The sequence below is a fragment of the Podarcis vaucheri genome (assembly GCF_965113315.1).
Source record: "Podarcis vaucheri genome assembly, chromosome: 6".
Classification (NCBI taxonomy): Eukaryota; Metazoa; Chordata; class Lepidosauria; order Squamata; family Lacertidae; genus Podarcis; species Podarcis vaucheri.
This window is the reverse complement of record NC_138764.1, coordinates 50,370,108-50,492,003: the sequence shown is the minus strand read 5'-3', so window position 1 is coordinate 50,492,003 and position 121,896 is coordinate 50,370,108. Positions and strand designations below refer to the sequence as shown.

Below are 121,896 nucleotides of genomic sequence, written 5' to 3'. Positions count from 1 at the left end.
GTGTATGCAATTGCACCATCTCACGAGTCAGATCGCCCACCATGTCACAGATCGTTGCAATGCTTTTAAACAGACAGTTTATTGTGAGCATCACAAGTGTGCTCAAATCAAATACATGTACAAGGATATTTTATTGTACCACAAAATACTGCCTTGCAATACATTGCAGACAACCAACCCGATCCACAAGGATAGTATGTAATAATTTGATATGCATTATTTATTTACAACATTTAGACAGCACTTTTCATAATGATTTCAAGGCAGTTTACCAAAATGTCAGCATATAAGCTAAACTTAAGTCATACGCAGCATGACTCACCTTTACAGTTCATCCATTAATTGCTTAGGATTTGCAGACAAATCTTATCTGTGTCCACTCCAGACAAGCTTACTTTAAGAATTAGATAGCAGACATCGAGCTGAAACTTTGCAGGATAACCTGATTATTTTGACCAGATATGCACCAAAAGGGGCCAAGGGATGATAAAGCACACACTGGCCGATCTCTTAGGAACAAAGGGACGCTAGGCAAAAATAAAAAAGGGGTTTGGGAAAAGCAAAGGGGTGCTTGCATGAGAGTTCGATCTGCATCAAGGAACAGGAATCCTGCATGAACTAACGTGCAGCACATTCTTCCGAACGTGAGCGCACAGCTGCGCGCGCGCGTAGGTTACACGCGCAGTGATTTCCAGCTGCGTCCTTGCTTGCGGCGGGAGGTCGACGCCTCCCCCTCCGTTTCTTTGCAATGCCCGAGTCCTCCCTTCTTAGGTGGCTGGCAAAGCCAGTTGTTTGTCCTCCTCGCGCGCCGAGAGGGGTTTCCCCAAAGCATCCAAATTGCCCTCTGGCGACTCCGCCTCCCAGAGGCTCGCGCGGCTGCTTGCTCCCTAGGCGGACGGTGCCTACCTAGCAAGCCTCGCCTGGGCTTCCGCTTGGAAACGGAGAAATATAGACGAGGAGCGGCGGCGGCGGCTCCACCACCAGCCCTCCCTCCGTCCCCGCGGCGCCGCTCTACCACGCAGCCGCGCCTGAGGAGGCCTGCCAGGCTTCCCCGCTTGTGCCGCAGTGCCGTGCGCTGCCTCTGAGGCCAGCCAGGGGGCGCTGGTTGCCGGCAGCTGAGGCGGCCTCGGAGCGGGCGAGGGAGCCCAGCCAGCCAGGAGAGGAGGCAGCCCTCGCCGTCGGGAACAGGCGGGCAAGCGGGAGGCCGGGCAGGCGCCGCGCTGGCCTTCCTTGAGCTCGGGAAGAGGCCTGCCCGGGAGCCGAGCGAGGGGAGCCTCTCCGACATGCAGGCCCGGCGGCGCTCGCTGCTGCTGCCGCCGCCGCCGCCTCCCGAGGTGAGTAAGCTGCTGGCCGCCTCCCGATTTAGCCGGTCTCCGTCGGGCCGCTAAGGCCGGGCATCCTCTCCCAGGCCCCTGTGGGGCGGCGTGAGAAGGGAGCCTCTCTTGGTGGAGGGTGGGGGGGGCCGCCCCACGGCTCCTGAGGCGAGGAAGCTGAGGGAACCTTCCCCCAGGGAGGGTGGCCCCAAAGGGGCAAGAGGCGACCTAACTGAGGGTCGGAGCGCGTCCCCCCACAGCACACCTTGGGCCAATTCCGCCGCCGCCCCCCAACTTTAGGGGCGCGAGTTTCCCTCCTTCGTACTAGGGATCATGAAAGCCTCGGGACCTTGAGAATAAAGAGGCAGACGAGGAGCTTCTCGCCCCGGCTTATCCCTCTCGCCTTGTTTGTCTGGCTTGTCCTGATGGAGCGGGTTGGGGGGAAGAGAGCCCTGTTCCCTTCATGGCAACCATGAAGGCTTCCCGCTTATAGCGCTTCCCACCCCTCTTAATATCTCAGGGGGCGAGCGAGAAGACGTGGCAGCCCCCCGCGCCGCCGCCCCAAACAAACAAGCAAGCCTTCCCACACCGCTTCTGCTAATTAGTAGATTCCCCTCCCCCATACATCCAGCCCCCCCCCCGGTAGAGCATATGCATCGCTTTTTCACAGTCCTTGCTTGTTTTTTGCAGTTGTGCATTCTTGCATCCCCTTTCTTTCCTGTCCTGCTGCTTTACAGGCAGCTCCCATTTGTTCGCAGCCCAAGTTTCTCATACTGGATCTGACGGGAATATTGCTGTCAAGGTGTCCTATTTTGTGCCCGAAGTACCTTCCCTTGCTCTGGCGTCGTTTGTTGCAGTCTGTTCACTATTTAAATAATTTGAAACGTGCCATCACTTCCGAACTTGAGCGCTTACCAAGAGGCAAGGTTACTTTTAATTGTGTTTGTTGTTGCGCTCACTTAAGTAATACTCACCTTGGTGATAAAATTCAGGTATTTTTTTAGTTCTGTGGATGTGGGTAAGTAGGTCCAGATGACTGGTTGCAATGGAGGGAATGCATATCTTGTAACATGAATAACTGGTGGGAATTACCTTGATAAGTTTGAATGTTTAGGTATTTTGTATATATGTAAACAAATAGTATTTTCATGTACTGAAATAGAAGTATATATGACAACAGAATATATTTATTAATATATTTAAACAAGGTGAAGTTCCACATGTAAAATGTCCACAAAACTTGAATGGTCTTGTGGTGTGAGTGCAGATTTTCATATCTGAACCTGCTATTTATTTGTGACTTAAGATGGATGCAAAATTTCAAAGAGCCTGGTAGAGTGAGTAAGGGAAACATGGAGGTCACACTAAAGGTTATAAGGACAGCAGGTTGATTATTTTTAGCACATAGACATCTAGAAGGATAATATATTTCTTATGTAAAATATCAAAATCTGAATATAGATGCATGAAAGTGGAGTGCTTATTTGGATTGTACTGAAAACTGTTAGGTTGTCTGAGCTTGGCCCAACATAGATAAAACTGCTTTTATTGATCAGCAACACAAAGATGCACATATGTGGTAGCGAATTAATGTTTGTTTCTCTGGTGTGGATTTAATATCGCATGCCTTATATCAGTATAATTTAATGGCCTGGATTTACTAAACTAAAAATGTATTTACACTCAATTAAACTTAGTACAGTAGACAAAAAACTTTAGATTTTGATATCTGGTAAATGCTGGCATAATTAAGAGGGCTCTTCAGTGGCCCAGAGGTCCTTTAAATGTTGCTCAGCTGCACAGAAGCATTTCATTAAAAAGGCAGCCCTCACTTGACCAAAATTTAAAGGGCCCCATAGAGATCTGATTTGTTAAAAGCAACTTTACTTCACTGATAATTGCAGCGTGTCTCATGGCATCAAATCTAGGCTTTGGTTTAGTCTCATGCTTGAAATCTTACTGGAATTTATTTAAAGACTGTGAATGTCTATGCTGTTTCTTTTTAAAAATGCAAAATATTTAATCCTTCCATAATCCATGAAGCTCTAAATCTAAGCAAATATAATTTAACATATAACTTAGGCAGGCTTTACATTATTTTAATAAATTAATTCTTAATGCATAAATAAAGGATGAACTATTCAGAGCAGATGCTTTTCAGCATGTATTCTAGCATTTATGTTCTCATTGTTCTTTTACATTTTAAAATGAAAGTGTATATCTAGACCACTGGGCTCCTTAGATGAAAAATGTAAATGGATGCAGAAATATATGCTGAAGTCAACAGGCAAATAATATGCCTTACTATAGCAGGATTGCTAACAGCTAAGAATTTTTATGCCAACATCTAACTGTTTGAATAAAGTATAACTAACAATATTTATTTTGGAATAATATTTCAAAACAGGCTTACGGGTAAATGTTTAGGATTGGAATAGCAGAAACAGTGATAAAGTATGTATTTATCCCTGTAGTTGTGAATGGTCCTGTGCGAAGGGTTATGGAAGAACTTTAATCTACTTAAGCTGCGGTCGTAACACACACCTACAAGGAAATAAACCTAATTAAGCATAGTGGGATTTACTTTTAGGTAAATATGCATAGAATTGCTTTGTTAGAGCTGGAAAGTTATAACTTGACCAATCTGCTTCATTTTAATAAGAGCATAAGAGCCTGCTGGATGTAGTCTAGCACCCTGTCTCATAGTGGTCAACCAGATGCTCTAATCAGCAGTGTTCCCCAACCTTGGGCCTCCAGCTGTTTTTGGACTACAACTCCCATCATCCCTCGCTAGCAAGACCAGTGGTCAAGGATGATGGGAATTGTAGTCCAAAAACAGCTGGAGGCCCAAGGTTGGGGAACACTGCGTCTAATGGAAGCCCATAAGCCATGTTAAAATTCTCAGTTTATACCACCTTTGTATAAGCAAAGTTATGGATATTAGGGCGCTATATTATACTTTTTTCATGGTGCTGGTATTAAGGCAGTTTTTAACCCACCAGCCCAAGCATGCTTAAGTTAGTAGTTTGTGGTTTAAAGTAAAAATAAACACAGTTTATTTGTTGTAAATATCCTTATCAAGTGGCTTGAAGGCAATTTTTACTCACACAGGAGACCAAGTGGCTATTTACAAGCCCTATACAAAGGTGTTGAAACAAGTCTCTAGTAATTTTGACTTCATTTTGCTCAATGAAACGTGGGAGTTGATGCAAAGGTTTTTGGAGCATGTGGCCAAGAGTGAAATTGTGGAAACTGTTTGAAATGCTCAGTGAACAGTAGTTGCCTAAACCTTTTAATTTATGTAAGAAGATGTGAAAGATGGAAGCAAACAGTGTTTCTCTGCCGATGGAAGGCATTTGTTATAGAACTAGAGGCCTGGCAATTCTTCCTCCCTGCCTGCTCCCCAAAATTTGCTGAGGTTTTGGGGAACCCCTTGGAGCAAATTTCTGGGGGCTTGCAGGAGGGAGGAGGGAATTTATTTCCTCCACCAATGAAGCAACACCAATTGAATTCTATTCAAAGTAATACAGTATTTAATTTTCTCCATCATTGTGTGTTTAGAAGGACTCTGGGTAGCTGTCTTATACAAGTCAGACCATTGGTCCACCAAGCTTAGTATTGCTGCTAATGGTATATCCAGGTAGGGCTGGAAAAGACTCCTGACTGAAACACTGGAGAGCCAGTTCCTAAAAGCCAAGCTCTAGCAGCTTTGTAGCTTAGGATGCAGGTTTAGCTGCTACTGAAGTAGAGTCATAGGGTGTGATTGATTATGATTACATGTATGTTTATTTTAATTCACAGTAAGTCTCTCTTCAAGATGACCAATCACAATAAGCATAGGAAAATAGTTGAGTCATAAGTACTGTGACCTATTTATTTGTTTGAAGTATTTATTTCCTGCCCCTTCATTGTAAAAACACTGCTCAGGATATGAAAGAAACAAAACAAAATTGCATATTTTTAAACAAGCAAGATTGGGGAATATCACAGCAGGGTTGTGGGGTCAGTACAATAAACACATCCGTCCAACAGGCCAAACTTGCCCCAGAACACAAGTGTCTTCACTATGTACTAGACAATTATTTGTTTCACCCAAAGTGCATAGTGAAGACACTTGTGTTCTGGGGCAAGTTTGGCCTGTTGGACGGATGTGTTTATTGTACTCCTTTGAGTAAGAACTTCCACAGCTTAGATGTGATTCCAAGAAGGTTGTCTTCCACATCTCAACCAGGAACCTCTCTTCCACTGGTAGAACATAGAGAAGAATCTCTCCTGGAGATGTTAATAAGGAGGACTGCTCTGATTGGAGGAGGCAGTCCTTTAGATTAAATAATAAATCTTTAAGGTAAAGGTAAAGGTACCCCTGCCCGTACGGGCCAGTCTTGCCAGACTCTAGGGTTGTGCGCTCATCTCACTCTAGAGGCCGGGAGCCAGCGCTGTCCGTAGACACTTCCAGGTCACGTGGCCAGCGTGACAAGCTGTATCTGGCGAGCCTGCACCAGCGCAGCACATGGAATGCCATTTACCTTCCCGCTGGTAAGCGGTCCCTATTTATTTACTTGCACCCGGAGGTGCTTTCAAACTGCTAGGTTGGCAGGCGCTGGGACCGAAAGACGGGAGTGCACCCCGCCACGGGGATTCGAACCGCCGACCATGCGATCGGCAAGTCCTAGGCCCTGAGGTTTTACCCACAGCGCCACCCGCGTCCCTAATAAATCTTTAGATAAAGGTAATTAACAGTAGCTGGAATTGTAAAGAAGTACGCTTTCCCAACGGAATATATATTGTATGTTTTTGATTAAACAAAAATAGCTTTTAAGAACAAGACCCTAATTATATACAGACTTTGCAAGTTCCTGTCAATGGAACTTGCTTACCAGTACTTCAAAGATTCAGTACTGGTAGGTTAAGCCTATTTTGAATAATGGGAAAATAATGGACTTTTGTAGAAAAAAGAATGCTTTGCTCTCAAACTCCTTAAAGGCATCTGGCCTCAGAAGGTCTGGCCTTTGTATTCTGTTTGTAGACATCTTTTTAGTAATAGCTGTGGAAATTGAGCTTCATTAAATGACCCATTTAATTTTTTTTAAACCAAACCTTCACTGCCTCCATCTAATTAAGAAGTTGAGTGGAAGGTTTGTTTTAGTTCAGTCTGTCCGCTCCTACGGTGAGATTGTACTGCTACTTTACAATTTTTTAAAAAAACAACAACAGAGATTAGTTTATGTGCTGTGGAAAACAAAGCATGTATCCAGAAATGTAATAAAAGGCAGTGTGTTTTTTTGTCTTGGTGCAAATGTTAAGAAGGCTGGTTCATATGTCAGCTTCTTAGTGAGTGTACCTGAGGCAAGTACTCATGCTGCAAATTTTGCATAGTATGTATGTGGGGGGAGGATAATTTCTGTCTGGTTCACCTCATACAGTTATCTGTCACATTTGTTTCAGTTGGGAGGAACAGCTGGCCTAGAGGTGCTGTTTTTACTGCAACTGGTACTTATAAACTAAAATAGGAGGTCCTATATATTTTTTGTGTTTGCATACTGTTGTGACTTCTTGGATAAGCATTGTTTACTTTTTGTGGTCCATTACTTTCAATTGCTTTAGTGCAGATCTAGGCCAGTACAAGAGAAGAAGGGTTAAATGCATGTCTCAAGCACAATAGCTTTTGTTTTGTCACTGGAGTGGCAGATGGGAAACCAGAATCTCTTACATTCCCGCATACATTGACTATGGGGGAGAGGCATTTACCATCAGCTGATGATCTACCTTAAAATTAGACTTCATTTGAGCCTGTGCTTCTTGAGTGTTCTGTAATAAAAAGCATGTTTATTGTATCAATGCACTCTTAATATTTTATACAGATGATTACATTTTGAGCTAATGTATGCTGTAGAATCATCTTCTAAAGTGACTGAAATTCATATAAATATATGAAGTAAACCTATGAATTGGTTGTATTTTGCTTTATTGCACAGTATTCAAATACATCAATTTTCTAGATATGTTAAATGTCTCTTCTGGTATATAGCCTTTTTTGTTAGAACATCTGTAACTGTCAGAAACCTCTGTGTTGATCCCCCCCCCATAATATAGCAAACATAGAAATCCGTAATGTTCCCTGTAAAAGGCAGATCAAAGTGCTGTACAAATCTCCTAATAGCTGTGCCTAGCTATGAATGACACTTCCTCGTTATAAACACTTTCATATTTTCTGATTTCACTTTGCTGTGTCAAAATTTTGCTTTGAACTCACTCCTAGCTCTGTTCACCTAGCTGGCTGTACACTGTTTGGTATACAATTACTATGTAGGATCAGTAGGATGAAAGCTTGTTTAGATGTTTAGTTGTCTTATGTTTGCAGTACTGTTCGCACCAACATTCAAAAATTCATAAGACTGAAGTTAATTATTCTGCATCTCCCAGTCCTTACATCGCTCCCTGTCCTCCTATTCATTCTGCTATTAAATTGAGAGTGAAGATGGCATAATGATTCTTTTGTGTTGTTTATCTCTTCACCTTGTTGTCATGCTGCCATGCCCTTTTGCTGGATATTCTGCATTCTTGGTGTACGTTGGCTCATGGGACTATTGGGTCATGAGAAGAAATGTTTTATGTATATGCCTGCTGCACTTTGAAACGCCAAAATAAGCCATTCCCCAGATAGCCTTTTAGTAAAATGTCTACTCACCACAAAATATGCACAGTACTCAACTTATCACCACTTTGGCATAACATCCATCACTCATTTTCACTATATAATTGCACTTTGCTCTACTCATGCTTAACTCTGATCTAATTTCTCTCCACCTCTCTACGTTTGGTCTCCGTAATTATTGATCATAGAATTGTAGAGTTGGAAGGGATCACGAGGATCATCTAGTCCAACACCCTGCAATGCAGGAATCTTTTGCCCAACATGGGACTCAAACCCATGACCCTGAGAGTTTCACACTCTACTTACTGAGGAAGGAAGAACAGTGTTGAAAGTCTATATTGATGATGGGACCAGGAATAGGAAAAAGCAACACAAAATATTTTGACCAGGGACTGCATCATAGCATAGGAAAGGTGGAGAGTAGGGCTAGGTGATAAATCAGTGTATCATCCCAAATTGTTTTTGAATCCACATTGTGATAATTGTTTTGACCTGGCAATATATCATGAGGGAAATTTGGACAAAAGGATTGGAAACTGATGACTTCCCCATGGGATGGCTCGGCTGAACGAAGACTTTTCTCTGCAGGAAGGGGAGAATCGCTACTGCTGGGATTAAAATATGTAGAGCAGGGGTAGTCAACCCTTTTTATACCTACTGCCCACTAATGTATCTTTCTTGATGGTAAACTTTCCTTACTGCCCACCAGTGCTCAATGGAAGGAGGATTCAGCTTGTGCCGTAGAACCCCCTACTGCCCACCTAGAATCCTGAAACGCCCACTAGTGGGCGGTAGGGACCAGGTTGACAACCCCTGATATAGAGGGAAGAGGACTTCCCTCTCCCAAATCTCACACACACAAGTTTGGAGAGGGGCAGGCCAAACAGCGCACCACCATCTCCCTGCTTTGCTCGCTTGCTTGTCTCCCTCCCCAGTGCCACAGTCCCTTCCCCTTACACTGAGGGAGGTGGCAGACGTGCATCTTTGCCTCAGAGCTACTCCCCCACCACCACCCCTGCCGCTCCCGTCCCTGCTACCACCTCTTCTCCCATTCCCTCAGTTCTGTGGTCAGCTTTCCCACAATGTGGGAAAATCCGTGAAGCTAGTCAATGCTTCTCAGTTCCTGTTACTTGTCTTCTGCATGAGCATGGGTGTGCATGCATGCATGTGTTTGTCTGTCTCTCTGTGCTAAGAATCCCTGTGCTAAGATAGGGGTGGGGGTTCCCCCTCCAGGGTCTGTATCTTCTGCTTTTCCTCTCTATTCCACACCATCCAGAAATTGACACGAGGTTTGGCTCCTTCTTCCTCCCCACCTCTCTCTGTCTGGGTAGTAGTTGCCAGGACATTACCCCATTTGCTTCTACATGGTTCCATCCTTATTTCAGGCATTGCTATATATCTGTATATCACAGTATTTAGCTGGTATATCACGATGTTGAAAACCAGATATCGTCCAGCCCAAGGGAAAGAACGGTGTGCAGGAATGAAGTGATTAGGACCCATTCCCATTGGCATAATTTTGAGGATTATTGTAGTCAGTGAATACACACAGTGGTTCTGTGGTGTTGAAAATGTATTTTTATGTAGTGTGGTGGGCACATACCCATAGCCTTGTGGTACATCTTCAGGAGAAGAAAAGACTAAGGAGTAAACCCTACACCTATCTGGAATGGAGTCTGTAAGATGATTGAATGATGTTTTGTACACCTCCTTCTGGCAACTCCTGCAGCCAAGCTGGTACCAAACATATTGCTCTGCTTTCCTTAGCAAGGCTGAGAGGAGGTCTTGTTGTCTGGGCAGCCTAGGACCTGCCCAGACTTTTGCCCTGGAGAAGTCACTTGGGTCTGCCATTTTTAAAATGTCTGCAGGCATCGAAGTATGCCAGTCAAATTGATAGTCCTGTTCTGTATGATTATTTTCCATTACACATTACACATTTGTATTTATTTGGCTTTGGTATTTAATTTCTCATGTCACTCTAGTAATTTGAGTCAGAGAGGAGGGAAGGTACACTAACCAGAGGGACAGTCACCAGGTGGCTTAATTGAATGCTTCTGTGGAAAGATGTACACCAGGGGTGTCCAAGAGACTGCGATCTACTCCCACTATAAATAAACTGGCAGTGATCTACCCATTGGATTTGATCAGAGCTGTTGAGCTTTTTTGGGGGGAGAGATCAGAGTAGTTGAGCTTTTTTTAGGGAGAGAGGTCAGATCGACTGGTAGATCGCGATCGACCAGTTGGACAGCCCTGATGTACACAATCTAGGAACAAGGATACATTGAAGAGCTCAAGTTGCAGCCTTCATGTTTTGCCATCTTCTGCATACTTGTAGCAAAAACTTATTCCTGGTTATTTCCTTAAGACTATTTCCTCCATACTTTGGTGTTAGTCTCCAGCCAATCTGGTAAAAAGTTAATCCCATCACAGAAAACTTGGTTTATTATAATAAGAATGTCATGTTTCCTAATGAAAGTGAGAACCACTATAGATTAGGTGCTGTAAGGTGCCCAAATCTTTTATTACCTGAGATGAATAAGTACAAATTTCTATTGTAGGCATAAGCAAGTGTTACCAGTTAAGCTAGTGAGAAAATGGCAAGTCTTTTCAAGTTTGTGTCTAGCAACTTATTGTGATGCCTTTGTAGTCTTAGGGCTTGGTTACTCTTCTGAAGTTGCTTTTGACTGTGTTTCGGGAAGCACATTTACACAAGGATGCATGGCCTCATAAAGAGACTAGATGCAGTTCAGGACACTGATAATAAACTAGTTTAAGCCCATCTTACCTCCTGCCTCTTCATGAGATCAGATGTGTGCTGTCTACACGTTATTTGGGAAAGGATAGTTGATAGTTCATTTGTGTAACTACTGTGGAGATTTGGCAGCATGTGTTGGAGACAGGGAATAATTGGTATCCTTTTGGTGGGGGGCTTTCTTTGGTGGCCACTTAAATGTAGTGGAGCGAAGGTTATGTTATCAAATTGTTTTTAATAGGTTTCGGAGGGGGAAAATCTTACCCTAACTTGGATTTCAAGATGAGGCAGGCTGAAAATAGCTAAACTACATACAACTAATAGCAGCTTTAGGAATTCTAATGTGGTGTTTGTTTCATTTTTAGGATCAAGCAGAATATACAGATTCAATTCAACTAGCTGATTGGGCAGTGTATATCATGGATAGACATTGGTTCATTCGTTTCTTTATGCATGTGTAGGAGAAAAAGGTAAGAGGATGGCAAATGACAGTATACATCTGGAATATTTGAATTAAGAGAGCACCTTTAAATTTGCATCCTTGGTATGCTTCTTATATTGCAGTCCTAAACAGATCAGAAATTTATTTATTTATTGAGTTTCTGGCCTGCTGTTCCTTCTAGGGCAACAAACAACCAAGCAGGAAAACATTTTTTCCACCCCAGAGCCTTCCACAATAAGAGTTATGAATCAGTCTAATTTCTAGTAATGTTTCTAGGGTGTTTTGTTTGAAGCAAGGACAAGGAAGCTGTGGCCGTCGATATATTGTTACTTTTATCATTGCTGGTCACAATAGTGTTCTGCAATAGAATCATGCATTTTTAAATTTAAAGTTTAGAGTTTCCTGTTTGTAAAAAAATTATTATGGGTGGATTGTGAACTGAAGTGTATTTAAGGCCAAGTTTGCCTGCCTTTTCTTTAGACTCTGTTGTGGGGTTTTCCTTGAAACCTAGCTGTGGAATCAGGCACTGTCACTAAGTTCTTGATTTAATGTATTTTGGTTGCCTTCTCCAGCACAAATGCTTGCAGGATAGATTTGGGAGAAAGTTTTAGAAAGGTGCACATAACAAGCTAGCTTTTTTGTTTCACTTGTGAGGCTACATATATTGAATGACTGGGTTGTCTGGTTCATTGTCTGCATGCAAGGCCTACTATTTTGCATACCAGCACAGACTTCTTCAATGTTTATTTGGATGGTGGCATTAAAAATTGCAGACTTTGCTTCTGCTTAAAGAATTGGTTGATCCCTTGACTGTGTGCAGGAACAGGTCAGTTGTGTGTACTACACTTTATTGTTACAGAGTTAATTTTAAAATTCTGTGTTCAGATTTCCTTCCCTATATAATAAACACTGTTGTAAGATATACAAATCTCTCTTTTAATTTCTATAAGGTCCTTGATCTTGAATAAGTTATATCAGTCACATTGCATTTAATACTTTAGTGTGAAATAGTATTACTTCCTTGGCTAATATGTTGGCTTGTTTTGAGTTGTTGTTCCAGTCCACCAGGATTATGTGGTTGGCAAGGCTTAGGCTAAATGCTGTATCCTGTCATGCATTAATCTAGGTTAGAAACTGTAGAAGTTGCAGATTCAAGAATGCAAAGCACAGTAGACAAAATATTATTGAATTAACAGGAGTCATCTTTTAAAATGTCCATTATATAATTTATTTGACTGAAATGGTCTAGAGCCCATACTACAGTAAAGCTCACTAGATAGCTTTGGACAAGTCAGTGATTTTCAGTATAGCTTTGTTTCCTGTGGGGTTGTTAAATGTTCTATGAAAAAGAAAGGAATATATATTTGTATAAAGTGAAGATTTCTGAACTGTCACATCTACTCCTCTTTGCAATTATTGTTTCACCTCATCCATTCAAAACTTTTTTATGTAGAGATGGTTTATAAAGTTACTTGGCCATTGGGAAGTTACCGAGATTATATATTTATTAGGTAATATCTCCCAATGTGTCCTTGTAGTTCAAATCTGTTATACGGATGAGAAATGACTGGTAGCATTCTTGGGTCAAACATGCTTATTGAGTTGTGTGTGTGGTCGGAAGACTGATTACCATATTTTGCCGTGTATAAGATGCCCCCATGTATAAGACGCCCCCTATTTGGGGGGACTCCAAATTAAGAAAACACCCCTCAGCATTACCCATGTATAAGACTAGCCCCAATTTTAAACCTATTTTTTTGGTAAAAAATCCCCTAGTCTTACACACAGAAAAAACATGGTAATTTTTCCTGATTTGATACTTCAGTCACTACTAATTGAAATCCTGCTGATTTCTGTCTGAGTTAGTAACCGGATGCAACCCTGAGCCTGAGTGCCCAGGTTTCTGCAGTGGCCAGGAGTGCATCTGCATATCTAAAGCCAGTGTGCCAGCTGTGCCCTTTCCTAGAGATGTCTGATCTGCTCACAGTGACACACACCTTAGTTACATCCCATTTGAATTACTGTAACATGCTTTACATGGGTCTGCCTTTGAAAAGTGCTAGAAAACTTTTAAAGGGCCCAAGGAGCTCCACTGGCTACTGGTCTGTATCCGGTCACAATTTAAAGTGCTGGTTGTGACCTATAAAACCTTATACTGCTTAGGCCTAGGCTATCTGAAGGCCCAGGGTATTTTCCCATACAAACCTATCTGGGCTCTTGAGATGTTCGGGGTGGCCCTTCTCTCATTCCTGCCATGCTCACAGGCACCTTTTGTGAGAACGCAGGAGAGGCTGCTCCCAGACTTTGGAACTCCCTTCCTGGTGAACCTAGACTGAACTATGTCCTTGTGGTCCTTCCTCTGGCAGGTGGAGATTGATTGTTTTATTCCAGCAGGCCTTTGGGAGCTGATTGCTTTTAAGGAAAGGGTTTTTAATAGTGTTGTGCTGTTTTTACCATCTGTATTTTAATAGATTTATTTTTTACATTGTTTTAATTCCATTGTTGTTTAATTACTTTTCAGCTATTACTGATTATATCTTTTTAGCTTTCAGTGTTTTAGCTGTGCTTGTACAATCTGGACAAATCTAGTTTTTATTCTTTATCCCAGAACCAGGGCTCAAGGCAGCATACAAAAATGCAGAAGGTGGGGTCTAGATTAGGACTGATGCCATCATGTGATGGCACTAGGGCTCGCTGAAGATCCAGTAGATCCTGAGCCAGCTCAGTGCCCTTCCCCCTCTCCCACTAGAGCACACACACACCTGGTCTTGTGGGTAGAATGGGGGAGTTCTGCTTTGGTAGAAGGAGTAGATATGGAGGCTGGCAGTGTTAGGCAGTAAATTAGTTTCAGTAGTTGATATATATTAATTTTGTTTCAAAGTTATTAATAATTGCCATTGTGCAGCTCACTGAATATGTTCATCTAGGAAGTCCTGCAATGTTTCATATTTTACATGGGATCTTAATTTTAGTGGATACGTAAAAGAATAGATTGGTACATTTTCTATCATCATGCCAGTCATCCTGCTGTCCTTTAACCAAATTTATATACAGTGGTACCTCGGTTTACGAACTTAATCCATTCTGGAAGTTCGTTCTTAAACCGAAACTGTTCTTAAACCAAGGCGCACTTTCCCTAATGAGGCCTCACACTGACGTTGCCCTTCCACCGTTCCGATTCCATTCTTAGACAGAGGTAAAGTTTGCAAACTGGGACACTATTTCTGGTTTTGCGGAGTTTGTAAACTGAATCGTTCTTAAACCGGGCTGTTCTTAAACTGAGGTACCACTGTCCTACTTAACTCAAACAAGAACTCTCTAAGTTGCTTACAAAAGACTTTTATTTCCAAAAGTTAGCTAAGAGTGTGATTCCAAGTGAGTTGTAGGTTGGGGTGTGAAGTGACAGATTGTATTCTATTTTTAATCACATGTTGGCTAGCACTGGCAAGGTTGGAGGTGTACGGACAGACTTGTCTTCTTCTTGGCTCCCAGGGAGCCTTTTCTTTTTTAAAAGAATCACCCCATTGGTTCTAATGGAGAGGGAAGTTAGATATACTAGTTCCAGAGTGGCATGGATGCGGACCTGATCCTGTCTCGGCCAGTCATACTCTGCCCTTGGAGTGTCTTGTTTCAGTGCCTAACATTGATTACTGCTAGTGAAAATAGAACTGTGCCTATGGAGCTTTCCCACATAACGTCCCCCCTCCCCAATGGAGAGATCTTCACTGCCATCAGAGGGGCTCCTCCATGGATCCCTAACCCCCTCCATCCATTAGATCTGTGAGTTAGGACTCCCCTTCCCCTTCCCGTCTTTAGAAAGAAAAGGAACAATATGATTTTATTAGGGTTTTTTAAAAATAATAATAATACTTGCAGTTATTTAACTGATAAAACCAAAATAAATCCTTAAGTCCCTTCTTAGTCTAGAAGGCTTCTAATTTATTTGTATATCTGGCTGATATTGAGGAGGCATTAGGAATTAGAGGATCAATACAGTTTCATCATCACAGTTTTGTAATACTGGGAAATGCTTTTGATTTTATAGGAAATAGTCAAACTAGCTTAAATTTTAAGCTTGGTAATAATCTCTAAATCTTGTGATGGGACATTGGAATATTGCTAGAAGTTCATAACTGGCTGTCTGCTTGACAGGTTCAGACAAGGAGCTGGGTGGCATTTCCTGACAAATGGAGAACTATTTCCAGGCAGAGGCTTTTAACCTTGATAAGGTTTTAGATGAATTTGAACAAAATGAAGGTGAGTAACTTTTGTTAGGGCTGGAGATGCAAACTAATATCTGGATCTGTGACTCTGGTTGTATTTCTTTGTATTTCCTGTTCCATTGTAACTAACATCTGTTATGCATTTGCTGGGAATAAAAGTCTGAAAAGGATATTGAGAAATCTACAATTTTTTTCTAGGTAGAAACAGTTAAAATAATTGTCTTAAAAATTTCAGTGATTACATGAATGATATCCCTGTATTAATTGGGTGTCAAACATTGGCACAATTGCATAGATATATAATTCACAGGTAAGAATTGCTTGCAGCTAGAGCTAGTACAGATAAGATTAGCTGTCTGTGCATAAGAAGTAATCAGCTTCCATCCGCTCTTTTGCCACCCAGAATGCACATACTCCCAGATCAATCCCCCATTTTACACTAAGTTCAGTGTTACATTTCATTGTGCTCCTAGTTAGCACAAGTCTTAACTAGCTTTTACAACACTGATTAATTGTTTGTTTTCTATACCTATGACTCTGCTAACCGATGGCTAAAAATTGCACATAATAGTGGTGCTGTGGGTTAAACCACAGAGCCTAGGACTTGCTGATCAGAAGGTCGGCGATTCGAATCCCCGCGATGGGGTGAGCTCCCATTGCTTGGTCCCAGCTCCTGCCCACCTAGCAGTTCGAAAGCACGTCAAACTGCAAGTAGATAAATAGGTACCGCTCCGGCGGGAAGGTAAACGGCGTTTCTGTGCGCTGCTCTGGTTCGCCAGAAGTGGCTTAGTCATGCTGGCCACATGACCCGGAAGCTGTCTGCAGACAAAGCCCGGCTCCCTCGGCCAATAAAGCGAGATGAGCGCCACAACCCCAGAGTCGGTCACGACTGGACCTAATAGTCAGGGGTCCCTTTACCTTTTTTTACTAACATAAACTGTGGCTTAGCACAAATGAGCAAATGTGTGGGTCCAGGGGATTGTGACCACTGCCCTTTTCCCCTGCTCCTGCTGCCACTGCGCTACCCAGGACTAAGCCATAGTTCGGCTTAGCCTTTCATTTGAACACAGGCTCATGGTCTGTCTCCTCCAGATGAACCATGAGTGGTAAACCAAGAACAAATATTGGTTACAGCTTGTCGTTTGTGTTAGCATTTAGTTTACATCACAAAATAAAAGCAGTAAACTCCCTGAGTAATCACAAATAACTAGGGGGGAATTCAGCTTCACGCTGTCACAAATGTTCCATCTGTACAAGCGTATCAGTTTCCCAGATGGAATGATCCCTTGCTCTTGTGTGCTGTTTTGGGGATTCTCCCAACCCCTTGAGCAAATTATAGATGTGGCATGTGTGGGAGGGGAAAGCCCTGTTGTGGAAGCCTTCCTCTAATGGGGTTTGGTAGGTGTATTCCTCCCTAGGTTCTGTGGCTTGTTGTAGGAATACAAGAGCTTATTAACTTACTAACTACATTACTAAATGTGTACATTGAGGAGGGAGAAGAAAAAATGGCATTCACACAATGCTGAAACATCAAACATGTTTTGTAAAATTAAATTCCCAAGTGGTTTGTTTGTCTGTGATTGCTGTATTCCCTGTTACGTGATTTGTATGTAGCTAAGTCACTTTCCCCCTTATACTATGCTACTTCACTGTTCTGCTGTTGTGAATGCCTGCTAAAACATGGATAGGATTTATCATTGTATAATTTGTACAAGTAGGGCATTCTCTGGCATGAAAAGTGTAGCAATGGAAACAGGCAAACCCAAAAAGAGCTTGGCTGGATTAGATGAAAGGTCTGTCAAGTTCAGCATCCTGTTTCTCACATAAACCAAAGAGGTGCCTTTGGGGAGATTATAAGTAGGCTATTTCCACTCCCACTTTTTCTCCCCAAGACCTAGTAATGTGGTATACTGCTTCCAGACATGGAGGCTTCATATAGTCATCATAACTAATAGGCATTGTTAGACTAACTGATGGAAGGTCTAATCCCATTTTTAAAGCCGTCACAGCTAACTGTCATCTTGTGGCACCACATGCCATTAATAAATAAATAGCTTTTCTAAGGAAAAACACAACCTTTGGTGCTTAATGACTCCAACTACAGAAGCAATCAAAGTGCTATTTGAGAGTTAATGTGATTTGGTTACCTTTTTTGGCCAACATTTATTCGCTAGTTGGGCTGATAGAAATTGCTTTCTTAGGGCTTGTCCACGCTGTAGTGTTCTTCTGAGAAACGAAAATAGTTTTAGTCTGTGGGTATAACTCATAGACTAATTGCTTTCCTGAGTGGTTTCCCTTTTTATGGTGCTAAATGATGTATTTGCAAAAAGCAGATATGATTCCTGGATTGCTGTTTGAGAAAGCACTGCAGCAGCCTGAAGGGCGGATGCTGGAGGAAGGACGGTTGGAGAGGCAAAAAGCAGCCCCTTTTGGGGAGTGTGAGGACTAAATTTTGAGAGGGTTTTTGCTTTCGCTGTTGCTGGCATTGAGCATAGGTGCCAAGAAGATATCGTCGTCAGCCACATGTGGCTGAATTGGGTGAATCTGTCTCTTTATCCAGCCGTTCTTCAGTGGGTGGAGAAGTTGCAGTTCTTCATTTATTATTATTTTTTATATTTACTAAATTTGCATACTGCCCTTCATCCACCGATCTCAGGGTAGTTCACCTGAATGCTGTAGTGACAGATTTTGCTCCCCAGAAAGGGTCTCTGCTTCCTCCCCAGTCACTACTGCAGCTGAAGAGTTCTTAAAACACTCACCACCTTAAACTGGTATAGCACTGCAAATTTGTTACCATATGAATACCCAAATAGTTTTGATTGGTTTATGTTTGTGTGCATGTATAAAAGGCAGTAGGTGCACTTTGATGAAGTATTTATATTTTGGCCATGGTTTAGATTGCAAACTGGCAACCAAGCTAGATGATATTAGAAATGCATGTTCTCCTTTAATGTGACCTGCTTTTAAAAAAATAAATTGGGGGGGGGTGGAGGGTGTGTGAACCCTCCACTGCTATTTGCCCTGAGGAAGAAGCTGCCATTGGTGACAGTGGCAAATTTCCTTTGTGGTAAATATCAGCATCTGTATTGTGTGTATAAAACGAATCATGGTGCGGGGAAAGGGTCAAACTCCAGTTTTTAAGCATTGTAGCTCCAGTCCTGATGAGCTTCTTAATGTTTGCTATTCCTCCCTCCCAAAAAAAGACATGTGAAATGCGACCATGCATTTCTCATTTTGTCTAGTTTTAGCCAGAACAGTATATACAGTTGGCAGCAGTATACTAACTAATGGACTTTCTGTGCTTGGGCCCTATTACCTCTACAGAGATTTTCAGTATAGTATGTGATTTTTTTTTATTATATGTGGAACAAACATGCATTTATTTAATTTTACATGATCTCTGTTTTGATTTTGGCAACTGGAGAATGTATAAAGCCGTTTATTCCAGTGTTTCCGCAGTGTTCCTAAGCTATATAGTTATGTAAAACACTTAAGAATTGCTATACAGTTAACAATGCCATCTACAAAGGGAACAGTAACTAGAAATGCTTTTGCTTCCACAATATTTTTCAGTATAAGAAGCGATTTGCAATTATTTTAATCTCATTTATGCTTACGATAATTCTGTGAAGTTAGCTAAAGCTGCAAGATGATGTCTTGCCCAAGGTCACCCAATTAGCTTTAAGATTAAACAGGAATTTCAATGTGCTTTTGAGTCTCCAAAATTGACATTTAGTTCAGTTTGCTGTGCTGTATTGTCCCCAGCTTCTTTGAATAACTTATATGATGTCAATTCTTGTTTGGGTTTTACATGTTTGTCTTAATTAATGCTGTTGTTTTCTACTTCCTCTGGTTTGCAGCTAAATATATCAACCAAGATGTTAAGATTACGTATTCCCATAAAATGTGTATTATAAATAAATATTTCTGTTCCAGGCCTTAGAGACTAATCAAAACCAGAAATCTAACTTGGGAGCCAAACTGATAATCTAGAGAAATGTATGACTGCATTTTCATCTTTTTGAATTTGATTTAAAAAATAGCAGTTGTGGGAGTACCTAATCTGCATTGGGTCTCCAGCACAGGGTAAGGAATATTTTAATACTTTGTCTCTGTGCTTTTTTCCTCACAAAATTTCTCCCTTAAGCTACTATTCACTCTGGAATGAAAAACATATGACACCCATTTGTGTGTTCTTCTAGGGCAAATAGCAACTTATGGGTGGTTTTCATTGGGAAACTTCAAGAGGTAAAGTGTTAAACCAACCTACACTGTGGTTCTGATTTAGACTGAGACCTTTGTGACTGTAGAACTGCATACATTTCAAAAGATGGAAATACAGTAATTTTCATGCAAACTGGGATCTTGTCTGATCCTGGGTTTAAGCTAGTTTAACTATAATTGCTTCTTGCAAAATAAGATAATAATTATTGTTACGCAATACACTTGTAATGTAGTACCCACACAGGGGTGAAGGATTTCTGCACTTCAGGGGGCTGGACTGGATGGCTCTCGTGGTTCCTTCCAACTCTGTAATTCTGTGGTCTACAGTTCTTGGAATAGTAGCGTATTGACCCGAATATAAGCTGCACCCGATTAAAAGCCGCACCTTTAAAATTCGGGGGGGGGGGGGAGGAAAAAAGATAATACCTGAATATAAGCTGCTCCCTTAAAATTCTGCAGGCATTCACACCCATTCGATTTTACCATATGTCTGTTTCAGTAGCAATATCATAAAAGCCAGTTTTTGTAAGGTCGCAAATTTAAGCCACACTTTAAACTTTTCACGGACAGAATTTGGAAAAAAAGTGAGGCTTATATTCAGGCCAATACAGTATTATGTATTTTCCTTTGATATACAAACATTTGAACCTCTTGTGCAAAGTACAAGTTACATATGCTGAATTTATTGCATATTGATTTAAGTTACTTATCTTTTCAGATGAAGCCATTTCACCTACTTTGTTGGATGCAAAGTGGAATAAGATCCTAGATCCTCCTTCCCATCGGCTGTCTTTTAACCCAGCTCTGGCCAACGTGAATGAATCCACAATTCCTAATGAGTGTCCGCAAAAGTTGAAGTCATTCTCCCTGTCTCAGTTAGCCACTGCATCAACAGGAGGAGGAGATTGCTGTTCTAATGGAAAGAATCTTAATATAAGACAAGAAAGCCCAAACATGTGGATTGATGATCAGGCAGCAACAGATGATCATCAGCTAGTTAAGAGAAATAGCAATCGAAATGCCCTGTACAATTTGATGGATGAAGAAGGAAGGAAAAAGAAACCAGAGGAAAAAAACGTTCTTGTAGTAGCAGTCATGCATAACTGTGACAAAAAAGGACTGCAAAGTGATTTGTTAGATTGTAGAAATTACAGCAATTCCCCCAGAATGGATACTGTTAGCTTTACACTGGATAATGAAACCCAACAAGCTGATCACATTGATGTTACTGTAAACGGGTCCATTGAAAAAGATTCAGATACTGAAAAAGATGCAGTACAAGCAAACAGGCTACCTGCAGAAGAAGATTTTTTCAACCATTGTAGTGTTGCTGCTTCTGCCTGCTTATCCAGTGGATATTCTTCTCGGTTAAAGGAGAATGATAATTCAAACAAAGACCTTCATTTCTCAGAAACTGCAGCAGCAGGGATGAATGTAATTACATTGCAGAGGCCACTTGGCCCTAGTGTTAAAATACAGCAAAGCTGTGCATCAGGTGAGGGTTTTGATACTGATGCTGTTGCTCAGCTGGAAACTAGAAACTGTTTACCTAGTTCACGTAATAGTGGTTTCTCCACAGAGGTTTCTGTTGCAGAACCAGCAGCCCAGCCATTTCAGTCAGGGATATGTGAGGTCTCTGCAACTTGTCAGCCAAATACGCTTGAAAGTGGTAATCATGGTGAAAGTTCTGACGGACATTTGGCTTCTATGGATGTTGGTGCTGCTGACAATGAAGCTGACAAATATGAAAAAATACTCAGCTCAACTGAATTGCTCAGCACGACAGTTTGTTTATCAGAATCTCAGGAGATGGCAAATGGGGAACTGACTAAAGAAAATCAGATCAGTAATGAGCAAACACCTGGGGAGGATGAAACACTGTTGCATACAGCAAAGCGGGAGGAAACATGTAGTAGTAATGGAGATAGCAGCGATGGCATGACAGTAGCAAGTCAGGACTTAAAGGGAGCATATATGGATGAGTTTGAAGATTCCAGTCCCACTGATGTCATGAGTACATCGGCATCAAGTGCTCTGCTCAATTGTTGTGATTCCTATGGAATACAGAACCCAATTCTTGCTCATATTCCAAAGACTTTACCCTCCAAGGAAGACTCGGTGACTGAGGAAAAGGAGATAGAGGAGAGCAAATCAGAATGTTACAATAATGTTTATGAACAAAGAGGAAATGAGGCCACAGAGAGAAGTGGGCTCATTTTGAACTGCACTGGTGACCAAATTAAAAAAAAACATTTACATAATCTCTGCAGTCAGGTACCATCTGAAACAAGTCAAGCATCACCAAAACAAGCAGCTAGTCTGCAGCCTCTCAGTGTTCCTTTTGGTGGTGCCCGACCCAAACAGCCTACAAATCTTAAACTACAAATTCCAAAGCCATTATCGGACCATTTACAAAATGATCTGGTTCCCCCAAACTGTGGAGGAAACAGTAAAAACAAAAATGATGTATCTGGAAAAGTAAAAGTAGGTGAAAACATAGCAAATGTATTTTCTGATGAAACATCACTGAGTGCATCAGTCACAGATATTGGCAGGGAGCATTCTGATGATTATAAGTCTGGGGTTTCTAGTAGTTCGTGCCTTGCAGCAGCTTCAGATAGTCCGGACAACGACCTTGGAGCTGGCCAGTTTGGAGTTCCTACAAGAAAGCCATTTACTACTTTGGGTGAAGTGGCTCCGGTCTGGGTTCCAGATTCTCAAGCACCAAACTGCATGAAATGTGAGGCCAGATTTACATTCACTAAAAGGCGACACCATTGCAGAGCCTGTGGAAAGGTATGTTTATATTTAATGAAATATTTTCACAAATGATTGAAGCCACAGAATTGGGGGGGATATTTTTAGTAAGCATTTTGTAGTTTTTAGCAAAGTAAGGTTAGATATCTATTTTAATGGCTACTGAAAATAATATGAGTGTTAAAGGTATTATTAATTGTTAGTTTTGCATCAAGCTAGAAAACAAGTATACTCCCCAAATAAATAACTTATTGAATCTTATGGGGTCCCCCCCCCAGCACACTTTGTGATAAAGTATAGGCAGAAGCAGAGCTGCAGCACTAGGTTTCTGGCAGAGGTGTTGTTGCTGCAGCTTACTGGGAGGTAGTGGAGCAAGGTGACAGAGGTCAGTGTGGTGTGGCTCAACTGGCGGGAATGCCGGATTGACTTTGCCAGTGTGGACGCACCACACCAACTTCTGTTATGCCTCATACCTTGGCTTCCTCCTCCTGATAAGTAGCAGCAGCAGCAGCCCAGCTGATGGGAATCTAGGGTGCTGCTCTGCCCCACTGGGTAAACCACTTTTCACTATAGGCTGCTTGCCGTGGTGAGTGTGGCATCACATTCTGGCAAGAGTAATAAACAGCCAACCTTCACCCCAGCTTTCAAGCTGTGGGGTGGTCCATGATGAGAGGTTGGGAGGCGGTTTGGCAGCTGGTGAGCCCGGCCATGGAGACCAAATTGGCAACCCTTCTGCTGGCCTTTCCTGCTCCATATCAGAAAGGGTGAAAGCAGAGGGAGGGGAAAAGAGGTGTCTTCAGGCAGTGGCTGTTCCCTGACTTGCCTTTTCCTTTTTAAGAAGAGTGTTGTATGTCGTTCTCTAAGGTGCTTGCCATGCTTTCAAGCCGTTGCTGCAAACAGTAAGCAGTCTCTGCCCTGAATGATTGATCAGCCAAGAATTAATTGATTTGCTTGTTATTTCATACATTTGTGGTATCACTATTACAATATAACACCACTCCAAATTCTTAGAAGACTCCAGGGTGGAGAGGGAATGTTGTGATAGCTAAAAATACATGATGTTGGTAATGGGTAAAGCACTTCTCTGTACAAGTGCTTCTTATACAGGTTGGACCATTTTACAAGTGGTTTTAGCACACATCAGTAGAAATAAGTCCACAAACAATATGTTCCCACAAAATCTTTATATCCCACCTGCCTTCATGTAACTAACTCATTAGCAGATTTAGAGATGATGAAAAATATTTTCTGTCTGGTTGCCTGAAAGGAATGCTGACTTAGCATAAGTGACCAAACAAAAAGTCATTTGTAAGCCTGGTTTTGTATCATGTTATCCGGTTTTCAGCTGAAAAAATATCAATATTTTGTTTTTTAAATATTCCTGAGAAATAAGTAAATGTGTGGCATTTAGGATTTCTGTGCTTTCATTTTAAATTGGATGTAAAATAAGCCTGATATCTTGGGGCCTTATAAAAATACAGACTTGAATATTGTTCTCAACTAAGACAAGGTAAAGTAGAATTAAGTGAATAAAAGATCTGTAATCAGCACAGCTGTGCATGGTGCTGTAGAAATGGAAGTGTTTTCTTTAGCAATTATCCATTTTATTTATCAAAGAAAGCACAGGGGCTTTTCTTTCAGTGGGATTCCTGCTTGTAGTAAAACGTTAGGCCTTTTTAAACCATTTAACTGTAATAGACACCTCTTTCTTCCCATCTGAAACTTGTTTTACACTGAGAGCCCCTTCAGGCTGGTGTTTTATCACAGGTTTATTCTGCAACGTATCCTTGGCACAATAATAGTGCAAAAGTGGTGGATTTATTTTGCTTAAATTTGTTCTGTGATGCTGCCCCAGTGCTGCCTCATTATTGTTGTAACAACATTTGTGCAACAAAACCAGAACGTTTGCGGTATAAAAAGTAATAGGGTTTCAGCAGACAGTTACAGGATATGCACTGGTTGAAAATGAAGAAATGTGGCTGCCCCAAAACCTTTGCAGGTACAAACAGTATTGAAAGTGGGATTGCATGTCACTGCCCTGATAGCACCACTGTAGTTTATTGCTGTATAAGAACCTCTCTCTCCCTTAATATTTCATGCTGATGCACAAATTGGTATAGGTAATAATCACTATAATACCCAACACTATGCTGATGTTTTCCTTTACACGAAGCATTTTGGCATTGCTTTATTTACAGTTCATTTCCTCTGGGCAGCAGATTTTTCATTGACCTTGACTTTGTTTGAATAAGCATTACTGTATCCAGTGTGATACTCTTTTTCTCCAGTGAATAAGTTACATAATAACTTGCAGCTCACTGAATCCAACTTTAGCAAAGATGGTCCTGAACATGGGTTAAAAAAAAGATATAACAATTGATTTGGGGAGATCCCCTGTAGAGATTAGGTCAGTTTGTATTTTTCTTTCTCAGTGAGATAATGGGGGAAGAGACATCTTCTATACATGCTACAAGAATTTTCAACAATTAATCTAAAGTTTTCATTTCTGTGAAAGGATTATTGTTAAATATTTGGTTTGTTTAATGTAGTTGGGATGTTTGGAATAGTAAATTATGAATGAAAAGTTAATATTTCATTTCCCAGCTTAGGGCACTGATTTTTTTCATAAATTTAAATTTCCATCCTAGTCTACTGTTGAGCTGAATTTTCCAGCAACAATTCCTCCATGAGTGTAGAAATATAAAATATTGTATGTTTTTTTGGAGTGTGGAAATTTCATTCAAAGTTGAGCGGCTGTTTAATTTTTCATTAAATATATATTGTTAGATCACAGGAAGGAAAGAGTACAAGAACCTCATTAGAAATTGAAATGCTACCGTCTATGCAATATAAGGCAATAACTAATAGGACAAAACCAGCCTTACTTCCTGAATTAAAACCAGGAGCTATTTTTGGTGCATTTTGACTATGCTTGAGTATATTTGCTGTTTGATAAAGGTGAAGTAAAGCTTGGCCGCTATGAAACTGTAAATGTTGACTGGCTAACTGTTTCAGTGTAGGTGCATTGAGACCTCAACACAGAGTTGAGGGCAAGTGTGTTCAGACCTCTAATGACTTTATTTAATGAAGTGGGAAAGTGGCCAAGGTTATAAAGACTGTAAGATTTTGATATTCTGCATAGGAATACCACAATATTAACTCAGACATTTCCTGTTTTCAGCATAATCAAATAATGTGATAATGGGTGCCTCTAGTTTTATTATATCCCATTAAGTTATATTCTGTCTGATCAGTATAAATCCCATAACTCATTACAAGACAGGAATATTGTACTAAGGTTGATTTGGGTTGTTGTTGGTGGTGGGGTTTTTTTTGGGGGGAGTGTCATTCTAGCACTTTTCCTGTAGGATGAGGATAAAGCAGCACTGGTGAGTGTTGGCTAATTAGGTACAGAATTCAATCTGAAAACTTGTAGTCATAAAAGAGTGCTAAATGACTGAATATATTTTTCCTATTTTACTTAAGGTATTCTGTGCAGCCTGCTGCAGTCTAAAATGCAAACTGCTGTATATGGACAGAAAGGAAGCCAGAGTGTGTGTAATTTGCCATTCGGTCCTAATGAATGGTAAGTAACAGGGTAGGAACTAAATGTAAGTTCCACTAACATTGTGCTGTACAGAACCAACCATGTACATGAGTGGGATAAATAATGTGGCCTAGTGCGTTTTGTTTCCCTACTGGAAATTATTTCAATATGGATAATTATTTTCTAAAGTGATGTCCCAATCTAAAGCCTATCTGTACTCATGAGCTATTTCAAAACTAACCTGTTTCCACAATTCCTGATTTACAGAAGAAATTAGGCAGGCTCAATGTTTGTGCATGGAGTGTGATTGATCTGGATCCTATCAGAGCTTTAAATAGTGTCAGATGACTTGAAGTCACTTTTTCAGGTAGAAATCCGTGCACCTTCTATACAAGTAGAGGTAGAGGTAGGTGTACGGTTTGTTGCAATTTAATCTTCTGTCCCAAAACAGTGTTCCTGGTTGTGGGAACTCCTTTTGAGCACACAAAAACACAGTAAATTTTGCTTTCATGACTTAGAAGATGAGAGAGAATAAACGCTTGCAAGTGATTTATGTAAGGCAGTGATCTTGACAGTAGCTCCAGACATTTTGTGCTTCATACATTACATTTTTGGTGCCTGAAAAGATGCCTGGCCTGAAAAGCTGAGTATATAAGCTCTGAAATGTCACTTCTTATCTGTCTCAAAAGGATTCTAAGAATTATGTTGTTAAATTTTGTACTGCGTTTTGACAATGAGCTACCGCAGTTTAAGTACAGTGCTATTTAAAGCATTAAATATTAACATCTCTCCCTATAGGCTGATAGAAATGTGACAGGAAATGGTGGGTTTATTGCAACTATGAATTAAAAAGTAGTGACTAAAGTGACATTGATTTTTGAGGACAAGAAATATTATTCTCTGAGAAGAGGGGGGAGTTGCATAGGAAGCTGCATTATTTCAAGTCAGACAAGCGGTCCATCACGCACAGTGTCATCTGCATTGAGCAACAGCAGCTCTGCAGGCCTTCAGGCAGGTGACATTTCCAGTCCTTCTTGGAGATGGCAGTGATTGAACCTGGAACCTTCTGCTTACAGGGCAAATCCTTCTTAAGGATGCCCTGAGTCAATGTCGTGAAACACTCTTGCTTTTGTAACAAAGGTAGCTGACTCCATTTGGTTAATGCATAATACTTTTGGGTTGTACTTGTGCAAGGTTGGAACCTGATATAGGTTCATTTGTATCTGAACGTCTTTTGTTAACAAGGTCTAATAAAATTAATTGAGCTGTAATTTCCCTTCAGAAGCCTTTCCTTTCCATTACTCATTAGTGATGGGAAAGAAAAAGTATTTATAAGAGGGTCCACATTGCCTGTAGGTGAATGTATTTCTGTGCCTGGAACCAAGCTGCATCTATGTTCTATGACATTGCAGTGGTAGGTGATGCTGCTGCTTTCCTGTTGTTTGTCAGTTAGTTACTTTGGTGTATTTGGGTACAGTACAACAAGTACTTCATCATTCTTTGCTTCAGGAGGCTGAAGCAGTGATTGTTCAATTGGTGGCTGACTTGTGGGAATGTTGAAGTGGATGGGGTGGAATAGAGAAGTGTGGTGTTTGTGTTTTGGTGCTCATCTACTTACAGTCCCAGACACGTTCCTATTTTTTTAAAAAAATCATTTCCAGATAATTCATAAAGATTGTAAAGGAAAGTTGGATAGGAATCCCTTTTATAGTGGTTATATTTTTTTCATAGCACAGAGGCCCAAGAGGAGATAAGATCAGACTCTTGAACATGCCACCACCCTTTAGGTATCCTTTGAAGCTCTAGGCTGAGTCAGTATTTTGTAGTAAATATATTTTTCCAGTATTAATAATTTCAATAATCATATTTCTCAGTTACACAGCATTTGATGCTAAAGGTGCCAACAATTCAGTGGATTTCGTCTAATATTTTGAGATTCGTCTTTATTTTTGCTTTTTGACTTTGTTAAAGTTATAATCTAGTTCTGTGCTTTCCTGAGCATGGGGTACTGGGCTATCGGCATAAGTGGACAGCTCCACTATCTCTGCCAATCATCCAGAGGGCATCCAAGGAGCAGCCATATCCCAGTATTGCTGATGAAAAAAACAAGTATGGATGTGAGCATGAAATATTTTAGAAAAGGCAGAGCTGTCTACATTGCCTCCTTCAGATTGCTACATCATCTTAGGGAGCAGAGGCAGATGTTTAGACCACACCTGGATAGGTTCAGGACTTATAGTTGCATAAATATATTTTCTGATGAAGGAAAAGAGCCATTAATCTGATATATCGCAAAACTTAGAATTGCAGTGGTTGCATGATTTTTCTGGTGTACTGATTGCCTTTTTGTGTGTTTTGTGTTTCCTTAGCACAAGCCTGGGAGAACATGATGAGTGCCTCAAGCCAGAGCCCTAATCCTAACAATCCTGCTGAGTACTGTTCTACCATTCCTCCCTTACAGCAAGCACAGGCTTCTGGAGCTCTGAACTCTCCACCACCTACTGTTATGGTACCTGTGGGAGTCCTAAAGCATCCAGGTGCAGAAGGTAGGGATCTTCTTTTCTTCTGCTTAGATTCCATCTCCCTACTCCCCCTCTTTATGAGAGGGGGTGGTCCCTGCCTGTTTGAAGGAGGCAGTGGTGAAACCATTCCTTTAAAAGCCTTCCTTGGATTCGAAAAACCTAGCTAACTACCAGCCAGTTGCTAAATCTCCCTTTCTTGAGCAAGGTTCTGGAGCAAGTGGTTGCAGACCAGATCCAGGCACTTTTGGAAGAAACTGAGTTTCTGGATCCATTTCAATCGAGGTTTAAGCCCAGTTTTGGCACAGAAACTGCTTTGGTCACCCTGTATGATGACCTCTGCCATCATACAGAGTACTTCTGAATTCTAAGTGTGTTATCAAAATGCTGATTAGTGTTAATGCTGATTAGTATTATTTACTTGGGCTGCAGTCCAAAGAAGTGACATGCACACATAAGGAAAAACTATTTGCGGAGCCTGAACTTCATTTGTTGTTTCTGCTGTAGCAATTTTTCCTACCCAAGTGACTTGAAAAAAAGACATCTAAGTCAGTAGTTTATGTCAAGTTTCCCTTTGATACTTCTTCATATAATTCCTAAACAGTGGTGCAGATCTGACCACTCAACCATCTTTGTTGCACTGTATACATTTTACAACCTTACCTGTTTTTACCTATAAAGTGATTGTTGGCATATAGGGTCTTTCAGATGACCAGCACCTGTGATAGTTTGTGTAAAAATAACAGTAGAATCCCAATTCCATGGGATTTACTCAAAGGCAAGTGGGTATATGAAACACCCATGGCTGATGAGAAGTATGGTCTGATAGTTACTCAGCACTCTAAAGCAGTTTATTTTCATCAAGTGAAAATGAAATGGCTATATCTGCTCATGTAAATGTCAGTGTTTGAGAACTGCTCAAACTGGTTCTTTATTTGCATAGGAAAGCCTCCTTAACTCAATGTATCTGGTGGAGGTATTTATTCAGTTTAGAGATTAACTATAGGATCAAGATGCTTAGATCTAAATGATTGAATATTAATCTGGTTATCACTAAAGATAAACTTACTATTTACAATGTTCTTTTTAAAAAATATCTTCAACTGCTGATGAAAAGACAAGCTGCCTTAAAAGACAACCACTATGGGAACTGTTGAACCAAAATCAGATTCTTCTTTATTTGGTTGTGGCATTGGAAATATTCAAATCCCTATCGCTGTTTTTTTGTTTGTGTTTCAGTGTATTTCTGTATCTCAATTAAAGCCAGCTAGCTTCACTTCTCTTTTCATGCATGCATTTCTTTTGATGAGTTGTTCCCATCTCTTCCTTAGTGGCTCAGCCCAGAGAACAAAGACGTGTTTGGTTTGCTGATGGCATCTTACCCAATGGGGAAGTTGCTGATGCAGCCAAATTGACAGTGGCTGGAACAACCTCCCCTGGAGCGCTAGCAGTGTCACATGATCCAAGCAAACCCATGAGCAACACTACTTCACCCGTAGAGGTGAGGAAAAGCTCTGATTTTTGTTGTAATATGTTGGACATGTCTCTTGGTCAGAGGGTACAGGCAGAAGTAGCTTCCCTAGCAATGTATTTTTACATGAGAGCCTATAGTACAGATTGTTTTTGTATCTTGTATTTTACAAAATGAAGAGTAAAATATGTCTAGTTATGCATTTACATAGTGTTGTTGTTTACTGCTTCTTGTAGACTGAAAACACACTTGCATTTTCAAGAAGCATTACTCAGGTTGGAAGTCCAGTTGGCAGTGCGATGAATCTTATTCCAGAAGATGGGCTTCCTCCAATTCTTATTTCTACGGGGGTGAAAGGAGGTGAGAATTAAACTGTGGTGTGTCTGTTTTTGGGTTTAATGAGTAACATTCCATCCTAGAGCAGTCCATATTGAAACCAAAGTCTTCTGGATCAAGGTCAAATAGTCTTGACTGTCAGTGGGCTGAATATTAACAGGCAAGGTCAGGCTTAATAAAATATCTGTTATCTCTAACACAAATGGGGATTCTGTGTACATATAATCATTCAGGTGTACTGAATAGTGATGGGAGTTCAAAAGGCGACTTGGATGCATGTGAAATTGGAAGAAGGGATTGCATTTCTAGGAAAGTACCAATTTCTGGGGTAGTCCTTTTCTGAGCTGAGCTAGACGTTATCAGCACTACGGTGTGTAGTCACACATACAGAAAGTACCTAATATCCAGTCTGATCTGTTGGCATACTGCCAATTTTTCTTGTTTACATCTTCCATATCAATGTCATGAAGTTTCTGCAATTTGAAGCAGTGGAGAATAATATCTATGTGTAGCTACTTGTTTGCAATAGATAAAACTAAATGATTGCCTGTGAAATAAGACTCTTCATAAAATACTACCACGAGTTGCAAGTACTATTTGTTTAGTTATTTAAACAACTAAAACTGACCAGTTGATAAACTCACTAATTAAGAACCAATGACTATGGATATATTCCAAATTTATGGATAAATTCCAAGTTATTTTTTTGCAGTAAATCTTATACCTGACAAACACTTCATTCTGTCAAAAGTCCTGATAGTCAAATAAAGTTTTTTAAAAAGGAAATCTAGAAGGGATTCATGAATTTGTGTTTATGGGAATGCTTCAGAATATAGCCTTTAAATATGATTTCATTAATTGATATTGTTATATATAATGGCACTGTAAACATAAGCAAATAAAAGCCACTTCCCAATATTCCATCATACTCTAGCATGGAACAGAAGAAAGGCCAGGGCTATGCAGATAGAAGAAGGCTTGGTGATCGGTGGCTAGGGTCTACAGTTATAGGGAGAAAATTTATATCTTACCCAGTGGTACCCCTGTGTGCATACCTTTAATATCTCCCATGGCAGTAAATGATTCCCATTTGCTCCTCTCATGAAAAATGAAGGACTTTGATTGAGGAGTGAGAACCTGCATTCTACCCCTTTTATTGAACTTTTATTGACAGGATCACACAGGAATGTATATCCACATGCAAAGCACATAGTTATACTGCACCCCTTGGCTTCCTTAGCATATATAAGCTGGTCTTCCCCATGGAAACCCCACCAATCCTTTTGATCATTTTGAGGGTCAGCCTGCATATATTTGCAATACATGACTGAGATGCCAAAACTGGTTTATAATGGTTATGTTTAATGCCATATACTGTGCTTGACATAGAGGTATGTTGTGTAGAAGCCCCAGGGTAGAAATCTATTTTTGTTGCACTATCAAATAAAGATTTACAAAGGTATTTATTATGGGTCTGTTAAACAAATGCTATTTCATTTTTTAAGAACAGGCAATAGTATTCAGTAATTGATTTCACAGTAATACTTTCACTGTTGTTGTAGGTATTACTGATAGCATGCATTTTTCAGATGTTACCTAAACCCAATGAAATGTTGGGGGGGGATCTCATTTTTAAAAAATCCTCCACCCATCCATTTGAATAAGGTGACAGACCACACAGTACTTAAATATGAGAGATACGCTATTGCCAAATTGCATAAGACACTTGACAACCATCATTTGACAGCTACCTTTTTTGCTTTCAGATTATGCTGTAGAAGAAAAACCATCTCATATATCAGTGATGCAGCAGTTGGAAGATGGTGGCCCTGACCCCCTTGTGTTTGTTTTAAATGCAAATTTGCTGTCCATGGTTAAAATTGTGAACTGTAAGTCCAGTTTATTTGGATGATGATAAAACGATCTTGCAATGAATCAATTTCCTTTGCTTTATAAAACATTTCCCTGTGAAAAACTTCTTGCACTGCAGAAAATCACCTTCAAGTAACAGTGGTGAATTGTCTTTCTGATCTGTGTCTTGGAAGTGATTGTGTGCCAAAATCCAGGATATTATTTTCTGAGGCCCAATATATGAATTCACATATTTAAAAGACGTGCTAGTCTTGCTACTGATGATTTCTTGATTTAATAGCAGCATGATATTACAGTGGAACTTCAGTACGCTGAATGATGGGGTTTATAAAATCATACTTCCTATGAGCATAACAAGATGCAGTTCAAAATATCCAGGATTTAAGATTATCTATGGTGTAATTCGGGGACGCGGGGTGGCGCTGTGGGTAAAACCTCAGCGCCTAGGACTTGCCGATCGCATGGTCAGCGGTTTGAATCCCCGCGGCGGGGTGAGCTCCCGTCGTTCGGTCCCAGCTCCTGCCCACCTAGCAGTTCGAAAGCACCCTTAAGTGCAAGTAGATAAACAGGTACCGCTTTATAGCGGGAAGGTAAATGGCGTTTCCGTGTGCTGCTCTGGTGCCGGTTCGCCAGAGCAGCTTCGTCACGCTGGCCACGTGACCCGGAAGTGTCTACGGACAGCGCTGGCTCCCGGCCTCTAGAGTGAGATGAGCGCACAACCCTAGAGTCTGTCAAGACTGGCCCATACGGGCAGGGGTACCTTTACCTTTATGGTGTAATTCAGCATAACTCTAAGAGGGGTACACCTACAGGGAACAAGGGTCTACTCGTGCAGTGGGACTTCCCTTGCTCTTCTCTCCCCATTTGTCCCCTAAACCTGTTCTGAGGGTTCCTTGAAACGCTCCATAGCTGATTTTGGAAGTACAGGTGGGAGAAGTGGAGAGAAGTCCTGTTGCGCAAGGTACCTCATTTCACGCATGCTAGCAGCTTAGATGAATGCCTAGTTTAACCTATGTGGTTAAACTAGGGGTGGCTAACCTTATTTGGTCTAAGGGCTTCATGTCAGTGGAGGATGTTGTCAAAATGAACTTTGCTGTCCCCTAGCTTTGTGCCTCTCCCCGACCAAGCCTGTGCACACACAGGCAGGCACACAGATGCACAATGGCAGACACAAGCCATAATCCTGCCAATTTGAGGGATTCCTCCCCATTGCAGTGCTGTGCTGAGAGGAGAGACTTAAAATGTAAAGACTAGCAAATGCAGAGGTTACCATATTGGGTCAGAAATACAACCTTATAGTAACTAAGACTTTTAACCTGCAGGGTGAATAACTTGGGCAGGGTTTTAATTGAGGAAAGTGATATTGCAAGAAGGGTCAAACCCTGAATCACCCAGTACTGTTGTCTAAAATCTACACACAACCCATACACAAAAACCATACATGGTTTTTTTATATATAAATGAGATCCTGAGTCAGAGAGCTCTGTTGTGTTTAGTTTGGCCTTGGCAAATAAGCAGCCTACAGTAATGTCTTCATTAATTTTGCATTTATCGTGGTACCTCGTGTTATGGATGGAATCCGTTCCGGAGGCCCGTCCGTAACGTGAAATGCCCGCAACTCGAAGCTCTGTGTCTGCACAGGCATGTGGCACAATTTGGCGCTTCTGCACATGCGCAAAACATGATTTAGCGCTTTGTGCAGGTGCGAGCGGCGAAACCCAGAAGTAACCTGTTCTGGTACTTCCGCGTTGCCACGAGATGTAACGTGAAAAGACACAACATGAAGCGTACACAATACGAGGTATGACTGTACTCCATATGTTTATTTTTACAAACCCTCTTTGTGCTTTCCCTTCTACAGATGTGAACAGGAAGTGCTGGTGCTTCACTACAAAAGGAATGCATGCTGTAGGCCAGTCAGAAATAGTAATTCTTCTCCAGTGCTTACCTGATGAGAAGTGTTTGCCGAAGGATATTTTCAACCACTTTGTGCAGCTTTATAGAGATGCTTTGGCAGGTGAGAGAACTGCCTATTTGAAAATTGTGATGACTGCTGACAGCTAAATTACTTGAATTATTAAGTCATCACAGTTGTGTAGCTGTGCCTTCTAGATTCTTTTATAAAATAGTCCATATTTGTACATTATTAAATAATATTTAAGTAACCAAAGGGCTCTCTGCCTTTTCTTCAGATGCTGATTGAACTTTGATCCAGCATACTACAGTTATTACTATGTGCAATTTCACTACAGTGTTGCATAATTTATGACCTCTACATAATGTGTATTTGAATTCTATTTTTGGTATTCTTTGATATACTGTTCTTCAATGCTGTGAGGGAAGCAGAGTTTCGGGGCTTTGTTATTTTTAATCAAAAGCCAAAATTTAATACCAGTACTGCTGACTTTTATGATTCTTTTTGGGGAGGGGGCATTTTCTATTTCTGTAGTTCAGAAATGTAAGGCAGTCAAATTAAATCATGAGTTACTGTGCTGGATACAAAAAGGATTCTTGTTTTGTGAGCAGATGATCTTCATGACTCATAGCACTCTAAATCAATTTCTGCAGTGGTCCATAATACACTCTTAGTATGTGGCTTGCTTATGTTCTGACATTGTAAGTAGTTGAGAGAGAGTTGTGGAGGGATGCAGTACAGTACACTAAATTAACACTGCTAGGGGGTTATCAGAAACAGCTTGCTGTAAAGTTATTTACTATAAGTGCAATGAATAAGACAACTGTGTCTTAACCATTCTGCTACATATTTTGGAAAGTTGTTCATTTGTTTGCTATGCTTTGGAACACCTCTTAACACAGCATTTTAAAAAATTGCTGGTTCCCGAGATCAGGGAGCAGGTTTTTCAAATCAAGATAGCAGACTGAACCTTTCAAAACGGTGCTGATTTTGGGGTTTCTTAAAATTTCCGAGTAACGCCAGGTAGAAGGCTTCTGGTTTCTTATAAGGCAAAACATGCCTGTAATAAATAGAGGGTACACTGTGTGTAATTATTTCTGAAAAGCTGAAGGGAGTGGGAAATTTGTAAAGGATTTCTGCTATAGAACAGTGGATAAATTTTAAGCAGGGCTTAGAGCTTTAAGAGTTGTATGTGCTTGGGCTGCATATCTAGTACCTGCAGGTCATAGCTTCATGGCTGAGTAGAAATTTGTACCTGAGTGTCCTTAATCTTAGATCCAACATTTTCAACATCACATATTATTAACTTTTAAGCATTCTCTTTTTCATTAACATCCTTTGTTGTTAAAATGCAACAGTATAAAGCATGGTATTGGTACTGGTTTAAAACCTATGACATATAATTTCACTATTGAAACAAAGGTTTTCTCTGTATATAATAATAGTAATGTATATAATAGTAATAAATAATCTACCAAGTTAAGCCCAGAGACAAAGTTTTCTCAGGAAGTTGGGAGTGAATTAAGTGTGCTGCTCATGGTATGTATATACTCATCACACCTTCACATCTGATAAAATTGCTTGGCAGGATTTGGTGTCATTTCTAAGACCTGCAAATCCTGTTTGACAAGAGGTCAAACTTTTGGATAAAAGTATTTTGTACTAAACATGAGAAGTGCAACATTTATTTCAAAACACTTTCTTAAAATTACCGTATATTCCATCTCTAGCCTAAGACTCAGCATATGGCTGCTTCAGAATGTTGCAATGTTTGTGGAGTTGCTTTTTTCGTATCCCTTTTGGGATCAGGGTTCTTGGGGTTTTTTTGTGGCAGGGAATCTACACTGTAGAGATTTCAGTTGCAAATACCTAGAAATGAAATCAATAAGTGTGTGCAGAACTTTTCTAATTAAACTGGAAAAACAAAGCATTATATACTATTGAATAAAATTCCTTTTGCTTTTATTTTGGTATATCTGCTGCAAATGGGTAATTTAAGTTAGTATACCTTAACATTTCTTTAAAAATGTTTTCTTCTGTGTCACAAGTAGCACAAGAGGAAGTAGGATCTCTGTGCAATTTTATCTTGCCTTTTGGATATATAGCCATTAATAATAACTATTTCTCTTGTTTCCATAGGCAGTGTTGTGGGTAATTTAGGACATTCCTTTTTCAGTCAGAGTTTTCTCGGCAGTAAGGAGCATGGCGGCTTCTTGTATGTTACACCTGTGTATCAGTCGCTGCAGGACTTGGTGCTCCCCACTCCACCATATTTATTTGGAATCCTTATCCAGAAATGGGAGACTCCTTGGGCCAAAGTATTTCCCATCCGACTGATGTTGAGACTTGGAGCTGAATACAGGTGTAAGTCCTATTAGTCTTCAGTGTCCCGTTAGATCCCAGCCTTGGTTTCAGAGTGTCATATATACATATTTTACCATTTTGTTGCTGGTAATCACATTGCCTTGGATTCAAACTTTTTGCTTTGTGAGCAAAGGGAGTCTTCTGTTCATGGAGCAAAACGTTAGGGTCCAAGCTACCGTTGTAAGGACATTACTAAATGTGATTCTGTTGGCCAAATTAATCTACATTAAAGTAGTTGCTTGTGCACTTAATGCACAGTAGGTTATGTTATATGGGAACAGTGTCTGAAGTGGGGTTTAAAATGGCTTTCTGTGCGACGGAGGGCTCTATGGCACCCTACCAGACATGGGAGCTTGGAGTAACTGGTGCAGTCATGGTTTTCAGAGTTGTATTCAGTGGTTCTTTTGTGTGTGCACCACTTTCATAAGTAACTGAAACCTAGGCAAACTTGAAAATTAAAAATGGTTACAAAAACCTAGTACTGAATATAAGCTGTTAAGATCTCCACAACAATCATTTGTTTAAGTCAGTTGGGGTTAGTGTTAGGTCACACACAGTGACTTCTTGTGCTCCCATTTTGGCTCTGTAGTGTACAAATAAAAACATGGAAAGTGTTGCTAGAAAGGCAGAGCATCTTTCCTCAGCACATGTCTGTGCTCCAAGTAGAAATCTGAAGGCCCATCCTATTATTCTATTCTTACAATTGTCCTTGATCAGACAGGCACCAACATAGGTGGAATGATTCCTTCCTTGTATGTGACTATATGTGGACCACTGGCAAAGAACCACAATGAGGGAGAACTCTGGGTTGGATCAAGACTTGACGCTTTGCAAAAAAGGGCTCATTCTATTTGCAGAGGGAATCAGAATCCAGTGGGGGTTCTCCACTTGTGGAGGGTCCGTGGTTTTTGTTGTGCAAATGGAACTTCTTCCTGTGCAAGTGGAACTTCTCTGAGCATGTCTGGATACAAGCTATGGTGTTATTTTGATCTTCCTACTGTTGATATTTTTCTAAATTTGATTTTCTAGCTACCAAATGCAAGGTTTTTGGAGTGAACTTCTCCATAGATACGTTTGAATCTGAGATCTTTTTTCTTTCTTAGTGTACCCGTGCCCACTTTTCAGTGTCAGATTTCGTAAGCCATTGTTTGGAGAGACTGGACACACAATTATGAATCTTCTTGCAGTAAGTGATGGTTACAAGATTATTTTGTAAATAGAAAAATGTATGTGTTCTGTTCACTCACCTAATTTATATGCACTGTTATTCTGAAAATATAATAATGTGTAGATTTCTTAAATCTAGATATGATGGAGTAGAATTTATTTATTTATTTATTTATTTATTTAACAAATTTATATACAGTTTTCAAGCAAAAAATTATTCTCAAAGTGTTTTACAAACTACATACAAAAACGTAAACAAAAAATATAATTTAAAACTGGCTAAAACATCCATATGATTTCAAAAGATAATTTAAAAGACATCACAAAAACAAGTATTTCTGAGCATAACAAAAATACCATAGAACACCACAATACCAATTTTACAGCTCAGATTATAATTAGTCCCTAAAGACTATTAACCCTTATCCCTAAAAGGATAAGTCTTTAAAGGAGGTGGGGATGAGGTTTGCTCTCAATATCATGCAGAATCTAATACACAGTTTTATGCAACAAATATCTATTTTAAATAAAGAGAACACTAAAGGTCCTTTTTTTTTAACATCTCTGAACTGGACCATCATATAGCTGTAGGCACACTACTGTTAATAAAAACCACCTAAGCATTTCATCTGTACATTTATACCAAGGAACCCCAGTTTAGTGTCCTGTAATTTTTATTTTTATTTTTGTATGCTAGAGAAAGAGCACAGCTGTGCTCAAGGACAGAAAGAATACCTTGGAGTGGTGTAGTGGTTAAGAGCGGTAGTCATGTAATCTGGGTAACCGGGTTCGCGTCTCCGCTCCTCCACATGCAGCTGCTGGGTGACCTTGGGCCAGTCACACTTCATTGAAGTCTCTCAGCCCCACTCACCTCACAGGGTGTTTGTTGTGGGGGAGGAAGGGAAAGGAGATTGTTAGCCGCTTTGAGACTCCTGAAGGGGAGTGAAAGGCGGGATATCAAATCCAAACTCTTCTTCTTCTTCTTCTTCTGATGCCCCATAGCATTTAAGGAGATTAAACAGGCACCTGTTCCAAATGTGAAGTGTGTTATTGGACACCAGGAAGGAATATAGCAGAGGTGGATGAGTGGGTGGGAATGGGAGATTATCAGGTGCTCCTTTCCTCTTCTTGTTCATCCAAAGGCAATTTCTATTTTCTCACAGCTAAACGTACCCAGCTTACTCTGATACACATTGCATCTCATGAAACTCATTGGTACAATATCAGTTCTTTCTACTTAGTGTTGTTTTCAGAGCCCCTACTGATGGGTTAGGTTGCTCCTGAAACAAAATGTATTTTGCAATATTTTAAACAAAATAATGAGTAAAGAATACTGCTTATTGCGAATGGATTTAGTATTTTTATTGTAATTTTTCAAAGTTGACCCATAGTTCTTGCGTTGCTGAAACTCAAATGCCAGCAGCAATTGTGATTTTCATTGTTCTGTGCACTGATAGGACTTCAGAAATTACCAGTATACATTGCCAGTTGTCCAAGGCTTAGTGGTTGATATGGAAGTGAGGAAAACCAGCATCAAAATTCCCAGCAACAGATACAATGAGGTATGTCGTGTGAATAAATATGTAACACACATGTCCAAGAAGCATCACAGTGATTCTTCTATTGATGAAATATTGAACGAACTAGGAGTTACTTGAGGGGTGAATACAACTGGATCTGTGAGATCGGGTTTCAAATTCTTGCTCAGCAAGGAACTGAGGGAGCAGCTTTGGTTAAGCCATGATATCTCTTTACCTTTTCTCCCATCTGAAAAATTATGAATAATGACATACCTTAATATCTCATGTTGATATGGCAGATCAGGTGTAAACTGTCTTGCATGTTCTTCTCCAAAATATTGTATGCCATAAATCATATATTTCTTTTGGAGGACTAAAATTTTAATTCAGTGATTGTTAAATGTTTATTTTTTTTTCAAAGAGCCAAGAAAGAGCATTGCAAATAGTTTAATTTGTCCCTATTCCTGGGATGGGCACTCCACAGCCATTGGCCTGATTTTATGTGATCGTTGGCAAGCATCACCTCAGACCCTTGGCAAGACTGAAGTGCCCCCCATGGACAAGAGAGAGAGAGACTACCTTTGGCTCTGGCCTTGGCCACTGCTGAGTTTAGCCCCGCCCCCTCCCAGTTATCCCTGAAAGGAGTTCTTTGACAGAAAAAAAAGTTTGCCTCCATCTGCCCTGTACAGATGTCATTTTTCTTCAGGGTTTGCACCTGTGGAGACAGTTCTCACATTTCTTGGGTGGTGGTCTCATATTGTGTGGTAATGGCAAATGTTTTGGTTGCAGATGATGAAAGCCATGAACAAGTCCAATGAGCATGTTCTAGCAGGTGGGGCATGCTTCAATGACAGGGCAGACTCTCATCTCGTGTGTGTGCAGAATGATGATGGGAACTATCAGACACAGGCCATCAGTATTCATAATCAACCGCGGAAGGGTGAGAGTTGCTGACAATGTATTCACCCCCCCATAAACAGTCTGCTGTTTGCATTGTTTTCTTGTTCATTGTTTTTTGCTTGTAAGCCCTTTTGATTTTATAAGTGCATGATGAGCAAAGAGCCCTAGTGCCTGAAGGCAGTTATGGCCTGAATGAGAGCCACTAAACTGAGACTGAATCTTGATAAGACAAAGGCACTGTTGGTGATGGTTCACAGGTGAGAATTGGGTATATGGCCTATTCTGAACGAAGCTGCAACCCTTCCCGAAGCAGCAGATTCATAAGCTGAGGGTGCTTCTAGAAGCTCACGAGGCTTCAATGGCAAGAGATGCCTCAGCCCAGCTTCTGCTGGTTCATCACCAGGGCAGCCTAGCTGTATGGCCTGGTAACCTCAAGCTTAGACTACTGCAGTGTGCTCTATATGGGCCTGCCCTTGGAGATGCAGTTGGTGAAGAATGTGGCTGCAAAAGTCTTGACAGGTTCATATGTAAGTGATCTTTGACACTGGCTGCCTGGGCCCAATTTAAGGTGCTGGATTTGGTGTACAAAGCCATATACAGCTTGGGACCTAAGTACTTAAAGGAACAACTATCCCATTATATGCTGACGTTATTCTTTAAGATATGTGAGGGATGTCCTGCTTGCAGTTGCATGAACAACTGCAGTTGGTTGTATGCTAACAGTGAGCAGGGCCTTAATGGCACACTGGGTGGGGAATTCCTTCCCATAGGAGATACAGTTGTTACTCTCATAAACAGTTTTTCCTCTCATTAATAGTTTTATGTTAAGAGATTTTTTCATTCAGGCCTATGGAGATGTCTGATTTAAAGAAGTTGCTTCTCTGCTGCTGGGTTACTATTTTGCAGTCTCCATGGTTTTAATGTCATAGCTGTAATTTTGAACCTTAATAACATGTGTTATACTGCCCTGAGAAATTATGGGTTATAATTAATTTTAATATTAGTATTAATATTAATTGGAGCACTTTGTGCAAACACATTGAATACTATGCAGCTTTTCACTGCCTATTTCCATTTGCCTCTCCATTTTAAAAGTCCATTTTTCATCTTTCTTACACTACACACCATGGTGGGATTCATCAGCTATACTGTGGTTTGAGATCCTGGCTTCTTTGTACTATCACAGCTTATGAACTCAGGAGATAAAGGGAAACGTGAATGCTTTCAGTCTCTTCTCCACGTGTGTGGAGGAGGAATGGTATACATAGCTGGGATAGCTCAGTCAGTAGAGCATGAGACTCTTAATCTTGGGGTTGTGGGTTCAAGCTGCACTTTGGGCAAAAGATGCCTGCATTGCAGGGGGTTGGACTAGATGACCCTCATGGTCCCTTCCAACTCTACAATTCTGTGATTTGGTGACAGTGTGAAGCTTTTTTGTGGCTTGATCTTCTCCTGCTAAACAATGCTTTAGTGTTGCATCTGAAACAGGCCAATTAATTTGCTTTCTGAACCTTTCTCAGCCAGTAATGCTTAGCATTTATTCAGCTGAACTTTACATTCTAGGTATATATGAATGCAGCACTCACAAATGAATTGTCTTTTCATCACTATAGGAGATCCCCTTTGCAGAGATACATACTCCTAGTTCACAATTGTGATGTTTACTTGATCTGGTGCTAAAGTCAAGTAATGATCATCCTGTCACCACTTACGTTAACAGATGGGTGGTAGATTCTGTACCAGCTTCCAAACAGCCTTTGAAGGCTCCATGTAAACATCCTTGCAATAATCCAATTTATGAAGCTTGAAAGCTTTTGTTCCAGCTGCTTAAACCAGATGCAGCCGATACTGAGCATGGGGGTCCACTGTGGCTTGCTCCTGAAGTCCTAAGAATACCCACAGATCTCCTTTTTGAAGGAGAGCAAATAACCATTTAAGCTTTTTGACTGGCCAATTGTATGGAATACGTTTTCTGGAGGGAATTCTATATAAGACTGTGAGTAATCTTGAACACTGCAACGGGGTGAGCTCTCGTTCGGTCCCAGCTTCTGCCCACCTAGCAGTGCAAAAGCCCGTCAAAGTGCAAGTAGATAAATAGGTACCTCTCTGGTGGGAAGATAAACAGTGTTTCCGTGCGCTGCTCTGGTTCACCAGAAGCGGCTTAGTCATGCTGGCCACATGACCCGGAAGCTGTCTTGGCCTATAGAGCGAGATGAGCATGCAACACCAGAGGAGTCCACGACTGGACCTAACGGTCAGGGGTACCTTTATCTTTAATCTTGAACTGGCTGAAAGATGCTGGAAGTAAAATCGCCTTTCACCCACAGCTAGTTGGATTCTGGGCATTGCACTAATTCTGCCTCTGGCTGATTTAAAAAAAAAAAAATTCTATGAATTGCTCACATTATAAAATATCACAGTGGTGCACAGAGAACTTGTATTCTATTTCCTTGCCATTATCTAATGCTTAAATTTTAGTAAGTAAAGAGGTTTTCATGAAGACAGCACACACCTCTTCATTCTTCAAGGAAAGTCCCCTTGCAGAACCTGTTTGGAACTACTCATTACTCAGGGCTGTGCTGAAGTAGTAATTTTCCCAGGACATCAAATTTTAAAGCTGTAGGATTACTTTTAGTGATTAGGTGGAAAATGTGGGTTTCTTTTTAATACTTGGACTTGCTAAAGTGTTTTACTTGGCTTAGAAAACGCTATTGAAAGGAGCTTTCCTCCATCATTGAATATTGGTAGTTGCATACATTTGTTTTACATGGGCTTTGCTTGGATTATTGGCTGTTTTGTTGCTGATCTAATACTGAAACCTGGCTTTTATATACAGTGTCTTAATTTTAGAATTACTAACACATTACCTTGTTTTTTTACATTTTAATATAATTATATTTCTCATGTTTTATCTTACATTGTTTTTAACTCCACATGTAATACTTAATACATTTTATTGTGTTTTATGTGTTTTCTTTTTATCTTCTCTACTGGTCATTGACTTAAACAAACAAACAAACAAACAATATGAATCTTATTCATGTCTCCCATTTGTTGCAGTGACTGGAGCTAGCTTCTTTGTGTTCAGTGGAGCTCTAAAGTCTTCTTCAGGCTATCTGGCAAAGTCCAGCATTGTAGAAGGTAAGTTTTGAGTCACCTTTCACCATGTACACTAGTTTCTTCTTGGTTAAATGTAACAGTGCTTCGGTAAGTTCGGTTAGAACTTACCCTTGTTTACAAAACGTATTGCTATTTTTAAACTAAGTATTGGGTTCTTAGAATCTTAGACCAAGAGACAAGCTTAAATAAACAAAAAAGAGGAATGTACTGACTCCTGTGCTTATAGTACCAGACGGTGGTGGAAAATTGAATGTGGATAATGTGATTTTATTTTTTTTAAGGAGTGAAAATGTCTGTGAGGATTTTAACACTAGAACAGGAATATAGATTATAGATAAGTAGTAGTTATGAAAAAGGCTCTTTTAAAGTTAATTTGTACTCCTGCTGTCAATACCAATTATATTGTGTATATATAATTTCTGTAAACTGCTTTTTTCTTATGAAATGGCAATATAGAAGTAATTTAAAACAAATAATGACATAAACACCTGATGTTTCAGCTTAGGCTAATTTTGTATAATGTGCTGCACAATGTAGCACACAGAGTACATCCTGGAATGTTTTCTTTTGGAGGGTGTGTGTGTTGGAGATTGGGATTGTGCTGTCCTATCCAGGCTTTGATTCCATTTTTATACCAAGGCCTAATCTATATAATTTTATGCCTTGATTTTTGTAGTGTATGGATTGTGCAGGCTGCACTGTCTACATATAAACCCCTAGGCAAATCTGAAATCCAGGGCTCAGGATTCCACCCACCTCCTATTAGCAAGTGTATGTTCAAAAGTTTGGTTTTGGACTTGGATGTTTGCAGCATGAACCCACCGTACATTTGTTCTCTGGTTAAGAATACAGCTGTGGGCTGTTGTCCTGATTATGTCTTGTCCTACCTAGATGGAGTCATGGTCCAGATAACGGCTGAAAATATGGACTCCCTAAGGCAGGCTCTGAGGGAGATGAAAGACTTCACTATTGCCTGTGGTAAAGTGGATGCTGAAGAGCCTCAAGAACATGTGCACATTCAGTGGGTGGATGATGACAAAAACTTCAACAAGGGGTAAATATAGGAGTATTTTCTTGATATTAAATGAGCTTGTTTGGTTTTATATGCTTTCTTGGTAAGGAAAAGATGGCACATTCATCTGCCTGTTTGCATGGAGTGCATGTTCATATTCCAGGAGGTGATATTCTTAAGGGGTATGAACTAGCACCTTCAAATTAATTAGCAGAGGGTGTTAGCTGATCTGACTCCCCAGAGGTGTTTTTTTTAATAAAAAAAGCCTGATGCTAAGGCCAGATGTCTCACGAATTAATTTATCATATGTATATCTTGCTCTACAGCATCACCTGAACACTTGTTAATGTTATAGGAACCAAGCTACCCCTTACAACTTGCATGAGAGATTAAAGCATGTACTACATGAGTATCTTTGGTATTTGAAATTTGTGTATGCACCATCTTTTGAGATGAATGCACAGGCATTGTGTCGACACACTGAGGGAAATCGCAGCAGCTGGTGCTTTCTGTCAGCATGTGTGTGAGTGTGCAAGGAGGAGACATATCCTTTGTTGTCTTAAAATAATTGCTATAAAGAAATAGATAAGGTATGTTGAACCACCGACGTAAGATAGGTGCATGGGATGTTAACAGCTCTAACTGCATTTTATGCTTCCACATATGGTGGCAATTACTTTTCAGTTGCAGAGGTTAACACACTGTTTGTTGTGTTAACTGTGTTACAGTTATTATGCTTCCCTAGACTGTCTTCATGATTTTCTGTGTAATGCAGTAGTAGAATGTGCTACATCCCCCCGCTGCAGGGACATTACTTCAAAGAGGCATTTATTCAGGATGCTGCCGTTGTAGTAGTATTCCAGATGACTTCCTGGGGTGTTCTGTGGTTTCACACAGACAATTATTTTTGTAGGTTGATGGGAGCAGCTTCCTGTTTACCTTTACAGTGGCATTAGCCTTAATCTTGCTTCAGTAGCTTGATGATTACCAAAACAAAAAAGGGAAGAGCTTTGCTACCGTGTGAAAAAGACTTCTGCATTAAAACAAACACTAAATGTTTACACTAAATAGTGGGGAACCTTAGGTCTGGGGGAAGAATATAGCCCTCCAGACCCCTTGTATCATCCTCCCACCCCATCCTCCCTGCTCCATGTATTCTTTGAGTGTTTTTGTCTGGCTTGAATGTGTCCTTGAATTGTTATGTCTTTCGTTTGCCTGCATTGAGAGATGTTGAGGGGAAAGGGTGTAGAAACCTTTCACATTTGTGCAGTAAGTTACATTCCAGTTGCTCCTAAAGGTAAGACTCATCTCCTGCCCCACCCACCACTGACACGCCTCTCACGAGAAAATGCAGTTGTCTGGTTGGAAAAAGTTCTGTGCCCTCGCAGCCATACATTGTCCAAAGTGTTGAAATGTTAGGGTATTTGTATGGGGACAAAGACAGCTTTGAACTCTGTTTTTCTTTTTAAAAGGTTTCATAAGTATTCAGATGGTTATCTATTTACTGTATAGAGATGGGACCTTAGAAGTAATTTAGTCCAACTCCCTGGCAGCATCCCTGCCAGTACACCATTAAGCTCTGCTTCAGTACCATACACATGCTTTGCAACTGTACCGATCATATTTCTGGCTTTGGCTTTTCTGTGGTACAACTGGAAGCACCGTTAACATGTGCAAAATTGATTTGACCAGAAATGGTGGTAACAAAAACGTGTATACAGAAGGCTCTCTCATACTACTTTGTGTGTCTGCACACAGTCCATTTAACTGCTTGTGGTGTTCTATTGCAATCTCCCCAACGTATATGAAATTGTCTTGATGAAGGGACTTATTTTTCTGCATAGTCTTCTGATCTGGGTCTGTATTCTTAAATTCTGCTAACAAAAGTTTCTTACTTCCTCCTTTCTAGTGTTGTAAGTCCCATTGATGGAAAATCAATGGAGTCTATCACAAGCGTGAAAATATTCCATGGCTCAGAGTATAAAGCAAATGGGAAGGTCATTAGGTGGACAGAGGTGAGGAAGCAAAACTGTTTTTGTATGTTAATGCAGAAGTATTGCTTGATTTGGGGGGGGGGAGCCATGTTAGCCCTCACCAAATACTCTGGTTGAATGCAAATGTGTTCCTTTTTTATATAGCCCAGGCTGAGACTCATTGTGTGGGTTCTACTATACATGTCCTTGAATATAGCCTTGGGACTTAGCTCTGAAGGATATATAGTACACTACTGTATAGAAGGTATCCTAGAAAAGACTCCTGATACATTTATTAGCAGTCCATCTACCCTAATTATTCTGGCTATTTCTCTCATACTGATGGGATGAGCAGAAACCTGAGGCTGAGTTTTTATTTGTTAAAATGTAACAGACTTGTAGATTTAATTATCAAGATCTTAAATACTCTGCAGAGATAAAATTCACAGCGATATAAGGACATCTGCCCACCACCATGTCCTATTGGAAAATGGCCAAATGTTTTCTTCATTGGTTTGGTGCCGTTCTAGGTCTAACTACTTTCCCTCAATTGCCGAAATCCCTGCCATTAACTGGAGTAGAAAGCTTGCCCTTGTCACAGTGATCTTGAGTTACAAGAATAGGATGTTATAGTACAGAAATTTAGAGACTGGAAAAATTATGTTTTCTTCAGGTTTTCTTTCTGGAAAATGATGACCAACACAATGGCCTAAGTGACCCTGCTGACCACAGCAGGCTGACTGAGAATGTGGCCAAGGCTTTCTGCCTGGCCTTGTGCCCTCACCTGAAGCTTTTGAAGGAAGACGGGATGACCAAGCTGGGTTTACGTGTTACGCTTGATGCTGATCAAGTAAGTGAACACATCTTGTGGGGAAAATTCTCTCCACATCTTTGGCATTGGTAATTAAATAAGCTGGAATCTATTTTGGGGGTGGGGGAGATATGCTTTTTTACAGAATTGCTGCGACCCTAATGTGAAAACATGCAGATTGAGGTTACTGTACTATTTATTCCTTGAAAATGATTCTTCTTATTCAGTTGTTAGGTGACACAAGCTCTTCCTGGACCTCACTTCCACTTTTTGAACTGGAAAGGACCTCCTTTTGCACTTGTTTTTATGTCTGTTGTATTTCAAAAAGCTGAAAAAAGCCTCTTTTAAACTTCTGAGGGTGATTATTTGAAAAGCTCCAAGTTCAAGCCTATTGTGGATTATGTTTCATGTAATCTTGAAGGGTTGCTTCAAAATCACAGGATGGGCCTGCTTACCTGCATTCTTCCATGGATAAAATTTTAGAACCTCTTCCGTCATGCTAAGGGATTGCTTTAGTATCTAGTTTCAAAACAAAATAATATTTTCTCTTTACTTACTTTTTAGGTTGGCTACCAGGCTGGGAGCAATGGGCAGCCACTGCCTGCTCAGTACATGAATGACCTGGACAGTGCCTTAGTTCCAGTGATTCATGGAGGGGCATGCCAGCTGAGTGAGGGCCCAGTCATAATGGAGCTTATTTTTTATATTCTGGAAAACATCTCATAAGGACTTCATTTTCTGTTCAGACCTGTTCCAGCAGCAGCTGTATCTGAATCATTTGCACTTTAAAACTGGAAAAATTAAGCTTTTGTTAACACTATTATGAGGGGGTGGGTGCGTGATTGAGAACAGTTGTTCCATAATTCTGAATCGTCTATGCATTTGTCAACAAACAGGATCAGGGCAGCTTCTAATACTACAAAATGGCTATGCTATCTTTGCAGCTAATACACTTCTGTTACGGATTAGAAACAAACAATGGTCATGTTTTAAGACAATTGCAGTCATGTGTTCAATGCTCAAACGGGTGCAGAGATCACTGGGGAGTAAATTAAAGGAAAGGAAATGTAAACATTTCTGATGTTTGTAGATGAACTTATTATGAAGACCTCCATTCTGACCTCACTATACTGCCGCTTATGGTTAATTTCTCTAGACATTGAAATTATCGTTTACATTATCTTGACCAGATTATTGGTTGAAGTACCTCCAAGACATGTCGGAATATTCTATAGAGATGTACAGAGAAAGAAAGCAGCATAACTGAGGGTACCTTCTACGTCTGTCCCAAGCAAAGCAGAATCTCTCTAGAAGCTGTATGTAAATTACGCTTGCAGTTTTGTGTGTATAAATAGGATAGTTTAACTTTATTTTTCTTTATTTGTGATAAAACTGTTCCCCAAGCCTGATGACATAGCAAAAATCTGCCCTCGTAAGTTTTGAGAGAGCCTGTCACAGGCGTGAGAATTGTTAGGCTTAAAAAAAATAAGTTACCATGGAAATTTGTTCTTTTTGTAGTTGGCCCTGGGGTTTTTTTTAGGTAACTTTTTATTTTCCCATTTGGTGTGCATTTATCCCCACCATTAAGCCTGCACTTATCTAACACTTTATAGTAGCAGCACTCTGTAAAGCTAGCCTGTGAAAACTGTAATAGTTTGGCTGCTGTTGCATGTTTTGCTTTCACTTCAGGCTGAGAAGTTTGCACTCTGTCTTACCTAAGACGGCACTTATGAGAAGAACGGCTTGAGCCCTCTCACTGCAGCGTACAAAGCCGGCAATGAGAGTAAGCAAAAGAACACGAGCACGTTCCTGTTAAATCCGATTTCCATCCCTGAGCAACTGATAGCCCTGTGGAAAGAGCTGTCTCCACATAAGAGAGAAAGCAAACCTAAGCTTCAACAAGACACAGGCTGCTGTTATTCAAGGCTGGCCACACACCCCCATGGGTAAGAGTCGCTGGCCTTTTAAAGAGCAATCTAAAATTGGAGCAGCATGGGCAAAATGGTGAGCATTCAAGGGTAAGGTGGGGACAGCAGTTGCTCCAAGCCTGTCAAGAAATTATTTTTTAAAAGCAAACATATAGCAGTGAGAGCTGTAATCGTTAACTTTCCTCTGTGGGTAGGAAATCATAGTTGAGCCAGGTGCTACTGCTTGCCTAAGATTAGTAATAACAAAAAAGCCCTCCTAGTACAACCTATGTAAACTGCAACTAGAACATAAGACAAGGCATTAGAACTAGACCCCAAATTAAATGGCTGGAGAAGTTAACCCCAGCTGAATACAAACACTTCTACTGAATTTATTAATGGTGGGCCATATGCTATGAAGACAGTTAAATTCTTAGCCCATGCTGAACCTGAAAAGAACTCAGGTGCTCAATGTTCTGCCCTGGGAGACAGGGTGGGCATAAAGAGGCTCCTTTGCAGAAGGGCCTTACATTTCCTGCTCTTTCTTTTCCTTGCATATAAAAAGTTGCTTTTAAATTTTACTTCCTTCTGTGACAACATTCAATTTTACAGATGGAAGCTCAATTCTATTTAGATTTTACATGGCTGCAGTAGATTCCTACTTCAAGAGATGGCATTCCAATTTCACCACAGAAGTAGCTTTTTCAATAACTTTGTTTTGCTATTAAACTTACTGATAGAGGGAAAATACTGACTTTTCCTTCCTCCTTTCCCCCCTGCAGAAAACCATTTGTTTGGGTTATGTTTGTGCAAAATGCTATTGACTGACTGGTTTGCTTCAACCATAGCCTTTAAAATGACCTTAAAATTTACCATATTGTTAAGAAATGAGTACTTGTTTAAAGAGAAAAATGTACTTTTAAAATTCAGTTACACTGCAAAAGACTGCATATTATATTTTTATTTTCAACATGTAGTTTTGTATATTAAATTTATTAAAATTAAAAACTGAATATTGTATTGTCTCTATCCACTTAAGATAAACTCTGCCTGGTTGGCAGACTTAGTTCTATATTCAGGTACACACCTAGGTTTAACATTCTAGAAAACAGGCAACTCTTTCTTTTGTCAAATTACTGTTTCAACTTACACCCAAATGCTGTGCTTCTCAAAATCCTTAAGCAGTAAAAAGTTTAATTCTTCCACTGAAAAAGAACACAAGAAATGGGCAGATTGAGGAAAACAGCTTAATAATAAATCAGCTACTAGCCATCTTAATATGGTATGGGCCTTTCCAAAAGGCTCGTGATAATGCTGCTTTAGAGCAAGGTTATGGGTAAACTTGCAGGGGGGGGGGGAGGAATGCAGTGATGGCTTAAAAAAATTTGTTGCAGGCAATGTCAAATGCATATTCATGCTGCTGTTAACAGTAATATGCTTAACCTAATGCTGTGTGCAAGAATAGAATTTATTCCAGGGCTAGGAAACACAATCTTATTTGCAAGTTTACATGATAAACTTCCACTGCTGCAGCCCATCTTAGTATATTTTGTCAGCCATTAAAACCAAACCTTTTTGCCCTCGCCTGCAAACATGCCCTTTGCATAAGACAGCAGCCCAATGGGTAACAGTCATGTAGTACTAACATTGCTACTTTCAGCAAGGTTTAAGGTAGGTCTATCTTTGTGGATCAGCACCTTCTTTCCCAGTAGTAGACTTACAAAGCTTACCAACTCATACTATATGATAGTTATGAAAATAAAGATGTTATGTTCAGTAGTGCATTCGTTGAACATCTTTGGTGCTTGCAGAAGCTCTATGTATAAAGTCCATTCTGCAGCTTTTAGCATTTCTGTATCTGCGGGTGACAAGAAAATAAATATGAATGTGGCTTTAGAGGAATAATGGAAGGATTAATGAAAGATGATCAAACATCCATGACAAAAGTACAGAGTCTTCCTAGTGTGCTCTCAAACATTAACTGAAGGCAAGTCCATTAAAACCACTCAAGTATAAAGTTTTAGAAATTTATAAGGGACCGCAACCCTTCTTTAAGGATTCCTTCCTGTGGCTACATTGTCCTTTTGTTGGACGGTGACTCATTTTTATAGCAGGAATTAATTTTAAAGGTGAATCGTTTACTATCTTGCATATTTTTAAAAAGAAAACTGCTTCATGCATGTATCTATAGAATACATTCACTTGTTGTAATCAGAGCAAAATCTTGAGACTGCTCATGCCAATTGTCATCCTACACAGAAAAGACCTTAGGTACATACCTTAGGTGGAACTAATGTTCAAGGACTAGCCAGTTTTCTGTAATTGTCTGAAGATCCTGCCCACTTAGTGGCTCCCTGAGTCTCACTTTTACTTCTAGTTTCCCTCCAGTAGGCTTCCTGCCATCCAAAACCTAGACATAGAAGCAACATGACAAGTTTAATCACAAGAGACATAACCTAGAGAACTGCAATTGGCTTTGAACATTCAATAGGGTTTTGGACTTCACTTGTGGCAGCTGTATGTATGGCAGGTGGGATCCAAAACAAGAAGTTAAGTGTGGATTGCTCAGTCATATCCTCTAGGATACTCTATTATATTCCCCTTCTCTCACTCCATGGAAAAAAACCGTGTTAGTCAGCATTTCCTGGCTGGTGAGCACATTTGGTCCTCATTGGGGGTTTTTTGGGGGGGGCTTGCAAAGGGGATTGTCTCGTGCCCGTAGGTTTTTTCCACTACAATACCCCCCCCCGCTACTTCTGACAACCTTGGTGTTTCCCTGTAGCTGCTAGTACTGCTCCTTTTGTGGAGGGGGTGGCCAGACCACCAGCAGTGCTTATGTTGGAGCATCAAACAGGGAATGATACTGCAAAGTTTACATGGCCAAACAGTAGCATCATTGATTCTATTCAGATCCTGATTTGTCACAGGAAGCCAACCAACTACCCCGCCCCCCCATTGATAGAAGTGGTTTAAATCTGTTGGGATAGCATCCCTTCTGGAGAGGATAAAATTGCCAAATGGTAGGCAAATAGGCAACATTTTAAAGTGGTTTAAAAAAATATGAACTGTAACTTTTCAGAATTGGATGAAATTTGCAAGAAGGTTTACCCTTTCTGAGGGCAGGAATTCCACCAAATTTCAGAAGCTGCAGCTGTTTCCCCAAAAGGCCAATAGGTAGAGTTTAGAGTGGATTAAAAAAATCACTTAATATCCCTTGGGTTTTTTTGTGGGTAATTGGACTGAAAATTGCTGACACAAAAGAGGTGCCAATGTATTAGGAAACCTGCCATATTATGACAAATAGAGCTAGGGACTTTTCTGCTAAGCACCTTTTGGGGTGGGAAGAACTAAAAGTAGGGGGACCTTCCAGGTAAAATATTTCCCTCTGATTCAAAGCTTGACATGTCAGCCACAATATAGCTCTCCTTTTCCCTGTTGCACAATCAAGTTTAGAGACATGACTTTTGCTTTCAGCAGCATTTTCTAAAAATAACTGGCTGAGGTGTCACAAAGGCCTTTGGGGGTTCCTGCTTTGCCTAGGGGAAAAATCCCTCCAAGGCATCCCGTATTGCATGAGAAATTGGAATTAAGCTGAATATAATGTGTATCTCTAATATCTGAACATAGGTACCACTTTTTTTAAAGTGGCACAGCACCAGTTGCAATGCATAAAAGCTAATTCTAGAGGTGTTTACATACACACAAGGGAGAGAGACTGTAACTGGATCTCTCTGCCACAGTCCAGTAGAAGCAAACTTGGCTCTCCAAGCTTCCCTACTCCTTTGCTGCCAGAATTCCTTGTGGTCATCGCTCTCTTCCCTTCCTTACGATTTTTGGGGAGCTATGTTGGTCAGCACACTATTTTTGTGCTACCCCACCCCCCAACAACATCCTTGGAAAATTCTAGTTGTGCCCTAAGGAAGACCTCCATCCCCATAGGCAACCCTAGTTTCCAAGCACTTTTATATCAGCATATGGCAGGTACAGCACCATCCTCATGAGAATGGATGAAAGCTGTGCAAGTAATGAAACTCCTATGAATGACGAGCATATCCTGTTTTACAGCATATCCTGCAGCATATCCTGTTTTACAAACACACTTTTAGCAGGACTACTGTGCAAAGAAGAAGAAAAAGGTAGTCCTTACCACAGCTTTCTGAGAACAAAAAAGGTACGGTACCTCAATAATTTCTCTGATTTCACATTCAAATTCCAGTTTGTCCAGTTTCAAGTGTGCTGTCCCCACTTGCTTGTCACTTCTGAAAAAGGACCTGGGGAAGGGGAGGCATGTCAGTGCAAGATTCAGTTTCTTCTCCTAACTTCCACGATGGGAATCGGCAAAAGAACCCCAAAGACACCCAGGATCTCAAATTGCAACACAGATCCTTCCCAACTCATACCTCCAAGGTTAAAAGCGGGTTATAATACCATTGTTCAGTAGTGCTACCAACAAAAGCCGTAGACGGGTCCAAAATATTTTGCACTGTATGAACTAGAGAGTAGAATGATGTTAAAATGAACAAAAATTGCTAGTGTTACGTTCAGTGATCAGACGTGTTTTAGGCTAAGGAAGCAACTAAATGGAATGACCTATTTATTCCCAAATACACCTAAAGATCATGGCTTGGTTCACACACACACACACACAAAAAAAAAACACACACAACAGTGCAGAACAGTGCACAGGGAAAACGCCAGATGCATTTTGATGAAGGTCTTCAGCAGCACTGAGAGGCAAAATTGTAAACACAGCAGCAGCAGTAGCAGCAGTAGCACAGAGCAGCTTCCTGCAGGCTCCCTCACTTTCAAGCGAGTACAGATTTGGAGGCAGAGCTTGCAGAAAAGCAGAGCAGTAGTGCTTCTCAGTGGCTCTGAAGACTTTCCTCAAAACGTGTCAGGCCTAATAAACTATCTCCCTATGAGCCCTGCCCCCACCCCTTCTGTTAGAAGGAGCCACAGCAAGGCTTGAGCTTATCTGCTCCTATTTGTTTGAGTGCAAGGAAAGATTAGAAGCTTCTGCTTCTAGTTTGCAGCAAATCGGAAGTGCTCTTCAACTGTTAGTCACATGAAAGGGCTAGAGTGGTGGAAGGGGCTGTGGCAGGGACACGTTTTTAATACTACTGTCAAAAGCCATATGATTCTTTCTGTCCCTGAAGTTCATAGCACAACTTCTGAAGTGGGGGTCCTGTTCTGCGTGTGGAGGCTTCAGACCTCGGAAATTACACCCCAACATGACAAGGGTGGGAGATTCCATGTGACTTCGGAAGGTGGGGTGAAATGTATAGCCCTGCTACACCCTTCATGTGAATAGCTCCTGAAGAGCTCACCCTCAAATCACATTCAAAGGTTCTGGTTGCTGCATTTGGACAAAAGGGCAAACTAGAAAGAAAAGCTCTCCCTTGCATGCAAAGGAAGGAGCATGCAATCCTGCTAATGGCCTGTCATTTAATCTGAATCAAACCCACTTTCGGGGCTTGCCATAGTGTGAACTTAAGAACAGCAAACTCACTTATGGCCCTCCCTCTTACAGCTTAAAAATAGTATTGCCTTCCATACCTTTTGGCCACTAGAAATTTTGGATGCATGCTTAAAAGAGACAGAAGGCCACCCCCGCAAACAGATCATATTAATATTCTTTCCCACTGTTTCTTCTAGCCTAAACAATCATGCACCCTATCTCAATGAAGAAGCTTGTACAATCTTAAAACTATACACCCCTGAAACAGGAACTAAGTTGTGTTTATTATAAACAAATTATTTTGGCCACTAAGGAATCCTTTCAAACAGTTTCTTTAACGCCAGACAACTTGACACTAAAGGCCACGCTACAAATAAGGGCAGCTATTCTTACTGTTATATGCCGAATTGACTTAAGATATTCAGTGTGAGATACAGATGCAGCCTTGTAGTACTCAAGCAAAAGGGGAGAGAAAAGAATCAGAAGTTCATCATGAAAGATTTCCACCCTCCTGCACCACAACAGTCATGCGGGTGCATGTCCTGTTTCAGCTGTGGCTTAGATCCCATGGGGGCAACAGGCATCAGATTGCTTGGCAAAGTGGATTCTGTGTTTTGCTATGGAATCAACACAAAAATGCATTAAGGCCTATAGGATGAAAAGATTGACAGCCCCTGATCCCTGCTGAACTGCCAGCCTTAGTATACAGGCCTAGTAGTATAGAGCCAAAATTCTCATGAGTTTTCACAGCTTTTGGCTTTAGTAGAGTGTTAACAACACCCAAATACAGCACCTGTCAGTCATCTAAGAAGATCAAGCAGAAGACCAATATTACGTCACTGTAGTCTGAAAGTTCAAGCATTGCAAATGTCTAAAAGACGTATCTGCTGCAGATGAGCAAATCTACAAAGATTTCAAAATAGTTCCTTCCCATATTCTCAATTATATCTTCAGCTACCCTGTAGCTAAAAATTCCAAACACACAATGATGCCTACAGATTGTATGCGACAAAGAGTTACAATTTTTTTAGCTTCCAAAAGAAATCTGGGAATTGTTTTAAAGCAGAATTAACAAAGTCCTTGAGCTCAAGCAATCAAGCTGTTTCCCATTAGGCATGAACCCCATCTCACCCTTTGTGGAAGACTTCAAATTTAATTCCTTTAGCCTGAATCGCTCTTCGGAAACCTCTGTGATTTCGGTTAATGTTCAGCTTGAACAGCTGGTCGTATTCTGGAAATGCACAGACAGATATCAGATACAAACAGCTGATGAGAGGACTCGGAACCAAATAAAAGATCAAGAAAAGCATGTGGTCAATGCCTCAAAATAAGCAGGTGGGAGATATTTTGCCATGGAAAACCTTTCAATCAAGTAGGCCCCACAGGTACATATCTGAGAGAGGTACAGATTGTACTGAATGACACAGTGACTTGGTCCCTACGTTTTCCTTTGCGAGAAGGAGGAGCCAAGACAAAGGACTGCAAGTCCTTAAGTATATTACCCTCCTCAGTAAGTTTTTTTTTTTTAAAGAACCTGCAAAAAAGTGCTACAGGATTCATGCTAAATAGCTTTGAAATAATAGATCCCAAATAATTCTATGCAGTTGAAGGAAAGAGGGTGACATCTTTTCTGTGGCAAAATGAAGAGCAATGTTGGACTTCTAAGGGACAGAATGCAGAGGGATCCATATATTCCAGGTACAAGTCCTTCTGGAGTCGTATAGCTCAGTAGTAGAGCATGCACAGAGTTCCAGGCCCAGCCCGTGGCCACCTCCAGTTGGCCTCGCAAAGGCCTCTGCCTATGACTGTTGAGAGCTGCTGCCACTATACAGAGCAGTGTTGTGAGTTAGGTTAACACCATCACAGATGCAGAAATCGGTTAATTAAGAAACCCACAAATACAAAATTACTACTGCTCTGAAATGAGAGTCTTTGAATTCTGTTCAGGTAGCCGATGCAAACATAAAATGGAACTAACCCTTTTCAGCCTAGCTCTGAAATGAAAATCCAAGAAAAGACAACGTAACAATGGCGATAATAGTCTAAGCACATGCACCCACCTGGGCAGTTGGTATTTTTTATCACGGATGTTTTACTTTTCTGAGCTTGCTCCTGTTTTAATAAAAGCAAAACACAGGTTAACAAAACCCTAAAACTAAACACCTGCAGCCACACACCATTAATATTCAGCAGAAATCACAACATCTTTGTTGGCTTTTCATTTGGAAAGAAAGTCCTGCATAAGTGTAGATAAAGTTTTCTTGGGCACAGCCCATTCAATATGGAACAAAATGCAAATACTGACATTCAATACAAAATACGGTATACAAGAGATAGAAACAAATGGTCATGGGGATGTTAAAAAGATAGATTAGATCCAATGCTATCATTGCAACCACCATTCAGCTGTTTTGCTTTGCTGCAAAGCAAGAGCCTGCTGCAGGTAGATTTCTCCAGGACCTTTTCATTTGTCTTCCTTGTCCCCAAGAAGGAAAAGGGTATGGATCTTCAGAGGCTGCAACAAACGTGCTCCAAAGAGATTGTTTAGCAATTACTATTCTTTTTAACAACCCAATCACACAACAAAACAAATTAACTTCTAGCCCAAAGCACAGCAGAAGTCTCTAGGGAGTGAACAAGGACCAGGTGACCCAATTACTGCCAGCACTTCTAGATGATATCCTAGCAATCAAGCAATATAGCCCTTTCTCTATTTCAGAGGCAGCTCTTCCCCAGCTGCCTCTCAAGCATCACATATACAACCCCAATAGAAATGCCATTCTCTTTTCTACTGTGACAAGGCCACCAGAGGTGCCACCAGTGACCCTGCCTTCCCAACTATTCTCAGAAAAGCCTGTGGGGTTCTCAGTCCTTGCCTTTACTTGTGAAGACCAAGCTCCCCCCCCCCCATGGGCTGGTTGCTCTAGAGCAGGGATATGCAAGTCAAGCCACTCCAAAGGACCACCTTTTGTTAATTCAAGAGAGCTGAAGGGTGGCGTAATGGTTAGAGTGTTGAACTATGACCTGGGAGACCAGGGTTAGAATCCCCACTCAGCCACGAAGCTCACTGAATGACCTTGGGTCAGTCACCACCTCCCAACCTAACCTACTTCCCTGGGTTGTTGTGAAGATAAAACGGGGATGAGAACGATGTGCACCATCTTGAGCTCCTTGGGAGAACAGGTGGTATATAAATGTAATAAGTAATAAGCTCATTTCTGTGTACCTCCCCACCCCCAGTGATTTCTTTTCAGCCTTGTTAACCCCCTTTAGCACATGCTTTCCCCTCCTGATCTCTCTGTGCCCTTTCCCCCCCTCTCTGTTTCTCATAACACCCATGATCGTCTTCTTGCAGCACCATAGGTCTTGCTCTTTTGTCTCAGTTATCCCACTCACTTCACAAGTTGATAGGGCTTCTCTGCACTTTTATTTTATGCTCTGCTTCTACCCCTGTCCTGATATTTACACTGCTGCTCGCTTAACGCAGCAGCAATGCACAAGTCATCCATTCTCCCAATCTTTGCATATATTACATGGCGGCAAACTGAGGGTTTGCATCTGAATATACTTGGATAGGGAACTGTCACCCTAGGGTCTAGAAATTAAGGAGGGAGCAAAAGCCTTGATGTATACTCACTGTATTCGGGTAATGGAATTCAAATTTCACAAATGCGTCCAAATCATTGGGTGCCACACCTGTGCAAAGAGAGGAATTTAGCTGAGCACACAGCTGTAGAAACAAAAAGAAAAATGGGCCAAATCTTATGAACACAAGATTGCCGATTATCTCACAGGAAAGAAGAGGCCTCTACTCAGAGATGTTTGTTCCCGATTGTGACCCAATTTCCTTGATAAAAACAAAATGATCCTAACTACTGATTAACAGAGGTCAAGTTCTCAGTTCTGTCAGCTGCAGGGAAGATTGCAGAGCATGAAGGAATCTTAAAAATTCATGTCAATGGTAGACTACCTGGTGGGGCTGGTAGATTTATTCCTCGGACAATGATAAGATGCATTTCTGTGCTACTGAGTTCAGAAAATATTCTACAAAGCAAACAAAAAGAAACAGCGGTTTACTCCAGCAATCCAGACGTACTTCACATTACAATACCAAACTTAGTGAACATGTAGAAATAGGAATCATGAAGAAATACACAGCATGCTTGCTTTCTGACAACTAATTGCGGGGTGAAAACATGGTTTGTTGTTAGTCTGTGAACCCCAAAGCCTTGCTTAACCATGTTGTTTGGTCACTGCAGCCCAGGCACTCTCCCAGCTGCAGAGGCACAAGGCAAGAGTAGCTGGAAAATCAACCAACAAGCCTTGCCTGTTTGCCTACTGAACAAGATGCAACTTAGTATTACATATGCAAACACAGGCAACATCAAGATGTGAACAAAGTTGAAGCCCTTTGACTCAAGGGGCTGGGGGAGAGTGGTCCCATTTTCGTGGCAGCCCCACATTTATTGAAATGCTTAGTTTCCACTATAAAGCATTGGTCACTTTTTTGGGAACAGAAATTCACAGTATTCCAGGTTGCTCTTGTAAGGTTCAGAAAGGTTTTGTAAAGCTCATCTATCTACAGGGATAAGACATTTGAAACCTTCTCATCTTTTGGACATCCATACCTTACAATTTTAAAGGTTCTCTCTTCAAAGTGGTGGCTTGGGGGATCCAGCCCCTGGGCCTGTGCAAGCTGTAAGATGTCCAGATCTTTTTTACAAATCTGAGCCAGCTTCTCAAACCTGAAACGCAACACAGAAATACACAACATAAAGTAAAAGTGAGAAAGATCAGGAAGCATATTGCCAGAGCCTGCTCTGGTTTCAATCATGTTATCAGTGGGCGGCTGCTAAACTCATGGAGGCAGCTCCTACTCAAATGAGAGAATGGCTGGGCTCCACTTAAGGCAGAAATAGCTCCTTGCCAGAGGTCAATGGGAAAGCTGCCTGGAAACTGATCAAGCCGGTGGAGCACCAGAGGGACGTATCTTTCATCACTGATGGGATTTGGGAGCTACCTTCATCAAGCAAGCACAGGGAGCAGAACACTGGTTGCTCACCATGAAATTTCCTTCTTGTTTGACATATGGAGACACCCACCATGTAGGCAGCAATTCTCCAGCTCACCCAACGTAGGGACATGCCATTGAGCTTCCCCTCAAGTGAAAAAGTCGTTACACTTTACATAGTTAAGAAGGGAGAAACAACTTTTTCCCCAGCCACAAAATGACTAGACCCAAGGCATAAAAGCAAAATTCATTCTGCCAAGTGCAATTTGTACTGCACCCAATTGAGATGTGCCTTCAATACTAAACTCATAATAAACCTACCGGGAAGTTTCAGATACATTTCCCAGATGTGTGAACTGCTTCGAATACTGCAAACATTTCTATTAACAGAAAAAAGGAGGGGGAAGTCAGACCACAAGCTACCTTCAAAAACTGATCTGAGAGAGAGGCTGGCCACATTCAGACAATCAAATCTCTTTAATAGGCTGAAATAAACATATGCAGTTGTTGCCTTCTAGGCAACCCAACCCAGCTCCAATGAAGCATTCCACAAGTGCGTATACAGTCATCAGCATAAAATCTGCTGCTGGGTTATAGTATTAGTACCATAACTCACAGATGTTAACACTGCCACTAGAAGTTCTCTCTTATTTCCTCTTAAAAACACACATACAAGGGACCTATAAAGAAGGCAGCAACTTTTTCTGAGCACCTTCATTTTCAAATCACTTTTGAAAGGAGAGAGAGGGTCACTGACGCTTGTGCACATATCACAAAAGAACAACAGTTTAGAGTTGTGTGCAAAATAGGCCAGTTTAAAGTATAGAGAACGTTCTACTTCCACTACAGGACCCTTAGCTATGTATAATGCTATAGGAGAGGAAGGAGGCACACACCTCATGCTGGTCTCTCAATAGCTTGATCAGCTGAACGTACACCTCTTCTGCTTTCTGAGAGAGTCTGACATCTTCATGATGTATGATAATAAAGTCACCTTCATCATCTGTAGGTGGTGATGGCAGCTACACAGCAACACACAATACATGTCAGAGCTTCTCTGGTAAAATTGTGACAGAGAAAGGTGAGCATAGGGACACTCATTCAGAGAAGATAAAAAAGGGGGTGGGGGAAGGATATCAGGAAAGGGTAGCAGGATACTTTCAAGGTTCCTGCCATACTCAGCTAATATGCTGTTAATGCACTCTTCCCCACCCAATCTAGTGTCCTCAACATGCTACAGACTACAACTCTCATCACTGCATGGTTGCTGGCTGAGGCTGATGGGAGTTGTAGTCCAAACCACATTGGAAAGGCTGTGCCAATACATCAGTTTTCTGAGACCTGCAGGTAACGACTAGGAATGATACATCCAACTGTCTTGAATTTCCAACAGCACTGAAAGCATTTATCAATATGAGAATGGAGAAAGCCAACTAGTGACTGCAAGTTTACCACATTCCTCAAGTAATGTTTTAAAAATCTTGAAATGCTGATCATTACCACAGCAGTGATTCAAGATACCAAACAAGAAAATAGAAGACCAAAGGATTCCAGGGCAAATATAAATAGTTGACTACAGCTCATGCATATGAAAAAAATTGACCCACTACATCAGAGGTTGTCAACCTGGTTCCTACCGCCCACTAGTGGGCGTTTCATGATTCTAGGTGGGCGGTAGGGGGTTCTACGACACAAGCTGAATCCTCCTTCCATAAAGCACTGGTGGGTGGTAAGGAAATTTTGCCATCAGGCAAGATGCATTAGTGGGTGGTAGGTATAAAAAGGTTGACTACCCTTGCACTACATTCATATATGTTAAGGGACAACCATAAACCCAGTCAGTTCTGTTCATCTTCCAAACTGGAGGAACCCCAAGTAACTTAAGGCAACATGTAAAAAAAAAGTCTCATTTTTATAACCTGCACGTATGTATTTTTATATGAGTGAAAATTGCAAAAATGTAAGGCCATCTAGGCAACAGAATTAGGTGCCTCCCTCCCCTTATTCCCTACTCTGAAGTGGCTAGAAAGTACAAAATAATAACTCAGAAGAGGCAATTTTGATGGCTGAGAATAAAACATACAAGCAAGCTCCCATTTACATGCAGGTTACGTTGCAAGGTACCACATGTTTAAGTGAAATTTTATATAATGAATAAACATGTACAAATACATATACGTGAGAGAGAGAGAGAGACACTAGGTGCAATTGAACAAATTCAGAATTTCAAAAAAAGTAAAGGGCTCCTACAATTCAAGGAGAGGAGGCAGGGTTACAGCCAGGATGAGTGCAAGGCCTATGGTTGGGACCAACTGCAGACAAGCTTGCCTCTCTCTTAAAAGAATTGCAAGGTTTTCAGAAATAAAATCCACAAGAGCTGTGTTCAAAGGCAACAAAGGACATCAGACGACAGATAGTGGTGTGAAGAGAGCTTCCTTCAAAGCAGACCTGATACACTCTGAGGAATCTTTCTACTAACCTTGGAAATGTCGACCAGTTTGCCACTTTTTGCCCGCTCGATCTTTGGCTCCAAGCTCTTGGCTGTTCTTAGGAACGCCTTGGCTTGCTCCAGATCATTTCTCTTCTTTGCCTGGACTGCAGCCTTTAAGTACTGTTTCCTTCTACTCTCCAGGAATTCAAGGTGCTCTAAAGCTACAAAGAAGCAAAACAACTGGGGGGTTGTCCTTGTTGTTGTGTTTTTTTTTTAATTAAAAAAACACTTTTCAGATTTGGAGATATTGCAGGCTCGGTTCCAGACCACTGCAATAAAGTGAATATTGCAATAAACCGAGTTACGTAAACATTTTCGTTCCCCACTGCATATAAAAATTATGCTTGCACTATATATAGTCTATTGAACCAGGCTCCCCCACTGGCTGCAGGGGCGGGAGGGGAAAAGCCCACCTCCAACCCTCGCCAGCTCCACTCCTATGGCCAGAAGGGGGAGGTGGGGACAGCGGCAGGGCTTCCTTCCCCTGGAAGCAGACAGGCTGCTTGCAGCTGCACCTGCGTCCTCGCAATCTGTGAGAAGCGCAATAAACAAAGCGTGCCTGTGCTATTGGAGGAAATTATTTATTTATAAATTTATAAACCGCTTGACTGTTAAAAAAACACACACCCTCAAAGCAGTTTACGACGAGGATAAACAATACAATTACCGGTAAAAACAACTAATTTAAACATTAAAGGAATAAATTCAGCAGTAAACCCAAAAGATATTAAAACATGCATCCACCTTCTACACATTTGGGTCAGCTCATCTAAACAAGAATGTTTTTTAGCAGGCGTCATAAAAGCTACAGCGAAGCTGCCTGCCTGATGTCAAAGGCAGGGAGTTCCAGTGTGTTGGTGCTAAGACCGTATCAGATTCATTTCTCACAAATGTGAAATGGGCAACAGTTGTTGCTTGTAACAGTGCCAGTTCTGCAGACTGAAGTCGAGTGGGCAATATAGGGGGGTAAAGCGATCTTGCAGGTAAACTGGTCCCAAGTTATTAAGGGCTTGATATACTAATAGTAACACCTATAGAAAGCTATTTCCTGCTTAGCTGTATTCCCACTCGGCACGCAAGGCTGTATGAAAGAAACAGAAGGTTTTCTCATCCCAGGGACACACAGAATAGGCAGTAATGGTGCAGAAAGAAATGTGTGGCAGTGGCTTCTATTTATTTCCACCCTCACACCGTAGCGTCTCCTGTGCGCAATCTGCGCAGTCATCCACAGCCACATCCATTAGATAAAGCCTTGCTTGCCAGGCTTTGACTCAGACGGAATACTTGAACTGTGTGTGGGAGCTCAACATTTGCAAGGAGTGGGGGAGGACATGAAAAAAGAGGGGCAGAAAGGACACTTCTCAGGGAGGCAAGAACTTTCACTAAGCCTGTCAGGTATCTTTATGGTGTCCTTTCCAGAGGGCACGCACCATCTCTTCCAGGCTCCTTAAAGTAAGAGAAAAAAACAGACCTAGCCAAGAGGTAGTCCTGTTTTCTCAAATGCAAGCTTGCCATCTGCATCCAAGCTGTGCAAATGTGTGGCATGTCTCCACGGAACACTGTCAAGCGTGTGTCATTGAACTGCTTAGGAGGAAGACAAAACACTGACTAGCTTGAACTAGTGCAAGTAGCAGTGCCCTGGTAGTTATCTTGATTACAGCAGGGGATCTGTCTGTTATGTGCACATTTAAGTGGATAATTTGGGTCAGAATAGGAATCTGTATTAGTCACTCATTTGCTGTCCAGATTCTACATACCTTTCTATTCTACTGCAAGGGCTTGTTAACATCTTACGAGCACTCCAAACACAGCATTTCACAGCTCAGAAAATGAAAAGCCAACAAGGGCTTTGTCCCAAAGGCTTCATCTGTTAAGCCTCACAGAATGTATTTCTTGCATATCATTTTTGTCTTGTTCTATCCTCAGCGTGAACAACTGTTTCCCCCTTTTCCTTACTAACATCCTTTAAGTATCTAAAATACATCACTTCCTCAGTCTTGCTTGATGTAAATGAAATAAATACAACTCTCAGCCAGCCTTTTGAGTCCTTACCAACTGGAGAGATGTGCTCAGTGGATGCAGATTTCTCTGGGGCTGCTACAGGGGTGGGTTGAGAAATATCTTTCTCTGGAGAGGTTTCTTCCGGGATTACAGCAGATGGCACAGTTATTGGCTGAACAACTTGCACTGGCTTCTTAGGCAGCTGAGTGGGCTTCTTGGGAGCTGGAGCCTGTATGGAAGGCTCACCCTAGTGGGATCAGAAAGGAATTGAATGCAATGAGCAGGAAATTCAGATATAGGGCCCAAGATGAGGATGGATGCTAAACAAATGGATCCCATTACAGCAGCCATCTGCTGTGGTGCTGCAAAAGAGAGACCTTTTTGTGCTAAAGGGACCAGAAAGTCATCTTAAGAGGCTGAGAAACTTCTTAATAACAGCACTGTAGTCATAATCACTAAGCAGTCTTCAACAAAATGGGATATAGAGTGATTCATCATCTGAAGTCCTAGTGTGGCTTAACAGGAGATGAGCTACTACTAGGTACCCCAACACAAAGTCTGTGAGTTAACCAGTTGAGCAGTAAGCTGTTAGCATTAGGAAATTAAGGGGAATAAGCAGTTTTAACTACCAGAGCTTCTAAGTTGTGGGAAGTGCTAGTCCTTCTCAGAGTAGACCCATTAAAAAGCATGAACATGACTAACCTGATGGGTTAAAAGGAATGGAAATGGTGACTGGAAATGTTTCAGTGTACGTAATTCTAGGTTAGTAGGATTTTTAAAAAACAACAGCAACAGCAGCAGCAGCTTTTGAAATAGTTGGCTGTAACTTATGTTTTAAAATGGTAAGAATATTCTTCTGCATCTGTAAGCAAACAGATTCTTAAGCAACACACCTCATCTTCCTCCTCCTCCTCCTCTTTATTCTCTTCCTCCTCCATTTTAACCAGCCTGTTAGCATTTTCAAGGACGGCAGCAACTGTATTGTCATCTGCAGGAGCCAGTCCAGGAATTGGAGGAAAACCTGAAAAGATGAGAGAAGAAAAAAACCCAGAAGATAGCCTTAAAAATAAATGAAGATGAACACAACACACATTTATGAGAACTACAGATTAAAAAAGTTGAAATGACAATTATCATTATACTCAGAAGATACAAGTTCTGAGATTATTGAGCATGAACTCCAGCGGCTGCCCACAAAATGGATCACTGACACATTCAGGCCGAGGAGGAGAAGTTTGGAAGCTTTCGATTTTAGTTAACTTGTTTGTGAACTGGGAGCTGTGTTTAACGCTAATTATGGTTAATTTCAACAAGTCAGCTCCTCAAACGGGTCATATGTTGTATGGTGCTGTTGCAACCCACCTTAGCTCAGGGGTCATGACCTGGTAGTGGGTCCCAATCCACCAGCTGAAAACAACAATCTAACTTGCACTTCAAGAGGCCCTCTGTGCTGTTATCGTGCAACTTCATGAAACTTTACAGTCACAATAAGCAGTTTCATAGCACATTCTGTAGTGTTGTCATGGAGCCAAGCCAGTCTCCTGACAAGGCAGAGTAGGAGGGAGTCTCCTGAAGCATTTTTGGCAAATGTGCCAGGAACAAAGCACTTGCGCGAGGGTATCTCACATTTCAATGCACAGCCCTGACAGTGTTGCATACTTACCAGGGGGAACTGGTAGTTCACCAAAATTCACTTTCCTTCCTGCTTTATGGGCTCTTATGGCATCTTGGTATTGCTGTTAAGGAGAAATTTTGGTTAGAGAATACAACCATGTGACAGGTTGTGGGGAGGGGAAGATAAATACATGTTTGTCACTCATTTGTTGTGTTTCCCTTTATGCCATAAGGATTAGAAAACATTTTAAGAGCACTCCAGGCAGAACATTTCGTAGCTAGTAAAATGCAAACCTTCCTCCAGGCATTGCATCTGTTGCTGGGCTTGCAGTACACAGAGACAACAACCCCTCCACGTGGCTTTCTGAAAGATTTGCCCCACGTTCTTAGTAAATGTGATGAAATGATAGTTAACATTATTCAGAGTGCAATTCTATATGTGTCTCCTCAGAAGTAAGTCTTTCTGAGTTTAAAGTGGGCAAGTTTGATAATGACATTCTCAGAGTGTAATGTGAAATATGCGATGCAGAAATTCACCACCCAACGAGCTTGCATTCCACAAATCTAACAATTATTATTTTTATTTATCAAATTTGTATACTGCCTGTTTATAGAGAAATGTTTTCCCCTGGCTCCCCAAGATATGTAATGAAGGCGCCAGGCGAGCCTCCCTGGGGAAAACATTCCAAAAGCAGGGAGTCACCACAGAAAAGGCCCGTTCTCATGTTGCCACCCTCCAGACCTCCTGTAGAGGGGCCTCAGATGACAATCATAAGGTCCAGGTTGGCTCATATGGTGAGAGGCTTTTAAATTATCATGGTCCTGAGCAGTTTAAGGCTTTATAGGTCAAAGTCAGCACTTTGAAATGGGCCTGGAAACTAATTGGTAGCCAATGCAGTCAGGTCCGGATTGGTGTAATAGGCTCAAACAGGAGCAGATCCTCTCACTGCTGCTATATCACAGCAGAGGCTCACAATAAAATGATTACAACCAAGGGACTTTTGTGGTAGCACACACAGCTTCTTCTTCTTTACCTTGGCTATCCTCTCGTGCATCCTGCTCTTCCGATCATCTCCATTTGCTTTGGCTTGAGCGGCTGCTGCTTTGTATTTCTCCATCCTCTGCTGCAAAGCCTCCATCACTGTTTTTGGCTGAGGCAAGGGACCTTTAAAAGCATCCAAAGAATGTATCATATGAGCTCAGCCACCATATAGGCACCTGCTTCTCGCACTTTGACCTAAGGGAGGACAGCGTCTCATCTTCCAGGTGTCGCTGGACCACAACTCCTACTATCCTTTAACACTGACCACACTGGTTGGAGCTGGAGCCCAACACCTTCTGGAGGGTCAGTGGTTCCCCCATCGGTGCTTTAACCCATTTTCTCCTTTTCCCATCGACATGAACAGATGCAACAGTATTAAAAAAACAAAATGAAAAAAATGCTTCTGGTGTTTGTGTCTCTCAAAGAAAGACACACTTTATTCTTGTCTGAAAGGTGTATGTTGCAATATATGGAAAGACAGATTTATATATGCATATGTGTGTATGTGTGTGTGTGTGTGTGTGTGTATGCGCGTGCTCGCTCTCTCTCTCTCTCTCTCTCTCTCACACACACACACACACACTACAAAAAGAACACAGTACAAATATCTGCATACTTAAGACTATATATATGTATATAATTGGAATATTTCAAAGAAGAAACTATGGTCCATCAATTTAAGATCATTCCCCGCCTTTTTCATATGTATAACCTACCAAAAAGTTAAAATAAAAAAATTTCTTCCTGTAGCACCTTAAAGACCAACTAAGTTAGTTCTTGGTATAAGCTTTCGTGTGCATGCACACTTCTAAGTGTGCATGCACACGAAAGCTTATACCAAGAACTAACTTAGTTGGTCTTTAAGGTGCTACAGGAAGAATTTTTTTTATTTTGACTATGGCAGACCAACACGGCTACCCATCTGTAACTACTACCAAAAAGTTGTAACCTAGATATACTGTATATGTATATATTACCATAGTGTTGCTTGCTTGCTTGCTTATTAAAAATTAACCGTTTACTCATTTGATTTTATACTTATTCAAAAATCAGAATTGCAAATTGCCATTAATTTTTACAAAATTTACCATTAAATTTCACCCAAGCATATGACTGATGCCGTATCTACCAAAAGCATATATAGATGAACATTGTTTCGTGTTCTGTCAGTCCAATAAGTGATGGATAAGCTTCATTTTTCAGCAGAAGTATTGCTGCTCTGTCTAGTTTGCCTAATTAATGTCTGTTACCTAATTTGTTACCTGAACCTAATTAATATTTGTTAATTTGACTATTGAAGTGATGTGCCAAATTTTAAGTAACCAGTCGTCCAATCTAGGTATTTCTCAGTTTCTCCAATTCTGTGCTACAATTTCACAGGCTGCACTTATATAGATTAGAAATGCTGGTCATACCTATTACACTGTATGATCTGAGTTTCTAATCTATATAATACACCTCACAAGAGGCTTTGCTTTAAAACACATCTTATCTGAAGCTTTATTACCTTGACTGCCTGGTGTTGTCACAGGAAGGGTGGTTTCCACAGCTACAGATGGTGCCTGTTTTGAGGGAAGCTGTAACATTTCTGGACTTTCAAGGTCTGAAAAATGTGGGTGTCAAGGGAAAAGGATTTAATGCATTTTATAAAAGGCACGGAAGCGTAGAGATACAAATTCTTCACTACAGTTGCAACATAATTCAACAAGAGCCAAATAAAATTTGGTACTGTAAAGAGAAGCTGTTTTTTCCAATAGGAACAAATGTCGCTCCAAGTCTGGGGTTGCCAGCCTGCCACCCACAGGCACAATGGCACTGCTGAATACTTTCCCCAGCACCCACAAAACCTCTAGAACCCTCCACCCATCACTGCCATGATCATGTGGTGGCGAGGGGGGTTACCTTTCCCTCTCTTGAGAAGTACAAAGTGATGAAGGAGGAAATTTGAAGAGAAGTTGTCCCTACTGCTTCTTTCAGCTCTATGTGCTTTTCAAGGCACAGGTTAGCACCTAAAGCAGCTGAACAGAAAGCAGAGCAACTGAGAGGATAGGAGAAACATAGGTGAGTAAGCTGGGAGAATAGGGAGAAAAAATTAAGCTGCTAGGCAAGATAAAATGGGGTGCCACAGGAGAGAGAAGGGAAGGAGGAGGAAAAGAAATGGCATGCCAGAGAGACAAAGGGAGCGTGGAGTAATAGAGGGGAAGATGGGGGGAGAGAGAGAGGGATAAGCCTGACACACTGGATCCCGTAAAATAGAACCTCTTGAAATTGCATAACCTTTTCACAGGTTCCCACCCATGTCACAACTGAAGCATTAAAAACAAACAAACAACTTTTCAGTGTTGTGGCACAAAAGCTTTGATCCCAGGTATGGATTCTAATGGGGCCTCATATTTTTTAACATGAATTCCTTCAAATCCACCACCAAATCATAGATCACCTCTGTATTCACAGAAGGATTCTGTGATTTGTTAGCGGTTTTGTTGTCACCCTATTTGGAAATTACGGAAATCCACGAGGATCTGTGTCTTGCATCAATGTTTTTGCAGTGTGGTTGTGATCTAAGAACACCAACACCTAACTCCCACAATTCCACTGTTAGAATAACTACCAAATACACTAATGCTTCCTCCAACTCCTTTACATATTTGTTAGCTGTCCAAGCAGTTCCAATTCTCAGTAAATAGGGACAACCACTCAACTAATTTAATTAATTCCAAATCCTAGAAATGTAGAAACATCCCAAACAAAATCAGTTTAAAATTCAGTTTACGTAATAGCACGGGCACGAAACTGATGTTTATAAGTAATTGCAACCAGGGGAAAAAAAGGTGGAGTCACATAACACTAAAACAGTACATAGCAAATGCATTCTCTCAGGAGCAAGATATTGCACTTTGGACTGCTCAGAAACACAATAGCCCTTCAGCAGACACTTAACCTTAAGCAGAGACATGCAGGGGGCATGAAAAAAAACCCCACACAAAGAGACATCAGTGGGAACAGAGAATAGGATACTTCAATTTCAAAATATGGAGCATACCTGGTTTTGAAAAATAAAATAAATGACTGCGAAGTTACTTAAGACAGAAAAAAAATCACCATGCAATACATTATATTAGATAGATTCACTTGCTTCTTTTTAATGATCTGGAAGCGAAAGCAGGATGCCATTAGAAAACTGAAACTATGAAAGTTTGACGGTTTCACAACAGCACAGATCCTTTGCAGGGTTTTTACCGCAGGATATCTGAAGTCAGTGTGATAAACCTTCCTCTTTTATCTGCAATTTAGTGTATTCTAGTTACTGGAAAGATCATTTATCTCCTTTGCTCTTACCCTGTGGTGCTGGAGGCATATCCCTGAGGTCTACTGGCTGCCCACTGTCCAGTGCTTCCAGAACCAGGCTGAACTTCTACAACAAAAATGCAAAGCCAAAGGGTCTGTATGACATTGATCTCAACTTGGTTCACAGAATAGTGCTTCTGACCACAGAACTAGCACACACACAGTGGTACCTCGGATTACAAACTTAATTCGTTCTGGAGGTCTGTTCTTAACCCAAAACTGTTCTTAACCTGAGGCATGCTTCCGCTAATGGGGCCTCCCACTGCCGCCGCGCTGCAGCTGCACGATTTCCGTTCTCATCCCGGGGCAACGTTCACAACCCGAGGTACTACTTCCGGGTTAGCGGAGTTTGTAACCTGAAGTGTTTGTAACCCGAAGCATTTGTAACCCAAGGTACCACTGTACAGCATCCCAGATACCCACTCTAATTGAAATTACTATTATTATTACAGTGGTATCTCAGGTTAAGAACTTAATTCATTCTGGAGGTCTGTTCTTAACCTGAAACTGTTCTTAACCTGAGGTACCACTGTAACTAATGGGGCCTCCCTCTGCCACCGCGCGATTTCTGTTCTCATCCTGAAGCAAAGTTCTTAACCCGAGGTACTATTTCTGGGTTAGCGGAGTCTGTAACCTGAAGCGTCTGTAACCTGAAGCTTCTGTAAAGCCACTCCCGACATAAGGGGGGGGGATTGCGGGCTCACACCCCACCTACAGCCGCTGGCTGCGGCCCCGCGCGACTTGGGAATCCCGGGCTACATCATCCCCCGCGCCAGCCAACCTGAAGCGTCTGTAACACGAGGTACCACTGTATTAACATTTGTATGCCACCATTCATCCAAAGATCACAGGGTGGTTCACAACATAAAAATACAAAATAAGAACCCAAAACACATAATACAAACAAGAACAAACCAACAACCTCCCTCCCACAAAGACATAGATTGTTAACCAGCCAAAGGCCTGGTTATAGAGAAATGTTTTCATCTGGTACCTAAAGATATGGAATGAGGGCGCCAGGCCAGCTTCCCTGAGGAGAGCACTCCACAAACAGGGAGCCAACACAGAAAAGGTCCATTCTCTGGACCTCCCATAGGAGAGGCATTCTCAAATTTCTAGCCATTGAACAACTTGCATTGAATCAGAGAACTTCTGTTTAAGATTCAAAAGTCAGAAGGGATGGGATGTGGATTCCAGATGTTAGCAAGATGCACTCCTGCGACCCCAAGTCCCCACTTTCTCTCTTTGATGGATGTATCCTTCATTCAGTCCCCAGCACATGCACAAATCACCTCATTCCCCTTCAATACTCTTGTATGCAGGTAGATACAGTTCTTTTAGATCTCTATAAGTATTTAACTTGCATAGATTTATTTATCTGGTCAAAGAATGTAGATTTTCTTAGTGCAATTCTGCTTTAGATTTCCTGACACAAGAAAGCTAGAGAATTGTGACTTTCACTCTAAAAAGAAAGGAACAGGGAGCTGGTCTATATGTTACATTTACCATGGGATCAGTTAGTTCATGGTGATTTCCCCATTACACAGCCATATTACAAAGCAGAATTTACTGCATGAGTCAGGGCCATTATACTGAGTTGCCTCTTTTCCAATTCAGCTCCATGGTGACCCACTGGAAGAGGCTGGAAAACTCAATATGCCGTGGCTCCAACTCATATATGCCTGGGGCTGGAAGTTTGCAATGGGGATGCAAATCCCCACGGTGAAAGTAACATATACGTTTACGCACAAAAAAAGAAATATTCTAGAGAATTCTCAAGATCATCAGCACCAATTATGGTTTGCAGAAACCTGCTTTAGCTTGAAATAATGACGCCTCACCTTCCCAGTCCTCATGTACTCTTTTGCCTTCTCAAGATCGCCTTTCTGTTTGGCTTTGAGCGCTGCTAGTTTGTACTCCTTCTCTCTTGTCACAAGCAGTGCTCGTGTGCCAAGGTCTGGGGAATCTGAACAAGACAACACAACATAAAAACACCTACTATATAGCCAATAAAACATCTGCTATAAACACCATGAGGACCATAGTTCCTTAGGCACCTGGGCCCACCACCCATCCACCCTATGGAAGAAACAAGCAGGAAAGTGGCACTTTTTTGTGCATATGCAGAATAGGGATGCTGCAGGGGAAAGGGCCACACTCAAACTACTTACTGTTTTCAGAAGTGCTACTTGTTCCCAGAACACCTGAATCTGCATCCTGGCTCTGGAGATCAGGTGTGCTCACAGATAGCTCCGGATTGCTAGGGTTCTGTAATTCATGGTCTGTAGTAGAGCCCTCATTTTCCTCCCCTTCAGGAACAGTTATTTCATCTTGGCTGCCTGAGTTTTTAGGCAAGTCATTCAAAGGCATGGCTTGTGGAGTTGTGACAGAGCTCTTCCCAGATGCTACAGGTGGTGGCATTTCTTCCTCATTCACTTTTTTCCCTTTCTTCACTGCAGTCAGCATGGTTTCCAATGCCTAGTAGTGGATTGAGTAACAATTTCAATTATCCAGCATATATTAAATACTTATCCCCTATATGATCATTCCAATCAAGCTGTGTCTTTCATTTGTTGACCCATGTAGTCTCCCATCCAGGTGCTCAACACGTCCAGATCAGTTTAGCTATGGCAAGATGATGGCCTCATGTACCTTCAGACTATACCTGGGACCTCTTATGTGCCTGTAATCTCACACTCTACAGCCTTCTTGGGAACAGCAGCATTTTGCAATGCTCCGAGATCAGTGAAACACTCCCAACCCCCCCCCCCAAATGATAAAACTCTGTCATATTCTGGGTTACAACTTCCATCAGTTCCAACCAGCATGGCCAGTGTCATGGATGATGGGAGCTGTAGCGCTATAAAGCTTTGCAATTCCTCTTCCACTGGACTGTGCAAAGACTCAACAACGCGACTCTAAACTATATGGGAAAATGCAGTACCCATGCATCAAAAGAGGAAGAGAAATTGTACCCATTTTGCTGAATTTCAAGTCTTAATGATAAATAAATGAACATTTCTGCTTTCTTCTGAAGCACAGGCACAGAAAATCAACACACAAAATAATGTCCATCCAACCAAGTGACTAGAAAACCCCAACTGCAACAAAAAATCCCTAATGTAGAAATGCTACACATTTCAATTAGTGACCTCTAGCTGAAAATCCTCACAGATCCTGTTGAATCTTCAATTCTACCAATAACTAAGCCTGCAAGACCAATATTTAGCTTTTTCCCTGCCTCCAGGTATTTATTGAATACAAGATTTCACCTAATTTTCCCTAAACATAAATACCCTGCCCACTGGAGCCAATAGCTTTTAAAATCAGTTCTATTTTGTGTGTTATATGGTAGCTATCTCTAATATCTAGAGTCTGTAAGAAAAGTTTCCATTTGAATGAACTCCTGTTTGGGAATGAGTGCTAGTGTATGAAACTGTAATGATTACAATTACAACAACAGTAACAGCAACAAATCTGGAGAAGATAAAATAGCCTCAATTAAAACTCCCACCTACTAAAGCAGTTTAAAAAACGAGAGAACCTCATCCAGATTACCGTCATGATACCATACTAAAGAGACATTAATGAATCTTTAATTTAACCTAGACAATTCTGTCTATACAAAGATTTTAGACAGAACAAGACTAGGACTCATTTACAAAAGTGAAAAAATGAATGCTACGCCTCTGTTCTTTCCTGCATACATCTTTGCACTGAATTAATGGCTGATACTCATAGCCTGTTTTGAACAGCATTTTTCCTTCTCTGCTAAAAGGATGAGAATCTGTGGTCCCAACATACCTTCAGGCCCCGTTCATACCGTCGCACTTTGGAACTCTCGCCGGCTTCCTTTGCGTTGAGTATAGCTGCCTTATAGTTAACTATCCTTTCTTCTATTGTGTGTTGCAGTCCACTGGAAACAGCAGGCGCCATCTCAAAGAAGATAAAGGAAATTAGACCAAAAAAGATGACAAGTATTCTGCTCACCAGAACTGAACTCTAAATCAGACGTTCAAGTATCAGGGGCGGGAGAGAACCACATTCTCTGGAACATGCACACCTAGGACTCAAGGCATAAGAGGCGGAACCACCTCCCTTGAACAGATGAGTGTCTGTTCTTCTGCAAAAATTCCACAAGTCACCTCTCGGCTTTCTGCCAAAGCAGCAGCAGAGAAGTGGGTGGGTGGAACACCTCAGGAAACGTTCACAGCCACTGGGCATATTTAGTCGGAAGGTCTTCGTCATTTCAGACAGAGACTGACTGCAAAGTTATTTTGAAGTATTGAAAATGTTTTCTCTATTCTGCTGTGAGCTCTCTAACGGTTTTCTTCAACATGTTTGCTTACAAAGTTCTTCTCTCCTTCCGCAGGGGGGATGGAAAAATCATCAGACAAACGCTACAAATTCAAGAGACTAGAAATGCCACTAGCACTTATTCACTTTACAAAAACACTCTGCCATGAAGCTGCCAATGTTAAGTAAATATCGGCAGCACTGCTCATCAAACCTAACTCTAACAAGAACGGAACAAAGAAAACTCACAGAATGTGTTCAAAGGAAAGAGGCAACCAAACACAAGCCCTAAACACAACTCCAGCCAAGGAGAATGTCCTGAGGTGGTTTTGTTCAATCCTACACTGTCTATGTAGGAGGAGTGGGGAACTGGTGGCCCTCCAAATGTTGTTGAGCTTAAGGTTTCCATCATACCTGACCACAGACCATACTGGTTAAGACTGATGGAAGTTGGGGGTTCAGCAACCTCTGGAGAGTCACAGGTTCTCCATCCCTTGTCTACAGCCTGACTGACTACGCTGTTAAAATCAGCTGTCTCCAGGAGCCCAGGTCACAGCCATTGTCTTTGCTCAGTTGCCTGCATCACATTCTCACTTTCAAGGTGCTAACCAACTTCCAAGTTCACTTTAAATGAAAGCTAAACACTTTGCTATATTCCCAGTACAGAGGGTAGGTTTTTTTAAATAAAAAAACCCCCAAACCAAAACAAAATGCAGTGCAATTCATACCCTGAAGGGCTTAACCTTTACATTCCTTAAAATCCAGTTTTCTAGGCTCAAAGCAAAAGCTTTCATTTACCTGTGTTGGTAGATCGCTGGGCTCCTCTGCGGCTACAGAAGACTCTTCTATTGTTTCCGTCTCACATTCACCGCTTCCTCCTCCGTCTTCCTCTCCCAGGACTTCCTGCAACTCTGCCTAGAGCATGAAACAGTGCAATTGTTGCTAAAGAAGAGCTACTTCTATTTTGAGGACTGCATTAAAATGAACCACGGGGTACTTTCTGCTGCTTTCATTCAAAGGTGGGGCCCAGAAATCTCTTACTTAGAATCAAAGAGCATTCTTCTTATGCCAAACCAACTGCACTTTTTTCTTTACAAAAATTCACTGTTGTATGTGAATAAGGCTGCCTCATTTATGTTCCTCTGTGGCAGCTTTACATCAGAGATTAAAAGCTTCATGTAAAAGCTACATGCTGTCCAAGCGATGCACCACATTTTAGCTAATTTGAATTGGCAGCAAAATAATTCCAGTTAAACCTCGAATGTGTGTGTGGTTAAGGATGGGTAGAATTGTGCTGTGATTTGTAAACTTCCTGTATGCCTTTTAAGGGCCCCTTAGGCAACCAGGAACTTGCACGGTTCTAAGAACACACATCTATGAAGAACTCTACAGCCTGTAAAGCAAACGAAGGCCACAATCTTGCATACAATTATGTCCCAGTGAAGTCCTATGGGACTTAACCAAGCACAATTGTATTTTTTATTTCATGTTATTTATATACTACTTGACTGTAAAAACAAAACAAAAAAACCCCTCAAAGTGTTTTTGTACACAAGATTGTAGTAAAAGTTCTTATATGCCAGCCTTTCTGATATGCCTGAATTCCAAATCTGGAAACTCCAAAAACCGCAGCTGTTGAGAGGCCTTAATGATGTTCCAGTGAATAAAACATCATATTCATTTCATTAAGATTTCCTCCTGCCTCTCCCAGCCTTGTATTAAAGAATATGGAAATGATTTTAATATAAGGATCATGTGTGGTAGGACACAATCACTTTAGGGGGTGCAAAGCAGTTCTAAAAACAACTCCCAAGAGAAATACCATATTGGCCTGAATATAAGCCTCACTTTTTTTCCAAATGCTGACCATGTAAAGTTAAAGTGCAGCTTATCTTTGTGATCTTACAAAAATTGGCTTTTACAATATTGCTGCTGAAACAGACATGTGGTAAAACGGAACGGGTGTGAGTGCCTGCATAATTTTAAGGGAGCGGTTTATATTTGGGTATTTCTCCCCCCCCCACCCATGAATTTTAAAGGTGTGGCTTATATTCGGGTGTGGCTTATATTCAGGCCAATAGGGTAGTAAGTTTTCAGCCTGATTTCCCAGGATCCTTAAGAAACATGTGTGAGTGGGTCTTGGTGCACATGAAGTTCACCAGTAGTACTGCCAGATGCTACTATCTCTTCAAACATTATGGAACAACTTCTAAATTTAATTCACCTGCAGCCCAGTTCAAACCTCAGGAATGTCACAATTTCTTTTCCAGACAAGTTTCTTCTTTCCCCTCTGGCAGCTACAAACAGACACCACTTCTGCTCCAGCCTGAGGAAACAGAGCCAGTACCAAGCAGGAAAGGTAAAACCCACACACCTGCCGTTGCTCTCTGGAAAATTCTGAGCTTTAATGGTTACAGCCAATTACTAGGAAGAACTGCTTGCACCTCCCTTTCAGCGTTCCAGACCCACAAGAATTTGGAGTGTTATCACATGCATTCTTTCCTATAAGGGGACGATGCCTCTTCCTTTACACCAAGAAAAACAGCCTTGCAACGGAATCCCATATATACCAAAAGTTCGGTATCTTCTTCCAGACCTTCGTCATCATCTTCATCCAAGTCCTTCATGCACTCAGCGGCCATCTTTTCAATATGATCCATAGGCAGGGGAGCTGGAGAACACAATTAACAAGGAGATCCTAAGGGAGGAACCCTAAGGTTCAGATAAACAATTACTGTGACCCTAACATTGTGGCAGGTTTTTAAAAGACTTTTCTTCATCTTGGCCACTTTGTTGGTTTTAGCCAGTAAAAAATTAAAAGACATTAAGTAGTTATACCTAAACTTTCTATCACGTTGCTTTCCTTCTTTATGTAGGGATCATGAAACCGGTGACTGTGGGTATCAAGTTTGTGGACTTCATGTTGTTGTTTATTTTGTTTCAGGGTGCAAGGAGAGATATTGCTTCCCCCCACCCACAATTGCAGATACTTCCTTCTCCCATGGAGGGGCTTTTCTGAAGGGGTGTGTGTGAGTGTGTGTGCAAGTGAAACATGGTCATTCGAGGAATGTTAACTGTTGTTATTACATAACAATAAAATGGTTGAATGTGAGTACATAATCAATATTGTATGATGTGGTGAGGAAGAATGGCTGTGCTCTCTTAAATTGTCTGTTAAACTATGTGCACCGTGGCAGGCAAGTTGTGACTGGCACCCAAAACACTCTTCCAAAATTCAAAAGGTGACCACTGGTCCAAAAAGGTTGGTGACCCCTGTTCTGCACCAATCCTAAGCTATTATAGGAAACAAAGTCTCAACAGTCAATTTAGGAAATAAACCTGGCCAACAAAAACACATCTTCAGCAAACCAGGCCTAAACCTCCCCCCCCCCAAACCAAGAGTCTTTGAAAATGAAAGTAAACTTGGCATCAATCTTACTATTGGAGGGGAGGGGAGGAGGAAGGGGGAGGGGGGTGTACAGGCCTGACAGGAGGATCGCTTATGTAGCACTAAAACCTGTTATCTCTGGTTTGTGCATAACATTAGGTCAGGGTGAAAGAGAAACGAAATGCTGTGAAAAGCAAAGCAGAGTGTGCAATGGACGTATTCTAGGTTGTGCTAAACCATGGGTTAGTGTTCTGTATGAACCAGCCTATTTTGTAACTCGGTGATCTTTCAAAGTTTTCATCCAGAAGTACAAAGATACATGGCCACACAATGTTATTTTGTTATTTTGACTTAGACCTAATCTTCCAAGCAGAATTCCAAGCAATACAGGATCTCTGTATTGCATGCAACTATGTCAAAATGCAACTTGTGGAAGACTACATCTACGCTACCCTTGTGGTACCTTGCCTAAGGAATTTGTTTGTCTTTCTCAACTCCATCTTCTGCCCTCATTATACCACCTGTAGGACGGGATGGTGGAGTGATTATACACAGGTTGTTGTTGTTGCTTTTTAAAAGCGATAATCATTTATGAAGCACTTTTGATGTGAAAAGTGCACTACAGGTCAGGCCTTTTTTGTCTCCACCAGAAGCCTGGGACACAGTGACCTTATAGTCCTTCTACAAATGGGGAACGCAGGAGAGCAAGAAACTAACAATACCTTTGGCTGAGCAGGGATATGAAACCTGGTCCTCAACAATCTATTTTCTAGCCCAATGACTCTGCTGAATGATCACTATTATAGTGGTGCCTTGCAAGACGAAATTAATTTGTTCCGCGAGTTTTTTCGTCTAGCGAATTTTTCGTCTTGCGAAGCACGGTGTCGGGAAAGTTTTGGAAAAGCTTCAAAAATCACCAAAAACCTCAAAAAAGGCTACCACACCGCGTTCTATGAGTTGCTCCTCGAAGTCAAGTCGCAACTGTATTAACGGTGTTAAGAAAAAGGAAACAAACTTGCAAGATGTTTTCGTTTTGCGAAGCAAGCCCATAGGAAAATTCATCTTGCGAAGCAGCTCAAAAAACGCAAAACCCTTTCGTCTAGCGAGTTTTTCGTCTTGCGAGGCATTCGTCTTGCGGGGCACCACTGTAAATCATTTCAGTGTCAGTCCACTCCTCTTCTGTTATCTTTTAAACTCTCAGCCATGAGTCTTAAAGCTTGTATATACAGCTCATCCCCTCCCACTTTTGTATCATCATCTCCTTCATCATGCTCAGCCATCTGCCCAATTTTCCTTCTCAACTGCTCTATTTGACTCCAATTGCTCACTTCACTGTTTGTTACTATAGCTTCCACACCAATTTCAGCCTGTCTCATTCTGCATCACTACAGAAGTATAAAATTAAAACAGCAAGAAAGGCAAGCAAGCAGCTATAGTCTTTACTCCCTTCTTAGCCTTTTTCACATGATAAGGCTGGTTTACCTTTGTTTTTAAAAGCTGAATTTGTTTGTACTGTTCTATGTTTGTTTATATTATTCTATGCTTAAGCTTTACTTCTGTTTTACACTTAGCGGTTACACGTCATCCAAAGAACTTGTATTACTAGACACCTAGGCAAAAGTAAGTAAATAAATAAGTAAATAAATAAGAACATCTGATTGTACTGTCACAATAACATGTAACGACATATGCATCATAATTCTTCAGGTTACCAATATCCACCATGTCTGAACAAGAGTAGCTTTATTTTCTCATTCTGATTGGCTCCCTACAGACCCAGTTACAAAAGTAGGCTGCAATCCCCTCCCCGGAATGAAGAACTCAAAGGGGTTTACTTTTCAGCAGACAGGTATACCAAAGGTGGGAAAACTAAGGTCCAGGGGTCAAATACAGCCCTCAGGACTCTCCTCAGGCTCTTTACTGACCCTCCTCAAGGGCTTTTCATTGGCTGGAATGCATCCTTGAACTGTGATAACGCCTCTTGTTCACCTGGAAGGGGGGGATTGGGGGCAGGGCAGGTAGAAACCTCTGTCTTTTGAATGGCTGAATGTACTCTATATATGTACTCTATATTGGTATCTGAAGAAGTGTGCATGCACACGAAAGCTCATACCAAGAACTTTGGTCTTTAAGGTGCTACTGGAAGGAATTTTTTTATTTTGTACTCTATAAAGTTCAGCATTACACCTGTTGCTCTATTCATTTTTGCCTCTGGTTCCACCCACCACCCTAGAAGACTGCCTATGAGGAAATGTAGCTCACAGGCTGCAAAAGGTTCCCCATCCCTGATATATAGGATTGTACGGTACTGCAAAAAAAATTCCATCTTGTGTATGGGCTCTTAATTATCAGTTGCATCGCAAAGGCAAAAAGTACAAATGCAACCTCTAATTACCTTAAACAATTCAAAGTTTCCAGTGCACATGCTTACTTTTTCCTTTGGGTTTTGTTTTCCCAGCAGGCAAGTTCTCTCCAGTGATAGCAGCTAGTTCTGCTTCTAGGTCCCCGTCATCCTCCAGATCTAGCATCATCTCTTCAGGATTGAACTCTACGAAAAGTCCCAGCTGATGCCAAAAGAGAAACCAGCTCAGTGAGGAGGCTTAAGACAACTGCCATATAATCTCCATGTTACTTACAATGGTCATTCATCAGAAAGACCAGCACAGATGTTGTTTGCTCTGAACCAAGGCTTTGTTAACTTCTCTGCCCTGGCCTCAGCCCTAGATTATAAAAATGAAGATCACCTGCCTAGAGATTTGTTAAGATTTCCAGATCACATGAGCTCTACACTGATGCTGTCATGATGACAAACTGAAGCTACCAAATTCAAGTTTGAAGAAAAAGCTTAAATTATGTGCCAAGATTACGTTTACAATATTATGCAAAATTAGGTAGACTTTATGTTTTTCCCCAACTCAAAAATAGATATGCATTTTAAACCTTGATGTGTTCTTTAGAACCAGCCAAAATTCAGAAAGGATATAAGCAATTGGAACAATTGAATTACAGTACAAACATAAACACAACTGACATTACTGGAATTAAGAGTTAAAACATAGGATTGATATTATAGCCAAAACATAGATGTAAACAGACAAACAATATTATACACAGATTTTAATAAGAAGCTTTGAAAATAAATATATGTAAACCTTTGTATTCATTATCCATTACATTTATTACACTTTAATTTTGCTCTGAGGAGCTCAGGGTGGTGTACATAATTTCACTTTCAACATTTAGCCTCACAAAAACCCTGGGAATCAGGTTAGGCTGAGATATAGTGATTTGCCCAAAAAGCTTCATGGCTGAGGGGTAGTTTGAATCTGGTCCAACACTCTGATTAGAACTGGCTCTCAGTTGCAATGCTTTTTTCTTGGTAGAATTGGATTTTTGGTTGTTGTTAAGTATGAATCTGTTCGGAAAAGAACAATGTACCAATAAGGAAAGTCGTACGTGATAGGAAATTGTATTTTTTGGTTGTGGGAGAAGGGAGAAGACACTGGTGTCTATCACACACTTTACCTTAATTTGAAATATAGATCTCTCCATAACAGAAAGGGCTAGAAATATAGTTTAAAAATCCAAGCATGTTGGAGTCTCAGAATTCTGCACCAGCTTTCAGATTCCACTGAACTTCATGTGTCTTAAGACCCCTTCAGGGCATCACATTCCAGGGACCTGACTACTTGTAGGGGTGCGCTAGCTCCTCAACAACCCTGTTTTTGTCACCTTCCAACTTGTAGATTGTGACTATCTAAGGTGGGGAGCCTCTCAGATCCATGAAGTGCCACCTATTTTGGAAACACCAACACAAAAAGAGGCTCCCCACTGCAGACTGTCACCTTCCATGAAATGGAAAGAGACAAAATTGGGGAGAGAGATAGAGCACCCACCCATGCTGCCCCCCTCTCACTTGGTAACTTGTGGAATGCAATGCCTGAAGATGGCTCAGGTGTGCCAATGATGTCTAAGTTGCCAGGCTTACCTGAGCATACCAAATTGCCACTTTCATTCTAACATCAGAAAACTGGCAAATTGAAACTTCTGCAAGTTCACAAGGTACTATCCATCATCTATTGTACCCAGGGAACTTAAGTCTTTTATAGAAATCTAAACAACATACAAGTTGCCACAGATAAATTTCTGCAAGCCCAGCTTTGTTCTAAAACATAAAAACATACTTGATTTTATAATCCTTTGCCTGACACAAATCTAGTAGCCTAAAAGCACTACAAAAAAAATAAATGGATGGGATCCAACTAATGAGTCCCATCAGCAGAAGCTTGTGCAACATGTCTCCCCTCTCCCCTCCCCAAATTGACTGGGGTGGGGTGGGGTTGCAGAACCTCTAGAACAGCACACAGGGTGAGGAAGTGAGCCAAATGCTGGAGCTGATGGAACAACTGGAAAATCATGACAATGAATTCCTTCCAATATCTCTTCAACCTTTCAGTCACAACGCAGGGGCAATAGAAAGAAATAATATTTATGATGAATAGCTGCTTTTGATCCACCGCTCAGATGCCAAAGCATCCCCAAATGAACACAATTGTAAGTTTTGAGTTGCCTGTATGGAGCAATAGAAAATGCAGTAACTCTTTTGGACAGCCCCTGCCCCCCCTCCCCCGGCTATCTGAGGCCCAACGTGTCTTTATTTATCTACTGGACAAAATGAATATACCACTTGATTGCAAGAAAAGCTCTAAGCAGTTTACAAAAACATAAAACATTAAAATTCTCACACACAAAAAATGTATGTTTTAAAATCTGAAAGCTGATGGGTTAAAACCCATAGCAGCTAAAAATTGATAAAACACATATAACTTCTACTGGTGCAGACAGGCATCTCTGGACAAAAATGTTTAAAGCAGGCGGTGAAAAGAATACAGGGAAGGCACTTGTGTGGTGTCAACAGGGAATAAGTTCCAAAGTGTAGGTGCTGATGCACTAAAATATCTATTTGTTATGTGGCCCCTGTAACAGTGCCCATTAATAATCCTAGCTCAGTGGCTTTCAGATCCCTGGGTTTGCTCTGAAGTTCATCAAGTGTTCCATGATGAGAAGATCAGTAATGCAACACAAGCTCCTGTGAAAAACAGTTTGCCCACCACTATCTACCTTTGCTTGCAATAGTCAGGAATGGGGAATGCTGGATACTCTCTCAAACACTAAGGCCCTGCTGATCTGGCAAGTTCCATGAGTGAATTGAGGGTGTGCTTTCCTTTATCCTACGACAGAACCCACGAAAACTGAAAAAACAAGATCTGTTTCCTTGATTTGATGCTGCTGTGTCACAGTGCTCCCATTTAGCTTGTGAAAGCTAACAAAAACACATACCACAGTGGTTAACAACCAAACAAACAGTTGGTTGTTGCCCGTTTCCTACCTGTCAACATAAGGAGGAAGTTGCATTCAAGATTATTATTCTTTTAAAAATCATCTAGTACCAAGCCATCTTGCAAACAGATTCTCTGAAGGTTTGCTCTGACTTACTCTGGAAAACACAGAAGAGTATATCCCTATTTGGGTGCTGACCCACATCACATAAGGAGGGAGAAGAGGAACACACTCACTGGCCTTGTCCAAATCATTACATCCTCACTTCCCGGCTTCACTGCTGTGCATGCATTGAAGTAGATAAGTCTGTAGGGCCAGTATGGTGTAGTGGGTAAGGCACTGGACCAGGACCTGGGAGACCAGAGTTCAATTCCCTGCTCAGCCATGAAACTCAATGGGTGAATGTGGGCCAGTTGCAGTATCTCAGCATAACATACCTCACAGGGCTTTTGTGCAGATAACATGGGAAGGAAGAGAAGCATGTATGCCACCTTGGAGGAAATGTGGGATATAAAAATATAACAGTAGAAATAAATCCTGAAGCAGGTAGCCTGCTCTAGTCATACAAGCTCCCAATGCAATTTCCAGTCGTGACAGTGCACAGTTCTAAATTGTTGGCTTGATGGTTCGCTTTTGGCACTTCTACCCTGCAGCACTACTTCCCTCTTGTTTTCTAATCAGTGTTTTGAAACCCTTTGACTCGTGAAGGGTTCAGATCTTGCAACTGGCTTGGAAATGTGACACTTCCTTTCATAAGGATCACATTCTAGAGAAACAAGACCTGTTTCTCTCTTCCATAAGGCTAGGCTGGCTAGCAAGTTTGGAAGGTTTTGCTGTCCTTCTGCAGCATGCAATGTCTCCTACTTGCACAGATGAGTTTGTTCAGCTAGCACTTTTCTAAACCATACGTGTTCTTTGATCATGGCACATAGTGTCCTGGGTGCATAAGCCAATCTGTGGGAAATGGGCAGATCCTGTTTCATAGAGGAGGTTGCCCTGGGCAGCATTGTGGCACCTCTCAGCTCTGATTCCATATGTATTTGCTTTTAAGTACTAACTACTTTTGCCCTCTTCATTTATTATTATGAGCACTCAGACCTAAGTTACCTGTTAGGCCTGTGTGATATATTGCCCAGGAGCAAACTGTGATGTCAGCTTCACTCAGTGGTATATTGGTGGTGAAACTACCACCGGTCCTGAGTCCCTCTGCTAGCAGCGTCTGCTAGAGTTCCTTCCTCCACTGGCGCTGCTAGCAGAGGGACTCTAGAGCGGTGGCGATTTCACCAGCGACATATCGCTGAGTGAACCCGCCACTGCATTCTGCGAGGTGCCGATACAGATTGTTCCTCCCTCTGTATCTTTAAACTGCTTGACTGAGGAGTGTGCAGTTGCCCTTACCTCAGCTGAGCAGTTTAAGGAGCCCCCAGCCTGGTGCTGGCTCCTGTGAGCCGGCGGTGGGGTAGGGGCTCTGTGAAACCGCTTAGCTGAGGGGACTGCAGTTGCTGCTGATATCGCACAGCTCTATTACCTGTAACATGCAACAGCAACACTTATTTAGCTTGTGGAGGCAATCACCTGGCACTACCAGCAAGACTTATGACAACGGAGAAGGAAACCAAGTTTGTTCAGTAGGTGTCAAGCATTCCAACTTTCTGTTTGCTTCTCTCAAAGGGCTGCTGCTTGCTCCTTAAACTACCCTGCCTCTTAATGTTTCCCCAGCATCCAAGAGCTGGCAGGAAATTCTGATGGGAACTTAAAAGGCTAATCAGACAATGACTCATCAGGTCACAAGGCACAGACTTCAAGGATAAAGCACCTAGCAGAGGTACAGTTTTTCATAAGAAGTATTGGCTGGACATCTGTCAGATCTGGTTTAATTCTAAGGAAGCCTACCATTGCAAAGTACAGGATAGATGAGATACTTGTATAATTCAAGTCTTTCTGGAGCAAAATCTGCAAGTGAATTCCTGATGCAACTCAAATATGGGTAATCAAAGGCACTGCTTCTCTGTTCTTACAGATACAAAAGTACAATAGACTCCAAAGAATATTTGAATCGTAGTAACATAACAACTTGTGCTAAGCAAATGGACTTAAAGTTTAAACTGTTCTAACAAGTACATACAGAATTGGGAGAAGACATGTACATATATATACCTGTTTTGCAGCAGCAGCTGCCTGACCTTTCACCTGGGGGCTTTTCTTGGGTCTTCTGCCAAGCATCTTGGCTTATGGTTTTGCCGAGTCCACAAAAGTTACCTACAGACAATAATACCCAAACATAACAGACAAGAACAGCATTCTCAATTAGAACATGGAAACTACCTTGACTGGAAACAAGGTCAAAAAGATACAAGCTTGGGATTCAGGTAACTTGCCACTGTGGATTTCTACATGTCGATCCCATTATATTTTACAAAATGTAAGGAAAAAAACTTTAATTAAAAAAAATGATACCAGCTTGTTGCCGTCATCTGCTAGCTATTATTCTAGCAGGCAGTTTGTCATTCTCTCCCACCCCCCACTTTCCTATAGCCAATATATGAGTGGAAAAGCTGGTCACTTTGGCTTCTAGAAGATCTTTATTGCCTGAGCTTCCCTACCCCCAAATAGATGGAAACAAGTCACTGCTACCATTTAACCCAACAGTTAATAAAATAAAATAATGAAGGGCATCCTTAATCTCAACATTGTCTACAAACCATATCCACTGAGCAGGAAGTCCTACAGTGGTACCTTGCTTTATGAACTTCATCCGTTCCAGAAGTCCGTTCTTAAAGCGAAACTGTTCTTAAACTGAGGCGCGCTTTCCCTAATGAGGCTTCCCGCCACTGGTGCCCTTCCACCGTTTGGATTCCGTTCTTAGACAGAAGTAAAGTTCGCAAACCGGGACACTACTTCCAGTTTTGCAGAGTTTGTAAACCGAATCGTTCTTAAACCAGACTGTTCTTAAACCGAGGTACCACTGTATTCCCAGATTTGGGGGGGGGGGGTGGCAAGGAAAGAAGTGGGATTATAGCTCAATATTAGCAGAGCACATTTTTTTGCATACATTTAGTACTGAGGTTCAATAATTCACTAATTCAAACCAGTAACATTTTACTTCAAAATAAGAAACTTCCTCCGCAATGAGGGGATTAGTAAAAAGGAAGTTGAAAGGCAAAGTGAAGAGAGTCAAATCTCTTTAGAATGCTTTAGGTTGTTCCAAACCACCAAAACAGAAGCTCATTCAGAATGTATACCTCAGGATGCTGAGGTGTGCAGAGTCAAGGGAGCCATTAAAGCAAGAAGGCTTCCTTTAGAAAATGGAACTCTTGTCCAAGAGAAGAACAAAAAGAAACACACACCTTGGGAAAAGAATTTCAAGTGGAAAGCAATGCATGCAAAAAGGAATGGAAGGAGCACATTGCTAAAAACAAAGACTAACTACGAGAAAAACATTGAAATGCATTAGTAGCAGGAGACTGGTTTATTATTATTATTATTATCATTATTATTATTATTATTATCCTGGCTCCTCCCCCCCCCCGGACACGACTCAAGGCAGCTAAGGAAACAGCTTGACCTTTGTATGACAAAGGAGTCAAAGGTGTACTAAAGGAGGAAAATGAATAGTTCTCCTAGAAAGCGGAGCCCCCCCCCCCAAGGATCAGTATTGGATTCTGTGCTTTTTAACTTCTTCATTAGTGATCCAGAGGAAGGTATGAACAGTGAGGTAGCCAAGTTTGCTGATGATACCAAATTGTTCAAGGCTGTTAAAATTAGAAAGGATTGCAAGGAGCTCCAAAAGGATTTGTCCACATTGAGTATTTAGGCAGTAGAGTGGCAAATGCAAATCAATGTAAGCAACTGTAAAGTGAAGCACATTGGGACAAAAGAATCCTAATTTTACATATTTGTTAATGGAGTCTGAACTGGTGGTGACTGACCAGGAATGAGAGCCTGGGGTCATAGTGGGTAGCTCAATCCAGTGTGCAATATCTGTGAAAAATGTTAACTCCATGTTAGGGATCAATAGGAAAGGAAAATAAAAGTATGCCATTATACAAATCTATGGTGACATACACTTGGAATACTAAGTACAATTCTAATCACCTCATCTCTAAAACGAATATTGTAGCGCTGGAACAGATTCAGAAAAAGATAGCCAAAATTATCAAGAGACTGGAGGAAGAAAGGTTACAACATTTAGGGCATATTAGTTTAGAAAAAAAGGAGAGTAAACTGGGATGTGATAGAGGTGCTTAAGTTTATGAATGTTGTGAAGAAAGGGGATAGGGAAGTGCCCCCCCCAATAAATAATATTAGAACCCTAGGGACATCCAATGAAGTTGAATGTTGGAAGATTAAGCACAGACCAAAATAAGCACTTCTTCACATAATACAGTTAAAACTATAGAATTCACTCCCACAAGATGTAATGATAGCCACAAACTTTGACGGCTTTGAAAGAGAATTAGGCAAATTCATGAATATTAGTGGCTACCAGCCACAATAGCTATGTTCTACCTGTACTGTTGGAGGCAGTATATCTCTGAATACCAGTTGCTAGGAATCTCAAGGAGGGAGAGCTGTTACACTGAGACCCTGCTTGCAAACTACCCACGGACATCTGGCTGGCCACTGCGAGAACAGGATGGTGGACTAGATGGGTCTTTGGTCTGATCCAACAGGGCTCCCTATCCCAACATCTCCAGTTAAGGAATCTCAGTGATGTGACCCAGCGCAAAGATCGGCTCAGGTGTGTAGGTGTGTCTTGATATTTACACTCTGAGACAAAGCAGATCCTCCTACAAAACTCCTGAGGCATGCCCTTTATTCCTAATTTCACATGCCTCACATGAGCTCTTGCATTCAAAACCAGTTCCAAGACTAATCTTGGCTCAAATTAAACTCTGCAGCTCCAGCAAAGGCGAGGGCCAGCGATATCCTCCTGCAAAGTTACTATTCCTTTGGCGCACCAATTGGACTCAGCTGTGTTGACATGCCCCCTTCCCCGCTCCAGGACCATTAACTCCAAAGGACACCTTAATCGCCAGCGACTACATAAAAGGCTTGCGTGTATGAAACGACCACCACAGACGCCCCCCGCCGCTACAACCAGCTGACATCAAATGCAGGACGCTTCCACAAAGGCTGCTCAGGCGTTCAGTTACGAGTCGAATGGCGTGCCTGCATGTGTGAATGAACACCGCGCTGAGTCAAACAGAAAACTAGGCTCTTCAGCTCGCAACACGCACACACACAACACATACACACACCCCTGTTTTCTAGGGGCTCAACCGCGCCAGAAAAGGCTAGGAAGAGGGAGGAGCTGGGTTATGCTCGGAGGCTCAGGTAGCAACAACCCTTTTCCACCGAGGAGGAGGAGGAGGAACCACGGCAGCTGCCTCCCTACTCAGCCCTATCGCGGTGGGGACAGGGCTGCCCTACTACCCCTCCGGCCGAGACGGGCGGCGCCCGAAGGCACAGGCTCACCTCCTGCCGCAGCCGACGGGCTCCAGCGCAGCAGACAGGAAGCCGCGGACCCAGAGAGGAGAGAACTTTCCCCGCCTACTCCGACTCTGCTAGGGGCTGCACCAAGAGGCCCAGCAACGCGCAGGCGCAGAGGTTTATTTATTTATAAAAAGGGAGAGGCTAAAAGGGGTGGAGCTATGAGGCGGAAGGACAGCCAGAGCGCGCGCGCGGGATACCGGTGGCCGAGAGCGCAAGCGAACACGCTGCAATCCAACTACACCTGTATTTTAAAAATATATATTATACCACTGGTTCTGCCTTCACCCTACATAACTGGCTGGTTTTTCCACTTGTGCTTTCTTTTCCCACCAGAAAATGCAAATAGGGATGTTTCTCTTGGACCTGCGGTCCCTCAAGTAAGAATCTAGTTTATTCATAGGCATTCCTATTCCTCCGTAACCAGCTTCATTGAAATGCTACACGTGTCCACTCGTGCGACTTTTGCTCAGGTAAAGCTGTGTACGATTGCAGCCTAGGAGGTGTTTTCAGATTTCCAGTTGATGTGCCTCCAGTGCCCGTACCTACATCAGTACTATCAGTATGGCCATTGTGGAAGGTTGCAGGTTCAATTCCCAGCATCTCCAGGTAGGGCTGAAAAAAATTCCCCGCCTGAAACCCTGGAGAGCTGAATCAGTGTAAACAATACTAAGCTAGATGAACCAATTGGTCTGATTTGATAAAAGGCAGTTTCCAGTGTTCCCTCTTACTACTGAAATGCAGTGGTGGAACCACTTATTTATGGTTTTTAAGCAGTTACTTGAAGAACCATTGTTTTTTACAGTATTGAATCGTACTGGCCAATTTTTAAAAACAGCAATTTCTGCTCAACAGGAAAATACTAACCAGTTACCTACTTCAACAATTATGAGCATATAGATGTGATGGCATTGCATATATTCACCTCCTATAAAACTCATCCAAAGGGTGTATAAAATGCCATCTAGTTTCCTCTACTGCTCTGAAATCCCATAGTGGTAACTTTTAATGTTCATAAAATCACAGCCTGTTTATACCAGGAGTGGAGAACTTTTCACAGCCCAATGGCCATATTCTCTTCTGGGGCCACATGGCAGCGGTAGGCAAAGCCAGAAGAAAAACTCACAAATGTTACCTTTGTTTCTATACACACTCACACATCTCTCTGTCCAGACAAGGATGATACATTCTCAGTTCAAGGCAGGCAAAACCACAGCGAAGGGCCAATGAGCACCACATTCAGCTTTCAGGCCAAGTTCCCCATTTTTGTTTTAATCCAGTGAGCTTTTCAAAATTTGTTTTTATTATCAGTAGTGTCCATGTCATGGAGTATTCAATGAACACAGAGGCTCACCAGGCAAGGGACCATGTCACAGGGTGCATCATGGCGCATGCTAGGCCATGGCCCACTGAGATGAACCATGGTGCTGGTGCTAGGGGCAGCCCAAACAATTGACAAATTGATTATTAGCACTTTGCCTCCAACCACACTCTGATGTATGTTTGCAAAATAGATTTCGGATGTTAGCGTCAAGCAGTTTGCTAACATGGATGTCAAAGAAACTTATGTAGCTGACTTACATCAAGTCAGATTGTTTCTTCACCTAGCCCAGTATTGCTTTTGTATGTTGACTGGTAAACAACACACACAGGGTTTCAGGCAGAGGCTTTTCCAGTTAAAAGGATCCAGTAGCAGAGGATTTGAGTTTCCAGGGGCTAAAGCTGGGACCTTCTGTACGTAAAACCCTGGCTCTATCACTGAGCTGCCATTCCTTCTCCAAAATTCTAGTTTGTCCCAGCAAATTAGTTGTTGAAAACTAGGGAGTAGATGAAAGGTAAGAAGGACAGTGAATCAGCTCAAAAGGGAAGCTCCTGATCAGAAAAAACCCCCTGCTGAATTGAGCTTTAGGATGGTTGAAAGAATTTAATAAAATGGAAACCTTCTGAACAGTTGAAGAAAACAGATTTATTTTAGAAGAGTGCAATTACAAATGCTATAATACAAAGCTATATGAAAAGAAAATTCAAAACAAATTAAATAAACATGAATGTTCAAGCTTTAATCACAATACATGTACCAATAACGAGTGCTCTGTTGCTTTAATCTTCTTTGAGTGCATACATGATATCATCCTGGCTAACATTAAGTCGAACTCGCATGTGGATATATTTACTATTAGAATCTGTTAGCAAGAGTCTATAGGCACTAAGCCGTGACACAACTGCCAGTGCATCTGATACAGTAGGAGTTTGCAGGCCTTCAATTCTACACAATGCAACATGCTGATGAAATATCTAAAGAAACAAAAAAGGGGGAGGGGGACTTGGTTTATGAAAACACAGGAAGCATCAAAGCGAATAACTGATCTCCTTCCTTTCTTGGAAAAGTATGGAAACCAATGAGTTATATACAGTGGTACCTCAGGTTACAAACACCTTGGGATACAGACTCCGCTAACCCAGAAGTAGTACCTCAGGTTAAGAACTTTGCCCCAGGATGAGAACAGAAATTGTGTGGCAGCAGCAGGAGGCCCCATTAGCTAAAGTGGTACCGTGGGTTAAGAACGGTTTCAGGTTAAGAACAGACCTCTGGAACAAATTAAGTTCGTAACCAGAGGAACCACTGTATTTATTTATAGCTCAATAGTAGTAGAGCACATTTTCCCCATGCATTTAGTACTGAGGTTCAATGGTGAACAATTGCTAATAGAATTCAAACCAGTACCATTTTATTTTATACAACATTTGTTGTATATTCTGAACCACAAGTTTTTAAATAAGTTCCCAACACTGAGTCTGTGACTGCTTTATTATTACAGCCACCATCCAGTAAACTGACTTGTTTTCAACATCTATGATATATTTTGGAAAGTGGTTTGTCTGTCCATCCGTTGTCAACAAGTTCACACACCTCTCAAGGTATTGCTACCAAACACAGCACAAGGATTTCCAAGATGGGGGTTGCAGTTGTCAATGTTTGGACACCAGATACCATTTTGAATCAAGATGGTGGACCAAAACATCACTTTGGCACGACTTTGCCCATGTTTTTTGGCATAGGTTCAGCTGCCTCTGGCAATATCTTTGCCAAACTCGGCCACAGGGATTCCCAAGGTGGGAGTGCCAGACTTCATTGCCATTTGAATGCCAGGCACAATCTTGAATCAAGATGGCAGAATCAAGTGTGATTTGCCTGATTTTGGCATGGCGATCCAAACTCACAAATTGCATTCTCCATTTAAATAGCACAATATTTTTTTAATTTCTACATATTCCTACACAGTGCCAGGCACTCCCTGCTAGTATAAAACAGGTTTATGAGTTTAAATAAGATAGCTGAACAGGAAGAGGTTAAAAAAAAGTGGGCTGTATATTCTTTTAATGTTATTACTGGTTTGATTTCTGTAATTTTTCAATTTTACTGTACAATTGCAACATCTGAGCTTACCTTTTAGTATTATGGTTCTACTGTATTTGAAGCTTTGTGACTTACATTGTATATTGATTGTTGGAAGTCATTTTGAGAGAGCTTTTCCCCCCAAGAAGAGGCATATAATATTTTAAATTAACGAAAGCAAAAAGCATGGAAATTTTTGTCTATGCATATATGTGAATTGTAGCCTACGTGTACAATAGGTTAAATTGCAATGACCTACATATGTGCATAGCAACAGTCAAAAGTGTACTCTTTGAATATAGCTAAAGCATTCTGGCTGAGATAGTAAACAAATTCAACATGCAATATTTTTAGTTTACCTGCTGAACTGTAGACTCTTCCAGTCCTGATCTGCGAAATTCTGCAATGGTTGCTTTTAAGAAAATTTGCTCATACAGTGAAGCGTTCCTGAATGAGAACAAAAAGCCCCCAAAGCTTAATTAGTCATATATAAGATTTTACTGTGTAACAGATATGATTTGGCTTGAAAAGCCAAACCTCTGATGTAACAGTATTTGCTTCTAAAATATGTGTATGCAGAAAGTTTAATTAACCATAGGTCTGAAAGAACTACAAACACCCAGCATACAAAGGTTGTTTATTTTGTCAGAAGAGAACTTTCTGTAATTTGCAAAATTTTATTTTACAATTGCAATTCTCAGTGTCGCTCTATCCAAACAGAGAGAGCGCGCACCTGTATCCTAACATCCGAGCTTCATAATTCTGCCACTTTCAACAACGTATCAAGCAGAAGCTGAAACAAGGATATGAGTTGTACAGGTTAGCACAAACTGGTTTGACATGTTAGTACTGAACCACTAAATTAGTTTTGCTATGCTAAAATTTTAGAACACAGTTTGTGCTGTGGCAGCCATTAAATCAATCACTGGAATTTGCTTCAGATTAGATGCTATAGAATAATGTGCTCCCCATACAGATGCAATCATTGTATAACAAGTTCATAGGTGGTTGCTACAGCATGATAATCAGAATTTGCTCTCTGGGACCTCAAGCAGAGAAGCTACACAGCTAATGTACTACTGTACATTACCGAATGGCATGTATATAAGGTGATGAAAACATTTCATCTATGGCTTCCATAATGTGTGCCATGCTGACCAATCCACGGACACTTTTCTGACCAGGAAGTTCACAGATCTCAGCGGCCCTTCTGCAGATATCAAGGCAACGTCTTGCATCACCCGATAAAGCTGCCACCTAAAACAAAACAATAAAATTTTAAAACGACAAAGTTGTTGCAGTCCTAGTGTCCCACAAAGCAATGGTGCAGTTTTTCAATGTTTTCTTCCGAAAAAGGTAATAATCCTTTCTCTGTCTTCCTGTCGGATCAGAGTGGATGCAGGAAGGGGGAGGAAGGAAGTAGATAACTCAATTAATTCTCCCCAGCAGTTATTCCATCCTCCATTAACAGGCACTGCTGCCTCCTTACTTCTTTCCACATCTCTCTATGAGGCTTATAAATAGCCACCAGGAGGAGTCTGGGGTCTCCTCTTGACCCCACCCTCACCTTACCCACCTGCAGCCAATCCGGGCTAATTACAGTACAGGCAACTCACAAGAAAGCAGCTGGTTGAGCAGCTTCTTCCCCACAACATTACATTTATTATTGGATTCTTATTCTTTATGCTTAAATCCCTTGGTTTTCCAGCCTCTTCCATTCACCCTTGTTAACTTTGCTTCTCTCACTCTTGTTGTAATGCCCACAGTTGAAATTGTCAATCTTGCTAGGAACAAGGAACTGCCTTTTTGCAAATCATCATTTATGTGCAAAATAAAAATATACGCGGCCACTACTCAAATGACTTTTGTATGATTTTCTGGCCAACCACTGCTAGTCATTTCAAACACAGGCATTTAGAATTCAGACAAAATAGAAAATTCATGTTTGTTGCCCATTGATATGTGGTCTCTTTATTTCTGGTGGTTTAATTTGTTATTAAGACCAGTGCTAATTGCCACCAGATTTTCAAATACAGTGGTACCTCTGGTTACGAACGCCTCGAGTTATGAGCTCTCGGAGACCTCGCCGCTGCCTGGAGCCAAACCCGCGGGGGACACCCGAGGGGCCTACGGAGGCTCCGCGATTGGCCTCCAGCCATGGGAGCTCTCCAAGGCCTCGGCGAAGGCCTGGAGCCAGGCCTTGACATCTGAGGGGCCTACGGAGGCTCCGCGATTGGCCTCCAGCCATGGGAGCTCTCCAAGGCCTCGGCGAAGGCCTGGAGCCAGGCCTCGACATCTGAGGGGCCTACGGAGGCTCCATGATTGGCCTCCAGCCATGGGAGCTCTCCAAGGCCTCGGCGAAGGCCTGGAGCCAGGCCTCGACACCCGAGGGACCTACGGAGGCTCCGCGATTGGCCTCCAGCCGTGGGAGCTCTCCAAGGCCTTGGCGAAGGCCTGGAGCCAGGCCTCGACACCCGAGGGGCCTACGGAGGCTCCGCGATTGGCCTCCAGCCGTGGGAGCTCTCCAAGGCCTTGGCGAAGGCCTGGAGCCAGGCCTCGACATCTGAGGGGCCTACGGAGGCTCCATGATTGGCCTCCAGCCATGGGAGCTCTCCAAGGCCTCGGCGAAGGCTTGGAGCCAGGCCTCGACATCTGAGGGGCCTACGGAGGCTCCGCGATTGGCCTCCAGCCGTGGGAGTTCTCCAAGGCCTCGGCGAAGGCCTGGAGCCAGGCCTCAACACCTGCAGGATGCCCAGGCCCACATCCCAGCCCCAAAGTTAGGTAAGGAACACTTACCTAACAAAGACCAAGAGCAGTGAAGCTGTTAAGAAAACAAAGATGAGCCTGGGCCGAAAAGCCCTTTACCAACCCTTGCCCCACCCCCAGCTGTAGCGAGGTGGGTGGCACCTAGCCAAGTAAGCCCACCTACCCTATGGGAGGGGGGAGTTGAACATTCTAGGATTCTGCAAGGGATTTTAGGATTTGTTTATGTGAGTGTGCCCTGTGCCTTTGTCTCTGCTTTGCTCCTTCGTTTGCGGGACTTCTGGGGAACTCTGCCTTTTGTCATTGTTTTGGGGATCGTGTGGAGCCCAGTTCAGCTACTGGTTGTGTGACTGCAGAAATTGATAAAAGCCCCCCATCCAAACATTGACTATCATCAGTGCATGTAAGAAAAAAAATTAATGTTACTTTCAGTGGGAAAGTGTGCTTCAGGTTAAGAATGCTTCAGGTTAAGAACGAACTTCCGGAACCAATTAAGTACTTAACCTGAGGTACCACTGTATAAAACAACATAGACATGCATGTCCGTACAGCCAAGTTTACCTTTCTAGAAACAAGCTGAATTGCATCCTCTTCAAATGCTTTCAACTGGGTCATCCTTGATGAGACAATCTGCTGTAACTGTTTATAGGTATATGGCTGGAAGGACATTCTGGTGAGACCCTACCAGTGAAGAAAACAGTGACCATTTAATTGCTAGTACATCTCAAGAACTTGCTTAACACCCAAAAACATGTTTCTCCATTTAGAGCAGAGACGTTTCAGACTGAATTCTGACATTTAAGGTGACAGCCAACAGTGTTTAGCCTGCTTGGAAAACAAGACTTCTGATTGCGTAGATGAGTTCTCCCCTGTGCAGCCCCTCCTCCACACCCCAAAAACCAGATCCTAAGGGTTGGAGAACCTCCAGAGCAGATGCTGGGGGTGAATGGAGGCTGCAGAGGGAGCCCCTGCCATGTCCACTAGGCACAGCATTGGATCTCACTCCTATCATTTGCCACCTACCTTCCTACAAGCAAGTGGCAGAAGCGATTCTTATCTTTACCATGTCTGACCATGGTATTCTGCTCACAAGACAAGAAAAGAGGCATATCCAAGTACAAAGAAGTTATATCTTCATGGAACCAACAAAATACATAGCATGGCCAACTGTCAGAGGTGATGGGAGTCACAGGTTGTCCATTCCATAATATATAGATGGTCTTAATCCAGCTATCCAAACAAGACTGACAAACCCTCTGGCTGCTCCAGTGTGTGTGTGTCCAGACACAATTCTGGACATTTACTATAGTTAGGGAAATTAATTTGTGCATCTGCTGCATGCTAGTACATGTAGCCTGAGTACTCATGCATCACTTCACCCTTCCTGGTATCAGTTAACATCCAAGGAAATTTACCAACGCTCTGATCTCCGGACACAATAAAGAATTCTGCATAACCACAGCAGTAAAGCCAAAAATACATACCAGCCTGCTAGCTACTCTGTTCATCATAATTCTCTCTGGCAAATCCATGGTGTTAGCAATGGCCAAGACAATCAGTTTGGCATCTTTCTTGGTTGGCCAGTCAAAGAGGTTGTACATCACATTCTGTTTTCGGGTCCACAGGAGATCAAGCTGGAACAAGGAAGAAGGGATGACAAAGTTAGAAGCTCACATAAAATGGTCTACAAAATATGTGGGGAATCTGGTTTCAGTCACAGGTTTGAACAGATTTATGTAACCTTGGGCAAGACTTGATCTGTTACAGATGGCCACATAAGGGGAATACAGAATAAAACACAGACATAGCCAGCATTTAAATGTACGTTGTTTTGTTGTTGTTTTAAAAAATTAGCTCCCTTTACCCTCTCTGCATATAGCTAAATGTACAAAACGGGGGTGTTTCCTTTTTGTCAGCAATAAATTTGTCCTTGCAGAACAAACAGCCTCATGGGTAGCTGAATCCCAAGGCTGCAATTAAGCCAGTTTCATGGTACAGATCAAAAAGGCAACAATCCCCTAGTTTTGGAATACATATACATCAGGTTAAATTTATTTCATTCTGATGCTATACAAATCCTCTCATTACCTCATCTACTACAAGTATTACAGTTTTCCTTTTAGGTCCTCGCTTGCAGAATGTCTTCTCCAGCAGCTCAGCAGCATGGACTGCAGTTGCCTTCTGGCCTGTCAGTAACTAAACAGGATTAAAAAGATGCTGAAGTTACAACCCAGCAATAAGTAGTAACTCATTCTGTTTTACCAATAGCACAATCCTATACCAATAGCACAATCCTATCCATTTCATACGTGAGAGCCAACTACTGTATCATAAAACTGCAAGCTGTTTTTGGGGTGCCTTGGCAAAAAAGGCAGCATATAAATGCAATAAGGTAATGATAATAAAAAAATGTTTTCGCAAGCAAGCTGTAGAATGAGAGCAGCCTTCGCCAACCAGGTGCCCTCTAGATGTTTTGGAGTGCCAGCTGGAACTGATGGGAGTTGTAGTCCAAAACATCTAAGGGCACCAGGTTGACAAAGGCTGAATTAGGGGGCTAGTAGTGATTGGAGTGCTTTTTCGGTGGAATTGTTTTAGCTCCCTCTTCTGATCTGCAGAGGTAAGTCAAGCATAAGGGCCCATCTGCTTGAGCAGTTTTAGTTAAAAGACTTGGAAAATCTCTTCCCAAACATAACAAAACATGCACTCACGTTCAAGATCTGCACGTAGGCTTGATGGGGATCAGTCAACTTCATACCATTGATCTCTATACACTGGAAAGACGGCAACTCGTTGTTTTCGGCTGCCTGCTCAAGACAACGAATGACCTCGTGAACAGTTGCTGTTTTACCTGTTCCAGGAACCCCAGAAATGTACATGCACCTGAAACAGGAAGAGCACCTATGTTGTAAACATGTAAATCTGAAAGGCATGGAGAGTCCTGAATCCTATGTTCCTGATATAAATGTGGCCTTACTCTACATTAGCCCAGCTTTGCCTGCCAGGACTGCAACCAGCTCTCCAGCACCCCAGGCAGGAAGTCTCTCTCTGAAACCTTTACTCAATCTATATAATACTATCATTAACTGGATATGCTGAAACTTGAATATGTGAGAATCTGCATATGAAACTGGTGCTATGCCATTTTTCTGCACTGGACTTAATAAGCTCTCTTTTTCTCTCTCGATTAGCTCCTGAAGAACCTGGAAACAGGATGTGCTTATTTAATCACTCCTAAAAGCCTCTTCATAAAGATGAAACTACATGCGGGTTCGAACCCACATGTATCTTTTAAAAAACATCTGCCTCTAAGCATAGTGCCACAAATAAGCTTTATTATAAATCTCAGAAACTGTTTACTTTTTTGTCGGGGGGGAACGGACTGTCATGATCTCCACATTATTATTTTTTAAATGAAACCCAGGTGTTCACAAGCAGCTGTTATGCTTCTCACTCATTTGAGCTAATCCCGCTCCCTCCCACCTAAGACACTCACCCTCCTGTCCCATCAATGAGTTTGCTTTCTATAAAGTTATAGATATCCTGGAACTCCTTTTCACGGCAGGGCAAGGACTCTGGGACAGCAGATACATGCAGCCTGTTCAAAGGAAAACAAAAGGGCAAGTGCCTTGTTACAAGCTTCTAAATCCCAGAAGAGGTAATGCATTCTTATCTAGATATGCAGAATACTCTAAAGAATGATTATTTAAATATTAGTGCCCCGAGACTAAAAAAAAATATAAAATGAAATTGAGACTGAATACTGAAACCAAGTTTTCAAAGACCTCTCAATCAAACATGAAACTAGGAAGAATGTGACACGGAATACTAAGCATGCACCTATTTAAAAGAGAGAAACATGACTTGCACTAGAACCATAAATACCCTTTACACAACCCATCAAAAGCAATTCCTAGTTCTCCTCACTTTATATATACCCCCCTTTTTGCTAAATATCAAGAACCCCTCACGTTACCTTATCCTAGCCTCTTCCAGCACATTGCCAGGCTTCTGTGTGGTTTGATTTCGGCTGCGGATTCTGGGGGTAGCATTACGTGGGGTCTTGGGGGTTCTCGGCTCAGGCTGCAGAGAAAACTCATATCCATAAATATCAGTGCTATTGTTTTGAATATCAGCCAGAGCACAACTGGTCTCAAAATTTGTATACACCAAACATTTAAAGATATTAAGATCCCAAAACAGCAGAGATGGACTTAGGTTTGCAACCAAACTTAAGGAGTTAGTTAAACAGGGAAGCAACAGATTGTTTGTTTGTTTAAACATGGTATGAGAAATTCTGGGGCCTGTCCATATTGGAAAAAATATCACACCCTATTGGATATGGCTTGTTCTGTTAATTTCCTAACTGTGCAATCCTATATGTGTCTCAGCTCAGAAGTAATTAGTTCAATGGAGCTTATTTCCAGGTTATTTTTCATCACATTTACTAAGGTAATAATGCTCAGAATTATATATTTATTTTAAATAGCATGCTTTTCTTTCTTCTCTGTTTTCTAATACATTTCCAAAGCTCCCGAATAAAGGTATTTATAGATTCAGATATATTTTAAATTTATTTAACTGGTTAATGTTTATATTTTATTATGATTGAAAATCTTAAAAACACTTTAAAACAAAAAGCAACTGAATGAAGTAACAAAAAGTAACAAGGGGTTCTATAGTGTTTTGAAATTGTATTGTGGCATAAGCTTTTCATTGTATGCCAAACTAATTTTTCAGGTCTTTAAGGCACCACAAGGCTTTGTTGGTTTTGCTGTAGCAAACTAGCATGGCTAAGTATTTCACCTTTATCCAAAAGTTAGATTTCAACAATTGACCGTGGTACTGATAACGCCAAGGTTGCAGGTTCGATCTCTGTATGGGGCAGCTGCATATTCCTCTGCATCGCAGGGGGTTGAACTAGACCATGGGTAGGCAAACTAAGGCCCGGGGGCCGGATCCGGCCCAAGCGCCTTCTAAATCTAGCCCACAGATGGTCAGGGAATCAGTGTGTTTTTACATGAGTAGAATGTGTCTTTTATTTAAAATGCATCTCTGGGTTATTTGTGGGGCATAGGAATTCATTCTTCTTCTTTTTCAAAAACAGTCCGGCCCCCCCACAAGGTCTGAGGGACAGTGAACCAGCCCCCTGCTGAAAAAGTTTGCTGACCTCTGAACTAGATGATCCTCAGGGTCCTTTCCAGCTCTACAAACCTAAGGTCCTATGAACACCTATGTGCTATCTGTGGCAAAGCTCAGCATAATAAAACAAAGGTGGTCTTACTTTCCCCCCCAGCAGAGAGTCACAATGCAGAAATGGCACCCATGCTTCCATGTCATTATACAGCTAAGAAACAGAGCCACTGTCTTCACAGATTGCTCTCAGCTACTACATTATGTTCTTGAGCACCCAAGCTTCTGAACAAGGCAGTTCACTAAGTTCATACAACTGCTCAAAGTAATTAGAGATCAACAAAAAATGGCTTACAGTGTTGCTTGGACCCTTGGCAGGAGTCCCAGCAGCCGCTTTCCTTGAGATTTTTGGAGTAGACCTCGCTTGCCTCTTAGGTGTACGAAGCACCTTGAAGTCTTCACCTTCATCATCGCTGCTACTTGAATCAGAACTTTCCAAGGGAAAAATGTCATCCTCTTCCTCTTCATCCTTCTTAACTGTATTAAAAAAACTTAAGGCAAATGGATTTATCACGTCTTATGTCCTGTACACTAATGTGTTTTAAATAATTGCAAGTTCTTTGGTCAGACGGTAACAGCCAAACAAAAACTGAGGCGGCCGTGACAGCAAAGATCAATACTTTTACAATGATGGTACGGTTTTGAGAAACCGGAAGAAGAAGAAGAAGAAGAAGAAGAAGAAGAAGAAGAAGAAGAAGAAAGAGAGAGAGAAGAAGGGGGTGATAACATTAAGGTACACCCCATATGATGAAAATATACACTGTTAGTTCTTTTACTATGTCCACATCAGCTCTAGACAAGAAAACAGAAGCGACATGAAATTTGCCATGGCAGATCCCAAACTCTTGCTCTGGAAGTGAACTCTGTGTTATTGAAAAAAGCTACAAATGCCCTTCTATTCAAAGATAGCTTAATGCAAGTGTGGGAAACTTCAGGCACCAATTCAGCCCCTCCGGCTCTCTCTGATCTGGTCCTCAGGGATTCTTCTTAGGCCACACACCTCACCAGCCTTGCTCCACCCTCCTCAGATGCTTTTGCCAGGTAGAATGTGCCCTTTAACTGTGAAAATGCTTCTTGATTGCCTGGATGAAGTATGGAAAGATGTGGGTGGGTGTAGAAACCTCTGACTTCTTTGTGGCCAGAATGTATCCTACTGTACAAAGGCATGAGTCACAGCCAGTGCCCCGTGCACTTTTGCCTCTGGTCTTCCACCAACACTGGAAGGTAGCTATCGGAAGATTTTCCATGAGGGAATGTGGCCCTTAGGTTAAAGCTGGGTCACCCTCCCTTGCTTAATATGTGTGTGTGCATACAAGTGCACGCAGAAACACTCAGACAAGCCTTGCACATGCATTTCTGTAACAAAGCAGGCTCCCCTGGGCTGTGAACTGCCTGTAGCCAAACCATCTCTAAAAAGAATATATTCTTACCTAAGCTGTTTTGCAATGCGGGCAGCAGTCACCTGCACACATTTCCTGCGTGAACGAGGAGTCAGTGCTGGGCTCACGGCTTCTGATTCTTCACCCAATCTGCAAGGAAAAATGGGAGGTTTTTCTGACTTCTTCATAGTGATAAGACACTGTGCCTTGATTGACAGAAAGCACTAGCATTCTGAGTTCCCATCGATTGTCACTTCAGCATCTTACTGTAAAGTTTAGCACCACAAAAAAGTCAGCTATAGAACGCACACAGTGAAGCCAATATTTCTTGCTCTGAGCACTTCAGCTTAGGCATGTAGTCTAGAAATCAGTTATCACTCAGTGATCTGGTTCACACATAATGACAAGCCAAACTATACTGGGGCCATGCAAATGTGCAGTTTGGACAACACACTAAGCCAAACACTGGCTTAGCTCAGCAAGGTGCAAGAGTAAAAAAAACACACTGGGGAGAGCAAAGTGGCTGCAAACTCCCCTCCAGCAGCCCGCACATTTGTGCAGTGCTGCAAAAGCAGAGCTGGGCATACTGTGACGTGTGAACCAGAGCAGCATCTATAATGGCTGAAGGAGGGCCATCCATCCATGTTGCCGGTTACATGATACAGAAATTACCAAACCTCTGTATACTGTATTGTCCTAGATATGATTTAATACACATAATAAGTAGAACTGATGTAAAACTGCAGTGATATATTTTTAAGCCTTCTTAAAATTTCACTTGCTTAATAAAACAGAAGGGGATATTCCTTAGAGCAAACAAACAAAAGATCCACAAACACCTCTAAAGATCACCCACCTTGTCTTTGAGTTGACCTTAGGAATGGCTGCTTGGCTCTTTGAGACTCTGGATTCTTTGGCTGTCTTGCAAATCTTATCCTGTTTGTTTACATCATTTGAACTAATGGAAAAGAAAAAGATAAAACATGCCTCTAAGAGATTTTTTGGGAAATAAGTGTTAAAATTCATTTCGGTAGAGTCTCCCTGGTTTTACCACAGGAAAACATATTGATGATACTGCGATTTACATTTTTAAAAATTGTATCCCACTCTGAGAATGATGACTTTGCAATGAAGGATGGGTTAAAATATTTCAAAATAAATACCCACAAGCAGCCTGACTCTTGAGAACAGCATCCTATACATCCTTACCTGGAAGTAAGTCTCAATTGAATTCAGTGGGACTTACTTCTTACTACACTGTGTAGCGTTGCACTGTCCATTTCCTATTTTTTCATCCTTACCTTTAAAGGTAAAGGGACCCCTGACCATTAGGTCCAGTCGTGGCCGACTCTGGGGTTGCAGCGCTCATCTTGCTTTATTGGCCGAGGGAGCCGGCATACAGCTTCCGGGTCATGTGGCCAGCATGACTAAGCCGCTTCTGGCGAACCAGAGCAGCGCATGAAAACACCTTTTACCTTCCCGTCGGAGTGGTACCTATTTATCTACTTGCATATGAGGTGCTTTCGAACTGCTAGGTTGGCAGGAGCAGGGACCGAGCAATGGGAGTTCACCCTGTTGCGGGGATTTGAACCGCCAACCTTCTGATCGGCAAGTCCTAGGCTCTGTGGTTTAACCCACAGCGCCACTCACATCCCATCCTTACCTTTAATGCCTTTTAAATATTTTCTGAGTAGTTGCTTCAAGACTATCAAAACTATCAAAATACAATCATACCTTGGGTCCCCAATGCCTTGCAAATCGAACGTTTTGGCTCCCAAACGCTGCAAACCCAGGAGTGTTCCAGTTTGCGAATGTTCTCTGGAAGCCGAATGCCCAGCGGGGCTTCCGCAGCTTCCGATTGGCTGCAGGACCTTCCTGCAGCCAACTGGAAGCTGCACCTTTGTTTCCAAACATTTTGAAAGTCGAACAGACATCCAGAACGGATTCTGTTCGACTTCTGAGGTACCACTTAGAAATACCTGTTTTCTGTAAGATGGAGAAGCAGTTTGGAAGGCTTTTTGACTGCAGAAAAATAAGTGATCTGGATTTCTCAATATCGACTGGTCAGAATCACCTTGTACATGAGGTTTTTTAATTTTTCACTCTCTCTTTAAATAGCAGACCCATGTACCAGATCATAAACTAATATTGGAAAGCCCCAATTTCCAAAAGCATTTTGTCATGCAGCCCAGAGAGTTGCTCTACAAGATCTTCATCTTAGCCACTATGTATAACTGGTCCTCAGCCAGCACGGCTGATGGACAGGGAGGACTGCAGGCTACCCCTGTAGGGCAGGTGCTATTTGTATCTTATATTTATTATTACCGCTAAAAAATAAACTTTTTTGAATGTTTATCGATCTGCACACACAAAAGCAAATTAATATTAATGTTCTCGAGCAAAGGTATTCTACCTCAAGAATCTTTGTCTCTTATTTCAACAGAAAAATTTTCTTAGATTATTGTATGTCACACAAATGGCCACATTTAAGGGTTTGGGGACGCGGGTGGCGCTGTGGGCTAAAGCCTCAGCGCCTAGGGCTTGCCGATCGAAAGGTCGGCGGTTCGAATCCCCGCGGCGGGGTGCGCTCCCGCTGCTCGGTCCCAGCGCCTGCCAACCTAGCAGTTCGAAAGCACCCCCGGGGGCAAGTAGATAAATAGGTACCGCTTACCAGCGGGAAGGTAAACGGCGTTCCGTGTGCGGCTCTGGCTCGCCAGAGCAGCGTTGTCACGCTGGCCACGTGACCCGGAAGTGTCTCCGGACAGCGCTGGCCCCCGGCCAATAAATGTGAGATGGGCGCACAAACCCCAGAGTCTGGCAAGACTGGCCCGTTTGGGCAGGGGTACCTTTACCTTTACCTTAAGGGTTTGGGGACAGAATGCTGACACTTGCAACTTACTCTGTGGCATTCCTTTTCACAGCAGAACTCCTGGCTTTCACACTAGAAACTTGGTCACTCTGGCAAGGAGATGATATGTTTTTGTTGGGTCTTTCAGACTTTCTTCCCAGTGGTTTGATGTCTAGGAAGAGGTCTCCCTCAGCAACAGCAGGACAGGATATTTTTGGAGGAGAACCTTTAATGCCAGTAAATGTCACTTTTCGTTTGAGGGCAGATTGCTCCAGAGGCTCAAAGAAACCATAGTCTAGAAGCTCAATCATATCTTGCTCTGCCAGCACTCTTCCAGGTTTTGTTGGACCTAAAATCCAAAAGTAGCAAAATGAATAAGCTTTTAGCAAGGCAACAATCAGTTTAGAATCCACATGTGCCAGATGGCCTAACAAAAGGTTTCCCTTCGGTTAAGAGAACTCAGTCAACACAGAACAGAACTTTCAAGCAGGTCGGCTGCAATATGGCTCAGAGCTCAACCACTTTTTTGCTTTTAGAAAACAAATAAGTTTGCGTGGTTTTACTTAGCACACTTGATCGCACAGTTCCTAGAAATGCAATCTCATTATTTCTGTTTGTATGTCCAGTACAATAAAGTGGCAGGACAGAATTCTATTCCCTCTCAATCACAAGCTTTCAAACCTTTGTGGCAAAGCAACAGAAGCTCCACTGTTACCCCACAAAATCAAGATTGCTCTTCTATAAATGATATAAAATTGGGTGCTAAATAAGACATAATCCAATGTGACACAGATTCCGTGTCAGGTGTTTGATTAGCTTTATTTGTACTGAACGCATACAACTGCGGTCATAAATTTGGAGACCACGACTACTGACATTATTCAACAGGGGCTCAAAACATTACTTTTGATTACAAATCTATGATTCACCACCACCACCACTTGAACAGGCATCCAAACTGAGGTAATATCAGTTGAACAGGAATTAACTGCTGGGTTCAATTCCCAATATATTCTACCCAATTTTGGGCCATTTTCCCATCCCAACTTCTGAAACTCTGAAACTCAATGCATACCTTTCAGGGGACATAAATGGGTATCAGAAGAGAGCGGGCAACAGATGATTATCCCTTGCCTGAGTACAGCACTGGCTATCACCTTTTGTTAACCATGGTTCCTACTATCAAAAGTATTAGCTACTTGTGACAGAACACCTGTTTTCATGATTAAGGTCCAATCCTGAACATGTCCAATTCAAGGATCACAGGTAGTCTGACTCACAGTAGCTTCTTCATCCAAAGACCTCATGACAGTATCTACACTAAGCAGGAAAAAAATCCCTACCATAACAGCTTCTCCCCCAAAAACTACTAAGCAGAACAATAGAAATATTATACCATTTTACCACATGAATTCCTACTTGAGAATTGTTCAAGAGTATTTAGACTGATCATCTTTACATCACTATTCATAAAATTCTCTCTTCAGCCCTAGGTAAAATATTTGTCAGCTTCCAGAGCTAACAATGTTTTTGCAGACAAAAATATTATGTGCAAGATCATTTGTGAACATACTATTCAGCTGCAGTTTTTTCTTTGCTCCCGGAGTCTCGGCGCCAATGGCTAGTCTTTGGGAACATCTCTGCTTAGAGTGCAAAGATTTGGAGGCAGAGTGTCTTGATTCTACTTCCATCATGGCAGCGCTGCTTTTTCTTGTACTTCGAGTGACCTTTTCGGTTTCTACTTCCAGAGAGCAATTTCTGCGTGAAGGAGTCAGGTGGTGCACGTTTGCAAAATCAGCGTTGTTGTTTTTCATTTTCACAGAGTCTTTCAACTCTGCCAGTAAGCTATGAGGCAGTGGTTTAAACTTTTTTCCATCCCAAGATTCTCTTACGAAGAAAATGTGTTCATCATTTGATAGGTCAGGCAATGCTTCCAATGTGGTCAGTGGAATAACCTAGAAAGGTAGCAAAATATCAGATGATTATTTGTTCTAAAGAGTAGATTCAAAGCTTAAGAACCATGAAAATATGATGCAATCAATATAGCAAAACTTTCAATGGATCTTCAGTGCTATACTAAACTTCTGCAGCTATTGCTTAAAGCAGAACAATGACAAAAGGAAAGCTTTCCCCACACACGTATTAACATTTTCTTACAATAACATAAACTCTGATCCTTAGAATTACCTTTCTGGTTTGAGTAATGGCACCAACTTGCAGTTTTCATGTGACATAATTCTGTCTCTTAAAGGTAAAGGTAAAGGTACCCCTGCCCGTACGGGCCAGTCTTGACAGACTCTAGGGTTGTGCGCCCATCTCACTCAAGAGGCCGGGGGCCAGCGCTGTCCGGAGACACTTCCGGGTCACGTGGCCAGCGTGACATCGCTGCTCTGGTGAGCCAGAGCCGCACACGGAAACGCCGTTTACCTTCCCGCTAGTAAGCGATACCTATTTATCTACTTGCACCCGAGGGTGCTTTCGAACTGCTAGGTTGGCAGGCGCTGGGACCGAACAACGGGAGCGCACCCCGCCGCGGGGATTCGAACCGCAATTCTGTCTCTTACTATTACTTAAAAACCCTAAGGCAGTTAAGTCAGCTAAGTATTGCAGACACTCTGTTTTTCAAAAGCCAAGCCATGGAACCCCTACTTTTGAAAATGCTGATATCTCTATGGTAGTTTTTGCTACGTGAATGGTGCCACTGTCCCTCCAACATGTCCCAGTGCAAAACCGGGCATTGTTCCCTCGTGAGTCACATGGTCCGCACGAGAGCATGGCACCCAAAAAAGGATGTCCCTGACAGTTGACAGGTATGTGCCACAGACCCCAGGGGTCTGCAGAGCACCAGTTTGGAACCAGTGCCGTAAGGGGTATATGTGTGGGGATTTCATGAGGGAGGAACTGCCACATTCTAAGCCTGCCTGCAAACAGGGAGCAGGGGGAGCTTTTTCTTATTATTGTCTGCCATTTTGCTTCCCACCTACCACTCCCATAAGCACCAATGGGGTAGCTTAGTATTCTGTGGCTCCAAGTATTGCATAATCTACCCCAGTGCGCACAGCTTTGGGACTATGGCCTTGCCAGTTAATCTAATTACCATAGTTAATCCAATTGCCCTGTATGTTATGTACTAGCTGTTTAGAAATCGAATACTGAACAAACCCAATGTGTTTGCATTTAAATGGTGATTCATTTCCAAAGTTCAGCATATATTGCTGGTAAAGCAGCCTGCAACACTTCAGTTCAAACAGCCTCATAAGTGAGATAGAAACCTCTGCCTTCTTGCTAAGTCAAAGTGAATATTTTGGCTCATGGACTACTTGAACTTCTCCAAGAATACTGCACTGTAAGGTTATCAGCCAAGCAAACGCCATATAAGCATCCTGTGCCACAGCAGGGGACAATCAATATTTCCTGAAGCTCTAGGTAAGTCAAGCTGCAATGCCAATGGAAGGCTATGAACTCTACTGGGATTCTTAGGCTCGTTTCTATGGCTTGCTGTGCCCAGATAGCAACTAAGCATTAACCCACATACTTGCTATTTCAGAGTTGGCCTGCCTCAAAGATTAAACCCCTATGGATTCCCCCCCCCCAAAAAAAACCCTTTTCAATACTATAAATCTGCAATATAACATTTCAACATGCTCCCAAGGAACTTCCTCCTCTCTTGCCTTCTAACATGTTATGTACATACTGTGACATTGCCAATGATATGTGTAACTGTTATGTCAGTATCCCGTTCAGGATTTTCATTCAAAAATATCTCCTGTGGATCCTCTCTTCCCAAGGATTTCCGTTGATTGAGGGGTATTTCTAGCAGGCGGGAGAACCACTCCACAACTGCACGCTTTTCATGAGCACCTGGAGTAGGTAAAAAAACCCCACACAATTCAGACCTGGGATGGAAAGAGCACTTGAAGCCCTTTAGCAGTATGATGCTTTCTTACGTTTCACTAAATTAAGGAGAAAGTCAACAGCAGCAGTCAAACTTGGTATTTTCAGGGAGGGCATTCAATATCAACTAGCCCCCACCCCCAGCAGCCTTGATGCAAGCCTTGTTAAAAGGGGGGCGGATAGACACATGGATTTTGGGATCCTGTGTGAAACTACCACCCATGTGGTCCCAAAGACACCCTCACACAATAAAACTCATAACAGGAAAACACAAGAAATTTATTGGATAATAATATCAAAATGAATTAAAAATGTATATTAGGACTATTGTTGAACAATATTTGTAAATGAATGGAAAAAATTGAATAAGAACAATTATATATAAAACGGACAAAGACAATGTGAAAAGTTAAAGACGACATAAAAAAGCCGGAAGAAGGAAGGAGGGAAGTCAGCTCGGGAGAGCAAGAACAAATGTGAAACATAATGTATGTGTATGTATAGTATGTAACTAAAAATTCAATAAAGATCATCTGGAAGGAAAAAAAAAAAGACACCCTCACACAAAAGGATCTTAAGCTGAAGTCAAACTGAGTGCTGTTCTTTCTGTGTGTATTTGAACCCTTCCAGTCTAGGAATGTGTACTCACACAAAGATTATAGAAAAATAAAGGATTTATTACAAAGGAACAGTCGTACCTCAGAAGTCGAACGCTTTATGAGATGAATGTTTCGGCTCCCAAATGCCACAAACCCAGAAGTGATTGTTCCAGTTTGCGAACATTCTTTGGAACTTTTTGGAAGTCGAATGGACTTCCAGAATGGATTCCGTTCGACTTCCGAAGTACTGTATGACTGTAGTTTTAACAATAAACTACAGCAGCATACATTTGCAGTACTGGGCACATATGTGAAAACAATATTCTAATGCAGGCATAGGCAAACTGGGCTCTCCAGATGTTTTGGGACTACAACTCCCATCATCCCTAGCTAACAGGACAAGTGGTCAGGGATGATGGGAATTGTAGTCTCAAAACATCTGGAGGGCCGAGTTTGCCTATGCCTGTTCTAATGCAAGCACATATCTAACTTACAGAAATAAGAGTTCTAAACTAAAGGGCGGGGGGGGGGATAGCTAGAGAAAATAGTTGCAAGTTTCTTCTCTTAGTGTCTGTTAAAGTGCTCCTGAAACATGTGAGTGGATGATAGAAGAGCTGGAACCCAGGCACTGAGCTCAGGGATCTACACTTGAAATTATTCCAGGTAATTGAAGTTCAGCAGTGAATTAAAGATGTTCTAGGAATGCACACAGAGGCTGCTCAAAGGGAGAGATAATCTTCAGTCTTGCAGGTGATGCTCCTGGTCTTAAATAGACTTGAAGTTTATCCAAAAGTCTGTCTAGGTGAGTTGGCATAATGTCGAAGGAGAAGACCTGGGGGAATGGTCTTACTGAGTGAATTTAGTTACAGATAGGTAGCCGTGTTGGTCTGCCATAGTCAAAATAAAAAAATTCCTTCCAGTAGCACCTTAAAGACCAACTAAGTTAGTTCTTGGTATGAGCTTTCGTGTGCATGCACACTTCTTCAGATACACTGAAACAGAAGTTGCCAGATCCTTCTATATAGTGAGAACAGGCTCATCTCAGCTATCTGCCAATCTCCCATTCCCACCACCCTTCTGAGTAATACCCCTCCCCACCTTCTCACTATATAGAAGGATCTGGCAACTTCTGTTTCAGTGTATCTGAAGAAGTGTGCATGCACACGAAAGCTCATACCAAGAACTAACTTAGTTGGTCTTTAAGGTGCTACTGGAAGGAATTTTTTTAATTTTGACTATGGCAGACCAACACGGCTACCTATGATTACTGTAGTTAGTCAGGGATGACTGACCCAGGTGGTTGCCCTGGGGGAATGGCCTTCCTGAGTGCATTTACTTTTTGAGAACAATGACTATGGCCTGAGGATGTCTGTGCCACTGTTCTATCTATTTTACATTTGCAGCTCTATCAGATTCCCTCTTGGTTGAAAGAGCCTGTCTCCTGAGTCTGAAGCAGAGACTTCAAGATGTCATCCCACACCTGGTGCCTTTTGTTTAATAGTAAGTTATATTACCAATATTGCAACCTGGCTTCCTAACGACTTTCTAGATTCTCATGACTTCAAGCATAAATAAATAAACTACAGGACTGTACAGAAGGTCAAGAAAAGGGTCGCTTCCTATGGCCATCTACTATAGCCGAATGCATCTTTGGTTCACTCCTGAACTCAGCAGGGAGGCTAACACTAAAAGCTACAAAACTGACAATGCAAGTCTTTCTACGAAAGCAACATAAGCCATTTAAAACACATAAAGTTTTCTTAAAGCACATAATTTAAAATGCATTTTTGCAATATGGAAATGTGTTCCAATAAAGATTAATAACCAATATTACATTCCAGTGGCGTAGCGTGGGGGGTGCCAGGGGGGCCGGCCGCACTCGCACTAGCAGCTCTCTGCCCCTACTAAAATCCACGGGTTAGGGAGCCCGCGCTCGCTTGGCTTGGCGAGGAGGTCGCGGAAGGGGGAGAGCGAAGCCTTCTGCCGCGGGCAAAAAAAGGAGAGGAAGCCGGGCGGGCGGACGGGCGGGCTGGCTGGCGTCTGGCTGCGCCTGCTGCTGCCATTGCCGCTGCTGCTGCCGGGCTTTGACAGCTTGGCGAAGCGGAGGGAGAGGAGCTTTATGGTAATTGCGGCTCTCTCTCCACTGGCCGCCTGGGTAGTGAGCTGAGCCGAGCAGGGAGTCTGGCGAGGGGGCGGGAAGAGACTTTTCCACCTCGCCTGGTCAAAAAGGAGAGCGGAGTCTCCTCAGGGCGCCCTCAGGCAGGGCAGGGCAGGGCAAGGCAAGCAGAGCGAGGAGAGAGAGAGGGGAAGGGGGGGGGGGAAAGCAGCCAGGAAACGCTGCGGTGTGGAGGAGGAATCAATTAAGGAGAGAAAGCGAAAAGCCTTGGAGAAAGGGAAAAAAGGAAAGAAAAGAGGCAGCTCCAGGAGAGCGCGGGGAAAAGAGAAGCCTCGCTGCTGCTGCTTGGGAGATTAAATTACTGTACTTGCCTTGCCCCGGGTTAGGGGGCGCAAATTACTTGCCTTGCCCCGGGTGCTGATAACCCACGCTACGCCGCTGTAACATTCAACAGAAACTTCACAACCAAAGCTTCTTGATTTCTCATTCCCCTTGAAGGAATAATATATGGGTAGCAAATGTGGGTTCCTCTAGATGCTATTGGACTATAATTCCCATCATCTTTGACCACAAGCCATGCTGGCCAAGGTTGAGGGTGTCCAACATCATCTGGAGCACTGGCTAACCCTGGAGTAATACCTTGCAAAGAGTGAGTAAGTATTGCTACTGGCTATCTTGGAAAAAGCCAAAATTAGAAACCCAATATACATAACAGGTGTATACCAACATATTTTTTAATGAGAGGAAACATAATGAATATTTAATTATTAAGCCCCAAATTAGCATATACTGTAGTTAACTCCTATAACATATTTATATTGCATGGGGCCCCGAGTCCTTTGTACAGTACCACAGATGTCAAGCTATAGCCCAAAAATACATATTTAACAAAACTTATGGTATCACAAAAGTTGCTTAGCTTCTCTATTCTTCTAATTGTTGTTTGATCATTTTTTTATAAAATAAATGTTGAATAGTAGTGTGACATCTTAATTAGAACTAGAAAATATTTTTTTTAAAAAACCACTTACCATCTTCATATAACTTTAAAAGTCTTGCTACAAGGAACTGATCCACATTCTCACCTTCTATTAAAATAAACTCCCCTGGGAAAATACAGATGTCGCTGACATTTTTCGATTTAACAGATATCCCCCTAGGAGATGAAGGGTATAAATGGATTGCACATTCTTTACAGTTAAGGAACAACACTGAAGACTGACAGTTTAATGTGTAGTCATAACCATGTTGACTCAGAAATAAGTCTACCTGGATACAGTGGGGCTTAGGATTTCAGCCTTAATCTTTACCTCTATTCCCCCCCACCCAATTTACATTCCAGATCTACATCCTTCAGCTTTCAGAAGCTGCTTCTTCAAACAATTATACCCTTTCTTCCTTATTGCTTCTTATAATTGGAATTAGTTCACAGATCAACATAACACTGCTCCCTCTCTTTCAAACTCTCCTCAGAAGAACAAACCTTTCCGTAGCCCTCACACCTTAAATATGTAGTACTTCCTCCCCAGTTACTCACACTTCCTTCTTCCTCCCTTCTATCTACTACATCCACTCAGTCAAATTTAAGACTGTAAGCTCCTCAGGGCAGGGGCCTGTTTTTCTTTTTTTGCAAACCGCATGCACACAGATGGTGCTACATAAGCACATTCCACTAATAATAATTACAACAGTATTGTTACATTATCACCTTTTAGTACTCCATTAATAATAAAAGCCACTCAGCCTTATGCAAAACGTAATTTCCAAGACTGCAAATTTATGCTACATTTATACACTGGCCTCAAGCCTACACAGCTTACCCTCTAACAATGTACAAACCAAAGAATACATACCTGTAAGAGGAAAGCTGCAGCTGCTCGTCTTCAGATATAGCTTTTCCAAGCCACGAGTAGATACGCTTTTTCTGGTTTCTCGTGTTCATGGTTTCTGTGAAGAAACAGAAATATGAAGGTGCAAAGATACACACACAAAAAAAGAAAGCAAGAAAGCCGATTCTCGAATTTTTAATCCGTTTCCACCCCACCCCAACTCGATTCTTAAAAGAATCCACACAGAGACCAATGCACGTGAGGATGGAGGGAGGGCGCCTCTGCAGCCCACCCGCAGCTCTCCCGCCGGCCGCTGAACTATGGCATTGACACTCCGGTGTCGCACCTGGTTCGGACTACCGTACCTCGCCGACGAGCCCACAGCTGCTCCACAAACCCGGAAAGCGAGATTCTGCCGCGGGACCCGGTGCGGTGCGCGCGCGGTTCCTTCCCTACGTCAGGATGAAACTTCGCGCCAAAGCAGACTCGCCCCGCCCCCTGAGAAGGCGGAAATGAGCCACTGGTTAGCGCCGCGGCCGCCATGTTTTTTTCTGGCTAGGCGAAGCTCGGGAAGGGCGGCTCTTTTGCCCACTGCTAAGATGGCAGGCCAGAAACCACTGTAGCCCGCCTCTAGAGGAAGTGAACCCCCCCAAGCGGAAGTTAAAAAGGGGGAACGCGTCTCTTGGTGCGCTGGTCCGGTACTTCCTTTGTCTCCCCTCCTCTGTTTCCCCCTCCTCTCTCGCCAGGCTTCTACGCGGACGGGTTCGTGCCGGGCCGGACTTCGGCTATGGCAAACCGGACAGTGAAGGACGCGCACAGCATCCACGGCACTAACCCTCAATACCTGGTGGAGAAAATCATCCGCACTCGCATCTATGAATCCAAGTATTGGAAGGAGGAGTGCTTCGGCCTCACAGGTGAGGCCTAGGGCGTCTGGGTAGCTGGGGGTGGAGGAGGAGGAGGAGGGGCTCACTCCGTGTGGGGAAGTTGGGGAATACCTGCCACTTTGGCGGGGCAGTTTGGAAACTACACACCGGGGGAGAGGCGGGTGAAACGAGAGCACAAAAGCTGTACAACCACGCTGTGTATTTCATCAATGGCTACATTTGTATGCCACCCATCATCCAGGGCCAGAAGATGCCGAACTAACCAGTGTTATAAGTTAGCTTCCCTTATATTGCCTATCAGTGCTTTTTTTCCCTAAAAATAAAAATGTTTAGGGGTACTCTCATTTTCCTACTCATATTGGAATACTGCCTGCGTCTCAATGAGGCCAAACTTAGATTCACAAAATGTTTAGGGGCATGCGTACCCACTGGAAAAAAGCAGTCACCTATTAATATTTTAATCAGGTGATCGAACCACTTGGGGTAATACCTGAAGTATCGAAAGCTTGGGCTGGCAGCAGACATTTGAACGCTTATTAAGAATCCAAATCCTATGCATGTTTATAGTTCCATCACCGTTGTAGTCTTTTCTGGTAGCAAATTCTCTAGTAACAGTAAACCCGGTTAGTTGACTAAAAGTACAACTTCCAGCTTAAACATGAGCAACTGGTCTTGCTCTAACTTCAGAATCTGAGTGCCTTTTCATATGATTCCTTTCATAGCTGAACTGGTGGTGGATAAAGCCATGGAACTGAGATACACTGGTGGAGTTTATGGAGGAAATATCAAGCCAACACCATTCTTGTGCTTGACTTTGAAGATGCTGCAGATACAGCCTGAAAAGGATATCATTGTTGAATTTATAAAGAACGAAGATTTCAAGTAAGAGAAAATAGCTAGAGAAGTAGTGTAGCGCTGTGGTTTCCAATTATTAGCAAAAGCCTTTCTTGGTGTTCAGATTCACATTAGTCGGCTCTCATCTCTACATCTACTCATTTCTTAAGTCATTACCCTTACTGTTCAAGTTTCTTTAGTCAGGACTCACAGAAGGATTCTTCTATGATACAAATGTTTTGCCTGTTTGGAGGTAATCTTGTTGCCATTGTACCCCTCTAATTTTTCTTGAACCTAGAATCTGCTATGTGGCACATGAAGGTTACATTAATGAAACATTTTGGGTATAGTTTCAAATTCTGAGCTGAGAGCATGTATTCCAATGACTTTATTTGAAAGAATAATAATAATTCTAAATTGCTATTTTTGTGTTTGCTAATTTTTAGGTATGTAAGATTGCTGGGTGCATTGTACATGAGACTGACTGGCACTGCTATAGATTGCTACAAATACCTAGAACCTTTGTACAATGATTATCGAAAAATAAAAAGCCAAAATAGAAATGGGGGTAAGTGGCTCAGTTTTATAATTTATCTGGTCAGCTCCTGCCCATCAACAAAGCAGTCATTAAGCTGGGTGGTATTTAATCAATTTTACCAATGTAGATAGCATCTGTGGAATATGTTGTAGTTTTAATGAACACTTATTAAATTATCTGCTTTATAAGAAACTATTGTTTTTGTGACCAAGAAGCACAGTATGCACAAAATATTAACTGCAATATTTCTACTCCTTTTATACTGTGGTTTTTATTTGGAAAATAGGACTAAATTGTTCAATGTTTATTTGATCTTCAGCCATACCCATTTAAATTTTTTTATTGTAGATATTGTAGTGATGTTCTCTAAAATATTTTTTTCCAGAGTTTGAACTAATGCACGTGGATGAGTTTATTGATCAACTGCTCCATGATGAGCGAGTTTGTGATGTCATTTTACCTAGACTACAGGTGTGTAATGGCTTGTAACATGCTAACAATAAAAATATGAATCAACCCTATGTCCTCCAAATGTGTATTGCTTCCATTGAGAAATGTTGGTTGTTGTTGTTATTATTATTATTAGAAACAATTCAAGATGAGCAGGTGACAGCAAAGGTTGCAAGGTTTTTAGCTAGAGCAATCAGAATAAGATCCACTATTTGACTATTGATTCAAAACCCTAAAATGCATTTTATATAATTGACTTTTTATTTCTATTCTTTGTATATCGTATTGTTGTTTTATTGCTATGGCCAATGGCTGACACAAATTAAGATTCATTCATTCATTATTAGAAACGATATGTCCTAGAAGAGGCTGAACAACTGGAACCACGAATTAGCGCTTTGGAAGAAGATATGGATGATGTGGAGTCCAGCGAGGAGGAGGAAGAGGAGGACGAAAAGGTTGAACATTTGTGTAGCTCCCCTGAGGGCCTCTTCTATAACAAGAGTACTGACATATTGACTTTACATAGTGCAAGAAAACATTTCTTATATGGTTCTCATATTGCTAAAGAGCTTTAGAACTGGCCTTAGCTATTGTTATTTTATTCTTAATTGTTCAGTTCTGACGTTCTACAAAAGGAAGATCAGAAGACTGTCCAAGCTTTACTTTATTTTTTTTAAAGGAGCATTGAGTCCTTTGTGCTTCTGTAAAATCTTTTTTAAAAGTTCATTTTAGAGATGTTGCATTGAACATAAGGGTTTTTTTCCCCAAAATGCTTTGCTTGCAATATTTTCAGATGGAGCGAGTTCCCTCACCTGATCACAGGAGAAGAGGCTATAGGGATCTAGACAAACCCCGCAGATCTCCAACTCTGCGTTACAGAAGAAGCCGAAGCAGATCTCCTAGAAGGTAACATATTTGGAGCTGGCAAAATACTTTTAACCAACTTAATGCTGTACCTAAAACTATTGTCAGAGTAACATTTTTTTTCCTCCTTCCCTGTTAGGCGAAGCCGATCCCCGAAGAGGAGAAGGTAGGAGACTTACTAAATTATCAAGTTGATTTAAAAAAAAATTGTGTGAACTTTACACTAATAGCCTGTGTTCCTATAGTCCATCACCACGTCGGGAAAGGCATCGCAGCAAGAGCCCAAGGCGACACCGAAGTAGATCTAGGGAAAGACGTCACAGATCAAGATCTAAATCTCCAGGTAATTTTATTTTGGGGAGTGGGAGTTGTGGGTGGCTTTCTGGCATCTGTTAATTTACTTTCCCATTTCTACCAGTAAGGGGGCCAATCTGTTTATAATATGATGGCTTGGATCCTCAGTTCCAGCTCTGTTCATGGAAATGACACCTCCCCACCATCCAGTAGAAGCTCCTGCTGGTGGAAAGAGGTGGGAGTAGAAGAAAATTATTCCTTTCCATTGCTGCCCTTGGTACCACATAGTACACTATTCTGGAGCACCCTTGAGCAGAGTTTTACTCACAGAAACTAGGATTAAAGCCCGTAACAAAGTTAAAATTGATTGAGTCCCCTATTACCATTCTGCTTTACTTGATGTGCCATTCAGGAAGAATCTTCTGCAGAGAACGAAATCAAAGTAAAGATTTTGTATCTTGTCTCAGCAGGGCATCATCGTAGCCATAGACACCGAAGTCATTCCAAGTCCCCAGAAAGGTACATATTTCATATTACTTTTAAATATTATTACAGTGGTACCTTGAGTTACATACGCTTCAGGTTACATACGCCTCAGGTTACAGACTCCGCTAACCCAGAAATATTACCTCGGGTTAAGAACTTTGCTTCAGGATGAGAACAGAAATTGTGCTTCGGCGGCAGCGGGAGGCCCCATTAGCTAAAGTGGTGCTTCAGGTTAAGAACAGTTTCAGGTTAAAAACAGACCTCCAGAACGAATTAAGTACTTAACCCGAGGTACCACTGTATAAGAGGTCTTGCTTATAGATTTCTTGCTAGGTTTTATTATCTGCCAACAACTTTTTTGTATCTATGAATTCAAGATAGATTGTATGTATCTTGTAAAGATATTTTTAGGACTCTTGTGATTATCATAATCACTATATTAATATCCAGAAGTGAATTTATCACTACATGCTCAATTTATTTGTTCCTGAGAATCAACTGAACAGTGAGTTACTTTTTTTGTTCTTTCAGATCTAAAAAGAGCCATAAGAAGAGTCGTCGGGGAAATGAATGAACCTAGAGAGTTCAAGAATCTGAGCCAGCACTTCTTTTCTTGTAGATATCAGGCATCAGGATGGGTAGAAGCTGCTGTGACAGCTAATAATTTTTGTATTCGTTTAGTATTCACAACGTTTTCTTTGACAACATAATATTCTTTGTTTAACTTGAGGGGACATTCATTCAGTGTATGTTCATATGTTTTTTTCCTAAAAGAAGTGTTGTGTAAAAAATTCTTTTGACAGCCCGTACTTGCTTAAAACTATATAAGAGCAAGGCACAATGAATTGTTTAAATTCATTGTGAAACCTATTGTGAAAGTCTTACTTTTGGAGTATTTGTATAACAATTTTTATGTAACTCATAATTTTATCAGCCAACAAACTGTTCAAAAATGTACATAATTCTGTAGGGAATTGCTTCAGGTGTACTATTGTAACTTCTTTATTAAAATCTTTGATAAACAAGCTGCAGAACAAATGTGCTGTGTAACTAATTATTATTCAAGGATGCTTCAACAAGTACTGATGAGCTTAATTTTCAAAAGGTTGGAATGCAGTGTTGTGATTTAAGATACTTGCACCTTTTTTTCTCCCAATAGTGTAACCCTGTATGACTAGACAACACCTCTGGGGAATCTTCCCCCACCCCCTAACCAAGAATTAAATGAAAATGATGGCACAATAGAGGGTTAACCCAGAGGTGGCATGAAAAGAGGCAAAGTAGCCATAATAGTGTGAAAACAGTGTCTATGAATCCCATAAGCCTTTGCACTGATCCTTGAGGCCAGTGACGAGTTGGAGTTTGAGCAAGGAGGTTTGGAACAAGTGATTGTGGTCTTTGCAGGCTTTTCAATTGCGTTCCCAATATACGCGATTTCACTTAAATGCTCAGTGCTCTGGAACATAACACTTGCGTAAATGAGGAGTTGTCCATACACTTTTTTTTGTTGGGGACCATGTTCCTTTGGGCACAGATGCTGGCAAGGAATGACTAGTAATCTAATTGCATAAGCATTTCAAAGGGGAAATATCTGAGTTTCACAAGCATGAAGCTTCCTTTACTTTTTTGGATGAATGCTCACCAACACTATATGAAGACTTGTAAAACTTTGTGAAGTTTATATATTTAGATGCCAATTATATGGAGTCCAAGATACTATTTCACCCTGGTCTGCAGTACTTTAAAAAGGCTTAACAGAATCCAGCTGTGTATACTAATGAAAAATTCTACTTATGATTTCTAATTTTGCAATTTTATTTTTTTCCTTTTAAAAAGTTTTTGGCACTACATTGTTCTGTAAAGAAATGACAATCTTTAACACATGAAATCCCTTTCTAATTTCTTTTTAGAACAATAGATATAAAGTCTGAACCAAAGTATGAATAAAGCTAATAGAAAATAAACAACTTAATTTTAAAAACTCTCTTTACAGTTTATCAAGATAAAATAAAACACAGTTCCCCTTAAAAATAGGGTAATAAAATAGATGACATTTGTATCACTTCTTGTGATACTGGTAAAAACTATATTTTATATCTATGTACAAATGATACAGTTAAAAACAGTTTTAAATAATCTCTTATCTAAACACGTTGCAATAAGATTTGAATCCAGAACCTGATTTCTTCCCATCCCCTTAATTAAACTTCATTTTTTCTGCTGAATGAAATTCATGTTCAAGTGTGGGTGTCCTTGGGACAGAAGTGAAAACCGCTGGTTGTTCTGCATCAGTAAGCCAGCTGAAAGAAAATAGGTTACAATTATTTTAGCAGAAATCCAAATGAACATTTAGGTTGAAAGAGAGTTTTTAAATTCCTGCAAGTTTAGCAGCAGAAAGGGGCGCTTATGGAAAAGAAATAGGCTGAAATACTTGTGGACCGAGGCATGACTATCAAGATGGAACAAAAAATGCAAGGGTGAAAGAAGAGTGGTTCTCCAGATACTGTTGGAGGCAAACGCCCATCACCCTCAGCCAACATGGCCAATCATCAAGGGCGATGTGAGTTATGGGGCCACAGGTTTTCCACCTCAAGGTAGGGGCTTCATAAGATGCCCCAAAAGCTTGGTATCTGGGATACAGTGGTGCCCCGCAAGACGAATGCCTCGCAAGACGAAAAACTCGCTAGACGAAAGGGTTTTGCGGTTTCTGAGTTGCTTCACAAGATGAATTTCCCTATGGGCTTGCTTCGCAAGACGAAAACGTCTTGCAAGTTTGTTTCCTTTTTCTTATCACCGTTAATACAGTTGCGACTTGACTTAGAGGAGCAACTCATAGAACACGGTGTGGTAGCCTTTTTTGAGGTTTTTGGTGATTTTTGAAGCTTTTCCAAAACTTTTCCGACACCGTGCTTCGAAGACGAAAAATTCGCTAGACGAAAAAACTCGCGGAACGAATTAAATTTCGTCTTGCGAGGCACCACTGTATCTACTTGCACAAGCAGGTTCACATTTAGTTAAACCAATGAATTCTTTTCCTATTAAACAGGCAGAGAACAGACAGTGCATAGCAAAGAATGGAAGTGGTTGCTATACAGATACGGTAAATTCAGAAGACTGCAGCTTTTTATAGACAAGCAACCTAGAAAAGATCTCGAGTGAGAGCCCAGTATGACATCGCATTAGCACAACAACTGTCCCTAGGAGACCTGTTCTTATCACAACAACTAAAACCAAAACCAATAAAAATAATAGCAGAAAGGTGAGAAAGTTGCTTCATGAAGATACTACCTTGAGGGTAGAAAGGTTTATTCAATGGATAGCTGGCATTTCCCTGCTGCATGTAGTTCGGAGAAATATTGTAAGGCCATGTCCCTCGCAGGAGAGGAAAATGGGCTGGGGTGCCATGGTCCCAAGGAACAGGAGGAGGAGGAGGGTTCGCTTTACCAAACTGTCCTGGGAAGCCCTGATCTAGTTTTCATTCAAAAATGAAAAGGAGAGAAAAGATTACTGTATTTGAAAGCACCAACCTGCAAAGCAAAATGCACAGCAGTAAGAGTATTTTTTAAAATTATGTTTCTCTTTATTTTTGGGCCCTCTGGAACAGCATGGGATGGGATATGGGCAGCTGCACTAGGACAGGGAAATCAGAAGAATTTAGAAGGGCTGCCCTGTGGAAGTGCCTTTCTGCTTGTAAAAGATGATTTTGGACCCAAGGTGCCATGAATAGACTAAAAGTATCCATTGCTGCTGAGCTGCAAGAGCTAATGGTGCTACAATACGTAGTTCCCTTCTGCATGCAGAAAGCAATCTTAAATATGCATACATGGATAAGAAATATGGAAGCAGTTGAAGACCTGTGGGTATAGAGTAGAATATAAATTTAATTAAAAATTAAAATTAAAGAGTCATATAAAACCAATAGGAGACAATCTGCTCCATTTTATATTATTCACTAAGTGATGGTGATACAGCTGCGGTTCTGCAGTGGTAAAGGACAGGTACTCTTACTCAGAGGTGCTTTTATTACCATTCATTTGTTGAGGTCCTACCACTGAAAGCTAGTTTTTGGCCCTGGCTCGACTGAGCCTCAGAAGAGTACACTGATCTTTTAAGGAAAGGTGGTGCAGGGTTTCTAATTAGCTTGGATGCGATCCACAGGGCTGTACTTAATGTTCTGCTCATACACTGAGGTCCTTTTCTTTGACACACACACACACACACACAACCCTCAAGCTGCTCCTGAAGCACAGTATTAAACACAGCACAAGGGGACGCAGCTCAAAAGGAAACTGGGCAGAAGTTCTTTCTGCTGATGCACAGAACTCTTTGAAGCCCATCCCTATTGAAGTTCAGACTCTGATTTGGAATCAAAGTTTCTTGACAGAAAGCTCAAACTATTATCTCGTTAAATAACTTGTCAAATGCTATGAAAACAGCCTTCCAAACCCAACCCACTTTTTATGTAGCCGAAGCAAATACACGGTGATTCATCTTTTTCCTAAAAGGTTCCTCATCTGCACCCCAGAATATACAGCATAGGCAGAATGAACAGGTTCAGAAACGTTAAGCAAAGAAACAGTATTTGTACAAAACAGGAGACAAGAGAGGAGAGTTACCTGAGTTCCCCACCGTGCCATTGTTCACCAGTGAGCTTAGAGTCACAGGGTTGTGCCAGTGTCCCTCATGAGTACTGCTGGGGATTCCTACAGGCCTGGCAGCAGGCTGTGCAAAGATGATACTGGGATCATTCAGGCTTACGCTGCTCTGGTTATTGGGCGGGCTGCTGCTACTGCCAGCCCTCACAGAAAAAGGAACATTTGCCGCGTGAGGAGGATTACCCGGTGCAGAGTGAATAACAGGCCACGAGGTGTTAGGAAGTTGGATTTGGTGGTGGTGGTGATGGTGGTGGTGAGGGTGCATCTGAAATAGTCCCAGGTTAGGCAAGGTGGCATACTGACCTGGGGGAGATTGGGGAAAGTTAAACAAAGGCAGCTGGACCTGGTGGGGTGGTTGTGCCCCTTGCTGGGGCTGCAGAGCATGCTTAGACTGGGATATTGGTTGTGGCTGAGTCTGGTTAATGGAGGTTGGTGGAGAGGAATTCTGAGTAAATTGCTGAGGCTGTGGAGAGTAAGATGACTGACGCGAATCAGACTGGAGAGGGGAAAAAAGGATGTAGTTTGTATTAGTTCATGAGTTAGTTAAGTGTTCCATTTAAGCACTTAATGCTAAAAAGTCTTCACAAA

At 41.6% G+C, this 121,896-nt stretch overlaps 5 protein-coding genes across 12 annotated transcripts in view; 2 read left to right on the top strand and 3 right to left on the bottom strand.

Annotated features, from left to right (window-relative positions):
• Positions 1-1,130: 1,130 nt before the first annotated feature.
• Positions 1,131-49,813, top strand: ZFYVE9 (zinc finger FYVE-type containing 9). 4 transcript variants are annotated; one of them, XM_082228180.1, is made up of 19 exons: positions 1,131-1,334; positions 11,086-11,190; positions 15,315-15,419; positions 20,328-22,405; positions 25,853-25,952; positions 28,283-28,459; positions 29,764-29,933; positions 30,140-30,263; positions 32,006-32,128; positions 33,973-34,128; positions 36,166-36,390; positions 37,494-37,576; positions 39,015-39,119; positions 39,867-40,017; positions 43,038-43,118; positions 43,989-44,151; positions 46,019-46,124; positions 46,756-46,932; positions 47,458-49,813. In XM_082228180.1, exons 3-19 carry the CDS (start codon positions 15,350-15,352, stop codon positions 47,617-47,619), a joined length of 4,251 nt encoding a protein of 1,416 aa, XP_082084306.1. In that variant the 5' UTR covers positions 1,131-1,334; positions 11,086-11,190; positions 15,315-15,349; the 3' UTR covers positions 47,620-49,813. The 4 variants fall into 4 exon arrangements, with proteins under 4 accessions (XP_082084306.1, XP_082084307.1, XP_082084308.1 ...); XM_082228181.1 differs by lacking the exon at positions 11,086-11,190; XM_082228182.1 differs by lacking the exon at positions 15,315-15,419 and having other exon boundaries at positions 1,132-1,334.
• CC2D1B (coiled-coil and C2 domain containing 1B) lies at positions 49,744-88,381 on the bottom strand. Of its 2 annotated transcripts, none has more exons than XM_082228191.1 (25): positions 88,268-88,381; positions 84,947-85,048; positions 79,881-80,013; positions 76,632-76,732; positions 74,860-74,976; positions 73,570-73,701; positions 71,937-72,243; positions 71,607-71,731; positions 69,757-69,832; positions 67,925-68,020; positions 66,410-66,540; positions 65,425-65,497; positions 64,655-64,782; positions 63,813-64,002; positions 61,749-61,921; positions 60,166-60,291; positions 59,591-59,649; positions 58,887-59,003; positions 58,229-58,302; positions 57,896-57,954; positions 56,319-56,370; positions 55,390-55,489; positions 52,981-53,071; positions 51,080-51,210; positions 49,744-50,658 (listed from the first exon to the last, which is right to left on the bottom strand). In XM_082228191.1, the coding sequence occupies exons 2-24, from the start codon at positions 85,010-85,012 to the stop codon at positions 51,091-51,093; spliced, it is 2,646 nt and encodes an 881-aa protein (XP_082084317.1). In that variant the 5' UTR covers positions 85,013-85,048; positions 88,268-88,381; the 3' UTR covers positions 49,744-50,658; positions 51,080-51,090. The 2 variants fall into 2 exon arrangements, with proteins under 2 accessions (XP_082084317.1, XP_082084318.1); XM_082228192.1 differs by lacking the exon at positions 88,268-88,381 and adding an exon at positions 88,051-88,225.
• Positions 88,382-90,223: 1,842 nt separating this feature from the next.
• ORC1 (origin recognition complex subunit 1) lies at positions 90,224-112,840 on the bottom strand (the record flags this gene model as incomplete). 3 transcript variants are annotated; one of them, XM_082228185.1, is made up of 18 exons in its annotated part: positions 90,224-90,577; positions 92,039-92,126; positions 92,770-92,936; positions 95,004-95,123; positions 95,927-96,076; positions 96,531-96,638; positions 97,151-97,322; positions 97,936-98,037; positions 98,416-98,522; positions 99,928-100,123; positions 101,063-101,141; positions 101,851-101,969; positions 103,911-104,208; positions 105,433-105,814; positions 107,554-107,720; positions 111,500-111,624; positions 112,322-112,415; positions 112,663-112,840. In XM_082228185.1, the coding sequence occupies 18 exons, from the start codon at positions 112,838-112,840 to the stop codon at positions 90,383-90,385; spliced, it is 2,847 nt and encodes a 948-aa protein (XP_082084311.1). In that variant the 3' UTR covers positions 90,224-90,382. The 3 variants fall into 3 exon arrangements, with proteins under 3 accessions (XP_082084311.1, XP_082084310.1, XP_082084312.1); XM_082228184.1 differs by having other exon boundaries at positions 101,063-101,161; positions 101,868-101,969; XM_082228186.1 differs by having other exon boundaries at positions 101,063-101,161; positions 101,868-101,969; positions 112,644-112,736.
• Positions 112,841-113,078: 238 nt separating this feature from the next.
• PRPF38A (pre-mRNA processing factor 38A) lies at positions 113,079-117,691 on the top strand. 2 transcript variants are annotated; one of them, XM_082228196.1, is made up of 10 exons: positions 113,079-113,214; positions 113,907-114,066; positions 114,465-114,586; positions 114,942-115,027; positions 115,354-115,464; positions 115,803-115,915; positions 116,013-116,039; positions 116,119-116,216; positions 116,638-116,686; positions 117,185-117,691. In XM_082228196.1, the coding sequence occupies exons 1-10, from the start codon at positions 113,085-113,087 to the stop codon at positions 117,225-117,227; spliced, it is 939 nt and encodes a 312-aa protein (XP_082084322.1). In that variant the 5' UTR covers positions 113,079-113,084; the 3' UTR covers positions 117,228-117,691. The 2 variants fall into 2 exon arrangements, with proteins under 2 accessions (XP_082084322.1, XP_082084321.1); XM_082228195.1 differs by having other exon boundaries at positions 116,635-116,686.
• A 753-nt stretch (positions 117,692-118,444) lies between these two features.
• Positions 118,445-121,896, bottom strand: part of TUT4 (terminal uridylyl transferase 4) — a 34,067-nt gene continuing 30,615 nt past the window's right edge. Inside the window, exons 28-30 of the mRNA XM_082228179.1 lie at positions 121,270-121,804; positions 119,942-120,121; positions 118,445-118,953 (exon numbers count right to left, since the gene is read on the bottom strand). Of these exons, the coding sequence (XP_082084305.1) occupies positions 118,862-118,953; positions 119,942-120,121; positions 121,270-121,804 (807 nt within the window). The 3' untranslated portion in view covers positions 118,445-118,861. The remainder of the gene's footprint in view (positions 118,954-119,941; positions 120,122-121,269; positions 121,805-121,896) is intronic.

Coding starts and splice junctions, on each gene's coding strand:
- CC2D1B (XM_082228191.1), bottom strand. CDS start 85,012: ATGCTTGGCAGAAGACCCAAGAAAAGCCCCCAGGTGAAAGGTCAGGCA. Junction 80,014..84,946: donor CAGCTGCTGCTGCAAAACAG/GTATATATATGT, acceptor TTTTGGCATCAG/CTGGGACTTTTCGTAGAGTT. Junction 68,021..69,756: donor TATGCCTCCAGCACCACAGG/GTAAGAGCAAAG, acceptor CACATTTTTCAG/ACCTTGAAAGTCCAGAAATG.
- PRPF38A (XM_082228195.1), top strand. CDS start 113,085: ATGGCAAACCGGACAGTGAAGGACGCGCACAGCATCCACGGCACTAAC. Junction 115,028..115,353: donor TCATTTTACCTAGACTACAG/GTGTGTAATGGC, acceptor ATTCATTATTAG/AAACGATATGTCCTAGAAGA. Junction 115,465..115,802: donor AGGAAGAGGAGGACGAAAAG/GTTGAACATTTG, acceptor CAATATTTTCAG/ATGGAGCGAGTTCCCTCACC.
- ZFYVE9 (XM_082228181.1), top strand. CDS start 15,350: ATGGAGAACTATTTCCAGGCAGAGGCTTTTAACCTTGATAAGGTTTTA. Junction 22,406..25,852: donor ATTGCAGAGCCTGTGGAAAG/GTATGTTTATAT, acceptor ATTTTACTTAAG/GTATTCTGTGCAGCCTGCTG. Junction 29,934..30,139: donor ACACTACTTCACCCGTAGAG/GTGAGGAAAAGC, acceptor TGCTTCTTGTAG/ACTGAAAACACACTTGCATT.